Consider the following 144,179-nt stretch of genomic DNA (forward strand, 5'->3'; position numbering starts at 1 on the left):
ACCAATCGTGTTAAACTATCTAAGCCCGAGCTCCATGGACCTAACATCAGTTCCCTATAGTCTCGGAGGTCTGTATTTGCCTGGTCTCCTGGGTAGGGGTGACAATGGCACTCAGGATAAGTCACTAGAGCAAGGGGTTTCTATGGTACAAGCAGTTTGCAGAAGCCAGATAAGTGGTTAGTCAGCTTCTGTTAACTTCCTAGGCCTGGCTCACGTATCCAAGGGCCTGTCCTACACCTTTACATCCAGTTTCATACAGAAAGCAGGCTCCAGAACAGCAAGGAGTGTGGCCTTATATCTATTTATTGGCAGAGAGCAGGGTCTGGAATTTGAGGTATTTAGGGCTACTTAGGCACGGGGTTAAGGCTCCTTCAGAGTGAGGAAGCTTGGGGTCCTTGGAGGGGTTAGGCTCTATTGTTTATCCTTTCAATTACAGACCCAACGGTCAGAGATGAGTAAATACTTGCAACCACAGTGAGCAGAAGCTGACAAGGAAAGAGAAAACAAAGATACCATTCCTTCTATATAGTGAAGGGATTTGTTCCTTCTCTGCTGGCAGGGCTCAGCATTTAAGAGTGCTTGTTGCTTTTCCAGAAAGCCTGAGTTCGATCCCTTAGTATTGCCTGTAACTACAGTCTCAGAGGATTCAGAACACACATCAGAAAAAAAAATATTTTCAAAAATTTTATAGAGTTTTATTGTAATTTTATGTGTATTAGTATGTTTTTGCACATATACCTCTGCAACATGTGTGTGCCAGGTGCCCACAAAGGCCAATAAAGGGGATTAAATCCCTGGAATTGGAGTTACAATTAGTTGTGACTGAGCATCTTGTGGGTGCTGGAATCCAACCCTGGTCCTCTGGAAAAGCAACCAGTGCTCTTAACCACTGAGCCATCCATTCCCTTCCTGATTCTTTTATTATGGCTGAGCCAACTTGTATTAATACCATGATAAAACCTAAGCAAATTAATTAGAATCTTCTACAACTAGTTCAGTCCCATAATAAGTTGTTTGAAGTGCTCAAAGAATTTCAGGTTTGATGATCATTAAACCTGTCAAACAAGCCAGATTTCAAAAAAAAAAAAAAAAAAAAAAAAAATTCCTGGAGTCAGGATTGGCATACTTTTGAGGCCCAGAGGTTCATCCCTGGGTCCCTGAATGTAGCTGTAGAAGTAATTCTGTCAAAGGCTCTACTAGGCCTTCTGTAGGCAAAAAGTCTATAAGGTCTCAGTGTCTAATAATCTCCATTCCGGCAGAGAGTCAGGGATAGATAGGACTGGGGTGGCACAGAAATAACAGGGACAGAAAGGCTGGGAACAGGTACATTGGGATCTCTGGTGGAAAAGCCTCCCATTCCCAAAAGCACGGTGTGTTTAGTAACTACAGTTAGACAGAGAGCCCAGGTTGTTACACACAGCTAAACAAGCAGGCAGTTATTACTCACAAATAAACAAGGAGACAGAGTGTGGTGTACAGTTGGATGAAGGAGATGGGCTTAACTCATTCAGTAGGAGTAGTCTTGTAGGAAAGTAGTCTGCTGATATGGAGCCTAAAGGGAAGAAAGCCCTGGTGAACATTCTCTGCACACACTATAAACACCAACACATGGGCCAGAAGGGGAAGCATTGCTGTTCCTACAGAACTAGCTCCAGGACAACCAAGACTACAAAGAAACCTGTCGAGAGAGAGAGAGAGAGAGAGAGAGAGAGAGAGAGAGAGAGATGCAGAGGGAGAGAGGGAGGAAGAAAGGAAGCAAGGAAGAAAAAATAAATGAACAAGTTTCTCTTCAAAGTAGGCCAAACATGATACATTTGGTGTATTAATGAAAGAAAATTCCATTTCTACCTCTGCCATCCCCAGTTTGTTTTGTTTTCTTTCAACAAAGTATTTCTTTAAGAAAGAAGTAATTTGATGAACTACAGAGGTGGGAAATAGGGGGGAAGATAATAGATTCAAAATAATTTTAAGTTCCTCAGGTAAATATATTCTGCTTTTAAATCTAAAGCCTGGGTCTGGCTTTGGTCCCCTGCAGTGAGAAAAAGAGCAAATCTAGTGATTCGTTTGCAAAGAGACAATATTTGCTCTGTTTCAAAAGAAATGCATTTTAAGTAAGCTGATATGTATATTACTTGAGTGATGTTATATTCTCAATTCTGGAGGCATTTGGAGAAAAATAGTGTAATTCAAAGTACCATCTTCCTCAAAGGAACAATTTTATAATCAGATGGCTAACTAGAAAATGCTGGCTGTTATGCATAATGAAGTAGGAAAGGAGTTCATAAGGCTGGGCATCTGGCTAGCCATGGGAGGAGAGAGGAACGAGGCGCTCTTACGACCTACTGCAATTTGGCTTTCTCTTTTTGTTGGAATGAATATCAAACTCAAGGAGGCACAATTGCAAATTCTTATAAAAACATTACAAGTCATTTCCAATATTTCTTTTTCCCTCATCTGAGGCTTTCAGCGGCATCAGAAGGAGTCACGGAAGACCTCAGGATGATGTCTCTGTGGTCAGTCACTTGGAATCTGTAAGAGTTCATTTAATCAGGACCAATACCACAAATAATTGGCATCGCTGTGCTTATGAAAAAAAAACTGTATTGCCATTGTCCTGCTAGTGGCATTTCAATCACATAAAATCATAGGAATAAAGAGACATCATGCACAGAGCCACTGGCAAAGAAAACAAGTATAGCTTTCCAACTCAGGCGTCCAAGCACATGGACTAATTAAAGCTTACAAGCCATATGAATTGACTTGTTGAAACTGGACTATTTTAGATGGCTTTAATGTTTAACATGGAACATAAAGGAAAAACAGAATATTTATTAAAGTCATTATGATCAAAAGATGCAAAAGTCAACACATGAAGACCTAGTCTAGAGGTAACTATTAGATCAAGCTCGTTTCCTCAAATTAAATAATAATTATAATGATGGAAATGAATAAAAGTCAATTTTTATGTACATTTCTCAACAAAACAATTGGATCTCATTAATTTATAGCTCACTAATCAACTCGGATGAGTGCTTTAGTATGTGCACTTTACAGGGTACATAAAAGTACCTGAAAGATGGTTATGCCTGAAAGATGATTATCTCTGAAAGGCTGTAGCAGGCCCAAGTATGGCACACATGCTGTCAACGGGTTCTGCCCACTATGCTTTTCCCCTTCTAAACTGTTAGATTACATTCTTTTAGCTGGCTCTAGACTCATTCGTAAAACTGATCACTAAGGACCAACTATCAAAACATCAAGGTCCAGCAATCAGAACTCATTAGTTTGACTGGCCTAATTAAAATATCTAATCAGAATTTGCTAACAGGTCCTAGCTCATTCTAACACAAGCCTCTAGTGATGTGTTGTGGAAGAAGCTGGTTGGGCTTACAGATGAGTTCAGCCACACACGGAGGAGTCACTGGGCCAGCATAGCCCTGGATGATTGATCACGTGGCTACTGGTCATGGCTTTCTCCGACTGTCACCTCATTTTTCTCTCACTCTCACTGGGAACCTCACGGCTCCAGGCCCTTCTTTCAGAGAATTAATATTTATATATTTATGTATTCCCAAATGGTTTAAGGGCATTCTGCTTTTGTTCTAATTTTAAAATATGCTTACTATTGGGCACAGACCACTAAAATACAAGTTCCTCAAAGGTCTTTGGTAAAAGCGTGGTTCTCAGTTGTTCGTATTGAGAGGAGCTGTGGATCTGTAAGAAAGGGGACCTCTGTGGGGATTCTAATCCTTTGTGGTTGTGTCCCCAAAAGAGGACAGTGGAGTCTGGCCTGTCCTTTCTGTTTCCTGAATTTAAGTTAACATTTTATCTTTGTCTTAGTCACTATTCTATTGCTGTGAAGAGACACCATGACCAAGAGGACACATTTAAAAAAGCATTTTGTTGGGGTCTGGCTTACATCGTCACATCAGGGAATGGGGCAGCAGACAGGCGGTTGCTGAGACCTGCATCCTGATCCACAGTCAGAGAGAGGGAGGGGTGCAGGGAGAGAGACAAACTGAGACTGGGTCTGGGTCATAAACCTCGAGACTTTCTCCCAGTGACACACCTCCTCTAACAAGGTCACACTCATTGCAAGGAGGCCACACTTCCTAGTCCTTTCCCAACAGTGCCACTCCCTGGTAACCAAGCTTTCAAATATAGTAGTCAATGGGAGTTATTCCCATCCAAACTACCAGAATCTTGAAGGAGTAAAACGCCCAGTGTGAGCATGACTGAGTTTGGGGAGGAGCAACTATGTTAATGGGTGTAATGACAGTGGAGAGCCTGTGTTGTTCTTTGGCAGAAGGAACAAGAAGGTTTCCTTAATACATGCATATCATGTTAATCACATGTTTTCCTACTGTGCCAATGAGCATGTTTATCAGCTGAGTGTTTCTGTTGAGGAGTTTCTAACCTAATCAAATTGTATGACAAAAACTCTTCCCATCTGGGTCATTCTTCTTATCACTTTCTTTATTATTCCTTTGGGTGACTTCCCTGACTACAATCTCAGAATACTCATTGGTAAGGTCCGACCCAGGATGGAAAGAATATGTCTGCTGCTCTCACTTAGGAAATAATTATGCAGTCATATCTCTAACGGCTTGATGACCAGGGGTTGCAGATTGGCAATTTCTGCTTCCAAATGACAATACATGACTTGTCACTCCTTGAACCTAAGCCATTCATATCAACCCTGGGAGTTGACATTTAAAAAATAGGTTTTCCCCTGTGTTTTCTTTCCATCAGATTTGCTTGTGTTATTTCTGAGAAAAGTGCCTTGGGGAAGAAATATTGGTTGAGTGACCAGAACGGTCCTTTCAGATGGAACATGATTCTGGAGAGCTGGTAAGAAAATGAAGTGTGCGGGTGAATGAAGGAAAGACAAAGAAAAAGTTGAAAATGTAGCCAAACAAAGGTCTAAACAGCGAAGAGGAATTTTTGAAAGTGAATGGCTGCCCCAGGTGGAATCCTAACCTTGTATCAAACCTTCCCTGTCTGCAAAATAAAGGTATGTGTGTAACAAACTCCCAGACAAGCTAAAAGATAGGAAACTGACATCTTCCAATAAGAACAATCTCAATGTACATCAAACCAGGAATAAATAAAATGTAAACATAAACAAGAATAATGCATGGATGGGAATCACGTTGAGAAAAAGAGAACAATCAAATTAGGTGTAGATTGAAATAAATGACAGAAACCAGTATGCATGGTGGGGCCAGGGAGATGCTCAGGAGTTAGGAGCATGCTGTTCAAGATCTGGATTCCACTCCCACGGGCGCAAGGTGGTGGCTCACAATTGTTTCATGCCCTCTTATGTCCTTTGTGGGTACCAGTCACAGATATATATACAGGAAAAAACACCAGAACATGTAAAATAGGAGCTATACAGAGAGGTCATACACAGTCATAAGCTGCATCCAGTGAGCTGTAAAGTACCTACTTTTCATAAGAGATGCTCCTGGGTAATCTGTTTCAGATGTAAGAATGGAATTAAAGGGGACTTATATTTTCTTACAGTGCTCTCCTCTTTGACAGAATAAGCAATATAACATATTACATATGTTACATTTATACACACATGCATACATGCATATATACATACAATATAATTTATTACAGGAAAAGCAATGTAAGAATGTAATATAGTTTTGTTTTATTCTTTATGGTGGAAAAGTGGGTGTTTTTTAACTTTATCATTCACACATTTTATAAATTTTAAATGGACAAAAATTATTATTCAAAATAATGATGAGAATATACTCCAGGGGGTTAGTGTAATTTGCAGTACTTTGCCTGGACTTAGGTATTGAGAAGGAATAATAGGCAGTCAGCATAAGCTGAGGAGATGTCCCTGCTTCTTGAGCCGGGCCTGAAGGATTTTGTAGTGCTGTGTAGACTGGAGTCTATGGGGCAGACTTAAGTGTAAGAGACCCACAGCTTAGCAAATGAAGATCCATGCTCGAAAGTCCCATAGAGGAGAGGTTAAAATCTTGGGTCCTTAAGCCACAAGCTAAATCACCAGAGGCTCTGTTCAAAGTGCTTGAGCCCCCTGTTCACCCTGCCACACACAAAACCTCTCCCCCACCTTCGGAGCAAAATGCTAAGCTATCTTAAAATTCTCAAAGTAGCCTGAAGACCCAGCTATATGACTCTTGGGAATATAACCAAAAGATGCCCCACCATGCCACAGGGGCACATGTGTTCCACTATGTTCACAGCAGCCTTATTTGTGATAGCCAGAATCTGGAAACCACCCAGATGTCCCAAAACAGAAGAATCGATACAGAAAATGTGGTTCATTTACACAATGGAATACCACTCACCTATTAAGAATGAGGACATCATGAGTTTTTCAGGTGAATGGACAGAACTAGAAAATATCACCCTGGGTGAGGTAACTCAGACCCCAAAAGACATGCATGGTACGTACTCACTAATAAGTGGATATTAGCCAAAAAGTACAGAATACCCTGCATACATTCCACAGGACTCAAGAAGGTTAACAAGCCAAACGGCCCAAGTGAGGATGCTTTAATCAATCCCACTTGGGAGGGAGAAGAAAAGCAAATGGGGGGGCAGAGGGAGGTAGGGACCTGGATGGGAGAGGGGAAAGGGGCAGTCAGGGAACAGGACGGAAGCCCTGAGAGCCAGCAAGAAAAAGTGGAAACAGGCAACCTCAGTATGTAGGAGGTGGGGGGGGGCATCTAGAATGTACCAGAGACTCTGGAGGCAAAAGACTCTCAGGACTCAAAGGGAGGGACCTTAGATGAAACGCCCTACAGTGGGGAGGGGAAACTTGTGGAGCCCACCTCCAGTATAAAGACAGGGCATCAAGTGAGAGATGGGATTGCGATCTCTCAGTAAAGAACTCTGACCCAGAGTTGTTCCTGCCTGAAAGAACTGAAGGGACAAGAATGGAGAAGGACCTGAGGGAAAGGAGGTCCAGTGACAGGCCCAGATTGGGATCCAACTCAAGGGGAGGCTCCAAGGCCTGACCCTGTTGCTGATGCTGTGGTGATGTGCTTACAGACAGGAGCGTAGCATGACTGCCCTCTGAGAGGCCCAACAAGCAGCTGAAAGGATATTTAACACCCAACCAATGAACAGAAGCTTGGGACCCCTTTGGTTGTTTTAGGTAAAAGTTGGAGGGAGCTGAGGGGGAGGGTGACCCCAGAGGAAGACCAGCAGTCTCAGCTAGCCTGGACCCCTCAGATTTCTCAGACCCAGAGCCACCAACCAGGCAGCACAAACCAGCTGATATGAGGCCCCCCGCACAGAAACAGCAGAGGACTGCCTCATCTGGCCTCAAAGGGAGAGGACACACCTGGCCCTTGAGACTTGAGGCCCCAGGGAGTAGGGATAGATGTCTGATGGAAACATCCTGTTGGGAATGGGTGGGGGAGAGTTATGGAATGAGGAATGGGTGGACCAGGAGAGGGATAGTGACTGGAGTGTGAAAAAAGATTAATAATAATAATTAATAATAATAATAATAAAAGAGTCACCATATAGACGGATTAAAAAATAATTGAAAACAAAAAGTCAATCTTGTTCCTGATACCCCTTTATGGTGAGTGGCTTCTGTCACTCTTGGTGATGAGGCTTTAGCTGTTGATTTTGATGAGAACTGGAAAATAAATCTGTGGAAATGCACTCAACCCATCAACTTCAGAAGCATTTCGCCTCAACTGGAATGTGAGAAGGCCCTTCCTATAAAGGTGCAGAACGGACGATTTTTCTGAGCCTTTGCTATGTCTTGTGTCATCTCCTGACCTCAGATCCCAGCCTGTGAAAACTGGTTTTGAGTTAGTCAGTAAATGAGCGGGTTGGTGCTTATGGAAACAAACAAAAACGTCTAAATCCATTTTAACTTGTAAAATAAAAACGAGTTTTTAACTTCTCTTTCATAGGGGAGGAGAAAAGGAACAAGTCAGAAAAGCATGAAGCAGATACTATAGCCCTGTGTGTGTAACCTGCCGGTAGGATTTCCCCAGCGTCAGCCAATAGAGAGTTTAAATTCAAGCCGACTGAGATGCCGCCCTGGCTCCAGGATCCCATCCTGCCTCACTACAAAGGCGAAATGAGGCCAGATCTTTTCTTATCATCTAGAATTCCTGGGGGGAGATTGAGGCACCATTTGTGGCTTTGAGGTAAATGTGTGGCTTTCATTAGCATTAATGGGAGCACTTCACATAGAAAGAACACACTCGGGGTTTTTAAACACTTGAATGATGGGCCGTACAAAGCCAGAAGAACCTTTCTGATTTCCGCAGCTCTGCTCACGCCGGCCGCACTTGGATTACGAAGCACAGTAGGGCCGTAGGCCGTCCTTTTAAGATGCTTTGTCCATTTAGTAGCTTTAGAATGCTTGTGCAGAGAAAGATGTTCTGGAAGCACTGGGCATGGGTTTCACCAGCATGGAGGGTGAGAGCTTTCAGGCAGTCCTCTTGTTCCAACCTTTCTTGTGAAAAGAAAGACTCCGCTAATTGAAAAAGCAACTTGAGGCTCTGCTTATTTTCTTTTTTCCTTCTCTCTCTCTCTCTCTCTCTCTCTCTCTCTCTCTCTCTCTCTCTCTCTCTCTCTCTCTCTCTCTCTCTCTCTCTCTCTCTCCCTCCCCCCCTCTTGAAACCTGGTAGCATAAAAGCAAAAATAACAATATTGCTCTTGTGTCTGGAAAGGCTGGAGAAAACCTGCTGAAATATGTGGGCATACTTTCTTCTATATTTAACAAAGAAACAGAATCCCATGTACCCACCTACTTCTCTCTCTCTCCCTCTCCCTCTCCCTCTCCCTCTCCCTCTCCCTCTCCCTCTCCCTCTCCCTCTCTCTCTCCCTCTCCCTCTCCCTCTCCCTCTCCCCCTCTCTCTCCCTCTCCCTCTCCCTCTCCCTCTCCCTCTTTCCCTCTCCCTCTCTCCCTCTCTCCCTCTCTCCCTCCCTCCTTCCCTCACTCCTTCCCTCCCTCCCTCCCTCTCTCTCTCTCTCTCTCTCTCTCTCTCTCTCTCTCTCTCTGTCTGTCTATGTATATGCTTGTATATTTATGTGTATGCATGCATGAAGTCACCAAGGGTTGACAGCAAGTGTCACTCTTCAGGTGCTATCCAACTTGAGTTTGGGAAAAGGGCACCTCTGTTGGGGCTCACTGTTTAGGCTAGGGTTGACCAGTGAGACCAAAGGATCTCTGCCTGTTCCTTCCCAGTGCTGAGGATATAAGTGTGCACCCCTACCCAGCTTCTTCCAGAAGGTTGTAGCCCCTTTGGGGGTCCAACAACACTTTCACAGCAGTTGCCTCTCAGACCTCATGCATATTAGATACTTACATTATGATTTATAACAGTAGTCAAATTATAGTTATGAAGTAGCAATGATAATAATTTTATGGTATGTGGGGCGAAATGAGGCCAGATCTTTCCTGGGGGGAGTCACCGCAACATGTAGAACTGTGCTAAAGGGTGAGAACCCCTCTTCTACAGGGTTCTGGGAACCAAACCTCCAGCTTGTGTTTAAAAGGAAAGGTTTTTTTTTTTTTTTTTTTTTTTTTTACATAGAGAGCTGTCTGTCTGCCCAGCTCCAAGATGGGGGCCAGGCAAGAGTGGAGGCCTACGTGACCGTGGGAAGCTAAGAGAGCAGCAAGGAGGTCTGAGTGGTCTACGTTTAGAAACAAGGTCAGCCACAGGACAAGCACTTCTAATCAAGAAGACATTCCCATCCGAGTGTTTGCCTCTAGGCTGAAAGGGAAATGGGGGATATGGTTTTAAGATAGCCTTAAAGGCTATGAAATCGCTGGGTACTTTTTATATTACAAATATTCTTGCCATGAAAGGGTGGAATCAGGAATGATTCCTAGATGAGGAACGGGGGATATCTGTACCCACATCAACCGGCAGGTATTATTTTACACTCTGAAACTATAAATTTGCAATTGGCTGTAAGAGGAGTTTGTGTCTGGTGACAAAATCAGACAACACAGTGTACAGAGGAACAGTCTGCTGTGAGGGCCGTCAGGATGACACAAGCAGTTCTTACCTCGGTTAGTGGCGCTTAAATGCTACCTGAGGTCAACCAGGTGGATTAATATTAAAAATCAGCAAATAACTCTCCCTACAAAGTAAGCTGAGGTTCTGGGTCTTGACATGTCTACTCACTATGAAAGCCACTTACCAGAATGAGGTGCCAGCTCCAGGGTGGGGGTGGAACAGGCACCTGTTGTGCCCAGTGGGCTGGGCCCTCACTCCATCTGCCTACATGCCTGAGAGACAGGACTCCCCAAAACTGGTTTCCATTATCCCAGTTAATTATAAATTGCAGATTCCATGCCCAGATCGTAGCATCTGTGGTCAAGTCTATTGTAGACCTGGGTTTTGCTTTTTGGAGGTCTATGGCTGTGCCTGATTCTGCCCCTAGAGTCTCCAACTTCCTGTCACAGTAGCTGCTACTCAACTGCTTGGTTATTAAATTATAAATTGACCCCTTAACTGTGTCAGTAGATTTAGGGTTTAATAGTTCAGTGCCCAGTCTTGCCTTGTTCCTTAACCTCTCTGTATCCTTCCTGTACATGCTTGGATTCAGCTAACAGGGCTCTTTCATTCTCAGTGTTGGGCTGCCAAAACCCTGTCACATCTTTCCCGTGGACATTCTCACATCAGGACCTTTTCACCTCAACTTTTTAGCTCTCTCTCTCTCTCCCTTTGTTAGCTTTCACATTCAAGACCACTTCCTTCAAAATACCTGTACACCTCAAAATGTCCATCGACTTTTTTTTGTTTTTGAACAAGAAGTTTATTCTATTCGTGGGGCTTCTGGGAAAGAATCTGGATTATAAATAGAGTATGCTTCGAAGAAGGGATGGGTTTTTGTGTCTGCGAATGAGTGTGTGCGTAGGAGGTATGTTCCTGTGTGTTCCTGTCTGTGGAGCCAAAAGTTGATGTGAATGTTCTCCTCAGTTGCTTTCTACCTTACTTTTCGAGACAGGTTCTCCCACTGAAACTGAAGCTCATGGAATGGGCTCAAACCGATGCTCACAGAATGGGTTAGACTGGCTTTCCAGCAAGCCCCCTCAGAGACCCTTCTGCCTTCCCAGTACCGGAATTATAGGCACATGCTCTTGATTTTTATGTGCATCTTACACATCCAAAGCAGGTCCTTAAGCTTGCACTTCGGGAAGTTTATTGACTGAGGCATCTCCCTCTACCTCCAGGACAGGGTTTTCTTGGGCATCAATATGGTGACAGGAACGCAGTCAGGAGATCAGTAACCAATTACTGAATAAATTGATGTCAGCACTGCATCTGGGCCCTTCCCTTTTGAGGAGACGTCAGAACGTTAACTGTACTTTTAGCAACAGCAATAAAAGAGTATGCAATATTAGTAGGCTTTCCAGTATCATCTATATAGCCTTTCTATCATCCAACAAGCCCTGCACTGGATGACACAAATCTGCCCACTGAAACCTCAGGTCATGTTGGACCATGTCCGTGTTAAAGACAACAGCAGTGTATATGGTGAGTATTCAGTAAGACCATCATCATAAGCTTTGCTGACCTCAAACATCATGCAAGCCCAATGTTATCCTGCTTTCTGAACATCTCGGTGGACAATAATACCTCCTGGCTCTTATGGAGCCCCAGAAGGGAAACCGCTCTTCGGAAATTTCTGCATCTCTAAAACCAGGACAATACATCCCCCACACCATGTGTCACTTCATAATAAGGCAATATTGTCTGATAGGGTGTGATTAATTTGGAATGCCAGGAGAAAGAATTGAAGGGACTATTGTTAGGTAATGCTTATATTCTAGATAACCTCCTACAAAGCAACATCCTGTCCAAAGAGGGACTTGTCCTATGTAAGGAAATGAGACTTTTAATCCCTGAGTGGCCATTAAGTCCCCTTGTGGTTTAATTCTGTACTCAGTGTGCCTCGGCAAAGAGTCCCGCCCATTTCCTCACTATGCAGTTTGGTCATTAAGTCATTGTTATGTGTTTCAAAAGCAGGGAAAACACTGTCTACAGTCTAGATAAAGCAATACTTCACATTTTAATCCAGCAGCCTATGTTCATATGTTTCACCGGTCCACTCTCCTGCCTGAATGTTTATAGAGAAATTTCTGTGAGAAGTTAGTGTTGTATAGCTAGTGACTGAAAAGCAACTGGAAAATCTCCCTCCTTGGGGTGTAAAGACTGTTCTTCCCATATGAAGGTGAAGGCGATAGGCTATGAAATCCAAAGCAACAAGTGTTGGCAGCTGCAGTTCACCGAGAGCTGCAGCCTTTACCCTCTTTTTTATCTATGTGTCTCTTGAGAACAAAATCCTTTCTACTTCCTTTTGAGACAATAAATACTGCTAGTGATTATTGACTTAAAACTGAAAATTAACTGACTAAAAAGCAATGGCCAGTATTATGTAGAACGTCTGTTATGATGTGAGGGGGATATTACAGTCATATCCATGTAGGACGTAACATTTTCTGAACATGTGGGTGATGTGTGATATCTCAGTATACTGAAGGGAATGCTGCTATCGCTTGAGAGAAAGAGGCCATCACAGAGAACACCGTGCAGTCTACAGGCCAGACAGGGAGGCAGTGGGGGCAGGGGAAGGTGGAGAGGTGGGAGGTAAGGCACCACCACTACAGAAGAAGAGAAGAAAGAGTCCTCAGAGAAGACCATTGAAAGAATTGGGAGGCAAAGGAAGGAATATTGCAGTGAGTTTGAGGGCAGTTGGTCAACCTAGTGAGCTTCAGAGCACCCAAGATCAGAAAGATATACATATACATCATATATCCATATACATATACACATACACATACGCTTACACACACACACACACACACACACACACACACACACACACACACACACACACACATATATATATATATATATATATATATATAGAGAGAGAGAGAGAGAGAGAGAGAGAGAGGGAGAGACCTTGTCTCAAAACACAGCCACAGATCTATATTCCATGCAAGTGGAAGCGATTCTGTGATGAGGAAAGCAGCATAAACTCAGAACAGTTGAGTTACAAGGTTGCCTGGAAATCCGCTGACAAGCAAAGTTCTAATTTCTTAGCGGAGATGGGTGAGGGAGGAACACGGTATCACTCCGCTGGTTCTAAGTGATGCTGCACTGATGTGGACACTGAGTTGACCACACACGAGGCCCAAATGCTGTCTCTCTATTGGAAGCAAAAGCAAAACGCACCAACATTTAGTGAGCATAGCAAGTCCTGATAGCCATACAAAGAAGAAACCTAAGCCCTCCGCGTATCATGGATGTTCTTTTTCCATAGTGGCTGGGGCACTTCCTTTATGAAGAAAAACTGGGTTATTTTTCATTATAAAAACGTTTCTTACATGGAACTCAACCATCAAAAATAGTCACACAAACTCTTCTCTCTCTTTTTTAAACGCTGTGTCATCTCATTTCCTTATTTGTAGACGTCTAAGACTCCCCAAGGGAGTCCCTCTCCCTGAAGCTTCCAAATATTCCAAATTTAGTTCAGAAGGAATCAGGACCTCACTCCAGTGTCCTTGCTTCCAGGATCATTAGAATCAAACTCACAGGTAGGATAGACATGTGAAGCTTGGAAGGGACCACAGATCCTGACAGGATTCTGACCCCATGACCAACTCAGGATTTAGGTTCATCTGGGCCACCAGTCAGCCAGGTCCTTCCTGCATACTGTTGCTTTGTGGACGACCTTCCCAAGTAATGGACTCTCATGGGTCTACTGTGAACTACCAAATTTGGTTAAGACTTTTGGCTCCTTCATCTCAGAAGAACTGTAAGTCATTATGTAAAGGACTTACTCTCCTACAGCTGTCCTGCCAGAGGAAAGAGAACCCTTATTAGGATCCCAAAACATGTTGATTTACCTTCCCCTACCCAAGGAGAGCACAGCTGCCCCCATTTGTGTCTTTAAAAGACTGAAAAATGAGAGATGTTGTGCTTTTAAACGATCTGCTCTACTAGTAGAAAACTCAGGCATAGATAAGTTTCTAAACTGCCTCAACAGGCAACAGTACAGAACTACATAATAAATTGCATTTGCTTCTCATTTCAGGTCAGCGCATCATTCATGAACTATTTTATGCTCTTTGGCTAGACTGCTCACACCCAGGCACTTACTCTAGGTTGATTCTTCCCAAGGGATATGGCTTCTCTTGGTGCCAAGTATAAGAGAAGAAGAAAAAAAAAAAGTGGTGAGAAACATGTTAGGGAATGCTGCTGCCTTGGGACTGTGGTCCTCTCTCTCTCTCTCATGCTCATGTACCTCCTAACACACCATACACTACAGAGACAGATCCAGTACACTGTGCAGAGAGTGCTCATTTAGTGATGAGATGGGCCATAGAATGATTCTCCTGATAAAATGAGTCAGTAGAAAGAAGAGAAGCAAGCCCATGGCTGGCACCTGAGTTATTATCCCCTGATAGCCCAGAACTGTAGCTACCGACACAAGCCAATGTTTCCTCGTTAAGATGAGCCCCAGCATTCATCAATAGAAGGTCCGAAGAACCACAGAAGTCAATTGTTTTATCCTCATAACAGAATTACACAAGAGTGGCAATTTGGCAGCATGAACACTTTGGCCTTGCTAGTTGTGACCTATTGCTATGAGTAGAGAAAAGACAATCTCTCGGTGTTCTGATGTCATAGCTGTGTCTCATCAATTTAGATGGACAACAAAATATGGGAAGATAAAAGAGATTAGAGCTTTCATGGGAATAGAGTCTGCACTACTGAGGCCCTGCCACAAATGTGTGCTGAACACCAAGATACCAGGAAGAGCACAGAATGGGTGAGCCAATGGAAGTCATCCAGACAGTTCTCATGGGGTCAGTCTGTCCACTCTATAGGGGTCATCTTTCCTCATCCCCACATTTTAAAGATAAATACGATTCTGAAAACATGCATAAGGCCTGGTAGACAAGGGTTGTGAGATGCAGACCAACACCTGGATTCCAAAACCTACTGATTGAACTAATTTAACATTTAACCCCTTAGGTTTATATCAGAGTAATAAATAAACTGGAAATGTTCTGGTCCTTCAAATCATGCTTCTTTCTCCAAGTGCATAAGTGCCCAGTGATCAATAAATATGATGTTTCCATTGACTTGTTCAGTTGTAACAACCTGTTTGTAGTAACTTCCTATTTATTTGTCTTTTTTTTTTCTTTGTTATTGTTGTTAGTGGTGGTGGTGGTGGTGGTGGTGGTAGGCAGGTGGTGGTGGTGGTGGTAGGTAGGTAGTGATGGTGGTGGAAATGTGGTGGTGGTGGTGGTGGTGGTAGGTAGGTAGGTAGGTAGCGATGGGGGTGCAGGTGGGTGGGGTGGTGGTGGTGGTGGTGGTGGTAGGCAGGTAGGTTGTGGTGGTGGTAGGCAGGTAGGTTGTGGTGGTGGTAGTGCTGGTGGTAGTGGTGGTAGGCAGGTGGTGGTGGTAGGTAGGTAGTGATGGTGGTGGAAATGTGGTGGTGGTGGTAGGTAGGTAGGTTGTGGTGGTGGTGGTGGTGGTGGTGATAGTCTATAAAATCAGAATCCCTGAATGCCATGTATAAGACACTTACTCAGGGAAGCTATCATTTATGCCTTCTTCCCAGGCGGTCTCCTTCGATATGCCTTGAATACGGCTTTATTCTCATACTCTGTATGCTGCAACTTGTCCTTTAGTGTGATAGTTGCCTTTACCTAGCACAATGCCTGGAACTCTAATCAGGTTCAACACAGTTGTTGAATCCACTGCAAACTACCAACTCCAAGTGCATGTTCAGGACTTCCTTGAGGCATTCAGATGGACTTGTGAGTAACACAGTAAAAACAGCAAACACCTACTCAGATAGCCTTTTGACTGATAAACTCAATGAACAACTCAGTGTTTATGTTTTGAGTTTATAGATAAAGAAATGAAGCCTCACTGTGTTTAAGAACAATGCTGAGAACCACACACAGCTGGCTGGGCTCACCGGGACTTAGAATCACCAGGTCTGATTTCAGGAGCAGGGGAGATGTCTCAGTGGGTAAAATGCTTGCTATATACATATGAAGACCACAGTTCAGATCTCCAGAGCTCACATAAAAACAAGATATGGTAGCATACCTCTGCTACACTAGTAGAGGGTAAATCTCAAGGGATCACAGACTGTCAGTCTAATAGAAACAGAAAGCTCCAACTGCAATGCAGATATACTGTTTCAAAAAATAAGATGGAAAACTGATGAACTAATACATCAACCCCTGGATTTTACCTGTCATGCATGTACACACACACCCAAACACACCCACACCCACACACACAGTCTGCCTCAAGTCTGGTCTTCTTGTCTCACAAGATACTGAAAGGAATTAATAATACCGGAAAAAGATTGTTTCATTAACAGTATTACATGACCCATAGGAAAATATCCTAAAAGATTTCAAAAATACAAACACTACTTCTTTGAACATGCATATATTTTATACGTAATATATTTTTTGTCAAAAAGACAAATGTTTCCCCTCACTAAAGCAGAATATGAAATTTAGAAACCCAGGCTGGTGGGATAACTCAGTGGACAAAAGCATTTGCTGAGCAAGCCTGACATGAGTTTAGACCCTAGTCTCCGTGTTTTTACAATGGCATGCATCTGTAATCTACAGTGAGAGAGAAGGCAGAGGTGGGAATGTTGCCTAGAAACTCACAGGCCAACTAGCCTAGAGTTCTCAGGGAAAGAAAAACACAAGAGATTCTGCTTCATCACAAAGTAAATGGAGAAAACTGACTCCATCAAATCTACCCTTTAATCTACATGTGTGTACTATGAAATTATAGTGCTCACATTCAAATACTTATGCCTCACTAATAATAATAATAATAATAATAATAATAATAATAATAATAATAATAATAATAAATCGTTTCTGATTTTTTAAAGAGCCCCATAAAATCAAATCCCAAACACACGTACATTTGAGAAACACTAAATGACTCAGTAAGCTCTGTGTGTGTGTGTGTGTGTGTGTGTGTGTGTGTGTGTGTGTGTGTGTGTGTGTGTGTACAACAATAATAAAGAAGTCATAGATTTGAGATGGAGTGCGGAGGATGCAGTGAGGGGTGAGGGAGGGGTGGAAATGATATAAACACAGTATTCATGTGTAGAATCCTCTAATATACTCAAATTAAGAAGCAAAAGAAGTAAACCCTAGTTTCAATTCTGTCATCATATTCAGCTAGGTGTCAGAAAGGAAGAAAGAAAGAAAGGAAGAAAGAAAGAAAGAAAAAAGAAAGAAAGAAAGAAAGAAACAAACAAACAAAGAAGGGAGGAAGGGAGGAAGGAAGGAAGGGAGGGAGGGAGGGAGGAAGAAAGGAAGGAAGGAAGGAAGGAAGGAAAGAAGGAAGGAAGGAAGGAAGGAAGGGAGAGGGAGAAGGAGAGAGGGAGGGATGGAGGAAGGGATGAAAGGAGAAAGAAAGTTCTGCCTCATACACTGTTCCCTTTGAACTAATTTTCATAATACAGTGGAATATAATTTCAGAAATACAAACACAGTCAACAATAAGAACACAAAAGGCCTCCAACTATAGCAATAAAATTGTCTTTTTGCCAAAGACAATAGCGATAAAGATGAACTCTATGCTCAGGGAGTCTCCAGACTCTGGGGACTGCAAAGCTGGAAGGCAAAGGTTGGAAAGGCATTGAAGGATGAGTGGCACTATCAATGATGGTAACTCACTTCCAGTGCATAGTCCTGAAGACACCAACGATGACCATCGTCCTGCCTGTACCTAGGCTGCCCCCAGGGTGTCCTCCTCGCCTGCTGCTCTGTCAGGTGTGTCAGGACAGTGTTTTTTAGGTTGTCTTTGCATTTCACAAGTGAGAACCACCCCTTGTCCTCCAGAATCACTCATTCTGCTCCTGGGAAAACCAGTTTGCTCACAGTGGGACCCTGCATGCATTCCCTCATGGACCCAAAGGAAAGCAAGGAATGAAAGACTTAACCTACTTGCTGGAGACAGTTTTTCCCAAACAGCTTTGGCAATTCTGAGCATGTATGAGGCTGAGCCTAATAGTGAACGAACAGTTAAATACAAAGAACAATTCCCTTCTTAAGATACGTACTTCCCTGGACTTGAATTTATATTCTCTCTCTCTCTCCCTCTCCCTCTCCCTCCTCCTCTCCCTCTCCCTCCTCCTCTCCCTCTCCCTCCTCCTCTCCCTCTCCCTCCTCCTCTCCCTCTCCCTCTCCCTCTGCCTCTCTCTCTCCCCCATATCTCTCTCTCTCTCTCTCTCTCTCTCTCTCTCTCTCTCTCTCTCTCTCTCTCTCTCTCTCTCTCTCCTCTTCCCCCTTCTCTCTTCTCTCTAAATGTTCTAAATATATTCATGGAATACTAAACTATGTACATTATGAATTTTCACAAATAGCATTTCATTCTAATGTAATTGGCTCTATTTGTTCAAACAAACAAGAATTCGAAAGAAAAATCACTAAATGAGTGAAATTCAAAGGTTCAGTTTTGACCCCAGTCTCCTGCTAGGCGATGGTGGCTTTCTTGATCATCATGAAGAAGCCGACTGTATGGTTTAAATAGTGTTTCTCCTATAACTGAGTTTGACACACATTTTTAAATCTCTTGGAACCAAATTCGAATAGGATTTCTCAGAAAAGCTCCCATTGAAGTTGGCTGGATTCCAATATAATTTGAAAGCCATTAAATTTTCTCCAAGAAATTGTTCTGTAGTTCTTAGAAATAAGCCAGGCCAAGGACAGTGAAAGAAGCAATATCAAGCAGATGTGGGACTTTAGCATCTCTAAAAACTTTCCGGAGTTCTACTGAACGAAGCTTCAGTGGGAGGAAAAAAATTCCACTTTCAGAAATGGAATTTTCTTCAAACCCCACTGCACCATTTGAAAATGGACCTGTCTTTTTAGCCTGAGAGGTGCAGCCCCTAGGATTTGTATTAGAGCGTCTATGTCAGATTACAGGAGGCAATGTTCACTTAAAACCCTTTCTTCTATATTGTTTCTGTCCTTCTTTAAAATGTTTGAAGAAACAGCCTCGACTCTCCCTCTCTACATCAGAGAACAGCAGTTCTATCTTACTGCATGAGTGGCAGGTATGGTGCCATTCAGAGTGATGCAGGAAATGGTTTTTACAGAAGAAAGGACACGAGAAGTCATGCACAGCCTGAGAGCCCCGACTCACCATTTCATACCTTAGCCTTCCTATAATTCTCTTTCTTTGTAAACAAGATGAAATAACCTATTCAAGTAAGGTAGGTTTCATCTGTCATTTCAATATTTCCTATCTTGCTATATTCCAAGAAAAGTGTGTACACAGAGCTCCCAAGAACATAGATTTTCTGAATGTCAATTTATGTAAGTACCTTGATGGTGTTACATTTGTGGAATTAAGACTTGGAAACCATTAATCATTCCTTACCAATTAACCACTTCTAATTAATTACTCAACACAGAAATAAAGTGGAGAAATAAGATTTCAGAGTAATTACTGCAATAAGGTAATAACCGATGTTAGCTACTCCAATGTTCTTTTCATTTTAATAAATGTTTTGTTTTATTTTTTATTAGTTCACGTTAATTACACAGAATAATGGATTGCATTCTGGCATTGCTGTACCTGCATGTAGCAGCTCTAATCCCAGACACTCCCTATCACCCTTCCTTCTCTCACTCCGTCTCCCCTTCCACATTCCCAAGAGGCTTCATTGACTGTTATATCCTTCCTCTTGCCTCTGAATTCCACATATGGGACACTTTTCTTTAGGAGGTCCAGGTTATTTTGTTTAACTTCATGGTCTTCAGCTACAGGCACTGCCCTGCATATGACAAAATTGTATTCTTCTTTATGGCTGAATAGAACTTCAGTGTGCATACATACCACATGTTTTTATTTGTCCATTCACTGATGGCCACCAAGGCTGATTCCATCATGTAACATTGTACATAGCGCTAGCTGTGGACAAGCATATGGTTTGCCTACTCAGATTCGTTGGGTATTGTAGTGGTTTGAATAGGTATGGCCACCATACACTCATGTGTTTGAATGCTTGGCTCATGGAGAGTGGCACTGCTAGAAGGTGTGGTTTTGTTGGAATGAGTGTGGCTTTGATGGAAGATGCCTGTCATTGCTGACGTAAGATTTTCATTTCAGCTCAAGCTATGCCCAGTATCACAGCCTCATTCAGATCAAGATGTAGAATGTTCAGATCTTTCAACAGTGTGTCTTCCTGTATGCTGCCATGCTTCCTGCAATGATAATGGACTAAACTTCTGAAACTCTAAGCCAGCCCCAATAAAATCATCTCCTTATTAAGAGTTGCTGTAGTCATGGTATCTCTTCACAGCAATGAAACCCTATCTAAGACAAGCATCTACTAAGAAATGGCATACAAGTGGTAGATAGTAGTTGTATTTGGCTGGACTAATTCACATTCTGCAGTGGTTTGAATAAGAAATGTCCCTCATAGGCTTGGATATCTGAACACTTGATAGCTCATTTGTGGGGACATTTAGAGAGTGTGGCCTTGCGGAAGGAAGTACCTCACTGGAGGCAGGCATTCAGAGCACATGGTCTCCCCCCCCCCCCACACACACACACTTCCAATTTGCTCTTTCTGTTTCACACTTATATTGGAAGGTGAGAGCATTCAGTGCCCTGACTTCACTGTCATGGTTCCCTACCATGATGGACTCTTATTCTGCTAGAGCCATAAACCCAAACAAACCTTTCTTCAACTTGCATTGAGTTGGTGGCAGTGTTTTATGGCAGCAGCAGAAAACTAATATACCTTCCTACCATCAATATGTGATAACTCTTTCTCCTTAGAGTATTTGTTGTGTTTAGTGCATTTTTCTGGTTGCTGCTCTTACTAAAGTGAAATGAAATCTCAGTGTGCTTTTAATGTAGAGTTTTACTTCTTCTTTTGAGAATGGTCTGTTTAGTTTGCTTGTCCATTTAATTGGATTATTTGACTTTTTGTGGGACCTTTCTTTTTTCAGCTCTTCCATAGCCTGGATATCAGTCCTGTGTCAGATGACCAGGCAGCAAAGGTTTCTCGTCATTCACTGGCTGTCCCTTCACTCTGTTCATTGCTCCCTTTCATGTGCTTTGCCCTTTCATAAAACCTCATTTTTCAATTCTATTATCTTCTGGAGAACTGGGGTGTAGGCTGTTGTTAAGGTGATATGTGATTGGACAGTGTCTGGAGGGACAGAAGAGAGACAGAGGATGAGGAAATTCATGGAGAAAGGAGATGGACGCTGTTTATGTTTCTCTCTGCACATCTCTAGCCTGATCAGGTTATCATGATTATTTCTAAGGGGTGTCTGTGGGTCTAATTTATCTCATATAAATGGGCAGTTTATATCTTTGCCCAATGTTTGTAAGCTTATTATGTAGAGGGTTTGTGGATTGAGAATTTAACATATAAACTTGTTTGATAAGTTAATGGATGTGGAGTCACGTTTATACTGGGCAGTGGAGGACAGTGAGTAAATACAACATCCTGGGGTGGTTGTATCCACCCAGGACAGAAGCAGCAAGGGTGATGAAGTGAACTGGCCTAAGTTCTTAGATCCCTGCAGTCCATATGGCCCCCTGGGTGCCGGCACTAGAGAAGGACAAAAGATTAACATTTTTTTAATATTTACCACAATACTAGGAGAAATTATTTTTAAAACCTATATGTCTATTTGTCTCACTGCAATTTTGATTATTTTGAATACAGCTATTGCAAGTGGGATTATTTTCCTGACTTCTGTTTCAGAAAACTTCATATATATGTATAGGAAAGCTGCAGAGCTTCGTGAGATGGTTTTGTAACCCACTACCATATGGCAAGTGCTCATCAGATTTTAGATTCTTTGGACTGAGTCTTTCTGAGTATTTTCAGTACAAAATCATATCACCTACCAACAGTCATTATCTGACCTTTTCCTTTCATATGTTCATCAGTTTCTTTATTCTCTTGCATCATGGCTGTGGCTATGAATTTGAACATTACGGATAATAAGACTGAAGAGAGTGGACACCCTTGTCTCATTCCTAAATTTAAAACAAGTTTTTCATTCAGTGTAATATTGGTAACATTCGATGTGATATCAGTTTTGGGTTGTCACATATAGATATTACTGTTTGGATTATATCCCTAGTTTTATCAGGGGTTTGCTCATGAATTGATATCCTTTTGGCTCACTCTTAGTGGGTTGTATGTGAGTTCTTTGAGATTTTTCAATTATTTCAAGTAATTTTCTAAACACAACCTAATGGCTCCCTATATTTCAGTGAAATAATAATAGCCCTTTCTGCTTGAATTGCATTAATTAGGTTCATCTCTTTATTTCTTTGTTTTATATGTTCCTTCTCCAAAACAGACTATATGTTTTATTTAACTTGTTACGTACATTTATTTCTCATCTCACTAATTTCATCTTTGATAGTTCTTACTCCCTTCTACTAATTTGGGGTTTGGCTTATTCTTGTTTTCTAAGAACTTGGGGCACATTTAATTTATTTTCTTGAAATCATTTTGATTTTTAAAGAAGGTATTTTTGCCTACAAAATCCCTTCTTAGAACTAGTTTTGCCATATCCCACAGATGTAAGTTGTATTTTCAATTGATTCAAGGTATATTTGATTTTTTTCCTTATTGATTTTTTTTCCAGTGAACTAACTGATTGTTCAAAAGCAACTTCAATTTTGATATAACTGCATGTGTGTTCTGTGGCTTTCTTGCTCTGATTTCTGATGGTACCCCTTGGGATAAAATACCAAAAAAAATTTTATTTTTTATTTTTTTTTTAAGGATTTTTTTTTATTTTTTTAAATGACTTTATTTTGCAAAACAAAGATAAAGGTAAAGACTTTAAACATTTTTTGCTTAAAATTATACATTTTTGTCAGTACTGTTTTTTCAGACATTAAAATAAATTTTACATAAAACCATGTGAATATGTTTTTTAGTCAGTACTTGATTTTTTTCAAGGGCTTGACAGTATGCATTGAAAACGTACTAGTTGCAATAAGCGTAAAGTACATGCAAAACAAAACGCAACATGGAAATAGTCAAAGTCTTCTTGTTTTGTGAATATATGTATATTTTTTGTTTTCTTTATTTCTTGGACTTCATACAGTCTGTGAGTTGTTTCTGGGGGAGTGCAAGCCTCTGGGGTTAGCATCCCACAATCAGTGACTGCATATTATGTCTGTTCTTTTGTGACTGGGTTATCTCACTCAGGATGATCTTCTCTAGATGCAGCCATTTTCTTAAGAATTTGGTTAAGTCATTGTTTCTGGTGGCTGAGTAGTATTCCATTGTGTATATGTACCACAATTTTTGTATCCATTCGTCTTCTGAAGGACATCTGGGTTCCTTCCAGCTTCTGGCTATTATAAATAGAGCCACTATGAACATTGTGGTGCATATATCTTTGTTGTGTATTAAAGTGTCTCTGGGGTATATGCCCAGCAGTGGAATAGCTGGGTCTTCAGGTAGTACTATATCCAATTTTCTGAGGTATCGCCAGACAGATTTCCAGAGTGGTTGTATTAGCTTGCAACCCCACCAACAGTGGAGAAGTGTTCCTCTTTCTCTGCAGCCTTGTCAGCATCTGCTGTCATCTGAGTTTTGGATCTTGGCCAATCTGACTGGTGTGAGGTGGAATCTTAGGGTTGTTTTGATTTGCATTTCCCTGATGGCTAAGGATGTCGAGCACTTCCTCAGATGTTTTTCGGCCATTCGGTGTTCCTCAACTGAAAATGATTTGTTTAGCTCTGTACCCCATTTTTTAATAGGGTTATTTGATTCTCTGGTGTCTAGCTTTTTGAGTTCCTTGTACACCTTAGATATTAGGCCTCTATCTGATGTGGTGTTGGTAAAGATCTTTTCCCATTCTGTTGGTTGCCTTTTTGTTTTCTTGACGATGTCCTTAGCCTTACAGAAACTTTGCAATCTCATTAAGTCCCATTTGTTAATCTTTGACCTTAGAGCTTGAGCCATTGGTGTTTTGTTCAGGAAATTTTCTCCTGTGCCTATGTGTTCTAAGGTTTTCCCTACTTTCTCATCTAATAGTTCCAGTGTATCTGGTTTAATGTGGAGATCTTTAATCCACTTACACTTGAGCTTTGTACAAGGAGATAAGAACGGGTCTATTTTCATTCTTTTGCATGTTGAGTGCCAGTTGGACCAGCACCATTTGTTGAATAGGTTGTCCTTTTTCCATTGAATATTTACTGCTCCTTTTTCAAAAATCAGGTGACCATATACATGAGGGCTCATTTCTGGATCTTCTATTCTATTCCATTGATCCACTTGCCTATTTCTGTACCAGTACCATGCAGTTTTCAGCACAATTGCCTTGTAATATAGCTTGAGGTCAGGGATAGTGATTCCCGCAGATGTTTTATTGTTGTTGAGGATGGATTTCGCTATTCTAGGTCTTTTGTTATTCCATATGAAATTGCACATTGATCTTTCCAATTCCATGAAGAACTGGGTTGGAATTTTGATGGGGATTGCATTGAATCTGTAGATTGCTTTTGGTAGGATGGCCATTTTTAAGATGTTGACCTTTCCAATCCATGAGCATGGGAGATCTTTCCATTTTCTGAGATCCTCCTCAATTTCTTTCTTTAGAGGTTTGAAGTTCTTGTCATACAGGTCCTTCACTTCCTTAGTTAGAGTCACACCAAGGTATTTCATAGTTTTTGTAACTATTGTGAAGGGTACCTTTTCCCTAATTTCTTTCTCCACATGTTTGTCCTTTGAGTAAAAAAAAATTTTTTTCATTTAAGACTTTCATGTATGTATGTATTTATGTATGTATGTATTTTTACACTTTGGATTTTGTTCCCTTCCTAATCCACCCTCCAACTAATTGTTCCACATCCCATATCTCTTCCCCTCCCTCCCTGTATCCATGTGGATAGCCCCACCCTACCCACCCCACCAGATCCCTAAACTCCTCGGGGCCTTCAGTCTCTTGACGGTTAGGTGAATCAACTCGGTCTGAACCCAAACCTATGCTGTATATGTGTTGGGGGCCTCATATCAGCTGGTGTATGCTGCCTGGTTGGTGATCCAGTGTTTGAGAGATCCCAGGGATCCAGGTTAATTGAGACTGCAGGTTCTCCTACAGTGTCACCCTCCTCCTCAGCTTCTTCCAGTTTTTCCCTAATTCAACCACAGGGCTCAGTAGCTTCTTTTTCTTTCCTCATAGCCAGGCATAATTTTGAATTTTGAAAATTTGACAAAGTTTAAAATTGCTTCGGAAAGAAGTCTCGGTGAGGAATTTTCTAGATTAGTTTTTCTATGGGCATACCTATTGAGTTAGTTGAATTAACTGAGGTGTGAAAATACTCCCAAAATTTTATATAGTGGCCCTGGACCAAATGAAAAGGGAAAAATGATCTGATTGCTTGTGCGCATGCATCAGCCCATGCCTCTCTGCTCCTGGCTGTGGATGTGTTTAGACTGTAAGTTGACTCCCCACCCCCCACCCCTACAATCCTGGTATGTGGCACAGAACTGTGAGCCAGGTTAGCCTTTTATTACTTAAGCTGCTTTTGTCAGCTATTTTATTAGAGACACAGAAAATGAAACTAAGAGTTCTTTGAATGACTTTCTCATCAGTCCAGTGCACATTCCTGAGATGTCCGCAGGGGCGAGAGGAGTCATTAGATCCCCTAGAACTGGAGTTACAGATGGTTGTGAGTCACTACATGTGTGCTAGAATCCAACCCAAGTCCTGTGCAAGAACACCCAGTGCTTTCAACTGCTGAGCCCTTCATCTCTCTCTCCCCAGAATCTCCCACCCTCAGCTACCCCTTTTGTGAATCACCCTACACTCCAGACTTTCAGTCTTTCTTTGCTGTCAACTCTAATAGAGGAAGTATTTTTACCCTTCCCTGTCTTATTTCGCCATAGAATCCTATATCAGTGTGGTGTTTCTTTTATAAATCTAACATTTATTGCTTCTATATTTCACCCATATTTACCATCTACTATTGACTTTTATTCTCTTTCCCTTCCATGGTACGAGCATCTTTCTCCCTGGAGTTACATTATCAAGGTTTAGATACAAATGTGTAAAGATGCAAAAGAAGTACTGGTTCTCTGTAGCCTACCATTTCCTTTCCAGTAACCAACCTCCCCTTATAGATTTTCAAGGAGAAGTGTCCTGTGACAGTATAAAGTATCCTTTGGGTATATGCCCAGAAGTGGTATAACTGGGTTTGAGGTAGGTCGATTCCCAATTTTCGGAGAAACTTCCATATTCATTCCAAAAGCATCTGTACAAATTTGCGTTCCTACCAGCAACGGAGGGGTGTTCTCCTTGCTCTACATCCTTGCCAACATGAGCTGCCACTTATGTTTTTAAATTTTAGCCACTTTGACAGGTATAAGATGGAATCTCAGAGTTGCTTTGACTTTCATTTCCCTGATGACTAAGGATGTTGAACATTTCTTCAAGTGCTTCTCAGGCATATGAAATTTCTCTTCTGTGAACTTTCTGTTTAAATCTGTAACCCATTTTTAACTGGATTACTTGGTTTTTATTTTATTTTATTTTATTGATAACTAGCTTCCTGAGTTCTCTATATATCTTAGAAACCAGCCCTCTATCAGAGGTGGGGTTGATAAAAATCTTTTCCCACTCTGTAGACTGACATTTTGTTAACTGGACAGTGTCATTGCCTTCCAGAAACTTTTGGGTTTTATGAGGTCGCATTTATTAATTGTTGCTCTTAGTGCCTGCACTGTGTTCTGTTCAGAAAGCTGCCTTCTGGGCCAGTGCGTTCAAGGCTGCTCCCCACTTTCTTTTCTGTTAAGTTTATTATATCTTTTAAAGTCTTTGACCTACCTAGACCTGTGTTTTGTGATGAGTGACAGATATAGATACCTGCATTCTTCTACATGCTAACATCCACCACCATTTGTTGAACATGCTTTCTTTTGTTTCAATTCTAAAATTTTCACTTTCATTTTTTAATCTCAACTATGTTCATAGCAGTTTTCTCTGTAATACACAGAAACCAGAAATAACCTATATGTTTCCCCCCCCATCAAAGGATAGGTTAAAAATGTAGTATATTTAAACAATTGAGTATTGTTTAGCTGTTGGAAAAATTATCCTGAAGTTTTCATGCAAATGAATGGAACTAGGAAAAAACATCTTGAGTGAAATAACCCAGACTCAGAAAGACAAACGTGGTATGTACTCACTTATAAGTTATTATAAGTTATTAGCTATAAAATAAAAACATGCTATAATCCACAGACCCTATTAGGCTAAGTAACAAGAGGGGGGGGCTTATGGGAGGATATATGAATATCCCTGGGTAGGGATGAGAACATGTCGAACCATGTGGAGGAGGATGGAGGAGAAAACAATTGGAATTTTGGAGCATATGGGGGTGAGTTAGAAATCTAGGCTAATTGTTCTGGCTGGTTCTGTGTCAGCTTGACACAAGCTGGAGTTATCACAGAGAAAGAAGCCTCAGTTGAGGAAATGTCTCCATGAGATCCAGCTGTAAGGCATTTTCTCAACTAGTGATCAAGGTGGGAGGGCCCAGCCCATTATGGGTGGTGCCATCCCTGGCCCAGCCCATTGTGGGTGGAGCCATCCCTGGGCTGGTAGAGCTGGGTTCTATAAGAAAGCAGGCCGAGCAAGCCAGGGGGAGCAAGCCAGTAAGCAACATCCCTCCATGGCCTCTGCATCAGCTCCTGCTTCCTGACCTGCTTGAATTTTAATCCTGACTTCCTTTGGTGATGAACAGCAGTGTGGAAGTGTAAGCTGAATAAACCCTTTCCTCCCAACTTGCTTCTTTCTTGGACATGATGTTTTATGCAGTAATAGAAACCCTGACTATGACAGTAAGGGAAACTCCCAGGAATCTATAAGAATGACTCTAGATAAAACTCCTAGTAATAGGGGATAGAGTCTGAACTGGCCATCTTCTGTAACTAGGCAACACTTCCAGTGGAGGGATTGGTACACCATCCAACCACAAAAACTATCAACCTACAATTTGTACTGCTTGCAAGATGTGTTGGAGTAAAGATGGCACAGAGGAATGGGCGTAGGACTGCTGAGGTGGAATATGCTTAAATCCTGGAAATTGCAGCATTTGAGACCTGCAGGAGTACAGCTAACTTCTTCCCTGTTCCCATGCCTGCCTTGGGACATGTAACCATGACCCCCAACTAAATGATCAAGTAGTCAGTCACAAAAAAACAGTTCATCCCTGTGCAAATAGAGCATTACCAGCATCTTAGCCTCAAGCAATAGAATGTATTAATTTATATGGTCCCTCTCCACATGGAATAAAGTGCACGAGTTATTTCACCAAGGATCATCTGAGGCTGGCTGTTTTTACTAAGCTATAACATTTGGGGGAGGACTCTGGCCTGAAGCATCATCACTGGACCTTAGATGCACCTTCCTGGCCAGGTTCCCTTCACATACAAAGGCGTACATCAAAGCACCGGCTCCTGACCTTGCTACTGAAGCAACAGCTGCAGGACCCAGCAGTCTGTTCACCTGGATCTCTTTATTCCTTTTCTGTGAGCTGTGACAATTCTGGCATTCCTGGAGCCAGACTGGAGCCCTGTCTACTTTATTTATCCCATACATCGGTGTCTGACTCCCCAGAGGAAGAGGTGAGCTGTGGATCCCACTAATTCTGGACTTTGCCCTGCCCTCTCTAAGGCAGTAAGGTGCCTGAGCATCCCACCAGGAGAGCTAAAACATGGAAGCAGAATTGTGGGAGTGGCTGAACAATGACTGGAGCAGCATGAGACCTATGTCGTAAGAGGAAGCCCACACCTGACACTGCCTTTCCAGCCAGGAACCACAGGGCAGATAGCACAGAAACCTAGAATAGAACCAAACACACCAGCAAATAGACAAGAAAAAAAAGTCAGTGAAAGGATTCCTTATGATATTTTTCTATACTCATAGACAGGAGTCTTATATAATCCTCAGTGATGAGGCTCCATCCAGCAACTGATGGAAATAGATGGAGAGTCCCACAGCCAAACATTAGGTGGAGTTTGACGAATCCTTTGGAAGAGGGAAGGGAAGATTATAAGAGTCATCGAGGTCAAGAACACTACAAGGAAACAGCACATAAATTTAACTCACTAGGGCTCATAGGGGCTCACAAAGACTGAACAGGCAATCCCAGGGCCTGTGTGAGTCTGACCTAGGTCCTCTGCATATGTTAGAGTTGTATAGCTTGGTGCTCTTGTGGTACTCCTAATGATGGGAGTAGGAAATGTCTCTGAGTCTTTTGTCTGCTTTTGGAACCCTTTTTCTTCTACTGGGGTGCCTCATCTAGCTTTATAAATGAAAGTACTCAGTTTTACTATGACTTGATATGCTATGTTTGGTTGAAATACTAGATAGAGTTTTATATTTCTGAGTCCACACATGTACATTTTTGTGTACACTTGGAAACTGTCCTAAAAACACACATGAAATTCAGAAACACTTATTCCAAAATATTTTTGAACTTAAAACACTTAACATATTTAATTTGAAATATGATCCCCAAATTTTTTCCCTCTCCCATAAATGTGTATAAGGATTAATGTTCCAGTCCTCAGCCAGAGGGTCATCAATTCCTTTTTCCTTTAGTTTACTTTGACATGCTGCTAAAACATTAGATGTGCTAAATCTATGAGAAGAAATATGTTTTTGATGCTTGAAATAAAACAGTACTTTATCTATTCAAGAAAGTCAAACAAGTCCACGTAGCATAAATGTATATCTGTGCCCCAATACATCACAAGAAGGATGCAGAAGAGTGAGGAGAATTCAGAAAGCAGCAAGATAAAACCACCTGTCACTCAGACAGGAATATAACTGATGACAACACAGAACAGCGGATCCTCGAGGACACTGTTTGATAGAGACGTCGATGAAGACATTATAACCAGCAAAACCAAGCTTCATAGATAAGGGTGAAATGAAGACTTTATGTTTAAACAAAAACCTTCCTGTTGTCTTGCCCCCAAAGCAATGCTAACAGATGATCCTCAGCCTGAAGCCTAGTGATACCAGACACTGATTACAACCTATATCAAAACAATAGCAAAACACCACAAAATGCAGTTAGGTCCCTGAAAGAAAGAAGTGCTAAATGGGCATTTCTTACTAATATTATCATTTAAAAGACAATACTATATTATTGCACGATTAGACCTACAACACATACATACACAGCGCTCTTGACAATAACAACACTGAGGCAGATAAGAACAAAGCTAAACTAGAGTGAGGAAATGACACAGCCAGTAACCTGAATCCCTGGAATGAACTGAACATAAGGAGATTGGCAAATAAGACTAAGAAACTCTGTGCGTATGTATTTACTCTCTCAGATTCTTTAGTACGTAGATAATCATACCGGTTAATAATTCTAAAATATATTGTCAATACATCTATAAATGACGTATGATAATATCCTTTAGTCATATGGCAAGGATAACATATAGATAGATAGATAGATAGATAGATAGATAGATAGATAGATAGATAGATAGATAGATGATAGATAGATAGATGTGTGTATGTATATATGACAATTATAACACAAAAAAAAGGGAAGCCATGGAGCTATTTTGGATTACTAAGTAGATCATAATATTCAAGTGGGTATAAATCTAAAATCAATTCTCAGGAATTACATATATATATATGTGTGTATATACATATATATATATGTATAAAACTAGAACAAACCACTATGACTATAAACTAAAATAAAAACAATTTTACAGTAATTAAACTATTGTAAATATGTATATACTTAACAAGTTCTAAAATGATCAAATAAAATAATAAAATAATAAATAATAAATAACAGCAGTTAAAGACTCCAATATTTACTTTCAACAATAAGCAGAAAGATGACAAGGAAATAGAAGATTTAACCAAAGCTGTATGTAAGTCAACTAGAGTGAATAAGCCATCTATAAAACACACTACACAAGTGGACAGCAAGCATCTGTGTTCAACACCCCATACCATTCTCCATGAGACAGAAAAAAGCCTATATAGCTTGTAAAGGATGAAAATCATACTAAATATATTGCCTAGCCACAAAAAGTGAAATTATAAATGAATAGAAAAACTTAGAAACTCATAAATAAGTACAAATTAACCAACACACATCTAAGGGACAATTGGATTCAACATAACAATGCAAATTGGGGAAGAATAAATTGAAGTGAAAGAAAAATTTTAAATATCATTTCAAAATTTATAGGCAGCTGCTGAAAGTGTTTAAGAAAAACTTACAACTGTAAATATCCTGATTTAAAACAAAGATATCAGTGGAATAACCTCTTACCCCTTACGATAATGGAAACAGCAGAGCTCAGGTCCACAGTAAGCATCAAGCGATGAAAGAAAATCAGAAACACAACTGACAAAACAACAAAATCTAACTTCAGTTCTTTAGAGGGATTAACAGAAATGTCTTTGGATAGACTGAAAAAACAACAAAAGAAAAAACTTGGTAGGAAATAGTTCCGTAGGTGGTGGCACTTGCTGCCAAGCCTGATGATCAACTTTTGATCCTATACCCCGGGACCTTCACGGTAAAAAGAGAGAGCTAATTCCTAAATGTTGTTCTCTGAACTGCATGTGCACATTGTGTTATTTGTATACACACACACACACACACACACACACACACATACACACATTTTTTCACATGTGAAAGACTGAAATTGTCCTGGCTGACAAACAATATCCTCTCACACACCATTAAGGTCATTAATGGCCACAACTCAGACACACCTTTATATGGAAGGCATTTCAACTTGTTGACTCTACCTTAAATCTCAAGATTTGAGGAAGTCGCCATATATTCCTAGCTAATGGCTTCTGGTCCAGAAGGCTCAGATCCTATTGCAAAACTTTGGGTTTTCTTTCCCAGTCACCATCAATGAAATGTAGATTTGGCAATAATTATTAACAGTTTCATCGATGGACAAATTAGACTTTGAAATTTAGCCATACAAATACACACTAACGTTTCAATTCTAAATCAGTTGCAATTAGCACTTGAAAGGGATTTTTACACATAAAAATATTGATTGGGCTGAGTAGCACATACCAATTCCAGCAGAGGCAGGCAGATCTCTGTGAGATCAAGTCCAGTCTGGTCTACACAGAGATATGTAAGACCACCAGAGCTACACAGTGAAAATTTCTCTTAAAAACAAGGGCCCCAAAAATAGAATATAAAGATTAAGCCTCTGTAAAAGTATCTTTTATTTACCAGATGTAACTGTCATCTCAAAGGATTACTGTTGAATAAAATCATCGTTTCTAGTTCTTTCTGAACTCTGACTAGGAGATTCAACTCAGCTGTTCTGACTCAAATGGCTCTCCGAGGTGACTGATTCAAACTGGATTCTCTCAGCTTCTCACTGAATTGCTCTACTTGGAAAAACTGGCTCTTGAATTCCACAAACCGAACTATATTTACTTCAGCAACTGAACAGAACTGAACAGAATGGCATGAATTCAACTGAACTCAACTGCATTCAACTGGGCTTCAACAAACTTCACTCAACTGAACAACACTGCGTTGCCTGAACTCAACTGAATTGCCCTCACCCCATTCTTGTGAAATTGTCCTGTTCTCCTTAGAGTTGGGCATATCCTATCTCTGACTTATTCTGTCAAATCTTTCTCAAATTTGTAACTTTGTCTACCCTCCAATTAGAGATCACTTTTAGCTTCTTTCTTCAGCAAACTAACATTACCTACATTGTTAAGGATTAGAAGTGTGCACTAAGGGTGTATCTGTATTCCAGCAACAGGGATTATAGGTATGTCATTCTGGCTGGATAAAACAGACACAGAAAGTCCTTGGATATGAAAGTTCAGAACATCTTAAGTAGTCATTTAAGAAAAAACTCAGAAAATACATTTGGTTGCTTTATGAAAATCTTATAACAGCTAGATGTCACTCTGGAAGTCAATTATATTAATTTTGTTGCTACATTTTCTACTTCATATGTTTCAGACTAAGATGGGTGGAGACTATAGGAAGAATAGAACATGGAAACACAAGTCAGGTCAGCTCTGTAGGAGTGAAGACACAGACCCCTATGCATGACTATCCCAAGCACTGATCTACCAAAGTAGCACCAGAAAAACCATTTAACTGGCCACCCACGAAAGCATTTAAATCGCATTAGCTATAAACCGTGACATTCCTGTAGCCATGGCTAAACATGGATCTCAGAATGCTAGCCTGGAAGATGTAAAGATTTCAATCGCAGGTTCTTTTTTTATTTTTTTAAGCATAACCTATGTCTTAACATTTCCATTTTAGCAAATACTAAAAGTTTCTAAAAGGAAGGATCCAGGCTCTCTGTGTCAGCAGAGGTCCTGCCTATGGCTGCTCTGTTGTGTTCCAGGGATACTGATCTTTCCTGTATCCCTCTTTCTCCATGACCGTTTTAGTTTTCCTTCCTGCCAGTGGGTGCTTATTCAAGCCAACAGCACACACTCCCTCCAAACTGAGATTGTTATTTTGAAGCTGTTTCTTTTTACAAAAATTAAAAGAGCCAAGATTTATTTGGGGGAGTTCCTGATTTCCTCCATCATCTCTGCCAGTGTGCACCGCCCTGTCATATCAAACTGAGACATGACTAAGGATGAGCTTAATTGACAGCCATCCTTCAGCAAAGGATATGGTTGACCCTTATCTTACCTCACCACAGAAGTGCAACCTATGAAGTATTTTTAAAGACTTACCAAGTGTACAATACTAAATTAAAATAGTATACTAATGCTTTTATATTTCTATTATGGACATAAAGTTATTACTGGTATGCTGTTCCCATCTTTCTTTGTTTCTATTTTTATGCCATTCTTAACTCTGTAGAATTTATACATTCAGATATGCCATAACTATATTAGATTCAATTAAATTATTTTTTAAAAATAATATATAAAGTATTTTGCATTAACTTCCAAATCTTTCCATGACAAACCAGTTTGAAATTGAATTTCATATGATTATTGAAAAGAAAACACGAGATAATTTTTATGACTCCTTCATATTGTATTTTGATGTTCTATGCTGTGGTAAATCGAAACTCTTACTTTATTATCAAGAAATACACTAATGAGCATATTTTCTAACGCAGACAGGAAATAAATGACTCAGCTCTGGGAATGTGTTTTTCTTATCTCATATTGATAAATGATACAGTCGTATTAATAAGTCTGAAAACTACTTTCATTCTTTCTACACATAAACAACAAGCAGTATGTGCAAAAGTATGAATTCCAGAAGCTGTGGTGTGTGCACACTGATTTCCTTTACAGTGGCCAGCCACCTCTAATATTTCCTAACAGCATGTACACAGACAATGGTCACAGATCTCCATCAAAGCTGCAGTAGCTGAAGATAATGCAGGCTTGAGGGGTAAAACGAAGCTACCACTCAAGAGTTTCCACTCCTCATCAAAGGACTCCATGGACCACTGTCTTCTTCCTTCAGGCAAAGAGAACAAAGCAGTTCGGTTAATTGCTTCCTTCCACAGCATCTGAAAAGCCTTTTTCTCAAGTCCAACAAAAGACAGTAGCGATTAAACATGGGAGAATGCAGAAATTTCAAAGCATCTTCACAGGTTTGCTGTCTGTGTTATTTTCTAACAGTGCCTACCCTAGTTTTAGTTCCATGTCAGACTGAATTAGAATACAATGTCAAAGCCACAGATATTTTCAACTAAATTAATACTTGAGTTACATTATTAGTTCAATGCTTATATGTTAGTTTTCATGAAAACAAAGCTTTAAATTGCTAACAGTGTCCTGTGTTATGAACACGATGGATAGCAACCGTTTCTTCCTGGTTATAAAGCATCTTAAAGGTCCTAGTCATTACAAGGTTAAGTGTAGACTAATACATTGCACAGTACTTTGAGAACAATGAAAAACCACAGGTTTCCCGATGTAGTGGTTTGAGTGAGAATGGACCCCATAGGCTCCTATGTTTGAATACTTGGTTTCCAGTTGGAAAAGCTATTTGAGAAAGATTGGGGGGGGGTGTGTGGAGGGTCCTGGATATGTGCCTTGTTGGTCAGCTGGACACTGCACCCAGAGCCTGGGTGGAGGAGAAGAAACCAGAGGCGCTAAGTTCTCAGGAATTCGATCCTCTACCCTGGTTTAGTGAGGCAGCCAAGTTCCCTGTCATCAGCTCTTTCCACCGGGTAAGTATTTCCAGGCATCTGCCAGGCCTTGGAAGGGGATTTTAAGGTACAACTGCTTCTCAAACGGTATTCCACCAACACAGCTACAACGAGCTTCTTTTCCCATCAATGTCCAGAGGCTCTGAGACCATCACGGAAACCTCTGCTACCTCCATCTCCAAGGTACCACCACATACTTCCAGCTTCCAGAGCACCACCGCCTCAGTCTTTCCTCTTGCTTTCCCAATCTTTCGAGAGTTTGTACATTTAAAGAAATTCTCTTTTCCGTTATTTTAATGCAATTTGTAGTTTTTTTTTTAAACGCTGATGCTCAATCAGTAATCTTTGTTTGTGACTAGCATTTCCTTTGATGCATTCTGTGTATTTTCCAAATTCTTTCTGATAACCGTATCATCGGGTCATCAGAACATGAATCTGTCTGGTAAAAAAAAAATCTAAAGAAATGACAAATAAACAGAGGTAATCAGGCTTGCATTCTCTACTTTGGGATGTCTTCCAAATATCTTCTTGTCTAAATGTAAGCAGGAAAAAAAATTAATTTAGAGTAAATTTCCTGTTCTTCAATGATTATTATTCACAATAATGGCCTCGAAGTATGACCACATTCTAAAGTCTTTTTGGTCATCAATTCTTTCAATATAATCACAGCAGATGTTATCTCTCACGTGCCTATTTTAAAGTTCAATTTGTCTTCTACTAAGAGACCGCAGGGAATGAGGACAATTCAGCTCCCTTTAAGGAATTTCCTGAAAAGCTACAAACAATACAGTTGCACGTGCGCAAGCATATCCTGCCCCTCAGAGGCTGCCAAAGGGTCAGAGGCTGACTTCGGGGACAAGAGGTCTGACTCAGCTAACTGACAATCTTCTATAAAAGTATCCCTTTTAAGAACAATAATTCAAAACCAAGTCTCCAAGATGGGAACTCATGAAAAAATAGTAACATGGGGGCAGTAATGGCCAAGAGCTCAAAGCCCCAGTTCTTGAGAGGACCTAGAACATGGCGGATCAGAAAAACACTCTAAAAGTCAGTTCGGGGAATCCAAACTACTTCTCTGACACCAAAAGTACCAGGCGCGCACATACTACACACACATGCATGAGCCCCAGGCATACACATACATGAGAACAAGGCACACACCTAGTACACACATGTACACAAGCACCAGGCACATTCCTAGTACTCACACATACATGTAGGCAAAATACACACACACAAACTAAGTAAATCTAAACAAATGTTTTAACTTTAAAACTTAAAAAAAAATAGTGACATGCTAAGAACCTGTTTTACATGGCCATTTTCCCCACCAGGAGCACATCCTTGAGTAGATTGCACAAGTTTCTTCAGTGTGAACTTAGCTGTGCACACCTGCCTTGGCCCTGGCCTAAATGCTACTTTAGAGAGCTCAGAGCAGTAGTGCACAAAAGAAGAAGGCTGTAACTCAATGTGAGCCTAGTAGAAGCAATGGCACCTAGTTATCTGCTTTTCCCGCTGTTTCCTACCATAGCCACTAATCACAGAGAGGAAAACAAAGACACTCCAAAGAAGAGAAAAGGAGAGGCCAGGAGCGGCAACCTTGTTGAATACTTTAAGGTAAGATACAGGAGAACAAGCCTCTGGGTCTAGACAACCAAGTGCATCAGAAATGAGGACAGCAGCCAGCACAGCAAATTAGCCGACACTGTATAGGAGCACACATTGGTGTATTAGAGTAAGGATGATTCAAATTAGAAATACATAAAAGCACCACAATTGACAAATGCTACTACAACAGTAGGTAGACAACTCAAAAAAGAAAAAAAAGCAATTGAGTGTTATTAGGCACTAAATTAAAAGATAGAAAAGTGGGGACAACCTAACAGATTATGTTTATATTACTCAATATGAAAATTAAATGGGAAAAGATCCTGGTCAACTAGTCAATATGGACTATACCAACCATCAACCACATGGTTCATGCTTCACGAATGCTAGTCTGCTTCCTGTTGCCGTCCACCGTAGCTCACACAGCTTAGACCTTGGTCCTTGGCCCTCAAACAGGTCTGGGAACCTAAACCACGCAGTGTCTCCACTTCATTTATGAGGAAGCAAAGGCTAAATGACTACTGATAATTTGCCCAAGTTGGGGAGACAGTAGAGAGTTCACCATCACTGCATCCACGGTCCAGCCATACCCCTGCCCAAATATACCTCCAGAGTATATGAAGGAACAAAATATATAAAGCATAGTAAGAGCACATGCATGACATAGAAATTATGGTGATTGTACTGAATAAATATCTACCCTTTGTTCCTCGATATTGCAAAGAAATAAACTCCCATAGCGATATGTCACACAAGTCACACACTGTGGTAGTTTTCTTCCTTCCGTTTTCTTGTTGTGTTTTGTTTTTCTCTTCTGCTACTTCCAGTCTTCCTGTTAAAAGATTCCATAGTTGATGTGGAAATGTTAAAGATGAGAGAAGAGCCAGACCAGATGGGTAAGAGGTGATGTTCACTAATGACACAAGCACTGCTGTGGGTGCTGATCACTAGACAGAAGCCCAGAGTGGCCAAAAACCACGGGACACTGTAATGTGACAATCATCTGTGTGCAGGCTGGAAACCAGGAGGATTTCCTAGGGACTCCATGCTGGTAAATGTGAAGGTGAACCGCAGCTGGGCATGTGGTTCATTAGGACATGAATTATCACAACACTTGAGGACAGTAATTATTCTCTGAGTTAAGATAGGACTCTAGTGGGGCTGGAGAGATGGCTCAGCAGTTAAGAGCCCCGACTGCTCTTCCAGAGGTCCTGAGTTCAATTCCCAGCAATGACATGGTGGCTCACAACCATCTGTAATGGAATATGATGCCCTCTTCTGGTGAAAAAAGACAGTGTCTGAAGACAAGAGACAGAACTCACATACATAAAATAAATAAATAATTTTTTTTTAAAAAAAGGAGAGAACTCTAGTGATTCATTAACAAAATTAGCCACTAATAGTTAGTTTGTTGTAGCAATATATTTTACCATAGCAGAAGTTACATATAAATGCCTTTTAGGACATGCTTAAACATAACATACTGGAGGAGAGAAGGTTATTGGTTAAGAGCACTTGCTACTCTCCCAAGGATGCAGGTTCAGTTCCAAGAAACCACAGGGCAGTTCACAAACATCTCTGACTCCAGTTCCAAGGGAATCCAATGATGAACACCAGGATTTATGTGGCACACACAAATAAATACTGCTAACACACACACACACACACACACACACAAACACACACAAAAAATACATCTTTAAAAATTAAAAAAAAAAATCTACTCTTAACAAACACTTAAATGTATGACATACAGCTATTCAACAAGAAGGTATATCATCAAACAAGCTGACAAGTAACATACACAGAATGATTCCATATGGGACATCACATGCATATATAGATCACGTGTCATATGCCTTCCATACTCACACTGCAGAACAAATCATGTAAACATTTAGATTTCATTTTCTCATCACCTTCTCACCACCTCTGAGATGCATGTAACTACAGCTTTCATTAATGAGAGAAAGGTATCGCTAACTGTGTCACATGAAGCACATAATTCTCCCTCACATACATGTTTCAAGGCCTCCAGCCATGCCATGCCACCTGAGGGTAGTTGATGACACCTGCTGCTGGCAGTGGGGTTCTGGGAATCGATGCCATTGCTTCGTCGAATGCTGTTATTGCTTAGAATTTTTTTTTAACAATGTGTGTCTATCAATTATGTTTGGAGTAATGAAAACAAAAGCAAAGAAATAGCTCGTTGGCCAGCTTGGTATAGCATAGACTAGGGAGGAAAAGGAGATAAACCAAAAGTGGGAGGAAGACTGGATAAGAAAACCTCATTCTATGAAATATTCACACGGTGGGCATATGTGACTTAGCAAACTAGCAGAGGAATCTGCAACTTGTCCCATAAAGTGAAAACACACATCCTCCTTGTCAGGGAATTATCTAAAAGGGTAAAGATTCATGGATGCAGTTAAACAGATCTCACTGTGAAAAGTTAATCCCACAGGGACCTGGATGGCTCTACTGGTTGTGACTTAAGCAAGCTGCTCATCATTTCTCTGCCTCAGTTTCTTTATCCCTAAAACAAAGGTAAGAGTGCACGTCTCACCGGATGTTGAGCGCATTAAGTGAGATGCTGTACGGCAACAGCGTCCGAAGCCATCACTCGAGAGCATTTATGTAGATTATCCACTCGGTAGGATAAACCTTACTGCTTAACAACCTCCGTCTTATTCTGCACTGCAGTCAGAACGCTCAACTTAGCTTTTAAAATTATCCAGAAGTAAGCCTACATGACACAGTGTGACAGTCTCTCAATCACAATTAGCGCCACACTAATTAACAAAGCCATTTTATACAAGACAGTGAGTCACATTTCTCTTCCTTCTCCTCACTCCCTGGTGTGTTGTAAGGGTGATTGAGTGTCTAATTACTTCTTAATTGAAAGCGCATATACTTCATTTTTCACTAGCTCAAGCTCAATTCTTTTAGTCCAGAAATCAAAGTCAACAAAAATGAAGTTGAATTGGGGTTTGAGCAGCCAGCATGAGAAAGGGTTTATTTGCACTGTGTCCCATTATAAGGAAAGGTGGGTTTTCACCTTATTTCCTATGTAAATATTTCAGGTACCAAAATGTGCCACAAATAAGTAATTATGATGTTAGCAACATTTTCATTCTTAGTTCTATTCCTTAGCATTACAGTGATTATTTTTTGCTGTGATCCACTAATTTTAATCACTTTTCCATAAAAAATAAATAAATAAACAAATAGCATTAGTGAAGCACGGATTCCCTCTTGAAAGCTCAGAACAAACTTGCAGGCCTGAAACAAAGCTCTGTTCTCCTGCAGCACACAGGTGTAGGAATCATCCAATGAGAGCAAGAGGGTCATGGAAATCTGAGAACATTGAAAATATAACCATTTGTGTTCATCAGACACACACACACACACACACACACACACACATACAATGAATATGAGGAACACACACAAACACACACATACACACACACATATATACAATGAATATGAGGAACACACACACATACACACACACACACACACACACACACACACACACACATATATATAGATATATATACAATGAATATGAGGAACACACACAAACACACACACACACATATATATATACAATGAATATGAGGAACACACACAAACACACACACACACACACACACACACACACATATATATATATTGTATATATATATACAATGAATATGAGGAACACACACACACACACACATATCAAATATGAGGACCACCCTCAAGAGGACAGTATCCCAACACGGAGCAATAGGCACAGTACTTCCTGAAGAAGTACCCTTTAGATATTATGATGATGTAAAGACTGAAGGAGGAAGTTCCAGAGAACAAAGCTTTATTTCATCTTTCTATGTATGGGGAATAGTCATTTAGAATAATTTAGTTAAGGATCTCTTCAGGAAAAAGCCTAAGACTCAGTACCACACGCCTTGATGCCTCTAAGAGTACTTTCCATAAGCAAGCACTGAAGACCTTACATTCCTACTAAAACACATCACAGAATGAATGATGGAACTCGGAGTGGTGACAACAGTCAGAACACTGACCATTCGCAGGGCTTGGTTTAAGAAACCTGGGAATGGAAAATGAAGTCATCTGAAGTTGTCACGGCTTTATGACTTCAGCAATTTAATTTAAGGAGTTATGATATAGTTACATATTTCCCTACCAAAGAAATCTCTATGGAATCTTAAGGAATTCTTCAGATTCTGTCAAAAGTACTGGGCATAGATTGCTGAAGGTCTATCATGGAAACAATTAAATCGAATGGATGCTTACATAAAATTAAAGTAGTCAGAGAATTAAGCAGACCTCTATTTATCTACTATTTAAACGATGACAACAATGACAGCAACAACAACAGCAGGAACCTCTAAAATTTATAGTTACAAACAATCATTTGTCTCTGGCCATATGTCCACTAAGAACATTTAAAATAGATGGCCTCTTAGCCTTGGGAGGCTCATGTCAGCATCCACTGTCCTCTTACAAGATTTCTTCTATGTAAACTTGAATGTTCTAGATGGGTATGTCCTCCTCGTTCTTACAGGGTGGTATTAGGAAGTACAGTCTGCAAGGGGAAATTAGTTCACAGAGGCAGAGGCCACTTGACTGGGATTCGTACACTCATGAAAGACACTCCGTAAACCTAAGCAGACCCTTCCTCCTGTAGGAAGGAAGGGATTGTTCTGCATTTGGGGGACATGAAATCACATGCAGAAGCAGCCTTCTGTCACCTTATCCTGAGGCTGGCTTCACGTCTCCACAGCTACCCCACTCCTGGGATTTCACCAGAGAGAACCAAGAAGAGGGATTTACTAAGCCACTTCTCCTTTTGAGGAGAGGACTTCCACTCCATGCAGACAGATCAGCATGAATCCCTCTCTCTTCCAGGCTCTCGTAGGCTCCCATTCTTTTCTCACTGATACAATGACATTCCTCTTCTCTGAGACTTCAGGCTCTCGACCTAGCCCATAGCCTTTAATAGCTGAGCTATCCCTCCATCTAGGAGACTTCAAGTTTCTCAAGCACTTCCTGATGTAAGCAGTATTCTACATACTATTAGAAAGTGGGGCATTGGAGGGATAGGGGTTAGCACCCTTAACCTGGACCTTAATCTGTATATAAATGAAATTAAAAAAAAAAAATATCAGGGGATTCAACCACTTCGACTTGTTTCTTTACTTCCTCCGAAGTGGCTCATACCATGGCGAATGCAAACCAATTTTCCAAAGCTCACTTCAAAGGATTCCATAGTTAACAGCTAGAACACTAAAGCCACGTGCTAATAATGTTTGATCAGGACGGAACACTAGTGTGGGAGTCACCTTCCATACAGCTGTGCTTCCATAGTGCCCTGTACTATAGACTTGGATCTTTGAGATGGCTTTGGTCTTTTCCTTCCTACTGGAGGGATAACAGGTAGAGTCAGCTACAACACTGAGGCTTTCCTCACCTTCCTCACACGGTCTGCCCTTTCCCATAAGGCCTTGTGCTTCTCTAGCCTAGAATTCTTTCTAGTTACAAATAAAAACAGATATGAAACTGATGCTACATATTGCCTCGTCAAAGCTGAGAAGGCAAAACCATTAGGTGCAAAAGCACATGTTGGGAACAATTCAACATAGTCAAGGATTGCTTCAAAGACTTCGAAAAAAATGATACCAACTGAAAAAAGGATAATTCTGGGATGTTTGCTGGTCTTTTCTTTGTTCTTTTTCTGTTTGCTATTGCTCTTTCTAACAAGGAAAAGAAAATGTGATGAGGGAAAGAAACATGTATGCACGCGGAAAATAAATCATCGTGATGCATTGCAGTTAGTGGAAACCTGCTCATGAATTAATGATATTTGAATCTTGGGTGAGCTACTCTGTAACCAGTCCAAGTGGCTTTTAAATTTGGCTAACACTTAATTTTAAAAAGGTACATAATTATTTTCCAGAAGACAACTACTAATATAATGATATCAGGCATGATATGTAAACCATAAACCAAACCTGGACTTATTATTTACTACTTTAATAAGATTTGGTTTTTCTGAATCCTATTTTTAAAAATTCAAAGACTAATTAGGCTACAGAGATGGTTCAGCAAATTAGCTTTCTGAGCTTGCAGAGGATCTGGGTTCGGTTTCTAGCACCCATACCAGAATGCCCACACCCTCCTATAATGCCAGCTCCAAACACTCTGTCGCCCTCTGCTGGTCTCCATGGGCATCCACACATGTGTCGCGTGCACTCATACACAAACATAAATAAAAATAAACACTTTTTAAAGCCTCCAGTAAATAATAGACTTTGCAGTAGCAATAGTCTTCCAGAAATGTAAGCCATCACTGCTGAACCAAAGCATTCCAAGCACTTTGGTGAATTACATGCTAATTCGATAAACAACTACCAAATCCTAATTCACACTTTCAAATGCTAAATAAATATAAGACGGTCTCAGATTCCTCATGGTAATAATAATTCTTCTTATCAAAGCCCTCCAGATGTCCAAAAATGGTGCATTTTAAAACCCTGTCATTTTAATTTCAAAACTAAAGTTATTTCAAAAAGCACAGCTGAAATAAATCTGAACTATTTAACCATTTTTAAGAAAACAACTATTATGGAATTTTTCTGTTATGTAGTTCTAAGAGCTTAAATGAAACATTCATGCACTAAATTCAAAGTCTAACTATTAAATAATTTCACTTTAATAAAAATTTGAAGTATGTGCCTTAAGGCATTATTAAATACCAAATTAAAAAAAAAACATTCATACAATTTATTCTGAATATAACTTTATGTAGAACTAACTACATTTGTATTATTACTATCAAGACAAAAGGATAGCAATGCATTTGTAAAAGGACAAATTCAAAATTAGAATTTCTGAGGGATATTTTCCCCCTTTGAAAGCAAATACCTCAACTGTAACTACTTCAAAAGTTAGAAAGAGTAAATATCGCTGTTCAGTCAAATAATTAAGGACCTAACATACATATAAACTCATAAGCGGTATGAGATTTCAGTATCTGCATATGGTAAAGACAGACAGAGGACAGTAATGCATGTTTAGATACTCAGAAGCAACTCTGGTCTAGGACCAGATGTGAATCAAACACTCAAAGCAATTATCTCATGTCACTAAAAGTGTCATATACAGTTAATTATATTCACAGAGAGCATACCAACTATACTCTTCAACACGTGGTAAGTTACTACTAACCAGTCCCTTTGCACTTCTCTATGCCCTTCAAGGGCCTCTCCCTGTAGATCTAACCTCTCCTTCACTTGGGTCTTTTCCCAACTACATTGCCACCTAGTGACTAGCCTATTCATCATTTAAAAGGCAAAGCAAGGCACAGACAGAGCCAATCTATAAGTCAGCACACCTCTCTTCCAACATCTTGGAACACACAAAGCACCTGCTCTTCACAAAACTGGTTTCAATGTGTGCTCAAGATGGCAGCCTTTCAAGGTTCAAAGTCTTCAACACTAAGATCTGTCCCAGTGAACAAAATGCTCAGCTGCATGCTCTGTTCTTTGTGCTCAAAATCAATCTCAGGATTCTGCTTCACCTGATCCACTCCATCATAATAAATACATAGACATGTATGTGCAAAATACCACAATGAATAATGTTAATCTGTGCATTTGATGTGCCCTCTATTACATGGCCCTGGTACCCTCATGTTCTGCCCAAACAAACAGAGCTGAGCAACCATGTCCCGAACTATTTGAAACTATAAGCTAAAACAACTCCTTGTTCCTTAAGTTGTTTCATCAGATGGTTGTTCCAAGCAATGAGAACATTAACAAGTGTATCTCTACACCTGATACTTTAGCAAGTTTCCTATACGTTCCCACTAATATGATGGCCAGGCATCTTTTTGTCAATGTGCTACAACTCATTTTCTTTATGTTTCTGACCCCAAAATGGCTTCCTCCATCTTCCCTGCTGTTACTCAATAGCATTCTACTTATGGTTTCCTAAGATCCAAACCTCATTGTTTAATTTGACAAGTCTGTCTCTCTGCACACTTACCCAGTTATCAATGGATACCATCTACAATTTCTATGTCCATTGCATTACTTACTCTCCATTGCTACTGTTTCCAATCTAAGGCCCAGGCCTCCATGTCTGTCATTTTAGCTACCCAACAGATCTCTAAAATCTTTCTACTCCTGCTTTGGTACACTTTCTTCTTACAGTATGCTATTAAAGAGACATGGGAAAAAGTCAGTCCCCTGAGTCAGGGTCCTTACAGGTTCATGATACATCCAGAATAATATCGGGATACCTTAGTGTTGCTGACAACATCTGCCACTTGGGTCTCATGTACTTCAGTCTTTATTTCTATTTTAAACACACCAAGCTTTCCTTCAGAGACCTCAATGTACCTATCTATGTCTTAGCTCCTTCACAGTAAGTATGCCTTGAGGTCTTTGCGGAAAGATATTTTCTCTTCCTGGAAGTTCCTTTGGCTCTTCCTTAGTTCCTCTCATTCACATAACACATTACTATTTGCAACTATGTGTTTTTTGAGCACTTTCTCCTCTACTGCCCGACTCCTTCCCTCAGATTCTAGATTCTATGAAGGCAGAAACCATGTATGTCTTTCTGGGTACACCCACAATGGTCAGAATAAGTGTTCAATAATAACTCTGGACTTAGGTGATTTTAGCTCTTTGGCTAATCTATTTTGAGGCCTAGCTTAAAGCACACATGGATGTTCTTATTGTAACATCTGAATTACTATACTTTTTCCCATTTTGAGCAGTGTTAGATTTGCTGGACCTTCATTATCTCAAGTTAGAGGAAGGGGAAAGGGAACTTCACTGGCCAGTTGAGAGATGAGAATAAATGAGGTTGGCTGCTGTACTCGTGTGGGCTGAGAAACTTCTAATTGGCCTGAAGACAAGCCAGACAAGCCAGATACAATACAGTATGTGTTACAGTGAGTTTGTGGTGAAACAAAACAATCCCAACATGTAGAGTTTGAAATACTATAGGAAAATAAGAAATACAAAAATAGCTAAATGGAAGGGGGTCAGGAATCGAAGTCTTCTATAAGAAAAAAAGCAGAGGATTCCTACTGAAACTGTCATCTGAGCTGAGCTCAGGGCAGCTGAGAGGTCACATATGCAAAGGGAAGGAGGTATAGTGCAGAGTGAGCAAAGTACTCCCCCCCCAAAAAAAGCAAAGTCTACAGGATAAGCTAAAAGCAATGACAAGCAAATAAGACTGATGACATCATCACCTTTTGAAATCTCCAACCACAACAGTCAGAACAGGAGACTGTGAGCTTTCCAAGGCTGGAGCTTTCCTTTCAACTGTGACTTCATAGTTGTCATATGTGACTAATGCAGTGCACATATAAGGCCATACTCTTAATAGTTTATCTCAAGTCCCCTCTCTGTCCTGCTTCTTCATGTACTGTTCTAGCAGAGGTGTTCCCATTGTGGGAAGCAGCTGTCTGTTAACATTTCTCTGACTGATGCACATTTAAGTGGCTTACAAGGTAAGGAAAGATTCTAATACATGGTAATCTTCGCACTTTTTATCTTTCCCGTGTTTGTGAACTCCCTACACATAAGTAAAAAATATGATGGACTCAATATGTCATTCAGTAAAATAATATTATTTACAAATAGATAACATGTTCTTCAGTTAGTAAATAAGAAGTACTTATAAGAAGCAAAAAAAAGAGAGAGAGAGAAAGAGTAAAGGGACAAAAACAATATGACCAGAGTATGTCTCATATATATATATATATATATATATATATGTAACACAAAAATCCACAATTCTGTAGAGGTAACATATAATAAAAAAAGACTTCCATAGGACACAGGAATTTCAGTCAGGCCAGATCCGCCCTTCATAAACCACGGAACAAGATGAAACTACATGGTGATAAACAGGAAGGATACTTCTTCTAGGCCTTCTTTTATTCTCCTTGATCAGAGAACGTAGCCACTGCCTCTTCGGGAGATGAGGAACTGACTGCTAAAGAGACTTCTGCAAATTCTTACCTCTGCATCCCGCATGCCCTTCCTTAGGAAAGCCACCATTAAAGCAGAAATTGAGATTTAAAATTTCAAGTGAGAAAATAAAGAAATATTTATTAAAATCTGTATTTCAGGTCTCCATCTGCACCCTGGAGTTAAACCTGTGGCACAGCTCTAGGTAACCAAATATAATCCAGAGAGAGCTGGTCTGCCAGGAGTACTGACATAATTAACATCATGATATCATAGGCTCACAGGCTCACAGGAGGGACAGGTTCTCGTCAGAGACAGCAAGACCAGCTAACACAAGAGATAACCAGATGGTGAGAGGCAAGTCCAAGAACCTAAGCAACAGAAACAAAGAATACACTGCATTATCAAAACCCAGTTCTCTCAATACAGCAAGTCATGGATACCCCAACACACCGGGGGAAAAAAAATTCAGATTTTAAAATCACATCTCATGGTGATGATAGAGGACTTTAAGAAGGACATAAAAAACTCCCTTAAAGAATTACAGGAGACACAGGTAAACAAGTAGAAGCACTTAAAGGGAAACCACAAAAATCTCTGAAAGAACTGCAGGAAAACACAAACAGGTGAAGGAATTGAACAAAACCATCCAGGATCTAAAACTGGAGAAAGAAACAATAAAGACATCACAAAGGGAGACAACCCTGGAGATAGAAAACCTAGGAAAAAGATCAGGAGTCATAGATGCAAGCATCACCAAGACACTACAAGAGATATAGAGAGAGAATCTCCGGTGCAGAAGATACCATAGAAAACATTAACACAACAATCAAAGAAAATTAATAATTGCAAAAGCTCCTAACCTAAAACATCCAGGAAATCCAAGACACAATAAGAAGACCAAGCCTAAAGATAACAGGTATAGAAGATAGCAAAGATTCCCAATTAAAGGACAAATAAATAACTTCACAAAGATATAGAAGAAAACTTCTCTAACCTAAAGAAAGAGATGCCCATGAATATACAAGAAGCTTACAGATCTTCAAATAGACTGGACCAAAAAAAAATTCCTCCCATCACATAATACTCAAAACACCAAATGCACAAAACAAAGAAAGAATATTAAGATCAGGAAGGGAAAATGTCATGTAACATATAAAGGCAGACAAGTCAGACTTACACCAGACTTCTCAACAGAGACTCTACAAGCCAGAATGTCCTAGGCAGTTGTCATCCAATACCAAAAAGAACACAAATGCCAGCCCAGGCTACTATACCCAGCAAAACTCTCGATTACCATAGATGGAGAAACCAAGATTATTCCATGACAAAAACAAATTTACACAATATCTTTCCACAATATCAGCCCTACAAAAAATAATAGATGCAAAACTCCAACACAAAAAGAAAAACTACACCCTGATAAAAGCAAGAAAGTAATCTTTCAATAAACTCAAAAGAAGTTAGCCACACAAAAATAATTCCACCTCTAACAACAATAATAATAGGAAGAAACAATTGCTTTTCCTTAAGATCTTTTAACATCAATGGACTCAATTCCCCAATAAAAACACATAAACTAGCAGACTGTATGTAGAAACAGCGACATAGCAATTTGCTTCATAATTAACTCAGAGCTGAAATCAACCAAGTAGAAACAAAAAGAACTATACAAAGAATCATCAAAACCAGGCCCTGGTTCTTTGAGAAAATTAACAAGATAGATTAGCCAGACTAACCGAAGGGCACAGGGATAGTACTCAAATTAACAAAACCAGAAATGAAAGGGGAGACATAACAACAGAAACTGAGGAAATTAAAAAAATTATCAGATCCTACTACAAAAGTCTATACTCAACAAAACTGGAAAATCTGGAGGAAATGGACCATTTTCTGGACAGATATAAGATACCAAAATTCTTTGAAGCCATATTATTTTTATTCATAAACCACAAAAAGACCCAGCAAAGAAAGAGAATTTCAAAACTTATAAAAAACAATGCAAAATTACTCAATAAAATTATTGCAAACTGAATTTAAGGAACACATCAAAATGATCATTCATCATGATCAAGTATGCTTCATCCCAGGGATGCATGAATGGATCAATATACAGAAATTCACAAATGTAATTCACTAGCCAGATAGCTAGTATCCCACTAAACCAGTAGCCCACATCAAACTAAATGGAGAGAAACTTGAAACAATCCCACTAAAGTCCAGGAATAGACAAGGCTACCCACTCTCTCCCTATCTATTCAATTCAGTACTTGGAGTTTTAGCCAGAGCAGTTAGACAATGACAGGAGGTGAAATGGATGTAAACTGAAAAGCAAGAAGTCAAAATATCATCATTTTCTGATGATATTATAGAATAGTTAAGTGACCCCAAATATTTCATCAGAGAAATCCTAAACCTGATAAACAACTTCACCAAAATGGCTAAATATAAAAATTAACTCAAACAAACTAGTATTCATCCTCTACTCAAAAGTTTAAAAGGATGAGAAAAAAATAAGGGAAACTACACCCTTCACAATAGTCACAAACAATATAAAATACCTTGGTGTAACTCTAACCAAGCAAGTGAAAGATTGTATGACAAGAACTTCACATCTCTGAAGGAAGAAATCAAAGATCTCAGAAGCTAGAAAGATTTCCCATGCTCATGGATTGGCAGGATTAATATAGTTAAAATGGCCATCTTGCTGAAAGCAATCTACAGATTCAATGCAATCCCCATTAAAAACTTCAACTCAATTCTTCACAGAGTTAGAAGAGCAATTTGCAAATTTATTTGGAATAACAAAAAACCCAGGATAGCAAAAACTATTCTCATCAATAAAAGAATATCTGAGGGAAACACCATCCCTGACCTCAAACTATACTGCAGAGCAATCATGATAAAACTGCATGGCATTGGTACACAGTCAGGCAAGTAGATCAGTGGAATAGAGTTGAAGATCCAGAAATGAACCCACACACCTATGATCACGTGATCTTTGACAAAGGAAATAAATCATGCAGTGGGAAAAAAAGACAGTATTTTCACCAAATGGTGCTGGTTCAAATAATGGTCAGCATGCAGAAGAATGTAAATCAATCCATTTTTATATCCTTGTACAAAGCTCAAGTGCAAGTGATCAAAGACTTCCACATAAAACCAGATACACTGAAACTAATAGAAGAGTGGGAAAAAGCCTCAAATACATGGGCACAAGGGAAATTTTCCTGAACAGAACACCAATGGCTTATGCTCTAAGATCAAGAATTGACAAATGGGACCTCATAAAATTGCAAAGCTTCTATAAGGCAAAAGACACTGTCAATAAGACAAAGTGGCAACCAACAGATTTTAAAAAGATCTTTACCAATCCTATATTCAGTAGAGGGCTTATATCCAATATATACATAAACTCAAGAAATTAGACTCCGGAGAACCAAATATCCCCATTTGAGAAAATGGGGCACAGAGCTAAACAAAGAATTCTTAATTGAGGAATATCAAATGGCCAAAAAGCACCTAAAGAAATGTTCAACATATTTAGTCATCAAAGAAATGCAAATAAAAACAACCTTGAGATTCCACCTCATACCAATCAGAATGGCTAAGATCAAAAACTCAGGTGACAGCAGATGCTGGTGAGGATATAGAGGAAGAGGAACACTTCTCCACTGTTGGTGGGATTGCAAGCTGGTAGGACCATTCCGAAAACAAGTGTTGTGGTTCCTCAGAAAACTGAACATAGTATTACCTGAGGACCCTGCTATACCACTTCTGGGTATATACCCAAAAGATGCTCCAACATATAACAAGGACACATGCTTCACTATGTTCATAGCAGCCTTATTTATAATAGACAGAAGCTGGAAAGAACCAGATGCCCTTCAACGGAGGAACAGATACAGAAAATATGGTAAATTTACACAGTAGAGCACTACTCAGCTATTAAAAACAAAAACTTCATGAAATTCTTAGGCAAATTAGAACTAGAAAATATCATCCTCAGTGATATAATCCAATCCAAAAAGATCACACATAATATACACTCACTGATAAGTAGATATTAGCCCAAAAACTCATAATACCCAAGATACAATTCACAGACCACATTAAACTCAAAAAGAAAGATGACCAAAGTGTGGATGCTTCTGTCCTTCTTAGAGGTGGGAACAAAATATTCATGGAAGGATACAGAGACAAAGTGTGGAGCAGAAACTGAGCAAAAAGCCATCCAGTGACTGCCCTACCTGGGGATCCAGCCCATATGTAGCCACCAAACCCTGACTTTATTGCAGATGCCAGGAAGTGCTTAATAATAGGGGCCTGATATGAATGTTTCCTGAGAGGTTCTGCCAGAGCCTGACAAATACAGAAATGTATTCTTGCAGCCAACCATTGGACAGAACACAGGGTCCCCAGTGGAGAAGCTAGAAAAAAAAAAAAAACTGAAAGAGCTGAAGGGGTTTTCAACCCCATAGAAAGAACAGCAATATTAACCAACCAGTGTACTCAGAGCTCCCAGGTACTTAACCACCAACCAAAGAGTGCACATGGAGAGACTTATGGCCCCAGCCACATATGTAGTAGGGTATGACCTTTTCGGGCATCAATGGGAGAAGAAGCCCTTAGTCCTCTGAAGGCTTGATGCCCCAGTGTAGAAGAATGCCAGGGCAGGACGGCAGAAGTGGGGAGCACCCTCACAGAAGCAGCGTGAGGGAGATGGAATAGGGGTTTCCAAAGTTGAAACTTGGAGAAGGGATAATATATATATTATATATTAAGAAAAATGACTGCTGTCTTGTCATTAATGGAGCACAAGAATGCACTATAATGTCTTACAGTGACCTGCATTTCAGTATAGGACAACTTTGGGATGCTGGGCTAAGGTAACTCATTTCCTTGTCACATCTTACATACCCTGATGGAGATGAGCTTGTTTCCGGCCTCTCTGGCTACTGAAATGCTGCTCGGATGACTCTGTCACTCAGGGGCTGGGTAGGTCGGAAATTGTCTCCCAAAATGCCATCACAGCCTTCCACAAGTTCTGCCCCCTTGACATGTGTCCTCAGCCTTCGAAACTCTTCTATCTGGGAAGTAAAGGAAAATAAGGGAAATTAGTCACTAACCAATCAATACACACACAAGCTCAGAATTTCATCAGCAATTTAATATACCCATAAATTACAATATAAAAGAAATGAAAGGTAAATTTTAAAAACAGACAGACAGAGAGAGAGAGAGAGAGAGAGAGAGAGAGAGAGAGAGAGAGAGAGAGAGAGAGAGAGAGAGAGAGAGAGAGGCTAACGAAATAGCCCAGTGGAAAAAAAGCATGCTGCCTTTGCAGAGGACCTGAGTTCAGTACCCAGCATCCACATTAGGAATATAATGAATATAATGCTCACTTCTAGCTTCTACAGGTACTTCACATGCGCACACACACGTACACACACACACACACACAGAGAGAGAGAGAGAGAGAGAGAGAGAGAGAGAGACAGAGAGACAGAGAGACAGAGAGACAGACAGAGAGACAGACATTAAAATAATAATAAACCAAATAATTTTTAAACCAGAAAAGCAGATTTAGTTGTTTCAGATCTAAGGAGATCAGACAAGGCCTTTAAAAGATGATACTATTTTTTCTAAGAAGGACTGAGGCTTCCACTTTTGGGCCTTTATTTTATTTTATTTTATTATTGAGGTTCATTGAGTTGTTTCTGGGGTGTTCAGAGCTTTCTGAGGCTAGCATCCAATTATCACTGACTGCATATTATGTCTGTTCTTTTGTAACTTGGTTACCTCACTCAGGATGATATTCTCTAGATATATCCATTTTCCTAGGAATTTCATAAAGTCATTGTTTCTAATAGCCTCAGTCCTTCTTAGAACACAATAATAATAATAATAATAATAATAATAATAATAATAATAATAATAATAATAATAATAAGTGAATAGCAACTTCTCAGAGTGGGGTACACCTAGACCTTAAATCATTAATAACTCAAGAGCTAAGAATATAGCCTTTTGGCAATTTTTGGTAGTTAAAAATCATTATGCTTAATCTTTACACACCAAGAAAACTTTGACTATTTCCATGTTACATTTTGTTTCACATATACTTTATGATCTTTGTAAGTTGTAGGATTTCAATGCATACCATCAAACCTCTAAAAAAAAAAATCAAGTACTGACAAAAATATAGTCACATATATTTAAGCTAAAATGCTTTTAATAATTTGTACATGTATCTCTGTTTTTTAAAAAATAAAGTTGTAAAAAAAAGAACTATAAAAAATCTGGTTGATAAAATAAAAAGATGATACTAGGAATCCGGGTAATTCCAATGTCTACAGAAACCACACAAAAACTCTGTGTCCGTTTAATACACACGGAGAAAAGGGAAAGAACAAATGAGCCAGTGCCCTGGTGCTTCCCAAGGACATCTCTGGCTGACGTCCTCTGCTGTCACTGTGTGTGAGATGATTAGGTATTAGATGTAGTACAAAAATAAATTTTAAAAGAAATAAAATTAAAATAATAAATAAATAAATACCTTTGAAAGATATTCATCTGACAGAGCATTAGAGCCTAGAATATCTAAAGGATTAGCCCTCCTTAAAAAAAAAAAAAAAAAAAACTCTAAATATTAAGAAAGCAAACAACCCAATTTGACAGTGGCCTATGAAAACTGGAGAGACTGCTGAGCATTTGAGAGGGCACTGAGGCCCTGCGCTTCGTTCCCAGCACTCAGTGGGTTCTGTAACTCCAGCTCCAGGGGACACGACCCCCTCACCTAGCTTCTGATGGCACCCATGCTCACGTGCACAAACCCACAGGCAGACACATGCACAGATTATTTTAAAATAGAAGACTTTGTAAGATGGACTGTGCACTAAACCAAGAATTCTCAAAAGAAACAATAGAAATGGCTAAGAAGAATCTAAAAAGCACTCAACAGCCATCATGGAAATGCATATTAAAACCACTTTAAGATTTCATGTCACCCCCTTCCTGACACTATTAATGATACTCTGCTATGCCTGCAGGCAGGAAACTGAGAAGCCTCACCCAGCAGTGGATGGAAACAGATGCAGAGGCCCACAGCTAAACATCAGGCAGTGCTTGGAGAATCTTGTGGAAGAATGGGGATAGGACTGACTGAGACTCAGGAGTCAAGGACACCCCAAGAAGACATAGAGAGTCAACTAACCTGGGCTCATGGGGACTCATGGAGACTGAACCCCCAACTAAAGGGTGTGCCGGACCTAGAACCCCTACATTTGTAGCAGATGTGTAGCTTGGTCTTTATAGAGTCCCCTAACAAATGGAGCTGGGGCTATCTCTGTCTCTGTTACCTGGCATTAATTATTCTTCCTGGACTGCCTGGTTGGGCCTCAGTGGGAGAGGAAGTGATAAGTCCTAATGGAACTAGATGTCTTAGGGTGGGCTGATACCCAAGGAGACAATGGGGGGGGGATTTGAAGGTTCAGAAGTAGGAGGAGCGAAAATAGGGGGAGGCTATGATTGGGGTATAATATGAAAAAATTAATACATTTTGAAAAAAGTACTTAAACTTTTTAAAAAAAGATTCCATGTCACCTAAGTTAGAAGAGTAACATGACCATAATCGATAATACAAATAAACAGCAAACAGTAGCATGGATGTGGCAAGGGGGAATTCTTATGAACTGTTGGTGGGGGGCGGGGTATAACTAGTACGGGCACTTTGGAAATAAGTCTAATGGGATCATACCAAATGTTCACCAGCCAATGAATTAATAAGAAAACTGTGGTACATATACACAATGGAATATTAGTGTCATAAAGAGCAATGAAGTCTCCAAATGAAACTGGAAAAAATATACTGAGTGAGATAACTCAGACCCAAAGAGACACAGGGGGAGGATGGATAGGCTAACATAAACCAATGATTATGAAAACATCTTATGGAGAAAATATTATGGAAAATTCCACTTGTTAATAAGCCTATTTCAAAATAAAACCTTAAAAGAAATGAATTTAAACAGAGGAATCTTCAATGGGTAGAAATTTCCACTCCCAGAGGATATGGGTTATTAAACAAGAAACAAACCACTCCCAGGTTCCTGACCAGGAAGGCACCCAGACGTTCTAAAACAACTGAGAATATTGTTGCTCTCACGTCCCACTAGAACTTCATGGTAAGATCTTACTGCTGAACACACCACATGCTGTGACTGCAAGCCAACATCAAACTCCAGAAAACTTCTTCCCTGATTTTTAGCCCTTGTAAAGCTAGATGATGCTACACACACAGCTAAAAGGGTAAAACATTGTTCTTGTGCAGCACGGGAGACTGAATGCCACAATAATGACCTTCCAGGGAACATGTGGCCACAGGTGTTATTGTGGTACAAGCCATGTAGGGTATCTAAGTGCACATATAGCAATGAATGGAGGAGGCACATAATTGCTAAAGTTGTGGAATGGAAGAGACTGAATGCTCAGTCCTGCATGGGACATCTTTAATAACATCCCAAACCAACCAATGCTCAAAGAGCATTGAAGAAGAAGAGGGAGGAAGAGGAGGAGGAGGAGGAAGAAAAGGAAGAGGAGAAGGATGAGAAGGAGAGGAGAAGGAGGAGGAGGAAGAGGAGGAGGAGAGGGAGAGGAGGAGAAGGAGGAAGAGAAAGAGGAAGGGGAAGGGGAAGGAGAAGGAGAAGGAGAAGGAGAAGAAGAAGGAGAAGAAGGAAGAAGAAGAAGAAGAAGAAGAAGAAGAAGAAGAAGAAGAAGAAGAAGAAGAAGAAGAAGAAGAAGAAGAAGAAGAAGAAGAAGAGGAAAGCATGTAAGAGCTGAAGCACAAGGAAGAGAGCTGTGAGATGCCTTCCAGACATGGCGTGGCAGTTACATTCATGAAGACGGTAGCTGCGGTCACTCACACGGACACACTTAAGATGAAGCTGTCCAACATGGATGGGGCTTGGTCCCCAGGCCCTTCACAGTACTGAGGTGCTACTGGCAGCTAATAGCTGTTCAGGAATGGAAAATCACTCTCCTTTGAGGGTATGGCTACTAGTAGGCTTCCCATAGCAGGCCCTAGACCCATGTACATATGCATAGGATTGGTTATTCTTAGTATGTTATCATAGAAAAAGAAAAGAGGGAGGAAGATGAGAAAGAAGGGGGAAGAGGAAGAATGGAGGAAGAGGAGGAGAAAGAAACAAATTAGGAAAGGTGTTAGGGGAATGTGAGTAGTATTGGAGGTTACGTATTTGACTATATTTCATTATATATAAGTATAAAATATTGATAGTTACATAGATAGATACATAAATGCATAAATAGGTAGATGCATAAATAAATGCATAGTTAGATACATAGGTAGATATATAGATAACAGATGGTAAAATATAGATGATGGATGGATGGATGGATGGATGGATGGATGGATGGATGGATGGATGGATGAATGGGTGGGTCGGTGGGTGGGTGGGTGGGTGAGTGGGTGGATGGGTGGGAGGGTGGGTGAGAGGGTGGTGGGTGGATATATGCATAGATGCATAGATGGATGGACCAACATAAAGAACTGATGGTTTCTTTCATCAAAAGCCAGCCCTACTTCTCATCTAGCCCTCTGGAGTATACAGCTGTGACAGATGCCTGTGCTTCTCCCAAGGTGTGAGCCCAGATTCTTCCAATAGTCACTTCCAGCCTAACTCCCAGCTCTGGTTGTCTTTCCAGGTCTTATGACTCGCCTGTGACAAGGGAAAAAGTTTCCAGGGTTCTGAGGACATCCTTGTCAGGAGGTTTGAGCCTCCTAAGAAATGTAGTCTACCACATGTGAACATGAGAAGAATTTAGTAGCCATCAAAAGTCCCATGTGTGTTCCCCACGCTCACCCCACATGCTACCCACATAAACTGCAGCATCTGGTACTTCATTAAAATACTCCCCAGCAATAAAGCCAGCCATGTTCCACTCTTTTCACACAGGAGTGTCTGTATTAAAATATTGTGGTTGCAGAAGTGTGTAACACAAGAATCCTCTCTTCCTTTAAAGAGAAGCAATGACAGAGATCTAACTAAAAGCCCAGACTTAAACGGTGGCCAGGAAATCTCTACATAATAGCAAAATCATACATGTGGATTTTCCTATATCCCATAACATTCTAATTCAGTCCACCCCCCCCCCCATATAGGCTGGAACACAGGGCTGAGGAAAATTAAATGATGGGTTAGATTATCAACTTGGTTACAAAGATGACTTGTAATGTTTGATTTTTCCACATCTCCAAAGTGCAGACTGATTTTCGTAAGTGAGGGAAGTCCGACCCAGATGGAATTACCCTGTTGATCTGCATTTTCACTATGCCTACATGCTGTTCTTACACTGCAGTGCCAGTCAAACACATGAGCAACTACCATATCAGTTTTCTTTTACTGGTCCTTCCCGGGGTCCGTACCCAATGCTTACAGCAACTGAAAACTCTCTACAACTGGGGCTTCTAGAAAATTCCCCCTGATATTTGCTTTTGCTTTTTCTCAATGTTCCCCACAAAGGGTGAAAAGAGAAAGACCCTGGGCAGCACAGAATCCTAGCCTATTTCAAAAAGAGTACAGTGGCGAGGGTGTGGGTTTCTAACCAAATACCTGTTTTTCTTTCTTGGCTCTGCTATGTGGGCCCCACATGACCAAATGACATCACCTCTTTAGGCCCCAATTTCCCCTGTGCAACAGAGATGACAATGATGGCATCATTCACAGGGGTGACATAAACAGTAGAAGGAAGGAAGAACTCCAGCAACGTACCACTTACACTAATTGTTGGGATTCTGGAAACCCCACCCCACAGTTACCTGACAATACCCAGGTATGCTCTGCCCCAGTTACCTGACACTATAAAAGGGGCTGCTTGCCCCCCCTCTTACTGTCTTACTCTTGCCCTCTTGGTCTCATGGCCTCTCACTCTCTTCCCCCCTTGTCCCTTCTCTCTCCATTCCCTTCCTCCCTCCTCTCTCCATGTGCTCATGACTAGCCTCTACTTCTCTATTCCTCTTATCTCTCTCTCTCTTTCTCTCTCTCTCTCTCTCTCTCTCTCTCTCTCTCTCTCTCTCTCTCTCTCTCTCTCTCTCTCTCCCTCTCCCCCCCCTCTCTCTCTCTCTGTGTGTGTGTGTGTGTCCCTACTACCTTCTTAACTCCCCAATTCCCCGAATAAACTCTATTCTGTCTTATACTGTCCCTACCCCCCCCCCCACTCTCTTCATCTTTTTCCTAACACTCATTACTAACCAGCCATCCACTCTGCAGAGTCTTTATACATTAAACCTTCAGCATTTTGGAGATAAATCTTTAGCTGAAATCGATAGTAAATCACTCCACTGGGAAATCTTAAATCTTGCCTCTCAGCATTCACTTTATCCACTTCAAAATATATGAAGAATCTATGCCAAAGTTCACAAACCATGGGGAAGATCAGTGACAAGCTGTGGCCTAAGAACATTATAGGCATTGTGTCATTTTTCACTGACTTTGAAGCTTATTTTAAAACTCAATTAATTTTATATTTTCTTTACCTAAGCTTCAGGCACAGCCTTCATGCCCTGGGCCTCAGTCTGGACCACATTATGTGCAAACAGCTTCTTGAGAGAAGATCTAGCCAAATGATGGCCTCAATCATTGCCCTCTGCAGGAAACTGCTAACATTATTGTGCTGTGCAATTAGAAGTACCAATGAGCTAGATCTTGAATTAATTGAACCACCGTAAATACAATACTAATAAAGGCTATAAGAAGAAATGTTGGAGGGTTGTCTTGGTTACTTTTCTGTTGCTGTAAAGACACCATGACCAACTTACAGATCAGTTCATTGGGAGTTGATATGGTTTGAATAAGAAAGGCTCAAAAAATGTTTACATACTTGAACACTTGGTTCCCAGTTGGTGGAAGTGTTTGGGAAGGATTAAGAGGTGTGCCCTTGTTGAAGGTGTGTCACCAGAGGGAAGGCTTTGAGATTAAATGCCTATGCCATTCCCAGTTAGCTTTCTCTCTCTTTCTCCTGCTTACAGATAAGAGCATATGCTTTCTGCTACTGCTCTACCGCCATGCCTGCCTGCTCCAGTATTCCCTGCCATGATGGTCATAGTCTAACACTCAGACACTCTAAGGCCCCAATAAACTCTTTCTTCTATAAGGGGCTTTGGTCATAGAGTCTTCACAGCGATAGAAACATAATAAAGATTAAGGCGATGAACATGCTGATGGTCTTGAAAGGGCCAATAGTTTCACAGGTATGTCCTTATTCCAAGACCTATCAAATGTATATAGTCTTATGAATATTTATGCAAATATGCACAGCTTCCTATGTTAATCATATTTCAATAGAATAGTTTAAGGTCAGAGTAACATCATGACTTATGACTGTAATCCCAGCACTCAGGAGGTTTATAACTTCTCAACTATGAGGGACTCTGTACAGGCTTCTTAATCTATACATATGTTCTTGTGTCAGAATTAGGGAAGAGAAAGAGCATCTTCTCTCTAAGCACTCTGAGGTCAGTGTCCCTCTTGTTCCTACCTATAGCCCACAGCAGCTACAGCCCCAGCTGACTTCCTCTCTGTGTCTTGGTAGCTGCTCATGAACACAGAATAAAACTCCCTCCAGAAACAGAGGTCACTAAGGCTGCATCCCCCAGGGAAGTGTTCTCATCACACTTAAGACAGAGGAATGCTCATGCAAAGTGTCTCAGTAGGTGCTGTAAGTGCCTAAAAGCAATGCAAATTTTAAAAAAATGGTGGAGTCCCCTGGGTTAAAACAAACAAACAAACAAACAAAAACTTCTATTTAGCCACCAGCTGAGCATTCACACAGTGATAGTACAAACATGTAAGTACATCATGCATGTAAGTATATAACACTCCCAGAGGAGCAAAGGCTAAGCATGAGATTAAGAACTCAAAAAGTTCCCAGCAGTACCTTCTCTATTGACTTTTTGTTGCAATCACGTTTCTATTGTAAGCCTATGATTTCAATTAATTCTACCAGCTTTTGGTTTATTTTTACATGTGTATACACTATGTTTCCATTAGGTAGGGTCCAGGGCTACCCATCCCCCTCATGCTCATGTTCTGAATCTCAGGGTTTGGAATATGAATCTAATACATGGTTGGGATGAGTGCAGGACACGGTAACAAAACAGTACTTGAAGTGGTTCTCAAGAAGTGTAATGGGAACTGCCACATCCTATACCACACTTACTTGGTTAGCATCTTAGGTGGAGCCCAGAGACCTTCCGAGCATGTGGGTGCACACTCAGGTTCGAGACCTACAAGTGCCTGAGTCCATTTTTGTGCTGTGATTATAGAATACCTACAAAATAATGAATCTGCCTCTCACAGCTCTGGAGGTTGGAAATTGTAAGAGCAAGGGGCAGACTCATGAGCAGGGGCTTCACACAGCAAAGAGTGGAAGAAGGGAAAAGCAAGAAAATGAAATGCAAAGCCCGTTCTTCAGGGCTTCATCAATGTTGTAGCCATCGTCTTGGTTTTCTACTGCTGTGACAAAGCACAATGGCAAAGGCACTTTATAAAAGGAAACATTTAATTTGGGGCTCACACTTCCTGAGAGTTGGAGCACTTGATCGTCACAGCTGAGAATATGGCAGCAGGCAAGCAGGTATAATGTTAGAGCAGTAGCTTAGAGCTTTACATCCTGAGATACAACCATCAAGCCCAGAGAGCTAACTGAAAATGCTGTTGGTTTTTGAAACCTCAAAGCCCGTCCCTAGCAATTACACATTCTCCAACAAGGTTCCACCTTTTAATTCACCTCCAAAAAGGTTCCCCAACTGGAGACCAAATATTTAAACATATGAGCAGGGGATGGGGGATACTCTCATACAAACCACATTCTACTACCCCACATGTTCTTAGCTATATCACAATGCAAAATTCATTTAGTCCAACTTCAGAAGTCCCTGTCAAATTTTTACAGTCTTATAATATTTTAAGGGTCCAAAGTCTCATCTGAGCCTCAAGGCAATATTAATTACAACCCGCTATAAAATTCACATCAAAAAGCAAATTAAATACTACCAAAGTACAATGGCGTAAAATACACATTACCATCCTCAAAGGAAGGAATGAGGGCAGAGTGAGAAAATACTGAAAATGCTAAGTTCTGTAACTTCATCTCTGACTTCAAAGAGCTTAGATGGTTCTGTCCTTCCAACTTTGCTGAATGCTCTCCCAGGCACACATCCCACAGCTCTGGCATCTCCAACATCCTTGGGTCTGCAATTCAATCCAGGCTTCACTTTCACAGCTTCACACAATGGACTCTCAGAGTTGCTGTGCAGGGGCACCTCTAACAAAGCAGGACTTAGCAGCTTTTCTTAACTGAAGAGGAAGATTCGACAGCCATTTTGCTCCTCTGTTCTTCTGATCTACAACCAACCAGAACCACTGGTTGTAGGGTACCAAATTGGGATGAAGCCTGGCTTCCTCTATTAATTATATATTTGCTTTTGAGGTGGGGAATAGTCTTTAGGCCCCCTTCCCACAAGGCACAGCAATGGCTCTGTGCAATTTTGCCCTGAAGACATCACTCCCTTTATTTATTTTTTTTTTTTCTGCATCTTGACCTTCCTTGTCAACTTTAGCTTAAGCCTGAATTCTAACATAAAATTTCCTGGTATTCTTTGTCTCTTCAAACTGTGTATTTTATATTTCTGTTTGCCCTCCTTGCCCTTTTGCGTTGATCTGCGTAAGTTATTAGTAATAACTCCTCAAGAGAGTCAATATTTTGAAAGTAAATATTAGCTTGTCTTAAAATCTCCTCTAGCAACAAAATCAATCTAACATTCCTCTTACATCTTCATCCTATATACAAAGAAGAAACTTTCATGGGGAACCCCAGCTTTAAGTACTATCACATTGCCAGCACCCAAATTTTGTAAGGGACCCATTAAATTCATAGACGTGGTATGGAGAGCTCTTGTTACCACTTATAGAAATTTGGCAAGTATTTGTCACTGGGCTCAAGGAAGTTGGCTCAGATTTGGGATAATACAAAGCTCAAGGTAATGTGTGGATTCCTTTTATCTTGGTTATCCTGACAAGCTCCTAGAAACAGTGAGTAGGGGGGCTTTGTTTATTGCCTTATTTGACTTTGATCTAAGAATTGACCCTATTCTCTGCAAGTACCTAGAATGGTATAAAAGCTGACTGGGAAAAAATAAACCTGCTTCAGCCTCAGCACTGGCTGAAGCCATGTTATGGTCGTCTAATCGTCTATTTCTTTTCAATCCTCCCTCCCTCCCTTGAGATCCTGTTGACTGACTGAGCTGGCTTGGTCAACATGGGGTTTCTTTTTTCTCTTCCCTTTAGTGTCAGACAGATTCTTAGGTCACAGGCAAAGGGCGACCACACTGCTCTCAGCACTACTGTCTTCCAAACTCCTACTAGGATGGACCATTAAACCCCACTTACAGAGTTTAACCACTTTCCTAGACCCAAGTCCCAATTTCTTTCATTCCTCCAAGAAAATAACATAGTCGGGTCTGTCACAGCAATAGCCCTCTCTCTGATACCAATTTCTGTCTTAGTTACTTTTCTACTGCTGACAAAACACCATGAAAAAAGTAAATTAGAAAGCTTTTAGTTTGGGGCTCACAGTTCCAGAGGGTTGGAGTCCATGGTCACCATGGCGATGGTGGGAAACCGTGAGGCATGAGCTGGCACTGGAGCAGCAGCTGAGCAAGTATACTATGATCTGTTAGTAGGAAGCAAACAGAGCTAACTGCATATTGGTTTTGGACACTTCAAACAAAGCCCATGCCCTGTAATACACTTACTCTAACAAGGCCAAACCTCCTAATCCTTCCCAAATAGTTTCATCAAGTGGAGGCTAAGTTTTTAAACACATGGACCTGTGTAAGCCATTTTCATTGAAACCACCAGACAGCCATGGACACAGAGATTAAAAGTAAAACTGGTGTTCCAAATAAACTAAGTTCTTTCCATGCATGGTCGTGGTGTGGGCCTCTCACTATGAACAGTCTTTCAGTCCCATGTGGAACAGTAAAGCCCTCCAGACAGACAGCTGTGTTCCTAATTTATTAGACTCCTCATCTGTCCAAAACAAGAGATAAAGCTTAGGGAAGAACATGTGCTGAACACCTGTGTGGCTCCAGGTTGATACCCAGAACCAGAGAACATACATGACCTAGATCCTCCATATGTATCCCATATATATATGTCATTCTCTACCTCATGCTGTCGGGTCTAAGAACACTCGTAATTTTCCACCCGCTTATATAAGATAGGGAAGGGGCAGAGAGAAGATAATACCAAGAAGAAAATGTACCACCATCTCCCTTTGCTAGGTGATACTGTTTTAAGGAAAAATATTATACAAGACAGGTAATAAGAGAATAGAGATAAGCTAAAAAATTGAAATATGTGTGTGGGAGAAAAGACTGGGAATGGTAAAGAAAAGAAGCAGAATAACAACCAACACACTTCTCTTCATATATGTCCGCATGTCTTGGTATATGACCACTGTTCCACCGGCATATTCTAGCAATGCTAGACGGTACTATCTCCATTTTAATGGCCACCAAAATGAAAGGCATATTAAAATTTCTATCATATTTGATGATGTTTGGTATTTCTCTTCTGTTTTGGAAATTTTATTCTAAGCAACAATTCATATTTTTTTTTAAAAATGTTTTTTGTTGCTGTTCCTTGATTTCTAATGGTTAGAGCACTTTTTATCTCGAAGTTATTAAATGGTTATGAGATCATAAAAAAAATGACTTCCATTCAAGTCCACCCGATCATCTTTTTTTCTCTCAACATACTGTGCATGCGCCAGGAATCATATGAAAAAGTCATTTCCACAGAGGCTTCCTTCCAGTCACGTATCCTGGGGTGCTCAGCACCGAGGACAGGGCCACCCACACTGCAGCAGAGAAAGCTTGCAAACATCTCTGTACTGTACTATAATTGTCATTTTTTTATGTGATTGGTCCCGTCAGTCACTGCCAGGACCACACACACTTGGCAAGAGCGCTGTCCCCTACCCCTTCGAAACCATCAACTCGTAACAGAGGTGCTGATTCATACATTCCCATCTAATGTCCAGCCAAAATTCACTGGCTGTCTCTCCTCATGATACCAGCATTCATTCTTCTTTCTTCTTCCTGGTACATCTTGCAACAATACCTAGCTGAGTCTTAAACTCCTGGACTCAGATGGTTTTATCACCTCAGTGTTCCTATGGATGTGCGTCCTCACAGATGGCTTTCACTGGCATTTAGCGAATCTATGTGGAACCCAAGGACAACAAGAGTAAATAAACCCAGGGAACAATCCAGAACTTCCCAGAGCTTTCTTTTTGGCTCCCTTACATACCCTCACACATCACAGGAATTTGCACGTCAAGAAAGAATATTATTACATGCCTGTGAAATAATTAGCAGACTCTATTTCCAGAACTTTCTCTTTCCCGTACCTGGAAAAATCCACATGAAGCAATGGCTAGACTCACCAAGGTTTCGCTGTTTCACGGCAACTTCTGTTTCCTTTACAAAAACTCTTTTAGAATGCAGAGCACAAATGAGCATCGGTTTCATTCATCTTTGATCTTTCTATCGCTTTCCCTGGAAGATAACTTTCCTCTGAAAGCCATGACAGCCTAAAAACAAGGGCTAAAGCACGAAGCCGACATTTTCCCTTTATAGAAAGGACACTTGGCCCCGGAACTTTGCTCTGAAACATTCAAAGGCGCATACTCACCTGCAGCTGGGATATAGTTAAAGGGTATCGGAATAATATCCAGGTGACGCCTTCACTGCACGGTGGGATAGTAAGCGATCCTTCGTAGACCCAGTAATCCCGCAGAAGAGGGTCTGTGCAAACACATGGACATGTTATAAAAGGGCAAAGTGATGGACTTAAGACTCCAGCAGCAATTTTCACATAACACTTTCCAGGTGGATGCCATTTTTAACTTAGAGCCTCATACACAAATTCTTACACTACCACTTCTGAAGAAAATAAACAGTAAAAAACCTAATTAATTCTCTTTATATTTACAGAGATTTCTCTCAATGGCTCCCTAGACATATCTATCATATGTCTTAATATAGTTTGGAAACTATTACCTATTTTTTATAAGAGCTGATTCACAGCTGATTTCTATTGAACTATGTGTGGGGTGTTCTTTGGAGTAGCATATATCTATTCATTGAATCTTCTCAACAAACAAATATGACATAGTAGACCCATATTCTATGGGAAAGCTAAGTTACAAAATGTTAGCTGTGTATCCAATATCACACAGCTGGCGGAAATTTTGAACTTAAGCAAAGGCTGTGTTTTTAAACATTCTGTTCTAGCAATCTTTATATTGCTTCTTCAACAGCGTGTGACTAAAATCCTACTTATGATAAGAGAAAACACGTCACTCATTTGAACTCCTTAGCACTGCCTAAGAGACCTGGTGATTAAATATAAACGGAGGTAAGTGTTTAATATGTGAGGGAAACTAGTTTGTGATTGAGCGGGTAAGAGCAGAGAGAGGATACAATGCATGGTTGTATTAGTTTGAATACAAAACATGGTTGGTTTAGTTTGAAACACCATAAAATAGCATATAATTTAAGCAGAAAAATGTAGGGGTTGAAACTATAACTGAGTTATACTCAGGGTGCTTTTATATATAATTATTACCTGTGTATAAATACAATTAGAATATTTAAACATTAGTGCTGTAAGGCAGTAGCCTTATAAAAGTGCATACAAAGTTTACTTCATTCTACCAATAATCTGATTGTCTTGGAAGCATATCAGTTGTTTGACGTTTGTGGGTTCTTGACACTGAGGTGGCCCCTTTACGTTTTACAAATGATGTCACTGAGAAAGTTCTTTCTGGAAGAAGGAAGCAGAGGCAAGGGTTTCCTAACATTCAAAAGCTTTCCTGCCTTATCAACAGTGATCTTAAACTGCACCTGGGGCTGAGAACGAAAATTCCAAAGAAATTTTGTCAGCTAATAATAGAACCTTCGAGGAAAACGGGGAGGTTGCACACACAGAGTTCGTTCATTCAGGGCCATCAGATGCAAGCTTACCTGGTAATAAAGTGTTAGGATTGAAGCATGGAATTGTCTTGGATTTTCCCTGAAAAAAGTGGAACAAAATTCAGTCCATGTTAATGTAAAATTTATAAAAAAATTTCGAACAAAAATGATGAGAACTAAAAGCCTCTACACTTAAGTCTTTTCTGATGATCTCACCAGCTCCCAATATTAGTGAATGGACCACTCTTCTCAATAGAGTGAAATAGACTGGATCCAGTAAAATATGTCTTCCCTGAGTCTATCGCTGCTTGCTTTTGAATATAAATTTTAGTTATAATGCCAGGATATACAACTAGTGCCTGCTGCCCCTCAGAAACACCTTTACTAAAACAGATGCCATAGGAAACATTATTAGAAGAAGTCTCATCCTCACTTCCTGGACTCCATCCTGACTTAAGGAGGAGCCCTTTGACTTCCTTCCAGAAGATGGCCTCTGAGCCCTTGAAGTATACCACTCCCACCCCTGGAAAGATGTTTTCCTATACGTAAAGGCTTTGGGTCATGCCATATTTAAGGTAAACTCCTGGGGATTCTTCAACCCTGCCCTTGGGGCCTATGACACCAGTGTGAGCCTGTGTGCTTATCCTAAAAATATATGGACACCCGGCCTGACTCAGTGTTAGAGAAGTAACAATAGGGCTTAAGGAGCCAGGGAAATTTGACTAGGCAATTCATGAAAAAATAATCAGTCCCTGAAAAAAGACCCCTAGACATCAAGGACATGAGAGTTCCTAGTTCACAGGCGACACATTTTTCTGGGACTACTAGGGACCCAGAAGAAACACTAGGAAGCTTGGATCCAGGTCTCTCTCAGCTTCAACCCATGTCCCCTTCCTGGTACCACCCTGTAATAAACCATAACTGATAATGTTAGCTGCTATTCAGAATCCCATATGTCCTTTTTGGGAGTTATCAAGATGAGAGCTGGCCACTGGGAAATCATAAAAAACCATCTTACCTTCGCTTAAATAATGATTTACCAATGATTTACCTTATATTGAATATCCTGGAGTATCTCAGTCACGGCCTTCAGGCCAACATGCTCCTTCCCTATCTGAAATACATAAAGCACAAACCACAAACAATTACTTTGTGCTTAGCTTTTACCCAAAACAGCTACCAGAAGCAAGGCTCCAGTCCACCCCAATGACCTTCTTGGGAACTAAATTACTTCCCTACTCATGTTCAGGCCAATAACTAAAGATAACATGTTTCCAAGGCTTCAACAATACCCGAGAATCTATCCAAATTCATGTTACTGTGGATATTTATCACTTACAGCACCATCGGCAATATACAACACCATAAAAGCTTCTATAGGAAAATATCATAAGTGACGGTGAGTTAAAGCTATGCAATATGTGTCTAAACACTTTAAAAGACAGACGCTGTCTAACTAGCCCTGAAATTCGGACTGCAGACCAGACTGGTCTCAGACTCCCACCTGCCTCTGTCTCTGCCTCCTAGGTACTGAAACTAAAGGCATACATCACCATGCCCAGATTTTTCACTTTTATTTATTTACCTATTTTGCCCTGTATTCTTGCTTTTGACATTTATAGAGCAGTGTCATAAAAATTTCATCGGAGCTGAAATTTTTTCATTAACTCAGAAGTGGATATATTGTTTTATATGTCAATATCAAAATTAAAACATCTCTGGATTATCACTGATCACTATTCAATAACCTCTTCTTTGTGATTTTCAAAGCTTTGATATATATATTTATTTATAGATTATATGAAGCATATTTATATATTATTTATAAGATATATATTTCTAATTTAAATGCATATATATGTGTTTAAAATATATATGTATTATATATATATATACATATATAAAGTAATGCTCCAAAAAACTAATACACAAAATAAATTTCTGTCACTTGTCCTTGTCTTGTCTTTGTAAATGTCGAGGGACACCTGATTGCCACTTTCAGCCTCCCTCCAGTGGCCCTGAGCACAGAGAGGAAGAGCAGGGCTCCAGCATCAGCTCAGACAGACAAACTCTGCTGTGCTGGGCTGTCTCTCTTTACAAATGTCTGCAGAATGACCTGTAAGAAGCTAGAGCACCTGTCACCATGCACACCTCTGTTTCTCCTGGCATTAGCTGTGACATGTGCAAGAGAAAGAAACAATGAACCGAGGAGAGTCCAGTCAGCTCAGTGTAATCAAAATAACTTTCCTGAGAAGGGCTCTAAAGAAACAGAAAATAAAATTCCTAGAATTTAAGTAAGCAAGCCCCCAATTATGTGCTTCCTTTTATAAGTTGCCCTTGGTTATAGTATCTCTTTACAGCAATAAAACAATAATGAAGACAGCATGGTAGACAATACGCATTACTAGATTTTCTAGAAAAAAAATCAAAGCTTAAAACAAACTTGTAAATATATGTATAAACACAAAAGCCAGCATCTGAGCCAGGAGTCTTCCCTGATCTTTAGGAGCAACAGTGTGTCCTCATTTTCACGATCTTAGGAAGCAGTAGCTCTTAGAGGCTCGGACGTCTAACGGGGATCAATTTCCCCTTTATGAATCTCCTGTCAGATCATAAGCTCCGAGAAGAGTCCTCATCAGAACACTGAAAAGCCACACCACATACTGGTCCAGCGGTGAGCTCTTACGCACGGCACTGACCAGCGCGCTTCTGTTTCTGACTCGGCCACATCTAAGCACCGAGATCTCAGACTGGTTACTTTACCCTCTATATCCTCCTTGCTGGGGTTTTGAAAATTTCAGTTCTAAGAGGGTCACTCTTTCTGATCAAACCTTCCCACTCACCCAACCCTCTCTTTCTCTGTTCTCTCCTTCTACTGTGTTGGCAGCCAACATACTCGGCTCCCTCAGCTCGATTCATCCTTTCTCATTAAATTGAATGACATCTTTCCTACCACTCTCAGGTCTCCTGTCCCTTCATCCTGCTAAATCACCTGCTCTCCAATTGATTGTCACAACAATCTACTGAAACGTCCTTCCTCCTATGTGGATGGAGAATAATAACTCTCCTGCTGTCCCACCCAATCCATGACATCCAGTCGTAAGTGGGTTTGTCTCACAGACTCTATATTCCCTCTCCCCCACCCACCCCCAGCTGTTTCAAAGCCAAACCCTACACTCAGATTCCTTACTCTATAATACTGGTTTGCCTGTCTCAGAGTAGCAAAGGACCCCGAACATGAGCTTCCCTAACACTCTGACCTCTCTTCAACTAAGAAAGTGGTTGCTGTGAGAGGCCTTGAATCCAAGTAACCTAGGCAGACCTCCTTCCCTCCACACACTCCCTTCTCCTTTAAGATGCCTCTGCTCAAACTGTCCTCTCTCTTCTCCACATTTCTTAAATGGTATCTGTGCTAGCTCTCAGGTCTCAAAACTGCCACTGACTCTGCTCCTCTGGTCCTTTCTTGTTTGAGTCACGCCTCTAGAAATCACTGCCAAAGCCCCCACTTCCTCTACTGGGGCTCCGTTGTGTGGCCAGGGCACCATCCTGGGATGTAGAGCCTTTGGCCCCTTTCTCCCCTGACACTTGTCAGCCATTACCTGAGTCTTTCTTCATAGCAAATGCGTGGAGGTGAGAACTTGTGCACATATTCTGGGGCTTTCTGTGACCACAAGCTTGCTCCTGGAAACACGGGGCTGGTCCCAGGAGGCTAAGTTTACAACCCAGGGCCCCTTAGTCCTGAGGCCATTATACATATGGACCATCAGGCAGTGTTAACAGTAATCAACCATAACTAATAAAACTCCAGGTCCACCAAGTACCAAGTGTGAAGATGAAGCTGTCCCCATCCCCGCAGACAATGATATCTTGCTTATGTGTGTTCCTAAGTTTATTAACCTTATTCTTCTTCCTACTTAGGATGTAATATCTTTTACTGCCCCAACTTTGCCAACTCGATAACTAACGCACTTTTCCAGGTTACAGAAAAAAGATCTTTCCAAGCTAATTCTTTAATACATTGAAAATTGGGGGGGGGGGGGAGGTTTTCTGTCAACAATTTGACATTTCTTTCTACCTATATAATAGTTGTAAAAACTAAAGGAATATTGAGCCTTGCCTATGCAAACGTGAAACAGAGAGTGGGGAGAGAATCCATTGAAAATGCAAGAATGCCTTTTAATTCTGTCCATGGGTCTCAGAAGGCTGCTAAAACTCCCAAGGACCCTTTGACGTCCAGTAAGTCTTTAATCATACCGTGAAGCTGAGGACGAGGTTTAAAACTCACCTGAGGATATCTTTTCAATGTCTACTTCACAGTACATGGTTCTGTTTTATGCCTTTACTAAACCGTGTTATGGTCTCTGTCATCAGAGTCCAGAGCCCACTTAGACTGGCTAAATCTGCCCTGTTCTCCAGCCATCTTTATCTTAGCATTGTTTTTCATAAGGCATCTCAAAGCACCTCGGAGTAAAAATTATTAGAAACCAAAAGGCGATTCACTACATGATTATGTTGTCGATTGATTTTTTTTTTCTTAGATTTTTAGTAAGCCTGGATCTACAAACTTTTTTCTGAAATTCTTTTTCCTAAATAAATGAAGTCTGACTTCAGGAGACATTTTTCAAGTTGTCTCTCCACAGGGCCCCACATACCCCTCTGAAGAAAATATCTAACAAATAAACGGACTGTTTTATACAAGAAATACAGGTCAACTCTTTGAACTGACTGTCAAATTATCAGCGTTGTATGTGTTTAATTTGACCGCCAAGTAATAAAATGAAGAGTTCAAGCTACATTCCACAGAAGACTACGGGAAAGCATCTTTTTTTCTTCCTTTATTTATTTAATCCATATCTGGGAGGTTCAGACAAATTGTTCCAATGCATAATTTGTGTCTCTATGTCTGTGTTCTTAGCTGTTCTTTATCAGAAACCCCTTTGAAGAAAAACAGGTGTGAAATTAGGGGAGTTTGCTGAAAATTAAAAGCTAATCAGAGTACAGGGCCTTTAAAATATAAAAACACTGTTAAAAGCTGAAACAATCTGAAAAGCATAGTTGTTGTCTTGAAAGTAAGATCTTGGTCCACAAACATGAAATAAAGGCGCCATTCTCAGATCACAGCCAAAGCAACACAATCCCACAAAGCAGTGTAGCTGAGCTAATGTGTACGCAGAGTGAAAAGCTGACCTCCTTTTTTTTCTTTCTTGAACTTCACACAGTCTGTGACTTTTTTCTGGGGTGTTCAGAGCTTTCTGGGGTTAGCATCCCATTATCAGTGACTGCATATTATGTCTGTTCTTTTGTGACTGGGTTATCTCACTCAAGATGATATTCTCTAGATGCAGCCATTTTCTTAAGAATTTGGTTAAGTCATTGTTTCTGATAGCTGAGTAGTACTCCATTGTGTAAATGTACCAGAGTTTTTGTATCCATTCATCTACTGAAGGACATCTGGGTTCGGGAAAGCATCTCTAAGAAATGTCACCCCACAGCAGATTTACCTGAACGAACAATGCAATGATGACAATGCCGTGGGGCTTCCCAACCGCCTCGTCGATGGTGCCGAACAGCGTGGAATTCCAGTGGATCAGGTGGAGCTGAAAGCACAGGGCAGACATGGCTTAACACACTGCTCGGAAGAGCAGGCAGTGTCTCTCCTACCTGCCGGATCTACCTGGATAAAGGGGGGACCACGACCAGTCATGAGCAGACTACTGCCCCAAGAGAAGCTGTCTGTAAGCACGTCTGTCCTGCTCAATCGGACTCGAGGATGACTTCACACTGCTCGAGTCTTTCTTTGAATCCCAGCCCTGTGGGCTGCAAACAGACCAAAACTACAGGTCTAGAGACAAACGCTATGCCTCCTTGGAAGGACGGAGGCAGGGTGTGTGTGGCTCAGTGGTGGAGTGATAGTGTGTTTCAACCCTTGCACCAACACACTGGGGAGATTTAGATTAGGACCCACAATATTGTCCAGAATGTCCAGTAACAAATCTTAAAAAGCCATTCTCAAAATCTGATAAATTATCTCAACCATCTGAGAATATCCAGAAACGGCAAACTACTGCTGGGTGGGAGAGGGATGAGGAGGTTAGCCTTTGGTTGTGGTTTTTTTTTTTTTTTTTTTTTTTGCTATGGTAAAGTAATGAATGGGGATATACATTTCTGAAAAAAAATACCATTTCCTTTGCTACCGATCAAACCTCGTCCGCGAAGCAATGGCAGACAACGCTGAGGAGCCCACATGGCTCACCTCCCTCAGCTCTGCTGGTTTCAGGCATATACTCTAGAATATGCACTTGCTCCTACAGCCCCCCCTACACACTGCAAGCAGCCAAATCCAGTCCCCCACATGACCTCCACCAGCCCCCCACGCGCCATCCCTCACTCCTTCCATAACCACCCGCACAAAATAAATAAATGAAAATCGGAACACATCCTCGTTTAAAAAGAAATTCTCGCCGAAAATAAAAACACACCTAAAATTTGGTCATCGCACATTTTAGCATCTTGAAATTTCTGAGAGAGACTGCCCTAAGGATTGTCTCAAGTTTCATTTCCAGCTGCTGAATGTGTCTTCTCCTGGATATGTGTTTCCTCTTACAGGAAGGAGACAATGGGAGAGTCCATTTTCCCCGTGAGTTCTGGACACATCCTGGAAGCTGGCCAGCCTGGGATGTCACCCACAGCGTAACCAGATGCACGATCTGCAGGCGCAGCACACTGCTCACTCGCTGCTCCTCAGTTCTAGACTTGCGCTGGTCCTCGAGGCTTTCCTACTTCATTTATACTCTAGCTATGAGGTATGCTGTCACACTGGAAGGCTGGAGCAATAGGAACTCACTTTCTCAAACTTCAGAGGCTAGGAATGTAAGAATGAGGTGCTGGCAGAGTTGTCTCCATGTGATGTTTCTGTCCCTGGCTTGAAGATGACCTTCTCCACGCTGTCTCCTTAATGGCTGTCTATGTCCTAATCATTACTTCTTACAGAACAGTTATACTGGATGAGAGTCTGTGCATGAGTCCTTTCCTGCTATCCAGAGACTGCCCCACCTAGAAACCCATCCCATCTGCTGACACCAAACCTAGACACTACTGCTGATACCAAGAAGTGCTTGCTAACAGGAGCCTGGTATCGCTGTGCCATGAGAGGCTCTGACAGAGCCTGACTAATAAAATGTGATGTACATAGCCAAACATTGGACAAAGCATAGGGACCCAATGGGGAAGTTAGATCAAGGACTGTAGAAGCTGAAGGGGTTTGCAACCTCATAGAAAGAACAACAATATCAACCCACCAGACCCCTCGCAATGCTCCCAGGGACTAAACCACCAACCATAGAGTACACAGGATGTTCCCATAGCTCTAGCTGGATATTTAGGAGAGGATGGCCTCATCTGGTGTCACTGGGTGAGGAGCCCCTTGGTCCTGTGGAGGCTTGATGACCAAGGATAGGGGAACAAACGCTAAGCCACTGAGGCAGGAGTGGATGGGCAGTTGGGAAAGCACCTCATAGAGCCAGGGAGAGGGGGAGGGAATAGGGGGTTGTGGAGGAGAAACTGGGAAGGAGGGTAACATTTGAAATGTAAATAAATAAAATAACCTAAAATGAGTTCTTTCCTATTTCCCTCTGTAAAGATTTGATTGCTAAATACACTCATTATTGCTCTCAGAGGTGGCATCAGTGCTAGACTTTGGATGGACACGACTCTGTTCATCACCTCGTCCATCCATGTCACCTAAGGTAAGCAAGCTCAGTGTAGCGGCAACCAACCAATTGAAGTCGCCACAAAGAAAGGGCCTGAAAGCTTCACTGCGGCTTTGAGATTAACCTAGTCACCAGCTACAAACATGTGAAGTCAGTTTTCACTCTCTGAGGCCCCTCCCTCTCACTCAAGTCATAGAGATCCACCAGTTTGCCTGCTCATTTTTTCTCACACTTCTATCTGTAAGTCCTCCGTGGTCCTTTATAATACTCCATCTGTCTGACACGTCAGACTCCAGCACCTTCCACCTCGGGCAGCCGGATTTGCTCATTTGCTCACGGGGTTCTCCCAGAACTCCTTTCTTGTCTTGCAATCACAGCATGGTTTGTTTGCATCTCCGTCTCTTGACTTATTCAGATCGTCCTTGTTCTTCCCAGCCCCTCCTTTATCCCTGGAATTCCAACAGCTCCTCCTTAGAGTGATGCCGGTTCAATTCCCTGAGTTAAAGTCATAGGAGTAGGAAGAGCATCAAGGTTTAGCAGAGCTAGAATACCTCTGTGGGGACCTAAGTCTGGCAAGGATACGAGGGATGAAAGGCAAGGGACTCGGACTGCAAGCTGCTTCAGATTTTATCATAGCTCTAATAGGGAAACGCTAGAGTTCTAGCCACAGTTGTTATAATTTACCTCTTCCCACATTTAGTTACTGGTACTCTGTACTGTGCTGGTTTCGGCCATCTGCGTGAGGCCTCAGAACAAATAGCCTCCCCAGATAAAGAGACCCTGTCAATATAAGGATGCACAAACGTAATGCTTTGTAAAATGCATGAGTACTGTGCTTCGTTCCGGGGGAGGCATATGGAGACAGATGGATATGAGCTGAAATCCACTCATTCACACACTAAGCAATCCTTAGTCCCGGTGCCCGGAAAGGGCGGTGATGTGGCTTTTCCCCATCGTCTTAAGAACTGGCTTCTGAGAGGCCCGTGGAGATAGTTATTGTGACAGAAAGGGCCTCAGCAGATGAACTCCGAAGGCAGACAGGGTGAACAGTGAAGACTTGCTGGGGACGTGTCTGGTTACTACCAAGGCAGAGGGAGAGGCTGCAACTCTGGACTCTCAGAAGCAATGCGCTCTCGCAGACCTCAGCAAGAGTCTCCTTGCAGCCCTGTGAACTCCACAAGTCACTGCCTCCTTTGAGCATCAGGCTCTTAGTAACCTCTCTGTAACTTCATAAGCTCAGTTTATTCACACCTCTGGGTCTCGCCACGGGCCCTCGCCTCCCGTATGCCCAACCCATTTTGCTGCCACCAGCATTGGTTAAATGGAGCCAGCAAGGCCACTGAAGCGGAAAGATAAAGTCTGAGGATGAGTGTTGCGGTGAATATTAAAAGGACAGTTTCTCCTTTTATCGGCCCTGCGGTCTTACTCCGCATACACATGCGGTCTCCACACCACTTGTAAGAACTCTGTCGAGGTTCCCTCCACTGCCCCTGTTCGTTTCTGTCTCGGGTGGATACAACCATCCCGGTGTGTTGTTTTCACTCACTTCCCCTTAGCACGTTGTTGCCATGCCTTAGACTCACACATCCCAACCCTGTGGTGGGCTTTACATACTCTGCCACTATACCCTTAGAACTCAATTATGGAATCACATCAAAGAACACTAATCCAATAGGTATAATATAATTTGCCAACCTAGATAAGTCAAATGATCTTGTACAATTCCATCCCTTATAAAACATTCACATCAACCTTATTTATGAAGAAACATAAACATCTGCCTTCATCTTTATTCCTCTGGCATCTCCTCTCCCTCCCCTCATCTTCTTTTTTCCCAGCCCTTTCCCCACCTATCTTTATACTGTCCAATCATGAATCACCTTAACATCAACCCACAGATGAGGAGCAGTTTTTCCAGTTTCCAATGCAGCAATGCTGCTGGCTACTGCTAAGAACTAGGTGGCTTGTCACTATAGCCACTGACGGCCTTTAGAAGGCCCACTGTGCAGTTACCTAACTCTTTCCAAGAACAGAGGAATGAAGATGACCCCCTAGGCCAGGAGCCAGCTGCCCCTACTCTGTGAGGAAAATGGACAGTCTTTGCCTTGAAAATGCGTACCACAGTGGGTAGTCAAGGGCTTTGTACAGACCGAACACAAACTCTTCTACAGCTCCCAAACGCCTTCCGTGAGTCGAGGTTTAGCTTTCTCCTAGACTAGGTAGATGATAGCAACAGTAAAGCCCATCTCTGAAAATCAAACCCACCCATCCTCACTCGTTGCAACTATTTCCCAGCCACTCGGGCCTCAGTAAGAGACATAAGGCTACAGTGATCAGGCCTAGCAGAGTTGCTGGATGACCAGGTTGCAAGCCTAGTAACAGAGCAGTCAATGGGCTGTTACATACATCCACTATAACACACCCTCTTCTAATTCCAGAGAAAATCCTTGACTACGTTTACACTAGTGCACTCGCATAATCTAATTTCCTGTAATTGACTATGGGACTTTGGAATACATTAATCTTAGTCTACTTAGGGCACAGTAGCAGATAAAGTTGTGAAACTCTGACACACCATACTCATGTATCCACTTGTTTGTCGCTGAGGAAGTCTGAAGATTCCGTGGTGGCTTAACAGGAAGCTATCTTCAAAGATAAATGAGGTTTATTGTTAACATAAATAACATGACAGTGTGAAAGGACAAAAGAATGAATCACGAGACTGGAAAAAGCTGTAAAAAAATCTAAGAAGGCCACCATGACTCACCAGTCTCCCCAGCCCCGGCACTCCTGTGAGTCTTCTGGAGTCTCCTGTCTGCAAAAGCTTAATGGCACTTCCTCTCAGATGTCTTCTTGTTACCACAAACAAAAGAGCTGGAGAACTGACAGGATTCCTGTCCGAGGTGCACTCTGGCTGACATTGAGCAGCACACTGCATCTCCCAGGTTTCACACATCAGCCCTTATCTCTGCTCACCAACGCCTTTCCTGCCTCTACCCATTTGTTTTAAGGAGTCCCACTAATCTCTCTGGAGCCAGGCTTTCACATTTCCTCTCTTCAAAATCTCCAATTGCCTCTATTTCCTACTCCAAACAGACTTAAATGTCCCTAATCCCTTCTTCCCCCATTTAACCACCCAGTGCTCAAGGCAAGGGTGACCTAGACTCATTACTGCTCCAGGCTACTCACCTTCCATCCACCTCACCACATACAAATCCTTTCTACCCTCTGGCCTTACTCTACATCTGATAGAAAACAGACTGGAGAAGGACGTGAGCTGTAAGACAAGAGGGCAGAGAGACGGAGCTACCAATGAGAAGCTAAACTAATAGATAAGAGAGAGAAGGACCAGCTGGATAGTAGGATTCCCGCCCCACCCCCCAGGACACCATCAAAAGTAAGATGAGTTCACTTTTAGACTGGGGTTGATGATGTGAACTTGGTGCTCTGTGCAAGACAGACTCAAAACTAGAGCCACTCTGAAAGTGCAGACTGCACAAGGGGGGTACAACCTATCATGGTCCAGAGATGTCCCCCAAAAGCTTGCATGCTCACTACTTGGTCCCCGGTAGGTAGTGCTACTTCGGGAGGTGGTTAGAAACTTTACAAGGTGGAGCCTAGCCAATAAAAGTGGGTTACCAGGACATGCCATTGAGGGTAACACCCCTTCCTTTCCATCCTGGCCACAGGGTGAAGAACCTCCTCTCATAAGCTCCTGCTGCTAGGATGCCCTGCCCAAGTGTACACAATCAAATGGCCCTGGGTGGAGGTCTCCGAAGCCACAATGCAAGATATGTCTTGCCCCCGAGGATGCTTCTTGCTTCTTGGTATTTGGTCATGGCAAGAAGAGAACTCATTCTCAGCTTTCAGCTGTGGGCCTGAGGTGGGTGACAGAAACAAAGACTGAGCTTGGAAAAGGCTGAGATGAGAAAACAGGCCTACAGATTAGTTTCTGAAGGGGCTCATAAGACTCCAGACTTCCGTTAGCACGAGTGAGAAGAGTTTTCCAGAAGAACATGGCCGTGACCATGTCAAGGCTTTGCTAGCAGCAAGACTTGAAGATTTGCAGAGAACGTGAGATGGGGCCTGTGCATGCTTTTTTTTTTTTTTTTCCTTTTTTTTTTCTTTTTTCTTTTTTTCTTTTTTTAAGTTATGAAGAAGCTGTTCAAAGACAAAGGCAGAATGTGAAGGGATCCACCAACATGAGGCAAGGCCATTCACCCAAGAAAGTTTGTCAGAAGATCGGCACTAAAACACAGCTCATGTAAGTGCTAAATGACTGTAACAAAAATCAGGAAAATCGGCACTCCTGAATCTAAGTCAAGTTCCCCTTGGATTTTTCCATCTTCTCATCTCTTCCTTTAGTAGTCAGAGCAGAGCCTAAAGGCATCTTACAAGCTGCTGTGAATTTTGATCATCAGAAGCATTCACAGTGACCTCTGAACTCAGAAGTAACTGAATCTGGAACAGAGCTTCCTCCCCATCTGGTCATGAAGTGCTTTCATCTGAGCCAGGCTACCGCAGCAGATGTCCAGAAGACTCCAACATCAGGTCCTGCTGTGTGCCCTGGGTTTGTTCAGCTGCCTTCCTTGATGCCAAAAGAAGCCAGCAATGGAGAGTGAGGTAGCCTCAGTCAGGCTCAGAAGCTGAGTATCTCAGTTAACCTTCTCTTTACTAAGCCACCAAACACCAGTTTTTGAAGCATCTGGAGGACCCACAGTTTCATTTTCCATGGTGCTAGGGACCAAATCCAAGGCCTTACACGTGTTAGGCATGCTGAGTTACAATTTTTAAGAAGGAAAAAAAAATGTCCTTATGAAATCAGAGACTGGAAGACAAGATGGTGTTAAATACTGGAATACAAAGAAAAGCAAGTGACAGGTCACAGATCGGAGCACTGAGTAACAGGCAAGAGTTAAGTGGCGTTTCCCCTCTGGAAATAGTGCTGCACATCAAGATTCACTATCGATATGTGATGTGACTGTTATCCAAGAAGGCATCTCCAGGTGTAGACAGATGTCACTGTGGTGCTTGGAACAGAAAATGAGGTATCAGAAATTCTCTCTCAACATGACACCCACTAGTCATGGTGGCTGAAATGTAATGAAGAAGAATGTCATACAGGTAATCGGGAATCGGAAGGCAATGGCAGACAATAACAAAACAGTATTTGAAGTATTCTTTGGGCTAAGAATCTACCAGTGGAAAGGTATGCAGCTGTCTACATAATTCATAAAAGATTGTGTCCTTCAGAGCAGCATGCTTTCCTCTGTGGACACTGATTTCCTCTTGTCTCCCTGCACATTGCTGCCCTGTTAGAAACAGGACATTGTCAAACCAGTGGGCTCTCTCCCAAAGTGAAGATTCAGGTAGGAAATTAACCAGCAAAAGTCTCATGAAAACTATCATGTGAGTCAAAACAATGAAAAATTATGACATTTAAAAATATTTTCTATTTCCCATAAAATTAAAACAAAAAAAAAAAAAATGCCAAATAAAAGATGAAGAGTTCTGACTGAAAGAAAAGAGAATGTTAGAGAAAAGATGTTGTCCCGGGTTTCAGCACCAATGTTAGGAGAAAGATGGAGAGAGTGAGGGGACATGGAGTTCCATGGAGGTGCGGTGAGACATAGGGAAAGGGAGATGCCTCTGGGGGACCCATGTTAGGAATCCCTTCCCCATGAGGGACCGGCCACACAATGGTATTACAGAATAGAGTTTATTCAGGGCATGGGGAGGCGAATTAAGAGGATAGTAGAGGCAGAGAGAGAGGAGGAGGAATAAGAGGAGGCAGAGAGAAGCAGAGGCCAGCCATGAGTACATGGGGGGGGGAGTGGAATGGGGGAGGCGGGGCAAAGGGGTGAGCAAGAGAGCAAGAGAGAGCAAGGGACAAGTGGCCAAGAGAGAGAGGAAGGGACAAACAGCCACTTTTATAGTGTCAGGTAACTGGGGCAGAGCATACCTGGCTGTTGCCAGGCAACTGTGGGGTGGGGTTTACAGAACCCCAACACTGATAGTTAAATTGGTGCATAAACCGAGTGTGGTGGCACACACCTTTAATCCCAGCACACAGGCAACAGAGGCAGGAAGATCTCTGTGAGTTCAAGGATAGTCTGAACAACATAGCAAGTTCCAGAACAGCCAGAGCTAAATAGTAAGATCCTGTCTCAGAAGAAAAAAAGTATATAAGTAGACAAGGAAATTTGATCATGTGGTGCTCTCCTTTTTCCCTGGAAATACCCTGTTACTTCACAAAGACCTGATTTATGGGTTATGGGTACAATTAATCTGCTGTAACTTAATCTATAATGGACTTATTTTGTATAGTATAGAAGGCAAAGCAAAGAGACTATCAAAGCATCTGGGGGGTGTTGAATGTCACATAGACTAGGTCTGTTCATTTGTTACAAGGACATCCCTCTCCGGGATGATGTAAGCCACACTTGACCAAGAGGCTCAAATGGCTCAATGGCTGTGTTCCTCCAAGCATTTACTGAGCACCCACATTACTGAGTGTCTGAGTGTTCACACCTTCCGGAAACACAAAGACCTCAAGTCTCTTTGTTCTAAAGACCCAAGGGGTATATAAATAAAAGCATGGCTATTTACAGCATGATGGGAGAGTAAAAGGATGAGTTCAGAAGGAAAGATGGGCATGTGACAGTCTCGGTTCTCTGTCTCACATCGCTCATTCCTTATTTACATCTTGATAATGGCAGATCCCACCATGACCACTGTTGCGCTTTCTCTCCTTTAAAGCACATGCAGTAGCTTAAAACCCACGGAGGCAGCTGTGGGATGGTGAGGATTCTGAAAAAGATTCAGGTCTTCGGGAGGCCTGCCTGTTTTTCTTGCAGACGGAGCTAATGCCTGCTGTTGTGTTCTGGTTTTCTTGTGGTTTCTTAGTTTCTACAAGAATGACCGCTTAGGGGGCAAGGCTATGCCTGTGCTTTTAACCTGTGTCTACTTGTCCTCCTGACTTCTGCTACCATAAACATCAGAAAGCACTCACAAGCCTCCGATGCTGTGCTCTTGGGACTTCCCAGGTCCAGTGCAGGGATGAATCTCTGTTATGACAATCTACCGCTATATCAATGGTCCTCAACGTATGTCATCCTGCACATCAGATGTTTACATTACGATTCACAATATTAGAAAATTACAGTTACATAGTAACAGCAAAATAACGTTATGGTTGGGGGTAACTATAACATGAGGAACTGTATTAAAGGATCATAGCGTTAGGAAGGTTACGAACCACTGCTAAATAGATACATGCCCCTGTCTCCACCCTTGAGGGTCAATCCGGTTGGTTTCCATAATAGCCTCTGAATGGTGCAAAGAAAGGTTTCTTCAATGAAGTGCTACACTTATTTGTGAGAATAAAAATAAGTATTTAGAATGCAGTCGAGGACTGTGTTGATTTTGTAGCGTGGCAATAGTGAGTTCTCCTCTAAGAGCCATGATGTCACCAGCCCCCGGTAATTAGCTAGGCTCCAGTATTAGGCATGATTTTCTTCCTGTTGAGCAGCAGACTTTGAGTCCAAATACCACAAAGGCATGAATGCCTCTATTGTACCCTTAGGGTTACAGTGTCACACTGGTGTCATTCATAAGTGTCACACCTGGGTAAGACTTTTAGAAAACAAGTCATTATGGGGTGCAGATCCCTACCTTATACATCTACAACTCAACTCCTATGACCAAAGCTCAGGAAACATCTTGGGAGACTGGGCAGAAAGACTGTAAGAGCCAGAAGACCAGGAAATCTTCTGTGAGGTTGTATGTCCTAGAACTATCACAAAAGCTACATAAGTAAAGCCGCACCAGACTGGCTGTCTAAATATGATCAGAACAAGAACAACCCAAATGACAATGCCAACGGGGAAGGGGGAAAGCTCCCATGTAAGCCCCCTCCAGATTATCTTCCCCTTGGCACCATTTCATCTCATTCATGTCCTTAACATCCAAATACAGCTAATATTGCTTTCCACTCACAAAGAGGCCACCAGGACCTCTCACAACTTCAAGTGTCTCCCAAGCAAGGACAGAGAACTGTGTAAAGGAAGAACAGAGCATCGAAGCCAAACTTTACAAAACACTGGTCCGCCGGAACCAGCCCTCAACCCAACCACAGAAGCCAACCGCCAATGTCAAGCCCTTGTGAATATTCTCACAAGGCCACGTTCCCTGGACAAAAGAAAACGCGTCCTGTTCCTGACAGAAACACTTGCCCAACCTTTCTCCAAAGCACTCATCGACACACTGGGCCATTCTATCACTGCCCACGAAACAATCTTTGGTCAATCTCAACGTTTGTCCTTCTCTCTGTAAGAAGCTACCCTCTCTCGGCATCATTGGAACACGTGACTATCTTCTTCTTACCTTAAACTAAAAGAGCAAACTCTCTGGACCTCACACATCCTCCCACGCTTACTCTTCACAGCAGGTTTTCTTTTTCTTACATGTATCTCTGTTCTCCATCCTCACCTGTCCCTGACCATTTCTTCCCTGATACCCCACAATCTGTTTCTCATTGCCGCCACTCTAGACGACTGCTCTCCCAGGGACCGTCCTGCTGTGTCACAGGGTGTCCTAGGCATACTCGCTTACTTTAAAGCATTTGTTGTCCCCATCCCCACTCTCACATCCTCCCTGCCTGTGGGCTATGTGATGTATCCATACTCCTGCATCCCTCTGCCTCCGGCTCCTCTAATTCCTTTGTTCTGACTGGTTCCCCTTGCTCTGTTCAGGTTCCATCCTTCGGCTTTTCCTTTCCTTCCTTCCATACATTGTTGGTGGATTATCTTATCTACTCCACCACCCTATCACCTAGATGCCTACGATTCTAAAATCAACTTCTTCAATCCAGACCCTTGAGCCTGTGTCTCTGTGTTAAGCTGCCTAGTTAAAGCCCTCCTGCAGGGTTTTTTTAACATTGGTGGATCACAGCCCTCACTGCTTCACACCCTGTTTTACTTCTTGTTTCTCAACATTAATGGTGGAACCCAAACCAGAAATCTGCTCCAACATGTCCTTTTTATACACAGCCAAGAGTTATATCTCACATTCGACATCCAAATTCACCCTCTTAGTCAAGTCTCATCCATTCCTTACTTGGATTATCTAAGTCATACTTACTATCTAAATCTAAGTGGAGCCAATGCCTCTAAAGCTGGTGTTTCCCACCCACCCCCTTTATCTTCCACTGTTTCCTCAGAAGTCATAACTGCCCCCACAGAGCGTCCAATGAAATTCACAGCCTACAGTATCTAAATAGAACATCTTTCCACAGGCATCAAGTGTGACAAATATGCCTTGATTTATATTAACTATTTCGAATATGCTGATAATTACCAATGTGCGCTCTTTTTTGGTACCAGGAATGCATATAAAGCAACTTTAACTGGATTTCAAAACCCAACAGAATTTCATTTCTCTGTGAAATAGCACTGTCAGCTTCTCACCCAAGTCCAGGTTTACAAGCTTCATACTTTCCCTAATCACCTCATTATTTAGAACAATATTTTGGACCCAATTATATCATTTACACTGAAAAGAATTCACCTGGTGAGGCTGGAAAGAGACAACACTTTAATTCTCACTTTATCCACAAGAGACTCATCAGTTAACACGGTGTTCCTAGGGTTTTTTCAATTAGGATTATCCGAGACAGAAAATCAGAACCATTTTATTAGAAATGGGAAAGCCATACCCTGTAGGGAAGAGCGAATAATACACAGCCCTCACCTGAGCCATCATTACCTTAGTAGCTTGGTCCGCTTATTTAATGCTTCTTGACCTGGTTATTCAGTTGAAAGTAGACATAAAAAGAATATACATATAATGCAATGCGCAAGATATGTTATGTGTCTGGCTCACAGCCAGTCTTCAGAAGCATTAACATGACTCTCACCACCCTCTGGGAAGTGGAATGCACTTTGCATTAAGCTCATGCTCACAAGACAATGCATGGATATAAAACTGCCCCGCTGTATAACCCCTGTCTTCGGAATACTGTGAGAAGGGTGAACTTTGGCAGGCCACACAGACATGAGTATGAACAGCAGCATGTGTAATCGAATATTACCAGAATCATTCCCTGAGTTTGTTCTTCTCTGTGACCACATGAAAATGAAGAGGGAGGCCCTAATCAGAAGACAAAAACCTCTGTATAAGCACACACGTATGCTTTTCTAACAAAGTACTTCCTTATTTATGTAAGTTTTGTAACTCGCTGTAAAATCCAAACATGCTAATCCAACTCACTCATCGCTCAAGAGAGTAGCACAAAGAACTATTCTTTAGCAAACACATAGTGAAACACATTACAGGTATGTCTACAAAGTGAAGGGGACTGGACGCCCCTGGCATCTGCTAAAACTCAACTGCTCCCATGATTCTGGAGTGTATGCAGTGCTGTAGATTAATTGTAAAGGATATTCCATCAAAATGAAACGTGAGAAAACTGATCCAAAACACGGAGACCAGCTCTTTTTCTATGGCATGAGAAGCTACAACAGGTTGCTTCACCGGAGTGGAATTTGAACGGAAGCATTTAGAGTTAAAAAACAAATTAATGTGGAAAACTGGACACAGGAAAGAGACCAATCGGCATGAACCAGAAATCAGATAAGAAGTTTTACCTACATTTTCTAGCACTAAAGTTTAATTCTGTGCAGATTATGATGATATGGGGAAACATTTCTAGATATTATACCTTATACACAATCCAAGGTTCATCGTTAGGGTGGAGATGTAGCTGAGCCACAGAGTACTTACATGGCATGTAAAAGACACACAGACACACACAGAGATACAGAGAGAAAGAGAGAGAGAGAGAGAGAGAGAGAGAATGAGACTAGAAGATTAATTAATTAATAATTAATTAATTAATTAATTAATTAATTTGGTGGGTGTAGTGGTACATGCCTATATGCCAGCAATCCTCAAGTCCCAGCACTCAAGGAAAGGCCTGGACTACATATCCAGACACAGTCTCAAGAAAACAAAGAGCAATTATGATGATTACCATCAATGACAGAAGTGCCTAAAGTGTCCTTGAGCCTGTACGGGTGTAGGAAGGGTCTCTGTCATAACAGTTGCTTGTGTGACACATCAATTGTACTTTAATCATCTAAGCTATGCAACCATTCTCTTCTATATTAACTTTAGTGACAAACGAACTGGAATGTGTGCCTGTGTTTATAAGGTGACAGGTTGGAAATGCCTTACCTCCTAATGACTATTCAACTGTGATAAAAGAACCCATCACTCCTGTATTTATAGTGATGCTAGCATTTTAAAAGATCAACTGCAATGTCAGTCATATAAAAGTGTACAAGATGTGGCACCTGATTAGGATAATAAGCCATTACTCAACTGTGTTATACTAAAACTTTTTATTAGATTTGAATTTTTGTTTGTTGTTGTTGTTGTTAGGTTTTTTTGGTTGGTTGGTTGGTTGGTTGGTTGGTTGGTTGGTTGGTTGGTTAGTTGGTTGGTTGGTTGGTTGCTTGCTTGCTTAGTTTGCATAATGCTAAGGTTTAAAATCAGGGCTTTTTATAAGGCAGGTAAATAAATTCTCTTCTGATGAGCCAGATCTGCAGTCCCTCATTGTTATGTTAGACAGCAGCCCTTTTACTTAAGTTTTTCTAAGTTTACCATGAAGCATTCTGTTCTGTTAGACCATCTGAAGTTCCCTGGTGTTCACCAAGTCTCTTGACTATGTGTCTATGACTGACACAGATCTTCAGATTTGGTGTGACTACATTCCACTGTTCCCACAGTAACAGAGTGGCCCCCATACATGTTTCCCCTGTATCTACGCCTTTCCAGGTCCCCTTCTCTTTCCCCCAATCCCCCTCCCCCACCAATAAATCATTATACTAGGTCTGTCACATGGTTTGATTGTTCAGGGGAACAACTTGGCTGGGCCCACATTATACAGCATTTTACAAAACACAACACGCTTTTAAAATTTACCATTAGAAAAGTAAAAATTAAATGCTACCAATGTCTACTAGAAAAACTGTCCCCTGAGTATGTAGGTATTGGCTCTGAAACTAAGGAGTCACACCTGTGAAACAAACGAGTTTACACACTCGTTGTTGGGGACATTCTGTTTCTGTCATCTAACTATTAAACTTAGCCTGAAAGAAAAAAAAAAAAAAAAAAGATCACAGATGTGCACACCTGTTACACTCAGGAAAGTCAGGCAGTGGGAGGGCTAGAAGCTTAAAACCAGCCTCGGACTCCAGTCAACATACAGCCTCAGAAAGCAAGAATAAAGAAATGAAGACTAAAAAGTTTAAAAAAAAAAAAAAAAAAAAAGGTAATTTGACCTGTGTGAAGCACTGCAAATGATGCCACCAAGAAAGTAAAAAATTTAACTTAGGAAATGAGAGAAAACATTTATAAATTCAATTGCCTGGTAGAGTTTGCCAACTCAACAAGTAAGACAAATAACCTGTTTTTCTCTGTTCTTCCTCCACCCCTCTTCTCTTTCGTAGTATTAGAGCTAAGCTCAAGGCCTCACACAGTCCACAGTTGTTTTACAGCAGATTTCATCCCAGCCCAGTTCTGAGTTCTAAAGTCTGAAGAGTCTTCGAACTGAAAGGTATACAGTCAACAAACACATGGAAAGATGTTCAATGTAATGTAGCCATCAGAAAAATGTCCCTCAAAGCCAATCTCCTATATTACTTCACACATATGGAATGGCTATAGTCAACAATGTAATGGCATGTTAGTCAGATGCTGAGAAATCAGTATCTACATTCACTACTCTCCTCATAGGACTGTAAGTGGAACAGACAAGAGTGACCTTGGAAAGGAGATGAGCAATTTCTAAAATGGAAGCAGAATTGGCATACGTACTGGCTGATTTTCTGTTGAGTTGATACAAGCCACAGTCATCAGAGAGGAGGGAGCTCAGCTGAGAAGATCCCTCCAAAAGATCCAACTGTAAGGCTTTTTCTTAATTAGTGATCAGTGGGGAAGGGACTCACCCATTATGGGTGGTGCCATTCCTAGGCTTGGTGGTCCTGTGTTCTATAATAAAGGATGCTGAGCAAGATAGGGGAAGCAAGCCAGTAGTACCTCTCCATGGCCTCTGCTTCAGTTCCTGCCTCCAGATCCATGCCCTGCCTGAATTCTTGCCCTGACTTCCTTTGGTGATGAACAGCCATCTGGAAATGTAACCTGAATAACCCCCCTCTCCAAAATTGCTTTTTGGTCACGGTGTTTCATTGCAGTGATAGAAACCCTAATTAAGACAGCATATGACTCAGTAACTCCTGTCCTAAGTACATAAACCCAAGAGAAATAGAAACATGTACACAGAGAACTACAACATTCAAAAGCCATTTTACTCATGTGGGCCACAAAATAGAAACTCAAATATCCAACGGCTACTGAGTGAATCACCAAAGCATGTCCACCCAACAAAACACTCTGCAATACCAAGGAACAGTGTGTTCAGAGCTCCCCCTTTCTTATGCTGAGTGACAAAATGCAGAAAACTCCTCATCAGGGCTGGGGGCAAGAAAAGGTTTTCTAAAATTGTAATACAAGCAAAGTCTATGTATATACTTAGCCACTGACTAGGTGTTTGTATAAACTGCAAGAGATACAAGCCCTTCTCTCACTTCTAGAAACTAATCATCAGGACCAAGGCTCACAGACACCACCATTTCCCAAACCAAATGGGAACAGCAGACCATTAAAGAGGGGGAACAACTGGTGAACATCAAATCTGAGCAGTTACATCACACAGCACTGGACCTGCCCTTGATAAGTTCTTGTATATGCTGTGGCAGAGCAGGAGGAGCATTAGATATCCTTTTCTGGCCTCCACACATATGTGCATATATTACACATGCCTACAATACGATCAAGAGACAAGAAAAGAAAGAAAAACCCTACCACCAAACGCCATTTTAAAGTCATATATCTAATTATGAAAATATCAAATCTTTTGCACGCACATTAATATTTTCTAAATACCTATCTATGGGTTAAATTAGCAGTAATTTGTCATTCGGGGGTGCTTAATAAATATCAAAAAAAAAATGAACTGTAAGAGGGTGTGACTAAGAACAATATGCTGCTATGGTAGCAAAGCTCATACTATGGCAGCATCACACATAGTATGGCAGCCAGAAACATGAAACACTCATTACCTAGGATCAAGACTCTTTTTGGCAAAGTCTTACATGGTTAGGCTTGCTAAGCAACATTCCGTATTGTCTGCAATGTCAATAAGCAATGGTCACAGGACCAGGACACCCCTCAATATTGTAACTGTTACCAATGACATTGGGTAAAGAAAGAACACTATGTGTTCCTGGAGTTTTCACTTCCATAGAGACTGATTGAAAGAAAGAAATGAGTGAATATTAGCCCTTGGCATGAAGCTAGTCTGCTCTGTTCTGAGGCACACAGATCTAATCCCAGTCCCTTCCTGGACATTTGACAAAATGAATAGCAACTGTCAGATTCAAAGCTTGTGGAACTCTATCTGCATCCTGACCTTACATGGAAGCAGTGTCCAAACACTCCAGCATTCTTCCAGTTTCCAGGTCACTAGCTCCACTTCCCTCTGACCTCCAAGCAAGTTCCCAACTCAGACTTCGAAGGTCCTTCTCTCTACACCTTTCCTCTTTACTTCCCCTTTCCTTTGTGCCAACTGGAGGTCATGTAAACAACCACACCTGGCTTTTAACAATGATCTTTAAAGTGTGTCACCTCTCTTGACCAAGGAAACCATTCCAGTAGAGGCAAAATCTACCGAAGGATATAGTGAAAAACCACCTAAAGAGGGAGGGAAGCTGGGGTCTGTCTTCCTCTTCATGAGGCAGGTGAATAGAGGCCCAAAGTAGCAAATCATGTCGCTCTCTGAGAGGAAAGAACTCTGGATAGCAAACAGGAGTATCCAAAGTGGGAGAATGACCTCCGTGTCACCTTTGTGGCCTCAGTACCTGGCAAAATGCCCAGAAATCTCTCTTCTATTCTTTACTCTTTTGCCTGCTTGCTTTATTTACTTAAAACTCACTATCTGCCAAGAATTGCTATTCTGTAAGATGTACAAGACAAACCACTACGGATGAAAAACTCTGAGGCTCTGAGTTGGTTTTAAGTTTGATGCCGATCACAATACCAGCATGTCTATTTGACCTTGAAAACTTTCTCCTGGTTTTCTTGGTCTCCATGTAGCCACATCATTAATAATATTGTTCCCCCCAGGGCCTCACACTCAAAACCCAACTCATGAAAAATATCACAGACAATAATTACTGGGCATCATGCCAAAAATGACTTCAAATATTTGATCAGCCTTTATCCTATCTTTTTCTAGCTTCTCCAAAACAGAAGGTTTGGAGAGAAGTGTTGTTTGCCATTCTCTCAAATCTCCATATCCCATGGGACATAACACTCACTTGCTCAGAATGAAACCTACAATCTTCTGAAGTCAAACCCCAGCCCTGTAAGGAAGGCGTCCTGCAGCTGGAATCAAGAAGCAATACTCTAATTCCCCCAGTGTTTTTCTCCCTGCACTAGGACCACCAGCAAGACACGCTCTAATCATTTTAAATAAAATTCTGTATTGCTTGATACAAAACTGGTTTTCACTTCTAAGTCAAAATTAGGTCTCTATTAAAATGTTGATGTAAGTAAATGTAGGAAACCCAGTTGCTTGTTCCCTTGCTGCTTACAATCCATAGTCTTTATTTTCTTCCCTTTTTAAAATATGTGAAAACATGAAAGTTATGAGACCTCCCTTTACTGGGCACATGACAAAATATCTATGTAGGATCCAAGATATTTATGTGGGAAAATGCTATAGATGATGGATGTAGAGAAACAGAGAGCTGCCAACAATAGCAAGTGGTAGCAATTTTAGGCAACAAAGGATTCAAGATAAAGCCCTTTAAAAAGCATCACCAGATAAGAATGTGGTAGAGTTTGCGTAGGAAACCAAAGGAGAAATGCACATTTTCTTCTGGAGAGTAATAAATTAAGATGCTTGGACTTAAAAGGAGTGGGGGAACATTCTAAAGCTGAGATCACCCCCCTTAACAATACAAATCAAATGCAATTAATAATAAATAAGGACTAAAGTTAATTATTTTGTTGACTTAATCTACAGTGTTCCACAGAGAAGCATTATTATCCTACTTAAGACTCAAATTACATACGACTTCTCACGTGTTTATGTCTTTACCATATAGGTGGCCAAGGGTATCCTTTTCAATACCCAAGAGGCTAGGACCTTGTACTATTATTCTCTGTGTAATTTGAAAGTTTGAACTAAAAGCACTGTAGACAGCTACAAGATGACAATGGCTCTACTCTTAAAACCTGCTGACACATTCAGCAGCTCCACCCACCTGTCTCCCTACTCAATTATTTTCCTATTACTCAGCTATCATCTCTCATCCCAAAATCTGAACTCCAAAATCAAAAGGTTTTCAAACTAATATGACACATTGCTAGTAGAAGATGCCACACCGTGAACCTTTGTCTTGTGTACATTATAAATACAGTAAAAGTTCACCTTTAAGCTATGTGTGTAAAGAATGTGTGGGATGCATATGAACCTCCTGTTTAGACTTGTGTCCAGACCCATCATGTCTCTGTTGGATGCACACACTCCAAAAGCTCATATCAGAAGCACTTCTGAAGGCCATTATTTTGGGTTAGGGATACTAGGTCTGTAAGGATTCCATTATTCCACTTCTCATTTCAGGAATGTTCCATTGTTTGTGTTCCATTTCTTAGCATCCCCGTGGCTTGTTTTAATCGGTCTAGCTTATATATCTTCTACCACATCATCTTCCCTGATCTTTGTCCCATTCCTACTCCACCATTATAATCTCACCCTGACACTACCTGCTGAAAAGTACCTGTACCTGAGTACCCTCCAGAAAATAGAATTTAATTCTTAGCAACTCAAGAATATCCAAGGCCCGGTCTCATCCCAGATGGAGCTTAGAATTTCTGCCCTAAATAATGCTATTCCTTATCCCAGAAACAGCCTCCCTAGCCTTGTTCATTTAGTAAGATCCTACTCCACTATCAAGACCTAGTTCTAAAACCTATTTGTGGTGGCTTGAATACACTTGGGAAATGGCTCAGTTAGAAGGTGTGGTATTATTGGAGGACATGTGACCTTGTTAGAGAAAGTGTGTCACTGTGGGGTAAGCTTTGAAGTTTCAATGCTTGAGTTCTACCAAGGGCAGAAGAGACCCTCCTCCTGGTTGCCTTCAAATCAAGATGTAAGACTCTTGGTTCCTCCAACACCAAGACTGCCTGGACACTGCCATGCTTCCCACCATAATGATAATTGACTGAACATTTAAAACTGCAAGCCAACCCCAATCAAATGTTTCCTTTTATAAGAGTTGTGGTGGTTATAGTGTCTCTTCACAGCCATGAAATCCAAACTAAGGCACCATTCTTTTCTAGTTTTCTCTGAGACTGGCAGAATTCCATCATTACCTTCTCTCTTGCAATCACACCCTAAAAGCATTTTTCAGACAGGAAGCCATTTTGAATATGTCTGCCACCCCTTGGAGAATGAGTACTTCTTTGTCATCCTTTTCAACCCCAAGTACAACAGTTAACACATAGCCATTACTTCCTAAACCTATCCTGGTTTGCTCTACAGTGCCATTTAACAATCATCCAGGTGTCTAATATGTTTCTTTCTTGGTACTCAAGATCCACTGAAAACAAATATTGTCTTCTTGTGTCTCATATTTCTCATGGGGTGATGCTTTGAATACACATGTGTTCACCAGATGCATCAACTACTCCAACATCTTCCTTCCCAATAGACGCAAGCATCAGAAACACTCCTCTTCCTGCTACAGTTTGAATCTGGAACCTTCTCCACAGGTTGATGTTCCCAGTGCTTCTTCCTAGTTAGTTCTGTCTGGGGAGGCTGCAGAAGCTTCAGGAGATGAAGGCTGGCTGACAGAAGTGGGGAACCACAGTAGACATTTAAAGGTTAGGCCTGACCTTTGATTCCTGCTTCTTGGTCCCCAACAGGTTATGAACAGCCTCTGCCAGACCCTCCTGTTGCCACATCCTCCCCACTAAGGATGGATTGAAACCCTCTCAAACCCCAAGCCAAAGTAAATTTGTCCTCTTTCAGCCTCCTTCTATCAGGTGCTGTGATCACAGTGATGCAGAAGTAACTAATGTGTACGTTGCCTGCTTGCGGTGCCTGTATGGAAGTTGCCTCCAAGCTACAAACACTCCTAAGGAAAGAGCTTGATGGTGTTGGGTTGTGAAGGTGACAAACAGCTTTGGACATCATGATCCTCCTTCCATTGTGACCCACCCTGTGGCCAGACACAGGGGGCTTTAATTCAATAGAGCAAGAGTGAATACAGCTCAACAGCACATCAGGGCTAGAGAATCCGTTTCGAACAAAGACCGCTGATTCAAAATTTGACATATCTGTTCTCTGGAAGAAGGTGAATTAGTGGTTTTGGAAATCACTACCAAATAGCTCCACTACTGTACAACACAAATTGAGAGCTTTGGTGACTGACATCCTGGTTACTGTAAGTGTGACATAAAGCACCCTTTGTTAGCATCCACGGTTCAGTCATTGGTCCAGACTAAGATGATAGACTGGATAAAACCTACCTAATAGACTAGAGAGAAGAAACAGGAAAGCTGGATCCTACCTAATCTGCCCACCCCACCCCCCAAATCTTTTGAAAGAAATGTGAGGGCTCACAGGTGGCTAAGATGAGCCAGTCTGCAGTAAAGAAAACGGGCAGCCTTTGCTGACTCCCAGAACTGTGGTCTCCTCTCCAGTATCTAGTGACATGGAGCCCTACAAGGTGAGTGGAAAAATTGGAGGAATTAGCATGATTAACAGGACGCATATCTTCCCTGTTCCTGGTTTCTATAAAGAGAGATATTTTTCCCCTAAACAAAGCCTGACCTCTTCTCTACTTCTCCACCCCAAATAACTCCTTCCTCCTCCTTTTTTTTTTCCCCTCTCTTTTAAGCTTGTGTGAAATTTGAGCTACTCTTAGGAAATTAACTAATTAGCTCTACCCTCCCTCCTGCCTATAAACTAACTGGCCAGGCACAATGCTTAATCCCCTCCAGACCCTTTGTTGTCTCGTGCTGTGCTGTCCCCAGCATGTTTCTTCTTGCCACAAGGGTGATGTTTTTTTATAGGCCATCCAGAGATCCTTATAATGCCTTATACATTTACAGTTCAGAGAAAACCTGGAGGGACACTCAATTCCATGGATCTCCTCACTGAGCTCACCAATGTAGTCCTCAAGGAATATTCCTGGAAAATACACCAATTCCGGAGCCTATGAAGCAGTTCCACTAAATAAGTCATTTCCTGCATTGATCTTTGACTAATTAGACAGAGTTCAGAAAACTTACTTACTGTAGGGTCTCTAAATACAGACATTAGTGAGTGGGGAAAGGCCTCCTGGTATATGTCGGGTCTTAAGTATCTTCCATTTATAGTTAGTTAATGTTTATGTTTAACTTAAAACTTGGGTGTTGTTGTTGCTGCTGTTGTTCTTTGGGGCTTCTAAATAACAGAGTAACCCAAAGCCCTAAGGTACAGCATTTTCACTGAATACATCTAGCTATGTTCATGGAATACTTTTAGAAAGTATCAAATAAACAGCAGATTCTTAGTATTTTCTGTTTAGTGTTAGACGGGGTAATCCGTGTGTGTGTGTGTGTGTGTGTGTGTGTGTGTGTGTGTGTGTCTGTATGTCTGTGTGTCTGTCTGTATGTCTGTGTGTCTGTGTGTGTGTGTCTGTCTGTCTGTGTGTCTGTGTGTCTGTGTGTGTAAAAGAAAGATGCATGTGCCTATGGAGGCCAAAGATTATGGACAGCTTCATCAGTCACAAGCCCCCTCGTTTTTTAACAGACAAGTCTTTTCACTGAATTGGTGACATCCAGGACTCCACTTATCTCTGCACCCCGGACTGAGGCTAGGGACACAGACGACCCACTGTGTGTTGAGAATATGACATCAGGTCCTCATGTTTCACGACAAGTATTTGCCACTGAGCCGTCTCTACAGCCCCCATATTACTAATTTTTGCAGCTTCACACTGTTTCACGCTGTTAGGGGCAAATGTACTTTTATGCGTATCAGTGAAAAATGTAAGTTAAACAAATATGTGGGAACATGGTGAACTAGAATCCCAACAGCACTTTTTCTCTTATAACACACATCACCAGGGTCAGCTGCATCCTGGGAAATCATGCCCCTCCCCCAAATGTTGTTGTTAGGTTTTGTAGTGAACTTCTGTTGGGAAGAGCCCTGAGAAACCAAAAGAAAAAATATTTAAACACATCCAAGAATTAGCAAAAATGCAATTATCCTGGAGAATCCTTTTCTTCTTTCCGTTTTTCACAGTTCTGAGAATGTGGGTGATACCAGGCTTTCTGACTCCAGCCACACACCCAGTATCTAAACTGCCGTTCTTAAAGCAGAAACCGTGCGTGTTTGTCAGACGAAGATGTTACAAAGCTAAAAATCTTCTAACATCCTCTCATTGAACCAGCAGCTTAATGTGGATAGACCATTATCCTCCCCCGAGCAGTGTTTAGTTTCACTAAAAAACAGCTAACTCTAGGAACATGGTCCAGGAATGGAGTCATATGAAGAGAATTCTCAGAGCTTGTGAGAAAGCTCCAAGGAAATGAGACAAGAGTCTTGAGACCTCAGTCTCCTCAAAACACAAAATTTTTCTGGGAATGTGTTTTCATTCTCCTCCAAGGTCTGGCAAATAGGAGTGGACCTACTTCAGATTAGTCACTATTGCCTGCTGCTGCTATTCAACTAAGTATTTCAACTAGCTTTATAAGCCTCTATGGAAAAACAAGTTTTTGCCACGTGAAGCTTGTCATTTTGATTGCATATAGCATCTCTCATGAACAATACTCACATGACCTTTCTTAGCCCTAAGAGTATAAAACGTCTGAGCCTCTGAATAAAGTTAGTTACTGCTCGAGACTTTAGTCTGCCTCACTGATCAGCTCCGTTCTCCAGGTCCCATACCCTCTAGATCAGTGACAGACAGCCAACGACAGAAACTCTATTTCGCTCGTATGCATACTAATCATAATCAAAAAGACAAGGGGAAAGAGGGCTTTAGAAACAGATACTGACTACAGCTTAGTCATTAAATTATAATGCTAATATATTCAGCTGAAGAGGAAGGAGAAGTTATAAGGATCAAATAAAGACTTTCTACATGTTTCCCTGTACAAAGTCTCTGTGTATTTGCAGTAACTTCAAAGGTTTTATCACAACCACTGAGGTCCATTACCCCAAGGTCTCTCCCATCTCTTCCTAGTCACAGGAATTACTAAAGGGTTGGCTCTCCCAATGTCTGAGCTAAATGCTTGTCCATTACATGGGAATGTGGAACCTGGAAACAGTTTACTAGCTTCTCCAAGACTGGAGAGCTTACATGAAATCAATATTCTCTCATTCCTGCCAAACTGGCCAAGGTTCCCAAATAGACTTCCTTTCTTAACTCTTCCCTGTTAACACTTTCTGTCCTAAATCACACTGGTTCTCTCTTTGTTAGGTCACTGACACTAATTTATCCTACTTCCACCTGTGCCTGGGTTCTAGCGGGCACAACATCTTTCATACATTGGCTGATATTCTGTAGGGTAGGCAAACATCTGCATCTCAAATGATGTTTACATTCTAATATATGCCTTTAAAGAGTATTCTCATTAACTTCTTATGATCAGAATTCACATATTGTATGGGCAGATTAAAGGGCTGGGGTCCTTTCTATGTTACAGAAACATTTATCATTTCTAAATACTCTTCCTTTTAGGACAAAACTGGGGAGGAAACAAATCCACACATTACACTGGAGCTCCCCTGTTATGTGAACAACACCAAGTCCCAAGGCCTGCATAGTAATAGTTTCTGATAATGTATTTTCAGATGGATGGATGGATGGATGGATGGATGGATGGATGGATGGATGGATAAAAGGTATGCCCAAAGAGATGTAAGCTTAGAGACAGCTGCTCAGTTACAGACTAAATATCAAAATCAATGATTATTGTCTGAAATCATACTGAGATGAGACATGATTTACTTCAGACCACCAGTCCTTGGTAAACTCAAGTACATAACCACCTGTGCACTAATCACATACCCACGAATATTAAGGGTCTACACCAACTCGCTTCGTATCATGAAATCTGTCAGAGTATGAATGCCTCTTCCAAATTCAGCTAGACAAAACAAGCTTCTGTGTATCTTCAAACAGCGATGAAGAAGGAACTGCTTACAGATGAAGAATCAGGGGTAACTGCCAAGAAAAAGTCAGATGGGGAGGATGGATGGGGTGGGTGCCCCTCACCGTACCCCCACACACACACACATGGTGTGGTGCAGCTGCAAGAACACTTCTGTTTGCTCAACATTCTAACTTTATCTTCTAGTCAGTAATCTGGTAGGTTTCTGCAAACACACAAATATAATAAATGAAAATATAAACATGCTGGATCAAAGCCATTTATTTTCACAGAGTAGAAAGGCAAGTGCTTGGTAATACTCGGGAAACATGAGGCCAGTGGTCAGTTTACCCAGAAGGCTCAACTTGCGAGCCCCATGGGGGATACCAGAATACTAAACAATAATTATAAGTCAGAGACAAGATATTTTTCCTCATTGAAAAATAATTAGACTTTATTGGAAATAACAAAACTGACCAGCAAAGCTGAATATTCCAATTGCAGAGTTTCTCTTAGCAGCAGTCTGAATTCCTCTGAATGACAACTGTTCACCCCCAAAGCAACCACAGTCCAAAGTATTAACTACATGTGCAAAGAAAACTCTAACTTAGTTTATTTTCCTCATAGGTAATTGGCTTGGGGAGAAGGCTCTCCTTGAGGTAGACATTGATCCTTAGGTATTTCTGAGAACTGTGATCCTGAATCTAGCTGCCTCCCTCTTCAGACCTAGGAGGTACAAAGTAGGCAGAGCCAGGCTATCCATTGAGTACAGCTTTCTCGAGGCACAGCAGATGCTCCACCTTTGTAATTCCACACCCCTTTACCTTCACTAACCCACTGGGATCTTGGCTTCACAACCTGCTCTAAATGCCACAACCCCAATCCATTCCCCATCACCTCTGTACTTGAGATGGCTGCAGTCACAACAACCAATCACAGATCAGGTACCATGAACGACTCCTTTATTGTGTGTCCATTAAATACACTAGCAAGAATGGCGCTCAGGAGGACACCCACATGAACTGCTTAGCCAGACTCTATGCTTCGTCCAGACCATACATTCTATTTCTAACAAATACTAGGTAATACTAGACCCTCCCAAACCCTTAGAGGTTTGTCCTGTATTAGATAAGAGTTTGGATAGCTAGTCTCAAGGGTACCTTTTAAATCTGAAATGCTTGGATTATTGTCCCCATATTACATTTCCTTGAAAGTCAGTGCACATTCCTCTTAGAAAAGATTCACAGGCTTGAAGCTCTCTGTGAGAAGCTCCTGGAAGTAAAATAACTCACCCATAAATTCCTCTGCTAACCAGGGATCTCTTTAGAGCAGTAAAGAAAAGATGAGAAAGAAGTATGTCTTTCTTTTTCAGGGAAATACAAAAATTACCTGGAGGCACTGACTCTAAAGAGCTGTTCATTTGTGTCAAGACTGCTATTCATGGTAGGCACCCCACTCCCCTGAGGAGAAAGGGGGGACATAGGACAGGGGCAGAGCTGGCATGTGTCTCCGTGGAGGGGGCAGGAGGGCCAGGATGCTTGAGAAGTAAGGGCTCCTTCTCTGCATGGTAATCTCCTTCCTCACTGAACTCCACATCCCATAAACAACTGGGTTTTGGCTCACTCAACACCCAGCCCACTCAGAGTACACAAAGCAAGAATGGGTTCTTAAGTATAACCTAAATAAAGACAAGGGCCTGTACTCCAAAGACACCACCCGCCCACCACAAAAGGCATTCTTAAACCTGAGCCTTCCAGTTTCAGAATGCTAGTCTGTGCAGAATCCCCCACAACACTCCTGAATCTGGAGTGTAATGAGAAAAACAGAGAGCGTGTCAAGCTTTTTAAATGCTTGCCCTAAACCTGCCAGGGTAGTGCATACCTGTAATCTCAGAGCTCAGGCAGCTGAGGCAGGGGGTTTTTGAGTTCAAGGTCAGACTGGTCTACAGACTTGGCTCAAAAGAAAAAAAATAAATAAATAGAGAAGGAAAACAAGTTGGTGTTGGACATAGAGAAATCAGGCTGGAACTGAGCTACTTAACTCTCAGAGTTCTAGAAAGTTCTACACAGGCACCTGGGGAAAGAAACAGGTGCCAGTAGTTGTAGGCAACTGTGAGCCCTACAAGTTATAATACTACCCTGTCAGATAGGATACGTCATCCTGTGTGATAGAGTCACGGCTGTTATGAAAGTAACCAAGTATCCTGACTGGATCAGAGGCCTGCCCCACAGGAGGGAATCCATGCTAGTCCTACAGACTGGGACAAAACTCCATGCCTAAGGAGGTAGACACGATACCTCCTAACTTTCTGTTTAAAACCAGACAAATGCTGCTCTTAGCCCTAATCAGAGAAGCTTCTCTCCAAGAACAGTGGTGTGCAGTGGCTCATAGCTGCCCTAAATAATAACAATAATCTCTTGAGGTTTGGCCCTAAAAGGGACATTTAAAGCACTCCCCTTTCATGCTCAAGGAGCATCAAAGAAGATACTAAAAAAATGTAAAAGCTGACCAGCTAATGGTAGGGAGAAGGGCTAAGAAACAGCACCATCTAGGCATAGCACAGCCATTGTACTTGGAATTCACCATATCATCAATGGTTATAAGCATAGATTCTGGCCAAGACAAGTCCTGCCAACAGTCAGCCATGGATGAGGGAAGCCCTTGTGGGCCTTACCTGTTCCTGCAGAACTACTGGCTATTGACATTCTGAAAAGGGGTAGACGTTGTTTTCAGTTGTATATTCCTAGTGAACCAGCTAACCAATGGATAGCTCTAAACCCATAGTCACAGGGATGGCCCTGGGTAAGCATGATGGATAAATAAAACAGGAAACCATTGAGTATGGTAAAGAGATCTATAAGATCTATAAGAAGGAAGGGGTGAGAGGAGCAGGAAGGAAAAGGGCAGATAATTAGAATGCAGTATATACATGTATGAAACCATCAATGCAGAATTTATTAATGATAAAAAAAAGAGTAATATATTCAGAAAATTCTAAGGGTCAGTCAAAGAACTGATCTAATAACTGCTGTTCTAGAAATTATAAAAACACAGAGGATCTCGGGGAAGTTGAGGGGGGATGACCATGGTCAAAATACAGTATATAAAATTTTTAAATAATACTACAAAATATTTATGACCATTACTATAGCCCTCTTCCAAAAAGTCTACCAGCTTATACCTTCCAGCAAGAGTGCATAAGAAGCCTAGTCTTCTTGACATTAATATTTCACTCTTCTCCCATACCTAAAGAGAGAATACTTCAGGGAACAGCAGTCAACTGAATGACCTGTTCATTTCCCTGTTACTATGGGTTAAAAGGGCCTCACACGTATCATGAGGAAATGCAATGTCCCACATGTTATACATGATCTCGTTTTCCTTCAAGGCTCTGTTTGTCTTTTGCTTTGTTCATAAAACCTCTCGATAGTTTCTTGACTATCACGTGGTTAAATCCATCTTTTAAGCTTGATATATCTTTGACCCATAATGAGTCTAGTCCCCTGGGTTCACGACTATAAAGTTGTGCATTCCCATTTTCCACTGAGGTTTTTATGTTTTCATTTACATTTTTACAACACTAGTAGTAACGTTTGCTAACATTAGTTAATGTTTAATGGTGACATTATGAATTCTATTAAGCATGTTCTATCCCAGGCCAAAAAGTCATTAAAGATAAGTATTTTTAAGCAAAAAATAGTAGAGGCAAAAATAACTCCACAGATTATCAGGAGAGAGGGATTTTTAAAATTATTCAACATTATATAGAATGACAGATTTGGAAATCAAGACTTAAGAACCACACAGTTCTATGGAGTATTCTCACAAGAGAGGAAGCAGTGATCTAGTAGCAATAAACCTGGAGGGATTCGAAGAAAGAAACATTTAACCTGCCCAATTTATCCAGGTCTGTGACTTACTCTGAGACTATATATCCCTAAAGTCAACAATTAAAGTTCCTCTCTCAAATAATGGGCAGAAGGTGAGTGATATTCTTACTGAGAAAAACTAAAACTTGGGTTTCTGATTGACTTTATTTTTAATTGGCCCAGCATAAAATCAAAGCAACATCCCCTAGGGCTCCCAGAGTAGCTTCTCCTATGCAAACACTGGTACTGATTTAGCAAGGATCTGACAGACTGCTGTTGGGATATTTCAGAGCAGCCAGAAAATAATGCTCCGTGGAGAACAGAAGCAGAACACGAAGCCTAGAGGAGTGAGAATCCCTGGAAAGAAGCTGCATCTGCAAAGGTTGAGTCAGTGGCAGGTTGGAATACTACAGTTCCAGAGTCTAACGATCAAAGGGCCATTCTGTGACCCCCTCCTTTGTGACCCACCTAACACCCTAAGACTGTCCAGACCCAACATCTTGACAGATAAAAACCTTTTGGAATATGTCAAGTTAACAAAATTTTCACCAGTCAAAAGGTTTAAAGTGTTGTCAGACAGCATCCAAGGCCTATAGTAGAGTACTGTTCCACCCAGTCTTACTATAAACTACCTACGGCATGATGCACATGAAAGCAGTGCCTATAAGGTTCTGAAGAAAATGGCGCTAGAGTTATAAGTAGTTGAAAGCCACCTGATAAGGATGCTTGGGAACAGAGCATGCTGGGAGATCAGTAGATGCTTTGAAACACGGCACTATCACCTTGACCCCTGTATCCTTCTATTTTAAGAGCTACAATGCAGAGACCCTCTTCTGAACCCTGTGAAGCCGCGGCACTTACAAACCAATAGAATCAATCCAAGCAAATGACAGATGGCTAATGTCAGTATTTTCCCTGGGACTGCACCAAGGATAATCTGGGATAACAAAGAATACAAATACCACCCCTTAACGACATTGGGGGAAAAAAATGAAGCTTGTAATTCCATTATCCCCAATATAAATAACTCTACAGAAGCAAAGCTTCACTGCCAGAATTTAATCTTTACTCAAAATAAACCATTGCCTGCACTTAAAGACATGGATCAGTTGAAGCACCAAGTGGATAAGCCTGCCTGGATGTTAGGTCAGATCTCATCTGACTGCCCAGATGACTGCTGACCCCAAAATAGCAAAACTTCCACATGGTCGTGAACTGTGTGACAATCGGAGCTTCAGATTCCCATCTGTGGTTCTTGCTGCCCGATTATGTCCATATCTGCCAGAACCTCCACCTTAGAGACTCATTAAAACAAAATGGTGACAGGGACGTAAGAGGAGGTCAGGGCTCTGTCCTCCCCTCTGACCAGCCCCAACCCCACCCCATCCTCCACTGCTATGTGTGACATCTTCCTTCTTCTTGGATGTTGTGCGGTATATACATTCTTCTTTCTCGGGGACACTTGGGACAAGACAGGAGTCAGAGGTAACAACACATATTTTTTAGGGCAATAGAAATGAGAGGGTGCCTCTATGCACAGGGGATGTGGGGGGAGGAAAAGCAAAAGAAAAACAAAATGCTAGGAGATACATGGAACCTTCCTCAACAGAAACTTGATGCCGCCTTCTCTTCCTGAACTCCTGAGACGCAGCGTACACACTTTTCGATACACTATCTTTTGGGGTTTTCTTCCATCCTTGAAGCATTTCACATTTCACTTTTAAAACTTGGGTGTCTGAGAAAACTTTAAAATAATGATTAAGATAATTATGAAAAATATTCCAGTGTAATCCTGTCCAGTCCACGTAAGATGTAGATGACACATTAGTGATTTCTGATTGTGGAGGCAGATCTACACATGGCTTCTTTCTAGGAGTAAGTTCATACTTAATATGCAGTACATCTAAAGTGTGGAGGACAGAAAAGGAAGCCTAGTATTGCAGCAAACCTCAGAACAGTTCTTTTTCACAAAGGCCTTAGAAGATCTTCACTGTGTGATGCCTACCAGATATCCAAAACAGAAAAGCCATTAGGCAGTTGATTAGCCACATGATTCTACATGGAGGGAAAGTCAATGTATAGTTAAGATGTAAGGCCTAGAAATGAATTAAAACCACAGGGCTGGGAGTGAGGGCAGAAGGGAGGAAAGAAGGGAGGCTCTTACGAACTAGTGAACATCTGCTTATTGAGGAGAACTGAGAGTTCTTATGGAATTAAATACAGCAAGGCCTGAACCAACAGGAGCATCCCATCAACTCTGTGACCTTTGTGATGAGCCTGGCAGTTAGTAAGGATGAGAGTCATCAGAGCAATGAAGAGGAGACCTTGTCCTCAAACACCCGGAGCCAAAGAAGTCAGTGGACTCAACACGTGCCAATCCTTATGATGAATGCATGACAGGAAACTATCAAATCCAACAGGAGATGATTAAAAAGGGGATGAAGAATTCCACCCAGGCAAGGACCCCAGAAATAGAACCATAGGAGATACGACACTTCAATTTTGTATTAAAGAATGTATATAAATTCATGAAGAAAGAAGTGTTGTAGGTATTACTTCAGGGGTGAGACACACACACACACACACGTTGTCTATGACCTGAGACAGCATAAATGCTAACAGTTCTGCGGCCTGTGCCCCTGTGCATTCTGAGCCCAGAAAGAAGGCAGGTAGTGACTCATTAACCATCACAACCTGACATCTATTAGGTACTCTTTTGTCTTAGCACAAAGATAAAATTCAAGACTTACACATCTTCTTTCAAAACAAATACCTTCTGTAAATTGCTGAGTTATTTACTAAGTTGTGAGATTTTTTTTTAACAAGATTATTGTTCTTACCTCCATGGGAAAGGCTTTGAAATTGACGGTGTGCTCAGAACCACGCTGGTTTTCTCTTCCCCAGTGAAATCTAACTTCATACAGTTCAAACTCCTGTCCCTGAGGCAGCGGTCCTCCTGACAGAACTGAAAAGAGAAAATGACACTGCTGAATGCTGTCCCAAGCTCTACTTACAAGATGTGTTGTGATTGCGTTTGTACTGTTGCTGTTGAACCAAAAAGCTCTCCTGGACTCTAAAGACTGAATCTGCAAAGTCAAAATGAGAGACGTATTACAACTGAGGTAAACTCAAACTGTCCAGATTCCACGACGCTTCTCATGCTTGCTATTTAAATATGTATATATGTATATTTTAGGTTTTCCTGTTTTATACTCCAGGAATAGATAAGGTAATAAATCCCTCCTGAGTCTCTTTTAAAAAGTATTTTAAATTATGTACAGATGTTTGTGAGGTATCAGATCCCTTAGAGCTAGAGTTATAGACAATTACTAGCCACCTGATGGGGGTTCTGGGAAACAAATTTGGGTCTCCCGCAAGAATAGTGCTGTCTCTTAACCAATGAGCCATCTGCCCAGTTTCCACAAACACACCACTGTCACTTTTACTGGGATCACTGATCAAAACACACAAATATAGTCTGAGCCCCATACAAATCAGTCACTTGCCGTAAGTCTATCAAAGAACTAGGCTCCATCTTAGTGACCTTCACTGGCATTGGTATAATTCCAATCAGAGAATAGGTATAAGCTGATAAAGTATCCAAGGAGGATGAATATCAATACAACCAGCAGGAGCTGGAGGGGCCATTCAGTGGTTAAGAGTACTCGCTGCTCTTTTAAAGGTCTCAGGTTTTAAGCAACTTCATGAGGCAGCTCACAGCCTTTTGTAACTCAAGATCCAGGGGATCCAACACCCTTGTCCAGCCTCCTCAAGACCCACACACATGTGGAACAGTGGAACACACACAGCATGCACACGTGTGTGCGCATGCGCACACGCGCACACACACGCTAAAAATAAATATAAACTACCATGCAACAGCGGCACAGGCCTTTAATACCAGCACTCAGAGACAGAGGCAAGCAGATCTCTGTGAGTTCAAAGAGAGTATGGTCTACAGAGTGAGTTCCAGGACATCGAGAGCTACAACAGAAAAACCTTATCCTAAGAAAACTTGTTTCAAGAAACCAAAAATAATTGTAAAAAAAATTAAAATAAAAATAGTCTATTATTAAGTCATAGTTTTAAAAAACCAATGATTATTCAACATATCACATATACTGCTCTGTCTACTCTTGGGCTGAAACTAATCAAATAGTAATAATGTCCAAAATATCATTAGTACCCATCCAACTGGGCCACATCTAGTGCTCATTTCTGATATGATCTAGAACTATGTCCCAAAGAAGGACACATTAAAGTTCAGTGGAAAATGCATCTTCATGATAACCTAAGCAATTTCTTATATATTTTCTTTACCAGCCCCTAGCAGAGTATTTGTAACTCAAAGTAAAGTGTATTATAAAGCAATGGCCAATTTCAATGGAAATAAAGATTGGTTCCAGATTTTTGTTTCCCATTGCCACCCTCAAATCCAAGAGAAAAGAAAGTGACCCTTAGCCAGTAACCAGTTCTAACTGGCTTTATGTCGATCTGTGTGCACAACAGCCAGAAAATGTCGGTTAGAAAGAGAACAAGAGGAAAGAACGTGGCAGAAAATAAGGTAAAAATAAAGGCATCTCACACACCATGCAGTCCTTGCAAGTATCTAACAGGGCTGGTTGTCAGCTTTCCACCAACTCAGGAGGAAAAAAAGCATCCAGGAGAAATGTTAATAGTTCTGCAAGTAGAAACTAGTAAGCCCCATTAACCATACGTGTGTGTGTGTGTGTGTGTGTGTGTGTGTGTGTGTGTGTGTGTGTGTGTGTGTGTGTGTTCATGCATGTATAATGAGTTTAAAAAAAAAAAGAGGGAAAGAGGGAATCTTTCTACCATGAGTGCTGGAACTGAAAATGACCTCAGATCTACAGGTTTACCCAGCAAGTGCTCTTTAATCCATGGACCCAGAGCTTCTATTTTGAAACATGCTAGAAACTCAAGCTGTATAGGCCTATGTTTTGACAGGAAGATACTCAAAACCCAAGGGAACTATTTACAAATATTCCTTATTATCTATAACAAGATACCAGGCAGTGTATAAAATACATAAAATGCAATGACGTTAACAAAACAGACAGAACTCCTGGCTTCATGGGTCTCACATCATGTGGAGATCGAACACAGCCAAGTCATTCTTGGTCACTGTGGTAGTTTTATTAGCTGTAGTTAGTTGTATCCCATGAAAAAATAATGAGGCAACAGGATCCTCCTGGACCATATATGCTGTGAGGACATATGAACACTTTGGAGGAAGGCACTATTCCCAGACTGACCCTCAGGGAGAGGAAGCAAAGAGGTGGCTTTGTCCTGGTGGTTATTTCTCACTTTTGTTGCTGGTGAAGTCAAAAGTCAACCATACTAAAGTCATGTGGCCACACACCACCATTGAAAAGGTGAAACACTGGATTTAGCTTGAGATGTCAAGTAAATGAACTCTTTATTCATCCCTTAGGATAGACTGTTCATATGCCGAAAAAAATTGTCACCATTGGACCCCATTCAGTGACATCCTCTAAAGACACTACACACATTTTCTACAAATGATGTGGCTTATTAGGAAGCTAGTCATCCCAGTGAGTGCCTTTCCTATGTAACCACACACTAAGTTCTGGAGAGTGATGTTTGGATAGTACTTGGAAGATTCCTTGGGGGGAGGGAGGTCGGTGAACTCAGCTCCAATGACGTACATCGAAACAACCTAAGGGTGACTCTTCTGAAATGCTGCATTCCCTAAGTGTGACAAAACCAGGGGGAGAATCTGCAACTAGTGATGTCATCGCAACTGTCCCCATTTCTTACCTGCTCTTTAATAGGCCTTGCCATAATGCTTAAGAGACACAGAAAGAGCCCCTAAAGGAACACTCTACAAAATCTAAGAGTTTCACGCGTCAACTTAATGACCAACCATGTTACTAAACTTGTCTAAGCCTCGTAGTCCTTTGCCGAAAACAGATTTACCGTGTAATTCAAAAGCTGTGACGGGAGGAGAGTTCCTTCACATTTCATTTGAACTGAGCACTCATTTTGAGTGGGTTGGCCACAGAGAAGGCAAAGCAAAAGGAACTGACCTCAGCAGCAGCCAGGCATTCACAGTGGAGTCAAGCATGCGCAGTGTAGTTAGGCGTCCTTACTGCAGCTGGGCATCCCCAGTGCAGCCAAGCATGTGCAGTATAGCTAGGTATTCTCAATACAGACAGTCCTACCCAGTGCAGCCAGATATCCCCACTACCTAAAGAAGGTTCCCTACAGGTATCAGAGACAGCAAAGAAAATGTGGATATTCCAGCTAGGGTCATCAAAAGCCAGAGAGTGTACACGGAATCACTGAAGACAGCCAAGGTGAACTTTGAAGAATATACTAAGGGGATGGAGAACTGCAGCCAATGCAGGGAGAAAAGCCTTGGAGAGGCTCAGAGATTCCAAGCAGTTCATGTGTGTTCTGAGAGAAGAGATCATAAGTCGCCAGCAGGCAGAGGCTTTATACAGGGGGATTGGGGTTAGGGATAATCAGCCAGCCTAGAAATAGACTGAGACTTATCAGAGACCCAGAAGTAAGCTTTTTCTAATTAGAGTTGCTATAGTAAGTGCCGTGGATAGCACAAATGATCTAGAGGGATTAGCGACTTCTCTTATGCTGACGGCCAATTAACATTGTCATTATCTTTTCTTGGCTTAGGGGACATGGACTTGTCAGCCCAGCACTCAGAGGCTGAAGGAGTGAGAACTGGAGGCCAGCCTGAGCTAATGGCAAGACCATGTGTCATAAAATCCAAGTATTTACCCTTTGCAGCTAAATGAAGTGATGGGCAATGTCACATGCCTGAGTAGCACTGTTCCAAAAGAAACCTGTCCCTGTTCCTAACCAAAAGCTATGGCTTCTGTTATCTGCATTCAACACAAATTGAAAGGACACAATCAACAATTTCCAACATATAGAGAGACTTCATCCACATAACTTGTATTCCGGTATGTGCTTATGACTTTTTATATGATTATTATATAATTTATATGATTATTATATAATTTATATGATTATTATATAATTTATATGATTATTATATAATTTATATGATTATTATATAATTTATATGATTATTATATAATTTATATGATTATTATATAATTTATATGATTATTACATATTGCTGCTAATTTCATTCTGTGCCTAACTTATAAGGTAAACTTTGTCATAAGTATATATAACAAGAAAAACAGTATAGAAAAGGTTCAGCACAGTCCACGGGAGCTAAGAACATAACTACTACTAATTAATAAAAACTGTTGCCATGTTGCATTTATGCTATTTTTCTTATCATCATAAATATGTCCAACTTCCAGACCTCAAATGTGAAGATTCTTGCTGTTCATCGGTCCCGATGAGAAATCAGATCTCGTATGTGACAGCCGTAAATAACTTCCCCAGCTCCAGGAGACAATAGGGCACGTGGTCTGGTCAAGTCATCACCCACAGGATGTGAAAAGGGGCCAAACTCCGGGCCAGGTGGCACTCTGTCACTTTTCAGCAGACTCAGTACCGAGAGGAGGATGACAGGAGCCAAACCATGGTCCAGTCTCAGGGACACAACCCCTGCCCATCTCTGTCCATTCCCTCCTCCCCGTACTGCACACACTATCCACTGGAACTGTGTAGATAGCAGCTCAGCTTAGCCCTGGGTCAGCCCTACTTATCCACGGGGAGGAACCACAGTGGTCTCAGTCTTGGGTAATGTAGTTTTTCTCTAAATTTTCAACCAGTTCCAAATCTCTCCTAGATCCCAAGGCATACAGTGCTGCCATGTTACCCGTTCAGCCCTTTACCACAAGCGCATCTTCTCCCAGATGTGCTATAAGACTTCCCTTTCCTTCTGCCACCATTTCTGCATTGCTCCCAGATCCTTGTGGCTTTTCCCCCAGCTCTCTGCTCTACATCTCACCAATCTATAAGCATATTTACCCTCCAAGATCTCTTCAAATCCCACCTCTTCCCCAAGCCCTTCTCTCATAATTTCCACTAAACAATCACCCTTCAATAACTGGTTGCTGACTTACATTTACCAGACCCAAAGCCTTTAACTCTTTATATAAGGTAAAGCTATAACATTGCCAACTGCGTCCCACCAGCCAGAGGGGACCAGTGAGCAAGTGTGCTGCACAGGCACACACCTCCGGCTTCTTCTGACACATCACACATCTGTAAAACCCGGCAGGCTCTTTCCAGCCCTATCCTCCCAACACCACAGTCAAATCAGACACCCAGTAGTTATTTACGGGTCTTTTGTTCTCCTGGCTTCGAGTATCTGTTTAGCTCTTATGGATGGGTGAGTCTATACCGCTGCAGGAAATAATCAGTAAGTGTTGAGAGCACACGTGTCAGAATGGAAAAATGCCACCTTCCTGATGAGATGTCAGCAGTGTTCCAAAGGATGCCTCAGAAAGCCCGATACATATGCTCTGTGTGGGTCCAGAACCTCAAAACACACATGCTGGGGAGTCTGACTTGGAGAACTGCTCACGTGCAAAGTGTACTTGCTCCTCAGTAAGGACGGACTTTCCTTCCCCGGGCTGTTCAAGCCGAGGCTGTCCCAACCTGCCAAGGGGTATGCAACATCCGGCCAGTCTGAGAACAGGAACGTTAACAGGAAACAAAGCAGCACACGGTCTCTCCAGTGCGCCTGTTTGAGCAGGGCTGAGGAGGAAGCCTAGAGAGCCCAGTGTGCTCAGGATGATTGGGTCTGAAGAGCCGACAGGGAGAAGCAGTCAAAACTAAAACAGCTCGCAGGTAACCACATCCGAGACCAGAGGGTGTTCACGCATCTCGCTTCAAACCCAGCAGCTGGAGTGGGAGAAGGTTTTTAGAGTGCCCCTGGGGAGAGTGCGTGGTAAGATCACCCGTGGTAAGATCACCCGCGGCAAGATCACCTGTGGCCTTAGCCCAAGGAACTCTCAATAGAGCTGCACGGCGGGGAGAGAGGGTGGTGGGACCGAGAAATACCCCAAGGCAGCATTTCTGGAGGGGACCAAATTGAGCAACTGACTGCATCGTTAGGATGCAATGAAGACCTTTAGTTTGTGAAACGTAAACACCAAAATTATACTACCAAAAAAAAAAAAAAATGGCGTGGTCATTTGGGGAAATTCTTTGTGAGGTTTTATTTTTTACAATAAAAATTAGAAAAAAATATTAAAAGAAGAGGGGGAAAATGACCATGCCCACAGTCACTGGCATCCTCACAGAAACTAAGACCTTAACACGGCAGGTGAGAAAATGTAAGATTTCATTCCTAAAAGGAAATGCTGCCTGCGCTTACCCTATGAATACTGGTTTTTTTTTTTTTTTGGGGGGGGGGTTGTTTGTGGGTTTTTTTTTTTTTTTTCTTTTTTTTAACTTTTAAGAAAAGATAACCTGTGAGTCACTAAAATGGCTCGGGGTATAAAATCACTTTCTTTGAAGCCTGACAACTTGAATTTGATCCCAAAACCTCCGTGTAAATATGTAAGGAGGCATAGTCATAAAATTGCCCTCTGAACCCCTGCACCCTTGCATGAATCCTCAACACACACACGCGCACGCACACACACATTATATACATACTAATAACAGAAATAATTTTACAAGTACATTTCTAAAAAGCATGTGAGTGGGACACTGTAGGTCTTCGGGGTAGAGGCAGAAGGTTGTTGAAACTCAAAATAATCTCCAGCTGCACCGTGGTTTTTCCATCGGGCTGTATCGCTTACACAGTTCCTATCTCAAAAACGAAATTAATAAGGAAATAGACAAATAAATAAAATTTAGAGACGTCACACTGTCATCAGTCAGACAAGAAGTCCCCCCCCACCCCCCCACCCCCGCCGCCGCCTGCTCAGGCCTCACTACACAAGAGGGAACCATGAAGGCTCAGAATGGCCAAGGGTGAAAATGTAATCAGCAGAGAAAATACCAAAAGAACCGAAGGAGCTGCTCAGTGGCCTGAAATTCTCACTTAGGAAAACAGAAATTACAGTGGCAGAGGTGACTCCCCCCCCCCCACCCCCAGAAGTACACCTACCACCGGACACAGCCGATACTAAAGCCAGGCCCCAAGAGTAGCCATGTTAGAGATGTGTAGCTGAGGAGGGTTCTGTCCTGGAGAATGGGAAGAGGGCTCCCCTTTACCCTCCTGCAACTCGGGGACAGCAGCTAGCAGGCGCCAGCCGTGCCGCAGAGTATATTCTCATCAGATGCCACATCTGCGCACACCCTAAGCTGACACCTCCCACACCCCGGAACCGGAAGACATAAACTCCCGATATGGACACCTTGCATAGTGTAAGGCATTCTGTCAGAACAGCCAAATGGAAAGAGACACAAGAACAGACTGGGAACGGGGGGTGGGGGGGACATCGGGGTCCGCCTGGATGGGAGTGGGGAATAGGGTGGAAAACGGCAAACGAGAAACAAAGTCCCTAAAAAGAGCAGCTCTCTCTGAACCCCATTCTCCATAGCCCAACAGCTGCCTTTACAGCTCCTAGCAGATTGACAGAGAATAGGAACAGACCATACGGTGGCACTCTTGGCTGTTGACGACAACCAGAGTGCAGACATCTACATGTGGGCCAGCCATCCCTTGCCACTTACCTAGTGTCCCTAAAAGAGCAGAAACAGCAAGCACGTAAGTTCTGAGGACACTGAAGCCCCCCTCCAAAGCTATCTCTAGCACACCCACGCCACCAATGGACTCCATTACTGACCATGTGACCAGACCTCAGCCTCCCCCCCCCCCCTTCCTGAACTGAGCCTTTGAGACTCATCTAGACTCATCTCGGGGAGCAGCTGAGCCAAATCACCAGGTGTTCGAGGAGAACCTCCAAGAGCAAAGGACAGAACAGAACTGAGAGAGAAGGAACCAAAAACAAACAAACAACAGGAAGAAGGCAACAGGAAACGATGAAAGGTCTCACTTTCGTGAATCACTGAATGGGGAGATTAAACAAAAAAAAAAAAAAAAGAATTCAGCTAGCACCAGGTTTTAGAAATTGAAAGTGTGAGAGCACACTGGAAACCTGTATGAACTTTGGTGTTTCCCTGGCAGTCCAGAGAGACAGGGGCAGCTCCAAGGGGCCAGAGAAAGGACAGGAGGAAAGAAAAGGTGACTTGCTGCCATTGAACGTCCTGAGACAGATCTACCATCTGTCAGGGCTGAAAGTGAGTTCCTGTTAGGTAACCTTAAAAATAAATAAACAAGACTACAGGAACTCCAAAGGAAAACATTGTTCCATAAAGGAAACCCAATAGAGCCTCCGGCAGAAATTGCAGGTGCAAGGTCATAGCAATTATGCGTTGGGTATTATTTCTAATAACAATACAATTTAAGTATGCGCAGCAAAACTGGGACAGCAAAGACTAAGAAGACTCACCTGCCCTTCTGCAGCAGGGGGTCTGAAGAGCTCTTCAATGTCAGAGCAAACAGCATAGACATGTTATTAAGAAATACAGAGGTAGTGAAGAACAAAGCAATTTTAAAAGATTCAGTCCTTTAAACAAGCATCTAGGTAACATTATAGGAAGTGAGCAGGTGATGTGTGTGTGCACGTGTCTGTGTGTGTATGTGTGTGTGTCACATGAGAACAATTAATAATTAATGAAAAGGCCCATCAGCTTGAAAGATAGCAAGAAGGGGTAATATGCAATAGTTAGGAAGGAAAAGAAATGGAAAATGATGTAATTATATCATAATCTCAAAAAACAACGAAAAATAATTTTTAAAGGTTCAAAGTCGTTGTTACTAGAGAAAAATGGCAGCTGTAAGTAGGGCAGGGCAGACTCTGGCTAGATGTAGAGAAAATGTAAACCTGGCCAACTATTGAAATAAAATCTGTAGTCCATTTTGATAAAGAAATAAAAAGCTTCATTAAATAAATAAAGAAATAATGATGTTGAGACTGTAAAGACAATTCCTTAGAGAAGCTGAAATAGCCTAGGGAAAGTAATAAACTAACGGAGAGATGGTTTTTCAGTTACTTGCCTTCTTTTTCGAACTCACTGTGTAGATCAGGCTGGCCTGAAACTCCCAGAGACCCCCACCTTCCTCTGTCTCTGCAGTGCTGGATTAGCGGTGTGCACCACTACCCAGAACTGACTGGTGTTTAAGTTTGTTGAAATATGAAAAGGGAGAGGTTGCTGTAGTGACAGAAGGAACTGGGCCTCTGAGGAGGAAGGTCCCCAAAGAAGGGAAGAATGAAATCTGGATCCGGCATTGCAGGTCAGGACAGAACTACAGGCTGGTTCCCCCTGCTCAGGAGTGGAGGTCAGAGGATGGTAGGAGTGGAGGAATATATAGAGTACACAAAAGTGTCAAATATATGATGACCAGAGATACACATCTCCAAAACATTCTGATTTAAGCTCAAACCTAAGTTCACTGTGTGATTGTGTGTGTGTGTATGTGTGTGTATGTGTGCGTGTGAGTAAGTGTGTGAGGGTGTGTGTGAGAAAGTGTGTGAGTGTGTGTGAGTATGTGTGTGAGTGTGTGCGTATGTGTGCTAATGTGTGTGTGTCTGTGTATGTGTGTGTGAGTGTGTGTATATGTGTATGTGAATGTGTATGTATGTGTGAGTGTGTGTGTGAGAGAGTGTTGAGTGTGTGTGAGTGTATGTGTGTATGTGTGTGAGTGTGTGTGCTAGTGTGTGTGTGTGAGTGTGTGTGTGTTTACTAGCTCCATATATAACACACACCATCCTTCAGGCTCTGTCCCCACCTTGATTAAACTCACAGTAGCTGCAGGGAATACATGCACTGCCTCATGGATTTCGAATCACAACTGTGAAACACGATGAGTAAAGGAAAGAATAAATATCTTCCTCAACTAATAACAGCCTAATGATTCCGTGGTTTGAAATGCCTCGTTTATCAGTTTGGAGTTAATGCGAGCAGTCTGTCTGTAAACCACACCAACATTCGACGCACTAATGCTCTGTTCTCTCCAGGAGGAAAAAATCATCATTATCCCCCATGAAAAACACTGTCTTACTGCTAATGTTTTTTACATCTGCTTTCATCTCTCCCACATTTAAACCGAAAAGCAATTTTCCCGGAAATTGCATTTTCCACAAAACCTTCCAGATTCATTTCAACGGGGTTCAGGAAGACTGGGTGAGTTAAAAACAAACAAGACTGCTGAGTTGTCACTAGGTATCCGGCTGCGTTCGACATTAAAATTATCCTTGTCACTAACAGAGAAGGGAAATTTAATTTGAAAAGTTCATCTCGAACACGGGTGATTATCAATGAATTCCAATCTTTGGTCTCACAAACTATTTTTTTTTTAAAAAAAAAACATTATAATTAAATGATTTCAGCTAATCAATAATCTAGAAAAAAAAAAACAGGAGAAACTCAAATCAGCATGCCTGCGTATGTACACCTTCATAGTTCAGTCAATGTTTGCTTAAGCAAGAGGCGGCTCCAGGCACAGCTTTGGAAGGACAGCCAGCTAAGACTTCCATCACTTCACACTCTTAGCCCTTCAGAACCTTAGTAGAAAAGAATTCCCAGAAAATCAATGCAACTTATAAAGAACTATGAAAACAGAAACTGCCGCTGTCAACTTTACAACCATACAAGTTAAATATAAAAGTGCAGAAACACGCGTTCCAAATTACCTGATTTCGACTTCAGGATGACTTGAATGGTGTGTCCATCGTTGGTGACTTCACAGTCCCTGCACACCACGTAATTTGGAGACAGGCGGACATCCAGCAGCGAGGGGTCGTATCTGGCTTCTCTGGAGTTCAGGTTGATAGGTGACTGGTACTCCCCATTAGCATCAGGAAACACTAAGCCCCACTCAACACCTGAAGACAAAAATGAGACGAGGTTGTTTTTTTTTTTTTTTTAAGGTTAGTGACAGTAAAATATAACATGAAAACCTCATAATCCTCGATATGATAGCTGTGTGCATCATCTGGATATAGATAAAATATGAGAAATGTGCGTGGGTTTTCACATTCATTGTGTGAGTGATCAAATATCACACACAAAATCCTTTAGAGCTGTGTTTATATCTGTGCATAGACACCTTGATGTAGGGCTCTAGGAAACTTATGCCATCTACTAGAAAAAGACACCACTGAAATGTCTTCTGCTTGTCAGTTCATTTATGTGCAGAACTAGGAAATTTCAGCAAAGCCCAAGACGCTCGGAGACAACAGAAAACGGGCACCGCTCATGAGTACCATTTATTGAAAATGCAAATACAGTGTCCCATGCATATACCTATGGGCTCTTTTGCGCTTTTCTCCGTGCGTACAGTAAACATGGGCACTAATGGCTATTCGGAGCCCTGGGTCTGAGGACACAGATTTAGGAAACTCTTCTTAAAGTCCCCAAGAGCAATGACCCAGCCTGCAATTCAGGACGCGTTTTCTGAAGCAGGGTTAGTTATACTTCCAAAACTAGAAAGTGTGTCTGCTCCAGGCTGGGAGATACGGCTGCCCGGCAGCAGCAGTGGGGCAGCCACGGCGGGGCAGGCGCGGGACCGCGTGTGGCGGAGCAGCCGCGACAGCAGCCCCCACGAGCCTACCTTCCTCGTAACCCCACTCCACGCCCTCCTCCTCCTCGTCTTCCTCCTTCTCGGGGAAGGCGACTGCATCCTCAATGAAGCTCAAGTCAGCCATGGGCAGCTTTACAGCGCGGGTGAGGGCGCGGCAGGCGCGGGGCTGGGGACCGCGCGGAGCGTGGCAGTCCCCGCGAGCGCGAGCTGTATCCAGCCGGGCGCAGGCTCGCTGGTTTTTAAGGTCGGTGGGGGCGTGTCTGGCCCGAAGACACGCCCCCGCCCTACACCCCACCTCCATCCCCTCCTACCCAGCAACTGGGACGGACAAGCCTGAGAAAGCCAGGCTGGAGCTGCGGCGCCCAGGGAAAGCCTGCTGCACCCAAGCCCTAATACCCTTCCAGAAACCGGGGAACCCCCAAAGACCGGCCTGTCTCCGGTGCTCCCCTTGCTCCAAACAATTTTCTCAAAGGAGTTGCCTTGCTTTGGGAACAGGATTGAAGACCCGTGGAACCAATAAGACTCCCTGGTCGAACGGTTTATTGGCCGTCACTTACCAGTCAATTTTGTTGGGCTTTGGTTTTGTGAGACTGGGTCTCATGGAGACCAGGCTAGCCTCAAACTCCTCCCAGTGGAGAAATGGATGACCTTGAACTGCACTGGCCTCCACTTCGCAAACACTAGGGTTGCAAGAATGCACCACCACGGGGCCAAGAGCGGAGGTGGCAGCTGATCTGAGCTAGTTTTACTTCTTAATTCGTCCTTAGATCACAGTGAAAATGAATATAGATTTTGTTCCCCAAAGTAAGTCCTACCAACATTTCGCGGAAAAAAAAAATTGAGAAGTGGTATAGTTTGAGAAATTTTTACTAAATGTGTTTCAAAGACAATGAAACGGGGTGTTTGGATCCACTCTTAAGTCTGGGGTGCTGCTACAGGCTCACCTTGCTGTGTGCACAGCTCCCAAGCGCCTCACGAAATCGTGTAAATAATGAAATGCACACACATTACGAAACAATCAGGAACTTTCCCGGTCCAAAGAGGTCAAGTCGTTACCCCTGAAGTATGTTTCCCAACCTCAGGCTAATGCCTCATCCCGGCGTTCCAGGCCTGTTCAGTAACCCCTAAGCTCCTTTGCTCCCCGTTGATAGGACATATATTTGGATAGTAAGCTAGGATTCAGGCCTGCAGTATGGTTAGCCTTTTACATAGCCCGTACACACTCCCAAATGTCTGTGACAGGAATGGATACATCCTAATTCCTCAAACAGCTTGGAGGTGATTGATTAATTGGGAAGCTTTAAGGAACTGGGCTGCTATTCTTTACTGCCTGCTGGAGCCTTAACTTAAAAAATAAATAAATAAAAATCACATCACAATAAATCCCATGTCTTCAGGAAATGGATGGAGGCTAAGGAGAAAAACGTCAGTTGACCTGCTCCGCCACTGTCTGGAGAGAAAACTGGCCAGCTGCAGCACCTACATAGCCTATAGGTTTCAAGGGTATGTGTTTATGTCTGTACATATGTTTAACATTAATCGAGTGTCATAGGTGATGGAATCCATGCAAAGGCTGTACAAGACCTCTATTATAAAATCCCTGGGCCATTCGAAATTCAACATTAATATTCCCCTATGCCCTCAAATGAGCATAGATTCAACATTGTGTGACCGCCTGTGGCATTTAAAGTGCATGAACATGGAAGTGTTTATCAAATCAGGTGTCATCAGACTGTCCTCAACAATTAAGTTTTTCACGAGTAAATGGTCTGCCATATTTCCTAGGCATAGGCAGAAAGATTGAATTGTTTCTATTGAGATTTGCAGCCAATAGGTCACATACAGCAACTAGGTGTTGCTGTTCAAAAATGTGGCTGCCTGTAAGACAAGCATTTGTTTGGCTCGTTTGTGTGTGTTTGTGTGTGTGTGTGTGTGTTTTCTTTCTGGATGGACTTTCAACCTTATTTATATAATGTGGCTCCTATAAGGAAGCAAACAGTAACTTCGACTACACATGAGCCATTTTGCTCTGCAAAACCAAATATTCAATTACCACCCTTAATTGCTTTGAGACTGTGGGCTTCACATGCTGCTAATTATTAACGCCCTAAGACCTCTCCACGGGTCCCCTGCTATAGCACCACCAGAGGTGACCTTTCTAGTTCTAGTTATTATAGAGTTCTGTCATCAGAAAATCTAAACACAGATATAGGCCAGTTCTTTAACTGACAATACAGAGCAAGCACATCCAAAGCCAATATCAGAATCTAAAAATACCCATGCTTCCTATTAGGACCGGAAGTTATTCACTGACTTTGGCTCTCTCTCTTAAGCTAATAGCGTGTTTGAGTCTTTAAATTGTCTTCATCTGCTCACACTGAAGTGTTTGTGTAACTGAGGTCAAACCATATCAGTGTTAACAATCTCTTAACACTAGGATGTGTATTACTAATTACCATTTGATATAAGCACCGGTCCCTAAAACGGACAAGCGCCAATAGATGTCAGAGGAGCAGAGAAAGTAGGGTCCCTTCTCCGGGCTTCTGAATATTCCCTGTTCTCCAAGCCAGTCTTCCTTATCCTTTGTCTGTCCTATCAAGACTTGCTTAAGTGCAAGGTTGGGTCCTGGAGTCATTGTGTCGGTCACCCTCTCCCCTTGCATGCTTTTTCTCCTCTCCAGGTCCTCTGACAGTAGAGCCATCTTCTCTGTGACAAATGCTCCCTAGGCAGGTTTTAATTCTGCATCTTCAGCAGCAGTGTCAGTGGAAGTCCCCGAAGGAAGAAAACCTACTTCTGTCCTCAAGAAAGCTACAGTTTCCCTGTTACAATATCAATAGTGCATTTCGTGTTACTCGACCCAACTGCCTCCACTGCTCTCCCCTTTCCTCCTCCCCTCGGTGGTCCTCGTCCTCATCACAAATCATCTCGCCCTCTGCATTCACACCACATGTATTCTCTTACGCTCCCTTGTTGCCTCCTGCTCCTTACCCTCAAGCCCCTCCCTCTCTCTAATATTCTACTTTCATGTTCCATATGTTTCTCATATAAGAGAAAACGTTTAAAATATGCTGTAATTCTGTCCACTTTCCTGTAGTTGTCATAATTTTATTCTTCCTTATACCTGAGCAAAATTCCACCAAAAAAATTCCATTGCGTATATGTACATTTTCCTTATCCATTTATTTGTTGGTACTAGTCTGGTCCTGGGTGTTGTGAATGAAGCAGCAATAACCTTGCAGATGCAATATGTCTGTGGTGTGCAGACTTTGATTCTTTCTGGTGTACACCTAGAACTTGTATAGCTGGATTATATGATGGTTCTATTTTTAGATTTTTTTCAAGCAGTGTCCATACTGACTTTCACAGTATGTACTATCCTCACCAGCAGTGTGTAATTGTTCCTCTCTAAGACCAGCACAATCACAATGGTGTACAACTATATTCAGCACTGGGGAAGTAAAGACAGGCAATCAGCAGGGCTTGCTGGCCAGTCAGCCTAGCCTATTTGACAAGCTCTAGGCCAAAAACAACATACATGACACCAGAAGAATGATACCCAGAGTTAACTCTGGTTTCCATCTTAACCTACACACACACACACATACCATACAGACACACACGCACACCACACCACACACATACATACACACACACACACACACACAAACATACCATATGGACACACACACACCACACCACATACATACACACACACACAAACATACCATACAGACACACACACACCACACCACACACACACACACACACATACACACACACTACACACAGCCACACACACCCCCCATGCCACACATACACCACAGAAACACACATACCACCATGCACACACTACACACATATACATACCACACATACACACACACCACACCACACACAATCACACACACACATATATAACACACATATACATCACACACCACAACACACACACACCACAGTCACACACACATACATACCACACACACATACTACACACTCACTTACTATACACACACACACTATATGCCACACACAACACACACAACACACACACACACACACACACACTGGAGGCAGGGTCTCTCCATTTACATTTACTACTTATGTTATTGAGGACAGTCATTCTGATGAGATAAGAATTTGCAAAACGTTTAGTTTGCATTTCCCTGGTAGCTAAGGAGGTCGAACACTTTCTTAAATTTATATTTGGCTGTTTGTATTTCTTCCTTTAAGAGCTTTCTAGACACTTTGTGGGTTCATTTATTACAGTCTTTAATTCTTAGAGTCCTTTATGTAGTTAGTAGTCTAGGTATAAATCCTCTGTTAAATGTTGGCAGGTTTCTCAGGCTCTGCCCGAGGCTCCTCCCCCTGTGGACTGGAGCACGCCCTACTGCTTACAGGAGCTTCTTCCCTGCATGCATTTGTGCACTCGTGTTTGCTAATTCCTGGGATAATTTCCTGAGCTGTGAGAGTCTTTTTCGGAAAGGTTTTGCCCATTCCTATCTTTTGAAATACTATTCCTGCATCTTCCTCTAGCAGCTTTAGGGTTTCAGAGTTTTACATTAAAGCTGTTGACACATCTGAAACTGAATTGTGTGCCTGGTGAGAGAGATGGGAGCCTAGTTCCATTCTTCTATATGGGGTTAACCAGCCATATCAAATTAATATGGCTAAAAGTGGCACGTGCTACCTATTTTATTTTTAATTATTTTATTTTATGTGTATGGTATTTTTCCTGTATGGTTTTGCCTAGTACCTGCAGAGGACAGAAAAGTGTGTTGTTTCCATGAAACTGCCATTCTATTGAAAGCTGTGAGGGCTGAGAATCGAACCTCTGTTCTCTGAAAGAGCTGTAGGTGTTCTTAACTCCTGAACCACATCCCCAGCTTTGCAATACTACTTTCTTAAGAAGAAAGTCTGGGGAGTTATTATATGGTTCTACCATCTTCTGGTGAAACCAAAAGTTATTATATGGTTCTGTATACCACCACTCCTCAAGCTAACCAAAACAAAAAAACAAACAAACAAACAAAAACAACACACACCCCCCAAAAAAATACATTGGTTCATCCCAGGATCCTGAACTGGAGAGAACCCAGAAATCAGCCCCTCTTTTCTGAGGCCACAGCAGTTAATCCTAGGGCCCACTTTAGCACCAAAATGATTTCTGTTACAGCTGGCATTTTTAACATCATTGCTCTAATAAAGTACACTATCACGGCAACCAAGCCTTCCCTAGGGAGCCTTCTGCCAAACGAATGCCTCACTGCAGGGGCACAGTGCCTTTCCCCTGAGCTTCTGTAATACACGTGTGATGGTTTAATTGTTATTGCCAACTTCAGTGGATTAATAAATGCCTAGGCGATCAATAAAGCACAGTTTTGGCTGTGCCTGTGACAGCATTATAAGTACAGAGACTGTTAGACTGTGAGAGCTCTGACCTAATGGATGGATTAATCCTTGGATAAATTCATATCATAGCATCATTCATATGACAGCCTTCACTGCCATGCTGGGTAAAATGTTCTAAAAAGTGTTTCTACCACATATTTGGCCATAACCACAAGAAAATAACACACAAAACACTGTACAGGCCTCTACCCCTGAAATGTTCCATGCTAAGTATGTATGTCTTGACCTTTTCCTCTAATATACAGTGAGCTTCCCAAGCCTTATGGCTCTTGGTCAGCCAGTCCTCACACAGCACACGGCATGTGCTTAGATATCAGCTTCCTTATGTTGCCAGCCATAGAGCGGCCTGGCTGACCTTTATAAATATACTAGGGCAATAAACTTATAGTTACACAGTGGGAGCTTGTGGAGTGCAGAAGGACCTCAAAGGAAACAGAAGGGTGTGGTCAAGTTTACCCGATGGCAGGTGTGTCAACACAGGCTTCATCAAGGGAGTAACACATGCACTCTTGAAAGACAAATAAAAGCTCTTATGCCCACAGGATCAGAGAAGAACATCCCAATTCAAAGGGGAAATACACAACAAAACCAAGTACAAAAGCCAAAGTGGATTCACTTTTTTGGGTCAAGTTTCCTTCCCCCTATGGTTCTATAAATAGGAAAAAATAACTATTTAACTGGTGTGTCTGTGTTTTATTTTTTTTTTTTTTTTAAGGCTTCAAAACAAGCTTCCAACTCAGCTGTCAGAACTGTAGGAGACAAAATTCACTGAAACCTTTGGCATCTAAGAGAAGATGCCCTCTCCAAGTTCGAATGCTCCCCAACCCTGTATCTGACCCTAAGTTCCTGAAGCAATCTGGACACCACTCCACCCTCAAGAGGCAGCCATGCTTGATACTCAAAAGCAGCAAGCCAGATCAAAAGTGGATAATAATCCTGAGTACTATGGCCAACTTCAAAGACGGCTGCCATACTCCTGCCCTCCTATAGGCCTGCTGTCAATCTGAGCTAGTTTCAGAATTGCTTAGTCCAAACATCTGTGGTAGAATAACCTTCCACAGATGCAAGCTGGCTAGTTCCTGCCATACTAAGTCTACTAAAGTCTGCATGAGCCCCGGCCAGCCACGTGGGAAGGGAAGACAGAGGCACAGTTGGAGAGAACAGAACCTGCAGAACTTGCAGCTGAAAGTAGCTGAGCCAACAATGTGAGGAGAAAAATTGTCCTTCTCAGCCCTGCCCACCCGCAATCCCAGCCTTCTCACTCATGGGAATAAGTGCTTTAGGCCACATCACTTTGGCTTTTTATCCAGCACAGATTGAAACAACATCCATAGGTGCTTTAGATAAAGTTATCCAAGAGAGCAAAGATGCTAAAAAGGCTTCTTCAGACTGGTCAGACTTGGTGCTTGAAGAAAAGGATGGCCAACCTTGGACAAATCATCTTGCACAAATTTAAGCAGTGCCCTTGGTACCTAAATAAAAGGCACAACAAAAAGAATTCTTTACTATATCATATGGGGACTGTTTTGTGAGATTGATACTTAAGAAACAAATCCATATTGAAGCAATAAATAAAAGAAAAAGAAACTCCAGGCAAAGTTTCCACACTTTTGGGAGGGTGGAAATTATTATCTAACATGAAATCCAGAAGTCCTGGTTTTGTTGTTCTTGGAGCATAGTCTGTGTTGTGAGGTATGCCTATTAAATGATTTATAAAGAAATGTGTTAAACACACAGCAACCAAAAAATAGAAGTCCCTTGTGTACCAAATACCATGCCAAGCATCTTCCTCAGTTTGTTTCTTTTTGTTATTGTAAAAGTCTAAGAACTATGGTTCTGTGTTCTGATAACCACAACAGCAATAATAATAATAATAATAATAATAATAATAATAATAATAATAATAATAATAATAATAATAATAATAATAATAATGGTTCAGATTCCACTACCAGCAGAGACATGGGCCATGAGTGATCTGAGGTCTTTCTCTCATGCTGAAGCCTAGAGCTGAGCCGCCAAACCTGAAACTGACTTTTCCAGAGAGCTGAACCCAGCCAATGTCTGCCCTATCAGGACAGTGAGGATCCTAACAACCCTGTCCCAACTTAAAGCACACTCCAGCCACAATACGCCATTTATGGTCACTAGATATTCATCCTATGTAGAGGTAGTGCAAAGGTAGACCCAGCCAGTACTGGAAGCTACCCAGTGGTATAAAAGGAAAGAGTAAGGAAAGCAAGTAGGTAAGAGTATAACATTTTTTAAAATAAATCATATTTATGGAGTCTTTTCCTGATTTTCTCCTGTTTTTTAAGCAACTTTTTATCACAAGGAAAACTGAACAGAAAGTACCAGTACACTTCTTTAATTCCAGTTTTGCCTGTTAACAATGACATGGCATATGTTGGCTGCACTTCACGAGCCGGTGTTCATACGTCACTGTTAGCCAAGGTCCATAGCACAGAGGTCACTGTGTTAAACTTACTACTAGTTACTTCTCTCATTGCTCTTACCAAAGGGATTTAAGAAAGAACGGATTTGTCTTGGCCCATAGTTTGAAGGGATACAGTCCTTCGTGTCTGAAAAGCCTTGGAGTATGAGCATGAAGTAGAACCAGAGTGAAAGAAATGCTGGTACTCAGCTCACTTTGTTCTTTGTCCATCGTGATTCAGTCCAGAACTCTAAGCCATGGAATTGGTACCAACCACATTCAGGATGGGTCCTCTTGGAGAGGTATGTGTGCCAGTGCCTGTAGAATCCAGAAGTGGGTGTCATATCCCTGCTGTTGAAGTTATAGGTTGTTGTGAGTCACTGGACACGAATTCTTAGAATCAAACTTAGGTTTCCTGTAAAAGCAATATGCACTCTTAACTGCTGAGCCATCTGTCCAGACCCCAAACGTATTTCAAGTCATAACATTCTTCTCCTGACTTCTTAAGTCTCTTTTTCAGCTCATAATTCAAAATACACTTAATCCATCTCTGAAAGACCCATGGTTTTTAATTGTCTCAATACTTTCAAAAGTTCAGTTTCTTCTCACACTGAGGCCAAACCAGGGAGTCTAGTTAGGGGAAGGGGATCTATTGGCAGAAAACAGAATCCGAGACAACTCCCACTCTAATTTTTAGGGGACCAACATAAAGACCAAGCTGTATGTCTGCTCCAAATGTGTACAGGGTCCTAAATCCAACCCCTTAAGTTGGTGGTTCAGCCCCCATCGGCCCAGGTTAATTGAGTCCGTAGGCCTTCTTATGATGCCCTTGACTCCTCCAGCTCACTCAATACTATCTTCAACTCTTCCACAAGACTCCCCTGCTCAATCCCTGAACTCTACCTGATGTTTGACTGTGGATCTCTGTGTCTGTTTCCATCTGCTTCTGGATGAAGTATCTCAGGAGACAGTTATGCCGGGCTCCTGTTTACAAACACAGCAGAGTATCATTAAAAGTGTCAGCGGTTGGGTCTTTCACGTGGGATGGGTTTCAAGTTGGGCCAGTCATTGGTTGGGTGTTTCCTTAATCTCTGCTCCATCTTTATCTCTGTGCATCTTACAGGCAAGACAAATTTTAGGCCAAAGGTCTTCTGAGTCGGTTAATGTCCTCCTGCCTCCACTATAAATCCTACCTGGCTACAGGAGGTGGCCATTTCTGTCTCCATATCCCCAACTGCTAGGAGTCTCAGCTAGAGTCACCCACATAGACTCCAGGGAGTCCCAGAGATGCCCACCAATTTCTGTTCTCATTCCCAGCTCTCTCCCATACCCTCTCTGTCCACCTGATCCCAATCCCCCTTCCTACCCATTCCCCTTCTCATCCCATCTCCCACCCAGTTTCCTCCCTCATTAGATTCTTTGGGTCTGGGGATTGTAGCATAATTATCCTGTACTTTAGGGTTAATGTTCATTGAATCCCTTCTCCTAGCTGGAGTGCCTGGTTTGGCCTCAGTGTAAAAGAATGTGATTAGTCCTGCTTTGTCTGGATGTCCCAGAGTGGAGTGGTACCCAAAGTGGGAGAAAAAAGTAATTGGGGAAGGGATTTGCAAGGATGGGACTTGGTGGGGAGAGGGTGCTGCTTTATTTAAGATGTAAAGTGAATTAATTAATTAATTAATTAATTAATTAAGAAAAAAGAGTAGGAAGCAAAATTAAAAGCTGGGGGAGGGGGAGTACCTATTTCTTCTCAGACCCAAAGCAATCTACTGACTGTAAGCACCTATAAAATCATCAAAAAGCAAGTGCTGTTTTGTAATATACCAAGACATAGAGTAAACGTTCCTATTCCCAAAGGGTAGAATAGGAACATAATAAGGAATGTCAGGGCAATACAAGACTAAACCTAACTCAGCAAATGCAAACCCCACAGCTCCATGTCCAGCATCTGCAGCTCTTACTATATCAACTGGGATCACACAGTCTTAGGTAGATCTCACTCCTCAGGTCTGCTGTGATGAATCTGCTATGGTTCTCTTTTAGGATGACTCATTCCATGCCTGCCTACCCTATTCCTAGGTCAGTGTCCTCTATTCTGGCATCTCCCGGATCCTGGGGCTCCACCAAAACTTGGGCTTCACCTTCAGAGCTTCAGGTAGTGTTCATTGCAAGAAACCCAACCCAATTGCACATTGCCTAGCTCTAGTGGCTTTCTGGAACCCTGTCACAGAGCCTCCATGACCCTGTAATTCTTGTCTGCAAAACCAGTTCTGTTGCAAACTTGAGATGAAGTCAGGCAAGCCTCTTCTGCCACAGCTGTGGTGTCCTCTGTGTGCCATGGCAACTGAACCTGGGAAAACACTTTTCCAGGCAGTTCTATTAATTCAGGGAATGTCTTCCATGACATTCTCCATCATTCTATCCCCTTCCAAGCAAGTTTGCCTTTTTAGTGGCTGGAACCTGCAATAAGTGGAGTTTTATGTTCAAAGCACCTTTCCTACTGCCCCAGAATATAAAATGTGAGGTTTCTCTTTAATAATGTTAAGCTCTTACATAGTTGCTGCTTCTCTTCATCTACTTTCCCTGTTCCCATATTTATTTGCTGACCCATTTTTCAACAAACTGAACACTCTATGTTTTCTACTGCACATAAGCCTGGATACGCCTAGAAGCCATATTGTCCCTGAATGTTCTGTTTCTCTCTTGGGCGTGGAGTTTTCTCCAAGATACGAACTAATTCATTACTTTTGATTTCAGCCTCACTCTTGTTGTCCAGACACGGGCAGAATGCCTCCATGTTACTTGCCAGATGTAACATTAATGGCCAGTGGGTCCTGGTTTAAAACAGCAACAACCCCCTTTATTCAGTACCAGTTTTCTATATTAGGTGATTGTAAATCCCTTAAAGTTGACAATAAGGATTAACCAGCACTCTAGGTGCTATTTGAAGATTCTGCTTATGTATAGAAAATGGAACCAATTGCTAAAATCCTGTACTAAAGACAGCTTCAACCCAAGCCTCCTCTGTAAGCATGTCTTCATGTAACTCTTCTTGCTCCACATCTGCCCTCTCCAGTGTTTTTCTGGGGCTGCTTGTTTCAGCCCATTTTATAGATCCAATGTCTTGGAAATATCAAAACTTGGAGCATGTTACAATCATTAGTGTGGAGCAGCTCTCTTCCTAGAACCCCAGAGTTCCGAGTTCCATCTTTTGATGGATTCCAACATCTCTTTTCACTGGCAGCTTACTTACCAATTACTTATTGTGTATTATATGTATTATATGGTTGAGCTATTAATTCACAAAAATATGAAACAAAAGTGTATTTAATACCTAAAGAAATGAAACCTGCAGGATTCTATGTTTGGCCATGGTCAGAGAGCTAACATAGGGAGGATTTGAGATATCAATATAGCTCTGACCAGTTCCTAAGTCAGTACTTATTCCAAACCCTCTTCTTACTTCTCAACTCAAAGTGAGAAGGTGTCAATCACTGTTGTATGAAAAGATCATTCATAGCACCATTTGTTATTAATCCATCCACATTTGCCACCAACTCTTGATGAGTACCAACTGTGAAGTACCTGCTTAGCAATTGAAAATGCCTCGCCTCCAGAGCATTCAAAATGTTTTCTGTTAAATATTTCTATTCTGTAAGGAGATTGTAGAGTGAAGAGGAATCAGGAACACAAACAAAATTTTAAAAAAACATTTGGAATGCTAATGCTAATGGGATTCGTCGTGTTGACACTGATTGGAAGCCCTTGATCAAGCTTAGCTGGGTATTATCATTATAATTATCAGTGATGGAATAGAAAGTCAAGCCTGCTGCTGAGCACGCATGCAGCACTAGCAAGACTGATATCACTGCTTTCAACTAAAACTCAATTATTTAAGGATCAGTATGATATATAACATGATATCCTGATATACCCTGACCTTTTTAGAGAAGAAAATTAACAGACTAAAACTCAACCTTAAGACAAATAATTGTCAAGTACTAAAATAGAGTTAGAGAGGAGTTCTCCAAAATAAATCATACTTCAAAAATCAGGTGGAACCACATCTTATTAAATGTCTTTTATCAATGTTATACTATAACTATTGAATATCGATGTAGTATAATGGCTTTCAAGTTTAAGATCTTTGTAGAGGAATTTCAATCCAGCAATGTGGCTACTTTGACAAGGGATCATATCCAAAGATATGATCCTGCCCAAATATAGACATACCCTGTATTATATAGGGCTGGAATACAGACATGCCCTTAGTACACACCTTTAATCTCTAACAATGAAAGTAAGATTAGTTTGTGAAGGAAGCAGTGATGTTTGAATGTGATGTCTAATTGAGGGGCAGACAAAGTAATGAATTCAAAGAAAGATTTGACAGAATGAGTCAGAGATGGGATATGTCCAAGTCACAGAAGAAAAGCACAAGAAAGAAAGACTACCTAAGAGCAGAGAAGACAGAGAAAGAGAGGGAGAAGGAGAAGGAGAGGAGGAGGAGGAGGGAGAGGAGAAGGGAAGGGGGAGGGAGGAGGAGGGGGAAAGGGAGAGGGAGAGATAAAATTTGTACTGTGGTATGTGATATGTATGTATGAAAGTTTTGCCAGGACAGTTTTACAGAAATAGGTTGTAGAGAAAACAAGCTAGACACAGGTGAAGACAGAATGCGAAGGAACCAAAGGATTAGAACAGATTGCCAAAGTTTCTATGAGGTCAAGCAGAGAAATTCACTTAGAAGCCAAAAGAAGCCAGATTGAATCAGTCAGCTTGGAAGATTAGATGGTACTGAGGCTAGAAGCTTCCAGGCCTAGTTCTATGATAGTTAGAACATAGAAGGAAATGCTCTGGCTCAGCCAATGTCATAAATTCATACAACTTGGGTACAGCTCTTATCTCAGCACTTCATCTGAGGAAATAAAAGCAACATTGACAGTTCTTCAAGTTATTTAGCCCAATAGGAGAAGGCACTGGCTACATCAAATTAAATGGACTATTATGAATAATAAAGAAGTTAACATAGGCAAAACACTGCAACTAGAGAGTAATTAGATAATAAATTAGAATGTGTGTTTTGAAAATGCAAAACCATGTCAATGAAGTCAATATAAGAATATAATATAATTAGAGAACAATTACAACTGCTAAATAATTTGAGGGTGTGTTTTCTCTCACCTTTCCCCATGGGTAATATTGAATAAACATACAAAGAGTATCCAGGAGAACTGAGCCTGCGAAGATTACACAAAATTCACAGCTGGGCACACCCAACATGTGCTCCTGACACTCAGCCTATTATATCCTACAAGCCACTCCATTCCCATCCACCACTACAGCTGACCACCAGATTCCAGCCTCCCCTTCACAACTGCCAACCTTCAGCCTGACACTCGCTTGCACAGCACACATCGGCTCTTTCCGAACTTAAAAAGTGCCATATTTATTTTAGCATTTGTAAATGTTTTACTACTTATTGTACTTGTGTTTTTAAAACTATTGTTGATTTATTATGTTCATCTGTGTTGGCATATATGCACATGTGCATGAATGTTTACTATGTCATAGTTCAGATAGTTTTTGAAGTACTGTTTTCTTTTTTTTTTTACAACTTTATTTGAAAAAACAAAGATAAATGTACAGATTTTAAGCATTTTTTGCATAAAAGTATACAATACATTTTTGTCAGTACTTGGTTTTTTTTTTAAGGTTTGATAGTGTGATTGAAGTACTGTTTTCTTAAATTTACTTTCCCAGCACAGAATAAATACTCTTCATCATTGTAATTATTCTAAGAAGCCATCTATCTGTATACTTTCTTAGATCATCATGCATTGGAATTAACTTTGTTATTAGCTTAAATTATGTGCATGTTGCTTTTATCATAACATTCACATTCAGAAATACCTTTACGATTCTTATAGTTTCAATATTTTTCCAAATGCATAAGATAAAAGAACCATCATCTCTTAAGAATGCCAGACTTGGAGAATGGCTCAATAACTTAACCTTTATCCCTTTGAAACCTCAAATCAAAATAGAATCTGCTAGGAATCTAGGTGATGAGGTATTTGACATCAAGGAAGTCCAAATTTAGACACAGACATGTATTCTGGGTTAGTTACTGACACCCAGCTCTACCCATGGACGAGCAAACAGTAGTGTTTACATTTCAGGTGAGGTAGGGAATGAACTTATCCATTAAGGAGCTGAGTTCATGGAAAGAAGAGAGAAAAATAATTTGAGATGTGAGCTTTCTTCACATTCTAGAAATGATAAAATTACAAATATAATTATGAATGTCTTAATGGGCATACATTCTGAGAAATGCATCATTAGGTAATGCAACTGTTAACATAAACATATGATGATGTATCTCCACAAGCTGGGATGAAAACCACCGGGTTACTAGACAACATGTAGCCCATCACTAATTAAATGCATAAACTAAATACATCGATTAAATACACTGCTTATACAGTGTACTGCTGTACCAAAGTTCTGGGGTTTTTCATGGAGGAGTGATATCACTCCTACAATTACAAGTAAATATGCTCATTCTTCCAATCATGAAGGTATTATTTATTGATTAGATATTGTTTTCTCTTGCTTTCTGTTGCTATGCGAAATATCATGACCAAAAGCAAATTGCATGAGAAACTGGTTTACTTCGGCTTCCAGAGTACAGTCCAACGTGAAGGGAAGTCAGTGCTTCAAGCCATGAACCTAAAAGGAGAAAGTAAAGTAGAGGTCATGGAGGAATTCTGCTTGCTGGCTCACGCTCCACAGCTTGCTCATCTTACTTTCTTATGTAGCCCAGGAATGCTAGCCCATGAATATTAGCACCTATCATGGGACGGGCCCTCCTACATCAGTCAGTAATCAAAAAACTGTACACTAGGCATACCACACTATCCGGATAGAGGCAGATTCTCTTCGTGGTGACTCTAGTTTGTGTCAAGTTGGCAAAAGCTAACCAACACAGATACTCTAGAAAATACTGTAGGAGCATTTGAGACTCTGTGAGGAGTAATATTTTGCTGTTGTCGTTCTTGGGGAGTCACAACCATTAAAATAGCATGTCTCAATGTCTCAAGGGAAGACCACAAGAAACCAGCCTTGGAGACAGTGGTACAGCCAATGGAAAGCGTTCCAGAGCTGGTAGGTTTTGAGGTTTCAGACAGAGCCTTTCACACAGACTGCCTGCTGTGCAGAAACTCTGACTACAGCAGCAAGGGCAACTTTGTGTGCCCTCACTCTGAAACACTCGTTCTCCACACCACAGTCACAAATTACTCTATTAAGCATGGTGGGTTTCCCTTCACTGTGAAAAACATGTGTTTTCAAGCAATAGTAACTCGTAATTGTAAAAACAAAAGCTAATAGATAAATCCTAAAATTTGTAAATAGTAACACAGATTTCAACTGGCTTCCCTATCTTCCTTATTTAATTGTTACTCAAATTTCATGTCTAAAAATAAAACTCGTTGGTAACTCTTCCAGATATACCTCGCCAATATTTATGACTGCAATTTAAAAAGCCACCATTTTTCCAGAGTAAAAGGCTTGAAGTCAATCTTGTATTGTTTGCCCTTTCATAAGTTGAATTTTCATCACTAATACAATATTGTGAATTTTACTTCAAAACCTATCTCGTAACCTCTCATTTCAATTCTGACCTAGGTAAAACCACTCAAATGCTTGTTCTCCAAATGTTCATTGTCCATATCAGTGGATGGAAAATTCTGTCTACTTCTAACTTAATCTTAACTAAATCTTCTACACTTAATCTTCCTGATGCCTGCATGCTGTAAGATCATTCCCCAGAATTTTAGCTACCTATACAATGACAGGATTAGTCTCTAGAATATTCAAAGAACACACACAAAAAAAAAAAAAAAAAAAAAAAAACTAAACACAAGAGAACCAACCAAATTTAAAAGTGGTCTGTAAAACTGAGTGGAGATTGCCCAGAATAAAGAACACAGATAGTTTAATAAAAGTAGATCTGGAGAGAAATAAACTTAAATACTATCAAAATATAACATAAAATTATCCATAAAATTTTATAGTAATTGTTTTAGTCAGGCTGTACGTCTCATTTGATTAGTATATTAGAGAAGTATTTTGTAATGCCAGTAAAGGTGAGTACTAGCTAGTAAGGCAAAAGAAATCAGGCAAAGAGGAAAAGCTTTTTCTTCTGTGTCCTTATGTAGACTTACAACAGAAAGTGTGGCCCAGATTAGAGATGGGTCTTTTTACCTCAAAAATCTCTAAATTAGAGGTTTGTCTTCTCAGCTTAAATATCTAGATTAGAAGTGAATTGTCCCACTTCAAATTAAGCAAAAAAAAAATTCATCACAGGTGCTTATTCTATGTATGAGTTTTAGATAATTCCAAGTATAATCAAATTGGCAACCAAGGGTATCTGTCACAATCTCCAGTCCCTGACTATAAAGGAGCATCCTTGTAGTCCAAGGTCAGATGGGTAGATAGAACAATCTTGCAAAAAAAATCTAAAATTAGAATTCACAAATCAATTTGATCTTGGAATTCTTTTAAATGAATCAGTGTTGATTTTAGGCCAAAGAAAAGAGTGAGAACCAAGATCCTAATTTTATAAAGCTCTCTCGAGAGATGTCAACATGTAATGAATCTAAGGGTCACTGAACACAGAAAACCTCAACTAAACTTTCCAGAAAGTTTTCCCAGTTCCTTCAGTTTTTAAAAATTCAAAATCTTTAGAAAGTGGTATTAAGCTTGGAAAATAGATACCAAGGCTGGAGACGGCTTAAGGCAGGATCCATGATGAATATATCTGAAGCACCAGATATTGCTCTATTTATTTACACAATCCTCACAACTCTCTAAAAAAATGTCTTTCTTCTCAAACACAAAGAAAGATAGAGGAGAAAAATTGATGTATGTAGAGGAATTTTAATCCAGAACGTGGCTGCTCTGGCAAAGACTTTCTAGGTCTGTGTGATCTGCTGGAATGAAACACCTTTAATCTCTCTGGCTGGAATACAGACACATCCCTAGTATACACCTTTAATTTCATACAGGTAAAGTAAAGTGAGTTTGTAGAAGGAAGCAGCCATGTTTGAAAGTGACATCTAATTGAGGGGCAGACAAAGTGATGAGTCAGAGAAAGATTTGACAGAATGAGTCAGAGATAGGATACCAAGTCTTATAAGGACAGAAAGGAAAGAGAAGTCATTTAAGAGCATCACAAAGGGGATGCCATGAATTGAGTTGAGTTCAGTTAGTCAGTGAAGAAAGGTAGTTCAGTGAGTACAGTTCAGATAAATTCGGGAAATGCAATGGAGTTCAGTTGAGTTCCATTCAGTGGAGTTCAGAAGCAGTACTTTTAAGCAGAACAATCCAATCAGAAGTCAAGAGAAGCCAATTTGAATTAGTCAAGTAGGAAAGGATTTTGAGCCAAAACAGCTAAGTTGAACCTGTTTAAATTATTATTTAACTAATAAAACCCAACTGCAGGTTCACTACCCACCTCAGTGACTCAAGTTCTTGAATGAAACACACACAGTCTTTATAATTTGGTATGCCTTAATCAGCACAATGGCTGGACCACTGCCTAGCCTCCATTGCTGATAGAAGCTACCTTCTGCCAATAATTCTGAGTTTCAACTTAATAAATGCAGTGTTCAGAAAGAGCTAGACAGAGTGAGTTAGCACAGCAGTACATCTCAGAGGCTGTAACATTCTAGGTCTAGGTTACCAGATGGAGGCTGGAAATTGAAGCCTTCATGGTCCATGCTCGCAGAAAATTAGATTGTACAGAGGCTAGAAGCTTCCAGGCCTAGGCCTGGGGATAGATAGAAACACTCTGGGCTCAGCCTAAGCCATGTATTTGTAAATCTTAGGTACAGATCTCGTACCATTTTTTATCTGAGGAAATAAAAGCAGTATTTTACAGACATGACTTATTGAAGAGGTTAGAAATGACAAGTAACAATGTGAGAAAAAGTTCTACTAACTTCAAAGACAATATAGTATGTATTAAATAAAGAGGGAGTGTTGTAGCTCCAGAAACATGCTGAAACTATCAATAAATACTACTTGGCTGGCACTGAAACAGTGGCAAGGCAGTTGCCTGAAAAGTACAGCTTAATGATTCTAAAGGAAGCAAGGAAGGGAGGGAGGGAAGAAAGGGCAGTGGTTTTTCTGTGCTGTTCTGGATGTACTGGAATGCACTATGTAGACCAAGATAGCCTTGAACATACTAAGACTCACTTGCCTCTGTCTCCCAAGTGCTAGGATTAAAGGCATGTGGCACTGTGCCTAGATATTCTGTATATTTTAAAGTAAAAAGCCTCATGCTTTTATTAATTATTATTGTGTGTATATGAGAGGGATGTGAGCTGACTCAGGTTGCCTGGCTTGCCCAGCAAATGCTTTTACCCCTGAGAATCTTACCAGCCCCATGCAATTTTATACTACAATGTCATCTGCAAACTTCAATGAATCTAGATTCTCCTCTTTGTATGGGAAAATCATTACAAAAATTTAGCTTATATTTTGAAACTCTCTATCTTTTATATTTTAAAAATGTTAAATGATATTTTATATGCTTGTTCTCTGTGGGAAGTTCTCCAGCACACATGGTCTTCCCTCTGTAATGGAAGCCTGACAAGAACCGTGTGCTCCTGATTTGAGCATATCCAAGCCATATTTGGAGTTGATGGAAACCTTGTGCCTTGGTCATAACTGTGAGAAAATGACGCTGCTTGTGTTCCAGAATGTCCCATGAAGAAGAAGAAGCTGTGTTTCTTGGTTATATGAAAATAAAGATCTGTCTTTCTGTGCATCTCCTGAAAAGAAACTTTTGTCCTCTTGGCCACCAAGAGTGTTCAACCCTGTCCCCTTTCCAGTAGACTTAAAGGCAATGTCATACACCAGCATTTTTTTTTTTTTTTTTTTTGCTTTTTCCATTTCATAATCATTTAGATAGTAACGGCTGATTTTTACAGCCAATATAAAAATGTAGGTTTTGATATTGTAAGTTGAAAAAGAGATCTTTTATTAATAGAGATTTATGCCTAATGATATGTCTAGTGATAAATACCAATACGTAAGACCCCGCACTAAAATCTACAACTCCTGTTAGTCAGCTTTTCACTAATGGGGTGAGTAGATTGTATTTTTTTAATATGTCTATCTAAAATAGATAATAAAGTTAGATAGATAAAGATACTAGAAATAGATGATAGATAAATAGATTGATAAACATGATAATTTAAAGAAAAAGAGGCTGTGATTTTGAGGAGCAGGGAGAGGAAAGGCTCATGGAAGGGGAGGAAAGGAAAAAAGGGGGAAATTTATGTAATTATATTTTACTTAGAAACATGCAGTGTAACCTCTCCCCAGGTTCCTAGTTAAGATGGCTTTCCCAGTGGCCATTACTTTGCAGGCTAGGAAGCTTCTGCCAGAGCTAGTGCTACGGCTGTGGCATCTGGCAGTCAGGTCCCAGGATTTAGTTTCTTGAGTGTAGTGTCACGCAGCCCCGACAAGCAGATCATGTCAGATATGACCCATATCCAGGTGGAGGGAGGGAGGGAGGGAGGAATTGAAGGAGGGGGGAAAGAAAGAAAAAAGGAGAGAGAGACAGAGACAAAGAGAGAGAGAGAGAGAGAGAGAGAGAGAGAGAGAGAGAGAGAGAGAGAGAGAGAGAGAGAGCAGAGCAGAGCTGGGTGTGGTGGTGAACGCTTTTAATCCTAGCACTTGGCAAGCAGAGGCAGAAGTAACTGTGAGTTTGAGGCAAGCCTGGTCTGCATAGCGAAGTCTACTGCCAAGACTACATACATAGAAAGGTCTTACCTCAAAAAAAAAAAAAACTAAAATAATAAGAAAACAAATGCCTGATTCTTAGTAAACATTAGGAATAAGGCAGTCACCTATTCATCTTGCACACATGTATTAGTAACCTACCTGGCCACAAACTGAAGCGATACCAAAAGCATGTAATCACTATTCCCAAGGATCATAGCCTAGTGTGTAAGGTACAGACGCAGACAAACAGTCGCATTGCTGAGAAAATGCACACAAAGTAGAGACGTACTCAAGGGTCACAGGCAGCCCAGACAAGTCAGGATCAAATGGTGGCAGGAGTGTGGAGACAATGGGAGTCATCGCACCAATTAACTCAGCAATGAAATTCTAATGAGAGGGAAACCTTATCCTGCCTTAAGATCATGACCTGTATACAGAATACTCCCTCTACACAGCTAGACTGGAAGACGTCTATCAATAAATTGGAGCAAACCCTAAAGTACAGTGACATTCTCTTTCTTTAGGAACCACTACTTCTCAATGCCCCAAAATCCTCAGGGATTTTCTTCCAAGTCCCTAAGTAGTCTTGTCAGCATGCTAGTGGCATATGGAGCAGGTATATGGGAGACCGTATACCATCCATGTTAGTGCCCATTACAGTAAAGAAGCACCATATCCAATGATCATGAACACCAGGCACACCAGAATGTATCCTCAACCTCCCCTAGGTCAAGGTTTTCTTTTGATAGACTCTCCCACTCCCTTCTTTTCCTTCCCCTTCATTTTACACTGTCCTTTCTTTCCTGGGTGTTTTTAACACTCTCTGCATCCTCTTTTTAGAAGTGATCTTTTTTTAAAAAGCAGTTGACAATGCCCCTAAAGTAAACATCAGGTAGCTTTCCTCTGCCTTGGACATCTCTGATTCTTTAGAGGTGCCTTTTTCTGACACTGTTAACCTGGTCTTTTTGCCACAGCTAGAGTTTCCTCTTTTACATGTCTCCAATTTAAGAAGTGTGTCTGTGTGTGAGTCTGTATGTCTCTGTATGTGCTTCTAGTGTAATATTAGTGTACATGTGCACCTGTACATGTTTGTGTGATATGTGCATACATGCATGATGTATCTGAAGCTGTAGATGGCTGACTGTGAACATGTGTTATGGATATGTGCATATGATGTCTGTATTATCTTTCTCTCTCTCTCTCTCTCTGTGTGTGTGTGTGTGTGTGTGTGTGTGTGTGTTTATATGAAAACACTATGCAGGATTCAGAATGATGATTGGTGGGATTTCAAGTCCTGGGCTTGGGATGCTTAGGAATTGGTAGGTTGTCCTGTTCAGGGATTGGCAAGATTCCTACTCAGTAATTGGTAGGTTTTTGTGAGAAACTCCGGGACTGGGGATTGGTGGCTCTCCTGCTCAGTGATTGGTGGCTTTTATTCATCACCTATTCCCTGCATGAGGCCCACGGGTTAGAGTGGGAAGTCCTTCCCTCCTGCTGCTGTCTCTGCTGAGATACTGTACCGAGGCCGCCTTGGGCAGAGAAGACTGGAGAGAATAAGCAACGGTGGACAGCTCCTCTGGGACAGTCCCTGCAATGGTGTTTCACAAAAGCTGAGGCAGGAAAGAGGGTGTTGTCACCGTGGACAGCTCCTCACACTGGCAGTAGACTGAGGCAGGAAAGGTGTGGACAGCTCCCTCAGTTCCTGTGGTGGCTGCAGGCTAAGAAGATGTGGCAATGCCTCCATTTTGACAGGAGCCATCATTTTGGACAGCTCCTGTGAGACATTTTACCATGAAGGCTGTAGGCTGGGATGGGAAGGAAGAGCCTGCTGCCTCTTTGATGGTTTTTGTCATGCAGAAGTTTTTGTGGTGCATCACATCTGTTGAAAGCCTATCTGGTATCTGGGTAAGTAAGGTATGGTGTATGGCATTGAACATTGAGATGGGTGCTAATAGTAGCCAACTGAATTATCTGTGGATGGCAAGAATGCCCAGCAAGAAACTCTGAACTCTTTCAACTCTTAAGTAGCTAACGAGAAAGAAAAGGACAAAGAGGGGTTGTGCACACACACATATACACACACACATACACACACACATACACACACACACACACACACACATACTGGGCAGGCCCAACAACATGTTTCATTAACTTCACAAGTACACATGATATATACATATATACATATACATATACATATACATATACATATACATATACATATACATATACATATACATATACATATACATATACATATACATATACATATACATATACATATACATATACATATACATATACATATACATATACATATACATATACATATACATATACACATATATACATACATATGCATGCTCTGGGATTGATGGTAGGTATACACACTCATATATATGTATGTACATACATATAAACAGACAGGCATATAGATATATTGTACATACATACAGATAGACATATATACATATATATGTATATTTGGTGGATTGAGCTATTTTATACCTTCTTAGACAGTAGTTCTTTATAAAATCAACAATGTCATGCAAAAGGGAGTTCCAGGAGGACACTGATAGTAAGTTCAAAGCAGTGTTTCATTCTATAAGCTCATTATGAAACCAACAGTTTCATGTGGCCTTGCTTATTATAGTACAAACCAGTAGCTTTATCCCTAGACCTGACCTAAAAAGAACATTTTCCCTTGATCACAAACCTGTCTCAAGCCTACTTCTTTTCTTGGTGCAATTCAAGAAAGCTCATTGTAGCTCTTATTATGCAACCTGCGCTTACTAGTCTATGACGCGCGGGCATATTCTACTCTTGATTCTAACTTTAGTATATCTTTCTGGAAAAACAACTAAACCATCTTCTTACACTTTCTTTCTAAAATCATTTGAGTCAAGTCAGGAATTCTGGGAAATCATTAATTTACCTAAACAGCATTAATTCATGGAAGTTCATCTTCATGTGTTCTGCTGGAAATTTACCCACAGATGGGTTATCACCTAGGAAGTAATCACACCACACTATATAAGCAGCGAAGGTCTCCTGGTGTCCACTCCCACCAAGATAAATCATTGAGTATGGCAATGACAAACATAAGAAAGCACATCAGAAACAAGAAACAATCCTGAAACAAAGTCCCTGAGGCCGTGCCCCAACACAGTGCCCTCGTCGTCGTTGCTGAGCAAGATGGTGGGTCATCTGCAGGGAGCTCACTTGCCCACTTTCCCACTGCAGCTCTGCTTGCATGGCATCCACCAAACATCTTTAAATTTGTATCACAAAGCATACTGTCCACGCCTGCGTTCCTAGTACTTGGGAAGCTGAGGTGGAAAGGTCATGCGTTCTAGACAAACCTGGACTTGCCTAGGAAGCATGTAGCAAGACCTGGTCTTAGAGATTACTCCTTGACTGAGTCTTAACAAAAAAAATGAAAGTCGGCGAATGGCTGCAAGTTAAAAACAAATCGGGGAACAATAGAGGTGAAGCCACGTTCACTACAGCACTCAGCAAACATGGTCTGGACACTACAGTATCCCAGGGCCATGTTATGCCCCTAGAACTACTTTAAAGCATCCACCTCTCCATAGTAGAGAACATTATTCCCCCACAGTTTCCTTTCCACATGTCCTCTGTAGACCTTGTGAAAGCTGTGGCCAATACAGCCCCTGGAGTCTGTTCCAGGCCACATGTAAAGAGAGAGGCTGTCCTCTCTTGCTCCTAAGGGCCCAGCATCAATCACACACCCAGCCTTCCCAGAACTGAGTCAGGCACTGCAGCTAAAAGCCAGCCGCAAAGGCAACTTTTGAAGGTGACCAGGCTTTCCCCTAGTGCCAGCTTCTCTGTGACCATTCACTAAATACATCACGGGTTCTATTTCATGTACTACAGACTTGAGTAGAGCTGTAAGGGAAGGCTGGTGTCCAGAACACATTAAATCAAGTTTATTTTGTAACCACCTTTTTCCCGTCTCCTACTTGCTACTAAAAGCCATTTTGAACATGAAGAAAATTAACAGCTGTTAAGCTGAGCAATCTTTTCCCCCCTCTTAATGCTTAATTCTCAACATCTAAGTTCAAGGACGTGAAGAGAGAGTCTAGGCATCCCTAAATTAGTAACTAGTGGAAGTCCCTTGACAAATTAAAAGGAGATGAATTAATATTATCATTTTCTGAGGTGAGGCCTGAAGCGCCTCAGAGGCAAAGTTAACTTAGGGTGACCCAGTTATGGTTATAATGAGGGGCTGAATGGAATGACATTCCCAACAGAATTCCTAAAATTAGGAACTTGTGTGGTAATGGTAACCCACATATAAACCACGGCCGACATTGAGTGCTAGCAGACCAGAGAAGATCCTACAAAGCTATTTACAAATTTAATGCCATTTAGACTTGATAATTATCTCCACTTGAGAAATGGAAAAGAAGACATCTGCAGAGATGAAGAGGCTGCCATCAGTGGGAAACAGCAGGGTCAATCGCTGAATCTGAGTATCAGAACTCAGAACTCATTACTTGAACTGCATGGCTCTAATAAGGCAGTTATCTAGTTAGCTCTGGGTGTTCAGCATGGCCATGGCTCCCAGGTTCAAAGAGCTTTGTCCACTGCTGGCTTACACCATGGGGCAAGGGCTGAGGGTTGTGAAAGCAAGAATGTCTATGCAAGAGAGATTTGCTACCTAAGGATTAAGGGGAAAGAAAACACGTGCAACACTCTGGACTTCATCACCATCCTATGGGACTGGCCATGAGTTTTTCCTTTTCCCAAGCAGCCCTAATGCCAAGAAAGTCAAGTGAACACACATACACCCAATTCTGCTTGCTTTTTGATGTCTCTGTTCTGTTCTTTGGAAATACATAGTGGAGGCTAGTGAAGGGCTCAGCAGGTAAACCCACATGCTGCCAAAGACTGGCTGAAGATTGACCTGAGTTCTCCTGAAACCCACGTAAAAATCCAGATGTGAAGTGAGCCGGAGAGCTCAGTGGTTAAAGGTACTTGCTGATGACCTGAGTTGATAACCAGGGCCCACATGGTGGAAGGAGAGATCTAACACCTGCCAATTACCCTGTGGCTTCCATATGCCTGTTGTGGTACCAATATAGAGAAACACACAGACACACACACACACATTAAACAATTAAATACTTTTTTAAAATTCTTTTTTTTTTTAAATCAGATAATGTCACACATTCGTAAACACAACATAACTACCGATGATGGGAGGCAACATGATAGAAGGTAAATTCCTGAAATCTGCCGCTTGACCCCTACACAGGTACCATGGCTTTGCACAAACACACACACAGGCACAAACATAATAAGAGGATGAAGGGAAAGACTTTTAAATGGCAAAAAAAAAAGAGAGAGAAAGAAAACGCAAAAAGAGTTTTAAAGTATAGGGCAAAAAGAAGTCTTGTGGGGCTCTCTTTCTAGAATTCAAAGTGTGTGCTTGAGTCAAACACAATGCTTGACGCCAATCCCAGCGCTTGGGAAGCTTTGGCAGGAGGCCACAAATCTGAGAGGAGTCTGAGCTGCAAGGGGAGTTCGTGTCTCCAAGGAGGAAAAAAAAAAAAAAAAACTGAAAATGAAAGAGAGAGGAAGGGGAGGGGAGGAGAAATGGAAGGAAAGTGGGAAGGTACGAAGTTTCAGAGGCATGGAAAATCCCCAGTGTGGATTTCTGTCTTCCACTGAAGCAGAATTCTGAATCTTTCCAAGATGGTTCTGAACGTATAACACAGCTAGAAAGGTGATGGACAGACAGGAGGAAGAGATGTCAGCCTTACAGTTAAATGAGCCAAGTTTTAACTTGGAAAGACCAGCTAGTTTATATAAGCAAAAAGACCTATTTTGGAGCAGGATACGAGCCTTCCCCTGCATCTGCATCATTGCCATGGTGGTTTGCACATGGGAGAAGTCCCAGGATTTGCTGTCACTTTACATCAACAGTTCCTAAGCTTGGATAACAGGGCCTCACTGTACTGGGGAGGGTGGGACCTGGCCACATGGACACCATTCATTTGAAACTCTCCCAAGATCCATCTTCCTTACTAAACAGCTATTTTGTGCAACAATGACCTACTAGAACATTCTGCCAGCACATGCCTCAAATTCTGACAAGTTTATTACACATGTTCCTGACTTATTTGGCTTAGCATTTGATAATTTTCCATGTGCCATGACCCTCCATTGTCCCATGGTGTCTGGCAGAAAAACAGAAGTAGAACTGTGCATTGGGCCATGAAGTGCTTTCTGGTGATCCGTCACATTAGAAACGTCTCCTGTAAACTCTTCTTTTATGTCCTCAGATGATGGGATGAGGTGAGAGCTGTACCCAAGCCGGGCAAGCATATGACTGTGCGGAGCCCAGAGCGTTTCTTCATTTGTCCTAGCTATCCCTGGGCCTAGGCCTGGAGGCTTCTAGCCACCATGCAATCTCATCTTCCAAGATGACTGACTCAAACTGGCTTCTCTCCCTGTCTGACTCAAACTAACTCTGGCCATCTGTTCGAATCTTCTATCTTCTTCTCATTGTCTGACTCCTTCTGTCTTTACCTGCAACCTGTCTCTGTAAAACTGTTCCATAAAACTGCTTCCTCCCACTCCCCCACTCCCTCCCCCTCTCCTTCCCCCTCTCCTCCCTCCCTTCCTTCCCCCTCCTCTCTCCCCCATGTCTCTCTCTCTCTCTCTCTCTCTCTCTCTCTCTCTCTCTCTCTCTCTCTCTCTCTCTCTCTCTCTCTCTCTCTTTCTCCACTGCTCACCTCTCATCCCTGTGCATTCTCATGAGAGTTGAGCACATTTCTATCTCTGCCTCATTCTGTCAAATCTTTCTCAGATTCATCTCTTTGTCAGCTTCTCAATGAGAAACATGGCTGCTTCCTTCTACAAAACCAGCTCTATTTTGAGTTGCTTGCTATGGGCGTTACTATATTTCAGCCAGAGGGACTGAAGGTGGGCTGTTTCAGCCAGATCACACAGGTCTCTGGATGTGATTCCTTGCCAAAGCAGCCGTGTTGCTGGATTAAAATTCTTCTACAGTCGAATGTTTGTTTTCCTTGAGTCCTGCAGCAATTTTGGACGGAACACTCCTCTGTAAAGAGTTTAGCCCCTGCTATGTAAAGCATCTGGTGGTCTTCCCAAGCAGTTTTGAAGCCTTTAGTGATAGTGTCTGGGATATGCTTTAGAGAAACTGACCTGGGTCACACAATATTATTTCTTTCCTAACAGCATCTCACAAGACAACAATACTCACGAACAAATACAATTTGTAGCAAATGGTCTAAAAGTTGATGAGATTTAACTTGGTCACTGCTGAGGGACACAGTCACAATACACACCTTTTACTATTTCTGTGAGTCACACACTCTTCTGTTGGTCAGTGACTATGGTCCCGCACTACACACATGTACAACAGCTCCTCCCCAGGTTTACAGTCTAGCTGGGGATTAGGAGGGGGTATAAAAGAAAAAATGATTAAGGCCTCAACCACTGGGATAGGTTAGTATTGTCTTCTCAGAATCTGGAGAACAATGTGCTAAATAAAAGAAGCCAGGCACAGAAAATCAAGTTCTGCATGACCCGAGGTGAGCACAGAAACTAACAAGGTTATACCTGCAAAATTGTAGAGCGGAAAGGTGGTTACAAGGGGCTGGTTGGGCAGCCGTGGGTCAAAGGTACAGAGTTTCCATTAGAAGAATATACTAGCCAGCTCTCTGATATCTGAGCCAACCTAATATGGAGGAAGGGTCTGTTTCTGCTCACAATTTCAAAAACTTTTAGTCCATATTCACTTATTTCTGTTGCCTTGGGCATGCGGTGGCATAATGCATCAAGGTGAGGGCACATGAGAGAAGAGACATTTCACGAAATGAGAACAGAACAGGCCAAGCTTCCAGTACCTTCAATAGCCCGTTCCAATGACCTAACTCTCTCCCACCACAGCCCACTTTCTAAAGACTCCATCATTCCATCTCTGAGTCATGTAAGAAGCTAGGGACCAAATCCTCAGCATGTGAGCTCTGAAAACAACACTCGACACCTAAACTATAGCAAAGATGAGAGAGAGAGAGAGATTTATAGACAAGTACACTAAAAAGATAATTCGGCACAGTGTGCTATTAATTTAGGCAGGAAAACCATTTAACAGTATACAATGCACATCCAAACATCATGCCGTTGACTTTAAATATATAGTTTTATTCATCGGATAAATTAAAAGGTTGTGGTGAAGAGGGGAAACTGTGACCCGGGGACTGACTATATGAACAAAGCAGCAAGAGGAGACACTCTGAACAGGAAGTCTGAGGAAAGGGGGGGAGTGCACCTTGCCTTCGCCTGTGACCTGGAGAGAGACCCGACTGCTGAATAAGTTTTTGTTAGCACACCTAGGCGTGGTGAACACGTCGGGAGCAAGCTGAGCAAGGTAAGAATGGTCACAGTGCAGGCTTCAGGAGTTCACTCGGGAAAGTGATGAGGCAGTGGACCTTCAACCCTGTGTGGTTGGGTTTGGGTGTGGTGACTGTACTGACAGGGATGTCCAGCAGTGTTGGGGCTCAGAAGAAAAGAGGATATGAGTCCACGATGGGGTCTTCAGCTTGAGAGCAGAGAGCATGCTGAAAACCAGGTCTGGCAAGGCACGCAGACCTGATTTTCAGAACATCAGAGTCGGGGATAATGGAAATCGGGGGGGGGGGGGGGGACTGCATTTGTCCTGAGGCAAGATGTTTCTAATGTGACCTATTTTGTCATATGACTTTGATTTTTTTTAAACCATTAATGCAGTATAAGGAAAAGAGATTATTTTGCTTCCCAGATGTCTGACGTCAGAGGTTTTGCAAAGGAACGGTTAGTGTGGAGAATGGCAGAAGCGATTCTTGCTCCCTTTCGCGTTCTGCTTGCCGTTGGTGATGGATTAGGTATTCAGAGAGGACACTGATATAACTCAGTTGCCTGGAGAAGGGAGTGGAGTCTGCCCCCGTGTCATTACAGGGAGATAATCATTTCCTGTCACAGGAAACAGAGATGCCTCTGTTAGCCGCTGTAGCCACACCACACTCCAAGAGGTCTCTGTAAGACATCATCTCTCGGCGCCGTCGCGATAGGGACTGTTTCAGCTGTGTGACGTCTTAATAAAGTTCAAAATACAAGACAGAGTAAATCTTAAAACTCAAAAGTTGGCTTATCCCAAGCAGGCTATAGCTGGGTGCCGCAACTCCAGTTAATGCGCAGGTCCTGACGCTGCTCCGCTCTGCTGAGATTACCCAGCTGCAGAAATAAATTTGTCCAAAGCTGGACTTTCATGTATTTATCACCATGACAGGTTGTGAACATTACAAATGTACGTGCTTATAAATCCTAGCTACGGTTTTGATACGAGCAACGGTTTCTTGTGAAGAGCTCTTCTTTCCTCCCTCAAACACATTAGTCCTTTTTAAAGTATACTTAAAAGGCTCTAATTGCTTTATGAGATACTGTGAATAGACAAGAGGTCGCAGTGATATTTCGAGTTTTTCTGCAATGATGGAGGTACAGCTGATCCCAAAGGTGGGAGACCACTAAGTTAAAAGAGCATTAGCGTCCCGCGCAGCTCTGTCCTCCGCTGTCTGGTTTTCCTTTTGTCGCTGCTGCTGCTGCTGCTGTTTCACTGTCTTGAGAGATGGAGTGTTAGGTAGTACAGCCAGGCTTTGGGAGCACGGGGATCTCAAGTGAGCACCACAGCGGCCTACTCTAGCCTCTGCGGCCCCTTTTCTTTGGCATTCTAGTCTTTAGTGGAACTCAAACCTCTTCAGCAGCTATCAAACTGGGACCCAACTAAAGTAACCAAAAATTTTTTAGATTAACTCATACTTCTCTGAGTTTCTTCATGGCGACTGAATAAGACTGAGTTTGGGCCACTCCAAAAGTGAAAGGTTTTTCTCTAGAACTAAAAAGTATTGGGCTAGTGATATGGATTAGCAGGTGAAGACATCTAGGGCCAACCCTGACAGGCCTAAACCCCAAGACCTACATAGCAGGAGGAAAGTAAAGACTTTATCTAGTTGTGCTTTTAGATGTCTCTAGCTTTCTCTCTCTCTCCCTCTCTCTCTCTCTCTCTCTCTCTCTCTCTCTCTCTCTCTCTCTCTCTCTCTCTCACACACACACACACTTTGGTCCAGTGAAGGTGCATTTTCCCAGTGTAGAGGAATGCCGAGGCACTGAGGTGGAGACGGTGATTGGGAGAGGCAGCACCTTCACAGAAGCAAGTGGATAGGAGA

General features: G+C 41.5%; 1 protein-coding gene across 1 annotated transcript; it reads right to left on the bottom strand.

Moving 5' to 3' along the window:
- Positions 1 to 34,226: 34,226 nt before the first annotated feature.
- CA8 (carbonic anhydrase 8) lies at positions 34,227 to 114,047 on the bottom strand (the record flags this gene model as incomplete). Its single annotated transcript, XM_080938533.1, has 9 exons — positions 34,227 to 34,532; positions 51,756 to 51,925; positions 64,616 to 64,728; positions 65,950 to 65,998; positions 66,950 to 67,012; positions 71,400 to 71,495; positions 102,592 to 102,716; positions 113,392 to 113,583; positions 114,005 to 114,047. The coding sequence occupies 8 exons, from the start codon at positions 114,045 to 114,047 to the stop codon at positions 51,791 to 51,793; spliced, it is 816 nt and encodes a 271-aa protein (XP_080794659.1). The 3' UTR covers positions 34,227 to 34,532; positions 51,756 to 51,790.
- Positions 114,048 to 144,179: the final 30,132 nt, after the last annotated feature.

This window comes from Micromys minutus (assembly GCF_963924665.1).
Source record: "Micromys minutus genome assembly, chromosome: 26".
Taxonomy (NCBI): domain Eukaryota; kingdom Metazoa; phylum Chordata; class Mammalia; order Rodentia; family Muridae; genus Micromys; species Micromys minutus.